Genomic DNA, 119,161 nt, shown 5'->3' on the forward strand with positions numbered 1-119,161 from the left:
ACTCTTTACTGTAAGAGCAGTGAGACTATGGACTCTTTACTGTAAGAGCAGTGAGACTATGGACTCTTTACTGTAAGAGCAGTGAGACTATGGACTCTAAACTGTAAGAGCGGTGAGACTATGGACTCCTTACAATAAGAGCAGTGAGACTATGGACTATATACTGTAAGAGCAGTGAGACTATGGACTCTATACTGTAAGAGCAGTGAGACTATGGACTCTTTACTGTAAGAGCAGTGAGACTATGGACTCTTTACTGTAAGAGCAGTGAGACTATGGACTCTATACTGTAATAGCAGCGAGACTATGTACTCTTTACTGTAAGAGCAGTGAGACTATGGACTCTTTACTGTAAGAGCAGTGAGACTATGGACTCTTTACTGTAAGAGCAGTGAGACTATGGACTCTTTACTGTAAGAGCAGTGAGACTATAGACTATTTACTGTAAGAGCAGTGAGACTATAGACTATTTACTGTAAGAGCAGTGAGGCTATGGACACTTTACTGTAAGAGCAGTGAGACTGTGGACTCTTTACTGTAAGAGCAGTGAGACTATGGACTCTTTACTGTAAGAGCAGTGAGACTATGGACTCTTTACTGTAAGAGCACTGAGACTTTGGACTCTATACTGTAAGAGCAGTGAGACTATGGACTCTTTACGGTAAGAGCAGTGAGACTTTGGACTCTATACTGTAAGAGCAGTGAGACTATGGACTCTTTACTGTAAGAGCAGTGAGACTATAGACTCTTTACTGTTAGAGCAGTGAGACTATGGACTCTTTACTGTAAGAGCAGTGAGACTATAGACTCTTTATTGTTAGAGCAGTGAGACAATGGGCTCTTTACTGTAAGAGCAGTGAGACTATGGACTCTTTACTGTAAGAGCGGTGAGACTATGGACTCTTTACTGTAAGAGCAGTGAGATTATGGACTCTTTACTGTAAGAGCAGTGAGACTATGGACTCTATACTGTAAGAGCAGTGAGACTATGGACTCTTTACTGTAAGAGCAGTGAGACTATGGACTCTTTACTGTAAGAGCAGTGAGACTATGGACTCTTTACTGTAAGAGCGGTGAGACTATGGACTCTTTACTGTAAGAGCAGTGAGATTATGGACTCTTTACTGTAAGAGCAGTGAGACTATGGACTCTATACTGTAAGAGCAGTGAGACTATGGACTCTTTACTGTTAGAGCAGTGAGACTATGGACTCTTTACTGTAAGAGCAGTGAGACTATGGACTCTTTACTGTAAGAGCAGTGAGACTATGCACTCTTTACTGTAAGAGCAGCGAGACTATGGACTCTATACTGTAAGAGCAGTGAGACTATAAACTCTTTACTGTAAGAGCAGTGAGACTATGGACTCTTTACTGTTAGAGCAGTGAGACTATGGACTCTTTACTGTAAGAGCAGTGAGACTATGGACTCTTTACTGTAAGAGCAGTGAGACTACGGACTCTTTACTGTAAGAGCAGTGAGACTATGGACTCTATACTGTAAGAGCAGTGAGACTATGGACTCTATACTGTAAGAGCAGTGAGACTATGGACTCTTTACTGTTAGAGCAGTGAGACTATGGACTCTTTACTATAAGAGCAGTGAGACTACGGACTCTTTACTGTAAGAGCAGTGAGACTATGGAACTCTTTGCCTGAGTCCATAGTCTCACTGCTCTTACAGGAAAGAGTCCATAGTCTCACCGCTCTTACAGTAAAGAGTCCATAGTCTCACTGCTCTTACAGTAAATAATCCATAGTCTCACTGCTCTTACAGTAAAGAGTCCATAGTCTCACTGCTCTTACAGTAAAGAGTCCATAGTCTCACTGCTCTTACAGTAAAGAGTCCATAGTCTCAGTGCTCTTACAGTATAGAGTCCATAGTCTCACTGCTCTTACAGTAAAGAGTCCATAGTCTCACTGCTCTTACAGTAGAGTCCATAGTCTCACCGCTCTTACAGTAAAGAGTCCATAGTCTCACTGCTCTTACAGTAAAGAGTCCATAGTCTCACTGCTCTTACAGTAAAGAGCTCCATAGTCTCACTGCTCTTACAGTAAAGAGTCCATAGTCTCAGTGCTCTTACAGTATAGAGTCCATAGTCTCACTGCTCTTACAGTATAGAGTCCATAGTCTCACTGCTCTTACAGTAAAGAGTCCATAGTCTCACTGCTCTTACAGTAAATAATCCATAGTCTCACTGCTCTTATAGTAAGGAATCCATAGTCTCACTGCTCTTACAGTAAAGAGTCCATAGTCTCACTGCTCTTCCAGTAAAGAGTCCATAGTCTCACTGCTCTTACAGTATAGAGTCCATAGTCTCACTGCTCTTACAGTAAAGAGTCCATAGTCTCACCGCTCTTACAGTAAAGAGTCCATAGTCTCACTGCTCTTACAGTAAAGAGTCCATAGTCTCACTGCTCTTACAGTAAAGAGTCCATAGTCTCACTGCTCTTGCAATAAAGAGTCCATAGTCTCACTGCTCTTACAGTATAGAGTCCATAGTCTCACTGCTCTTACAGTATAGAGTCCATAGTCTCACTGCTCTTACAGTAAAGAGTCCATAGTCTCACTGCTCTTACAGTACAGAGTCCATAGTCTCACTGCTCTTACAGTATAGAGTCCATAGTCTCACTGCTCTTACAGTAAAGAGTCCATAGTCTCACTGCTCTTACAGTAAAGAGTCTGTAGTCTCACCGCTCTTACAGTAAAGAGTCCATAGTCTCACTGCTCTTACAGTAAAGAGCCCATTGTCTCACTGCTCTAACAGTAAAGAGTCTATAGTCTCACTGCTCTTACAGTAAAGAGCCCATAGTTTCACTGCTCTTACAGTAAAGAGTCCATAGTCTCACTGCTCTTACAGTATAGAGTCCATAGTCTCACTGCTCTAACAGTAAAGAGTCCATAGTCTCACTGCTCTTACAGTATAGAGTCCATAGTCTCACCGCTCTTACAGTAAAGAGTCCATAGTCTCGCTGCTCTTACAGTAAAGAGTCCATAGTCTCACTGGTCTTACAGTAAAGAGTCCATAGTCTCACTGCTCTTACAGTAAAGAGTCTATAGTCTCACTGCTCTTATATTAAAGAGTCCATAGTCTCACTGCTCTTACAGTAAAGAGTCCATAGTCTCACTGCTCTTACAGTAAAGAGTCTATAGTCTCACCGCTCTTACAGTAGAGTCCATAGTCTCACCGCTCTTACAGTAAAGAGTCCATAGTCTCACTGCTCTTACAGTAAAGAGTCCATAGTCTCACTGCTCTTACAGTAAAGAGTCCATAGTCTCACTGCTCTTACAGTAAAGAGCTCCATAGTCTCACTGCTCTTACAGTAAAGAGTCCATAGTCTCAGTGCTCTTACAGTATAGAGTCCATAGTCTCACTGCTCTTACAGTATAGAGTCCATAGTCTCACTGCTCTTACAGTAAAGAGTCCATAGTCTCACTGCTCTTACAGTAAATAATCCATAGTCTCACTGCTCTTATAGTAAGGAATCCATAGTCTCACTGCTCTTACAGTAAAGAGTCCATAGTCTCACTGCTCTTCCAGTAAAGAGTCCATAGTCTCACTGCTCTTACAGTATAGAGTCCATAGTCTCACCGCTCTTACAGTAAAGAGTCCATAGTCTCACCGCTCTTACAGTAAAGAGTCCATAGTCTCACTGCTCTTACAGTAAAGAGTCCATAGTCTCACTGCTCTTACAGTAAAGAGTCCATAGTCTCACTGCTCTTGCAATAAAGAGTCCATAGTCTCACTGCTCTTACAGTATAGAGTCCATAGTCTCACTGCTCTTACAGTATAGAGTCCATAGTCTCACTGCTCTTACAGTAAAGAGTCCATAGTCTCACTGCTCTTACAGTACAGAGTCCATAGTCTCACTGCTCTTACAGTATAGAGTCCATAGTCTCACTGCTCTTACAGTAAAGAGTCCATAGTCTCACTGCTCTTACAGTAAAGAGTCTATAGTCTCACTGCTCTTATATTAAAGAGTCCATAGTCTCACTGCTCTTACAGTAAAGAGTCCATAGTCTCACTGCTCTTACAGTAAAGAGTCTATAGTCTCACTGCTCTTACAGTAGAGTCCATAGTCTCACCGCTCTTACAGTAAAGAGTCCATAGTCTCACTGCTCTTACAGTAAAGAGTCCATAGTCTCACTGCTCTTACAGTAAAGAGTCCATAGTCTCACTGCTCTTACAGTAAAGAGCTCCATAGTCTCACTGCTCTTACAGTAAAGAGTCCATAGTCTCAGTGCTCTTACAGTATAGAGTCCATAGTCTCACTGCTCTTACAGTATAGAGTCCATAGTCTCACTGCTCTTACAGTAAAGAGTCCATAGTCTCACTGCTCTTACAGTAAATAATCCATAGTCTCACTGCTCTTATAGTAAGGAATCCATAGTCTCACTGCTCTTACAGTAAAGAGTCCATAGTCTCACTGCTCTTCCAGTAAAGAGTCCATAGTCTCACTGCTCTTACAGTATAGAGTCCATAGTCTCACTGCTCTTACAGTAAAGAGTCCATAGTCTCACCGCTCTTACAGTAAAGAGTCCATAGTCTCACTGCTCTTACAGTAAAGAGTCCATAGTCTCACTGCTCTTACAGTAAAGAGTCCATAGTCTCACTGCTCTTGCAATAAAGAGTCCATAGTCTCACTGCTCTTACAGTATAGAGTCCATAGTCTCACTGCTCTTACAGTATAGAGTCCATAGTCTCACTGCTCTTACAGTAAAGAGTCCATAGTCTCACTGCTCTTACAGTACAGAGTCCATAGTCTCACTGCTCTTACAGTATAGAGTCCATAGTCTCACTGCTCTTACAGTAAAGAGTCCATAGTCTCACTGCTCTTACAGTAAAGAGTCTGTAGTCTCACCGCTCTTACAGTAAAGAGTCCATAGTCTCACTGCTCTTACAGTAAAGAGCCCATTGTCTCACTGCTCTAACAGTAAAGAGTCTATAGTCTCACTGCTCTTACAGTAAAGAGCCCATAGTTTCACTGCTCTTACAGTAAAGAGTCCATAGTCTCACTGCTCTTACAGTATAGAGTCCATAGTCTCACTGCTCTAACAGTAAAGAGTCCATAGTCTCACTGCTCTTACAGTATAGAGTCCATAGTCTCACCGCTCTTACAGTAAAGAGTCCATAGTCTCGCTGCTCTTACAGTAAAGAGTCCATAGTCTCGCTGGTCTTACAGTAAAGAGTCCATAGTCTCACTGCTCTTACAGTAAAGAGTCTATAGTCTCACTGCTCTTACAGTAAAGAGTCCATAGTCTCACTGCTCTTACAGTAAAGAGTCCATAGTCTCACTGCTCTTACAGTAAAGAGTCTATAGTCTCACTGCTCTTATAGTAAAGAGTCCATAGTCTCACTGATCTTACAGTAAAGAGTCCATAGTCTCACTGCTGTAGTTGCCCCATTCCAGTTATTACTTTAGTTGCCCTCCTCTGGACCCTCTCCAGCTCTGCTATGTCTGCCTTGTTCACAGGAGCCCAGAACTGTACACAGTACTCCATGTGTGGTCTGACTGGTGATGTGTAAAGTGGTAGGACTATGTTCTCATTATGGGCATCTATGCCCCTTTTGATGCAACCCATTATCTTATTGGCCTTGGACTTGGCAAGATGGTTTTTGCAGCTTAGTTTGCTGTTAACTAAAATTCCTAGATCCTTTTCCATGTCAGTGTTACCGAGTGTTTTACCATTTAGTATGTACGGGTGACTTGCATTATTCCTTCCCATATGCATAACTTTACATTTGTCAGTGTTAAACCTCATCTGCCACTTATCTGCCCAAGACTCCAATCTATCCAGATCCCTCTGTAGCAGTATACTGTCCTCTGTAGTATATATATATACAGTATACTGTCCTCTGTAATATATATACAGTATACTGTCCTCTGTAGTATATATACAGTATACTGTCCTCTGTAGTATATATATACAGTATACTGTCCTCTGTAGTGTGTATATATACAGTATACTGTCCTCTGTAGTATATATACAGTATACTGTCCTCTGTAGTGTATATCCAGTATACTGTCCTCTGTAGTATATATATACAGTATACTGTCCTCTGTAGTATATATACAGTATACTGTCCTCTGTAGTATATATACAGTATACTGTCCTCTGTAGTGTATATACAGTATACTGTCCTCTGTAGTATATATACAGTATACTGTCCTCTGTAGTATATATATATTATACTCTCCTCTGTAGTGTATATCCAGTATACTGTCCTCTGTAGAATATATACAGTATACTGTCCTCTGTAGTATATATATAGTATACTGTCCTCTGTAGTATATACAGTATACGGTCCTCTGTAATATATATACAGTATTCTGTCCACTGTAGTATATACAGTATACTGTCCTCTGTAGTATATATACAGTATTCTGTCCTCTGTAGTATATATACAGTATACTGTCCTCTGTAGTATATATACAGTATACTGTCCTCTGTAGTGTATATACAGTATTCTATCCTCTGTAGTATAAATACAGTATACTGTCCTCTGTAGTGTATATATATATATATACAGTATACTGTCCTCTGTAGTGTGTATATTTATATATATATACAGTATACTGTCCTCTGTAGTGTATATATATATACAGTATACTGTCCTCTGTAGTATATACAGTATACGGTCCTCTGTAATATATATACAGTATTCTGTCCACTGTAGTATATACAGTATACTGTCCTCTGTAGTATATATACAGTATTCTGTCCTCTGTAGTATATATACAGTATACTGCCCTCTGTAGTATATATACAGTATATTGTCCTCTGTATGTATGTACGGGTGACTTGCATTATTCCTTCCCATGTGCATAACTTTACATTTGTCAGTGTTAAACCTCATCTGCCACTTATCTGCCCAAGCCTCCAATCTATCCAGATCCCTCTGTAGCAGTATACTGTCCTCTGTAGTATATATACAGTATACTGTCCTCTGTAGTAGTATACCGTCCTCTGTAGTATATATACAGTATACTGTCCTCTGTAGTATATATACAGTATACTGTCCTCTGCAGTATATATACAGTATGCTGTCCTCTGTAGTATATATACAGTATACTGTCCTCTGAAGTATATATATATACAGTATACTGTCCTCTGTAATATATATACAGTATACTGTCCTCTGTAGTATATATACAGTATACTGTCCTCTGTAGTATATATATACAGTATACTGTCCTCTGTAGTGTATATATACAGTATACTGTCCTCTGTAGTATATATACAGTATACTGTCCTCTGTAGTGTATATCCAGTATACTGTCCTCTGTAGTATATATATACAGTATACTGTCCTCTGTAGTATATATACAGTATACTGTCCTCTGTAGTATATATACAGTATACTGTCCTCTGTAGTGTATATACAGTATACTGTCCTCTGTAGTATATATACAGTATACTGTCCTCTGTAGTATATATATATTATACTCTCCTCTGTAGTGTATATCCAGTATACTGTCCTCTGTAGAATATATACAGTATACTGTCCTCTGTAGTATATATATAGTATACTGTCCTCTGTAGTATATACAGTATACGGTCCTCTGTAATATATATACAGTATTCTGTCCACTGTAGTATATACAGTATACTGTCCTCTGTAGTATATATACAGTATTCTGTCCTCTGTAGTATATATACAGTATACTGTCCTCTGTAGTATATATACAGTATACTGTCCTCTGTAGTGTATATACAGTATTCTATCCTCTGTAGTATAAATACAGTATACTGTCCTCTGTAGTGTATATATATATATATACAGTATACTGTCCTCTGTAGTGTGTATATTTATATATATATACAGTATACTGTCCTCTGTAGTGTATATATATATACAGTATACTGTCCTCTGTAGTATATACAGTATACGGTCCTCTGTAATATATATACAGTATTCTGTCCACTGTAGTATATACAGTATACTGTCCTCTGTAGTATATATACAGTATTCTGTCCTCTGTAGTATATATACAGTATACTGCCCTCTGTAGTATATATACAGTATATTGTCCTCTGTAGTATATATACAGTATACTGTCCTCTGTAGTGTATACACAGTATACTGTCCTCTGTAGTATATATACTGTACACTGTCCTCTGTAGTGTATACAGTATACTGTCCTCTGTAGTGTATATACAGTATACTGTCCTCTGTAGTATACAGTGGGGGAAATAATTATTTGACCCCTCACTGATTTTGTAAGTTTGTCCAATGACAAAAAAAAGAAAAGTCTCAGAACAGTATCATTTCAATGGTAGGTTTATTGTAACAGTGGCAGATAGCACATCAAAAGGAAAATCGAAAAAATAACTTTAAATAAAAGATAGCAACTGATTTGCATTTCATTGAGTGAAATAAGTATTTGAACCCTCTAACAAAAAAAGACTTAATACTTGGTGGAAAAACCCTTGTTTGCAAGCACAGAGGTCAAACGTTTCTTGTAATTGATGACCAAGTTTGCGCACATTTTAGGAGGAATGTTGGTCCACTCCTCTTTGCAGATCATCTCTAAATCCCTAAGGTTTCGAGGCTGTCTCTGTGCAACTCTGAGCTTGAGCTCCCTCCATAGGTTTTCGATTGGATTAAGGTCCGGAGACTGACTAGGCCACTCCATGACCTTAATGTGCTTCTTCTTGAGCCACTCCTTTGTTGCCTTTGCTGTATGTTTTGGGTCATTGTCGTGCTGGAACACCCATCCACGACCCATTTTCAGTTTCCTGGCAGAGGGAAGGAGGTTGTCGCTCAGGATTTCACGATACATGGCTCCGTCCATTTTCCCGTTTATGCGAATAAGTTGTCCTGTGCCCTTAGCAGAAAAACACCCCCAAAGCAAAATGTTTCCACCCCCATGCTTGACGGTGGGGACGGTGTTTTGGGGGTCATAGGCAGCATTTTTCTTCCTCCAAACACAGCGAGTTGAGTTAATGCCAAAGAGCTCTATTTTGGTCTCATCAGACCACAGCACCTTCTCCCAGTCACTCTCTGAATCATTCAGGTGTTCATTGGCAAACTTCAGACGGGCCTGCACATGTGCCTTCCTGAGCAGGGGGACCTTGCGAGCCCTGCAGGATTTTAATCCATTGCGGTGTAATGTGTTTCCAATGGTTTTCTTGGTGACTGTGGTCCCTGCTAATTTGAGGTCATTAACTAACTCCTCCCGTGTAGTTCTAGGATGCTTTTTCACCTTTCTCAGAACCATTGACACCCCACGAGGTGAGATCTTGCGTGGAGCCCCAGAGCGAGGTCGATTGATTGGTCATTTTGTGCTCCTTCCATTTTCGAACAATCGCACCAACAGTTGTCACCTTCTCTCCCAGCTTCTTGCTAATGGTTTTGTAGCCCATTCCAGCCTTGTGCAGGTCTACAATTTTGTCTCTGACATCCTTGGACAGCTCTTTGGTCTTTCCCATGTTGGAGAGTTTGGAGTCTGCTTGATTGATTGATTCTGTGGACAGGTGTCTTTTATACAGGTGACTAGTTAAGACAGGTGTCCTTAATGAGGGTGACTAATTGAGTAGAAGTGTCTAACCACTCTGTGGGAGCCAGAACTCTTAATGGTTGGTAGGGGTTCAAATACTTATTTCACTCAATGAAATGCAAATCAGTTGCTATCTTTTATTTAAAGTTATTTTTTCGATTTTCCTTTTGATGTGCTATCTGCCACTGTTACAATAAACCTACCATTGAAATGATACTGTTCTGAGACTTTTCATTTCTTTGTCATTGGACAAACTTACAAAATCAGTGAGGGGTCAAATAATTATTTCCCCCACTGTATATACAGTATACTGTCCTCTGTAGTATATATACAGCATACTGCCCTCTGTAGTATATATACAGTATACTGTCCTCTGTAGTATATATACAGTATACTGTCCTCTGTAGTATATATACACAGTATACTGTCCTCTGTAGTATATATACAGTATACTGTCCTCTGTAGTATATATACAGTATACTGTCCTCTGTAGTGTATATATACAGTATACTGTCCTCTGTACTATATATACACAGTATACTGTCCTCTGTAGTATATATACTGTACACTGTCCTCTGTAGTGTATACAGTATACTGTCCTCTGTAGTGTATATACAGTATACTGTCCTCTGTATATATATACAGTATACTGTCCTCTGTAGTATATATATACAGTATACTGTCCTCTGTAGTATATATACAGTATACTGTCCTCTGTAGTATATACTGTATATACAGTATACTGTCCTCTGTAGTATATATACAGTATACTATCCTCTGTAGTATATATACAGTATACTGTCCTCTGTAGTATATATACAGTAGACTGTCCTCTGTAGTATATATATACAGTATACTGTCCTCTGTAGTATATATATATATACAGTATACTGTCCTCTTCAGTGTTAATTACTTTACACAGTTTAGTGTCATCTGCGAAAATTGATACTTTACTATGCAAGCCTTCTACAAGATCATTAATAAATATATTAGAGAGAATAGGGCCCAATTCTGACCCCTGTGGTACCCCACTAGTGACAGTGACCCCTCCAATACTGACCCCTCAGGTACTCCGCTAGTGACGGTGACCCCTCCAGTGCTGACCCCTGAGGTACTCCGCAAGTGACGGTGACCCCTCCAGTACTGACCCCTGAGGTACTCCGCTAGTGACGGTGACCCCTCCAGTACTGACCCCTGAGGTACTCCGCTAGTGACGGTGACCCCTCCAGTACTGACCCCTGAGGTACTCCGCTAGTGACGGTGACCCCTCCAGTACTGACCCCTGAGGTACTCCGCTAGTGACGGTGACCCCTCCAGTACTGACCCCTGAGGTACTCCGCTAGTGACGGTGACCCCTCCAGTACTGACCCCTGAGGTACTCCGCTAGTGACGGTGACCCCTCCAGTACTGACCCCTGAGGTACTCCACTAGTGACAGTGACCCAATCTGAGTGTGTACCGTTAATACCCACCCTCTGTTTTCTATCCCTCAGCCAGTTACTTACCCACATACAGACGTTTTCTCCCAGTCCGAGCATTCTCATTTTATATACTAACCTTTTATGCGGTACAGTGTCAAATGCTTTGGAGAAGTCCAGATATACGACATCCATTGATTCGCCGCTGTCAAGTCTAGAACTTACCTCCTCATAGAAACTGATTAAATTAGTTTGACATGACCGATCCCTCATGAAGCTATGCTGATATGGCGTTATTTGCTTATTTCCGTTGAGATGCTCTAATATAGCATCTCTCAGAAAACCTTCAAACAGTTTACCCACAACAGATGTTAATGTCACGGAACCATGAACCAGACGTACAACAAGAGATAAGTGAAAATAAGAAGGCTTTATTGAAAATAAAGCTGTAAAGCAAAAGTCCAAACGGATGGTGAAACCGAGCAGAGTCTTTGCGAAGCCAGAGGTCAGGAACCAGAAGGGTAGTCAGACGAAGCCAGGATCAGGAACCAGCAGGGTAGTCAGACGAAGCCAGGATCAGGAACCAGCAGGGTAGTCAGACGAAGCCAGGATCAGGAACCAGCAGGGTAGTCAGACGAAGCCAGGATCAGGAACCAGAGGGGTAGTCAGACGAAGCCAGGATCAGGAACCAGCAGGGTAGTCAGACGAAGCCAGGATCAGGAACCAGCAGGGTAGTCAGACGAAGCCAGGATCAGGAACCAGAAGGGTAGTCAGACGAAGCCAGGATCAGGAACCAGAAGCAGCAGCAGTCTTAGAAGCATGTGAACACAAGAGGACCAAGCAAGGAACTGAAGCCACAGACCTCCTATATATATGAGCTAGGCATCCAGCTCCTCCCAGGGGAAGGAGGAGCCGCAGGGTGGAAGGCTACAAGAAACCCAGAAACCAAGATGGCCGCCAGCACATGTCAAACGAAGGAGAGCAGCAAGCAGGTAAGACCATGACAGTACCTCCCCCTCAAGGGCCCCTCCTCCGCGGAGCACAAAACGGTTTCTGAGGGAAGCGTGCGTGGAAGGCTCGGAGCAAGGCAGGAGCATGGACATCTGCAGAGGGAACCCAGGAACGCTCCTCTGGACCATAACCACGCCAATGGACCAAAAACTGCAACCGACCGCGGACCAGGCGTGAGTCCAGGATATTGCTCACCTCATATTCCTCACGATTGCCCACTTGGACCGGACGAGGCCGAGGAACCGAGGAAGCGAAACGATTACACACCAGTGGCTTCAACAGGGAGACATGAAACACGTTGGAGATCCGCATGCCAGGAGGAAGCGCAAGGGCATAGGCTACCGGGTTTACCCTGCGAAGCACTCGGAAGGGACCAACAAAGCGAGGCGCCAGCTTGGGAGTGGGCACTCGAAGGTTGAGGTTGCGGGTGGACAACCATACACGGTCTCCGACCTGGTAGGAAGGAGCAGGCGCTCGTCTGCGATCAGCCTGGAGTCTCTGGCGCTGCGCAGAGACCTCAAGGGACTTCTGGATCTGTACCCAAGAAGCACGTAGGACGGAAAGGTGATCCTCCACAGCCGGAATATCCTGGGGAGAGAATACCTCCGGTAACACGGCAGGTTGGAACCCATAATTGGCCATGAAGGGAGACGTCCCAGAGGAAGAGTTCACCGCCGTGTTCCTGGCAAACTCAGCCCAAGGCAGGAGGTCAACCCAATTGTCTTGGTGATCGGAGACATAGCAACGAAGGAATTGCTCCAAGGCCTGATTGGATCGTTCTGCGGCCCCATTGGACTGAGGGTGGTAGGCTGAGGAGAAGGAGAGATGAATCCCCAACTGGGAGCAAAAGGCGCGCCAGAACCTGGACACAAACTGACTCCCCCGATCCGACACAATCTCCTTAGGCAAACCGTGCAACCGGAAGACCTCCCTGGCAAAAATCGTGGCCAACTCTTGTGCAGAGGGTAACTTCTTGAGAGGAACACAGTGGCACATTTTGGAAAACCGATCCACAATCATGAGAATGACCGTATGGCCTCGGGATGCAGGGAGGTCCACAATGAAATCCATCCCCAGGTGTGACCATGGGCGCTCCCCGGTGGCTATGGGTTGCAGAAGGCCCAACGGAAGGTGCCGAGGGGACTTACTCTGGGCACAAACGGAGCATGCCGCTACATATGCGGCGATGTCAGAACGTAGGGAAGGCCACCAGAACAGACGTGAAACAGCCCAGGACAGCTGATTCTTTCCAGGATGCCCTGCGGTCTTGGAGTTATGGTAGGTTCGCAACAACCGAGTGCGCAACTCCTCAGGCACAAAACATCTGCCGTTGGGTCTCCCAGAGGGAGCACCAGATTGAGCCGCCAAAATCTGCTCACCCAGGGGAGAGGTCAGGCTGGTGCGAATGGCGGCCAGGATCTGATTCGGAGGTATGACCGAAGTCGGAATCGACTCCTCCCTGGACAGCTCGGAGTACTGCCGTGATAAGGCATCCGCCCTGATGTTCTTGGAACCGGGTAGGTAGGAGACCACGTAATTAAAACGTGACAAGAACAGAGCCCATCTGGCCTGACGTGGTGTCAATCTCTTGGCCTCAGAAAGGTAGGTCAGATTCTTGTGGTCCGTCAGGATGAGAACCGGAACCACCGAACCCTCGAGCAAGTGCCTCCATTCTTTAAGGGCCTGCACGATGGCCAATAACTCCCTGTCACCAATCTGATAGTTGCACTCCGCGGAAGACAGTTTCCGGGAGTAAAACCCACAAGGAAGCAGAGGACCCTCTGGTGTTCTACGCTGAGACAGAAGGGCACCTACTCCCGTCTCAGACGCGTCCACCTCGAGGACAAAGGGCAACCCAGGGTTGGGATGCGACAGAATCGGAGCCGACACAAAGGCGGACTTTAGGGCCTCAAAAGCTCGGATGGCCTCGAGCGGCCAGACCTGGGAATTACTGCCCTTCCTGGTCAGATCCGTGAGAGGCTTGGCCAGCATGGAAAAGTCCCTGATGAACTTCCGATAATAATTGGCGAAGCCCAAAAAGCGCTGCAGGGAACGAAGACCACTGGGCTGGGGCCACTGTAAGACAGCCGAAACCTTCCCAGGATCCATGGAGAACCCCTCAGCGGAAATGATGTAACCTAAGAAGGTTAACTGGGATCGGTGAAATTTGCATTTCTCAAGCTTACCGAACAGCTTGTTCTCTCGTAACCGTTGCAACACTCGTCTGACATCCAGAATGTGGGCCTCCATGGATTCAGAATATACCAAGATGTCATCCAAATAGACTACCACACACTGCTGCAACAGGTCACGGAAAACATCGTTGATGAATTCCTGAAAGACTGCGGGCGCATTGCACAACCCAAAGGGCATAACCAAGGATTCGTAATGACCGGTCCTGGTGTTAAACGCGGTCTTCCACTCATCGCCCGCCTTGATCCTTACCAGGTTATATGCCGCCCTCAGGTCGAGTTTGGTAAAGACCGTGGCCCCTTTAAGGCGATCGAACAGCTCGGAAATCAAGGGTATCGGGTAAGCGTTCTTGATCGTGATGCGATTGAGACCCCTGTAATCGATGCAAGGCCTCAACTCACCGCCCTTCTTTTTCACAAAGAAAAATCCAGCCCCTGCCGGGGACGAAGATTTGCGAATGTGTCCGCGTGAAAGCGCCTCCCTCACGTACTCCTCCATGGCCTCATTCTCCGCTACCGACAGTGGATAGACTTTGCCACGAGGAGGAACGGCACCAGATTGTAACTCTATGGCACAATCATATGGGCGGTGCGGAGGTAGGGCAACCGCGCGCACCTTATCGAATACATCCCGGTACTCCTCATATTCAGGAGGCAACAGAGAGTCCGAGGAAGTACACAGCAACTTGACAGACCCATGGATGCAACTAGCCCCACACTGCGGTGACCACGAGAGGATCTCGACCGATCTCCAATCGAAAGTCGGATTATGCTTCTGGAGCCAGGGGTACCCCAAGACCACCGAGTAGTGTGGAGACGAAATAACCTGGAGGCAGACCGACTCTCTGTGAACGGCACCAATGGCTATCCCCACTGGAAGGGTCTCATGAGTCACGTGTGGCGGCAGAAGGGGTCTGCCGTCTATCGCCTCAAGAGCCAGTGGGGAACCTCGAGCCTGCAGAGGAATGGAATTGGCGGCAGCGAACACACTATCAATGAACAAACCACCAGCACCAGAGTCCACCAACGCCTGGGTCGTCACCGAGCCCCCGACCCAGGAGAGGACAACAGTGATCAGTGGTTTGTCAACACGGGAAACCGGGGACGAGGAGACTCCACCCAAGATCTGCCCCCGACAGGATCTCAGGGTACGAGCGTTTCCCGGACGGTTCGGACATGCCAACCGAAAATGCCCACCGAGACCACAGTACATGCATCGGCCCTCACGTCTCCGGAGTGCCCTCTCCCCCTCGGACAGGCGAGCAAACCCCAGCTGCATGGGTTCACCCCCAGACAAGTCATCCCCAGGAGGCGTGGGAGGAGAGGGAGGCACGGGTGGGACAGCAAACGTAGGCACCAATCTGTTAGAAGACCTCCGCAGGTTCTCCTTAAAGGAAGGTCTCTCCCTGAGTCTGGTGTCAATCAAAATCAGGAAAGAAATAAGAGACTCGAGCTCAACTGGTAGGTCCTTAGCTGCAACCTCATCCTTCAAGGCATCCGAGAGACCATGAGAGAAAGCAGCGACCAGAGCCTCATTATTCCAGCCCACCTCTGCTGCCAGGGTACGAAACTCAATGGCGTATTCAGCTACGGATCGTGAACCCTGTCTGATGGACATAAGGAGCTTCGCAGCAGAGGCAGCACGAGCCGGCACATCGAATACCTTCCGAAGAGAAGCAACAAAACCGGAAAACTCGGCAACCACCGGATTGTTGTTCTCCCATAAAGGGCTGGCCCAGGCCAAGGCCTTGTCCGAGAGCAGCGAGATCAAGAAGCCCACCTTTGATCTCTCAGTAGGAACGGCATGTGGCAGCAACTCGAAATAAATGCCCACCTGGTTAAGGAAACCTCGGCACTGAGTTGGCTCTCCCCCAAAGCGCTGTGGAAGAGGGGCAGAACCGGTCATACCCCGAAACACTGCAGGCACAACAACAGGTGTCGGGGTAGACTCTGGCGCAACAACCGGAGCGGCAGTAGGAGCGAGCCCAGGAGCGACAACCGACCCATCGGCAACGGGAGCGAAATGAGCCGTGCGTTCAAGCAGGGTTTGCAACGCCACAGCGAACCGACCCAACAGGTGATCCTGCTGATCAAGTCTGGCAACCAGCGTGAGTAGCGAGGATGGCCCTGTACCGTCAGAATTCATGGCTTGGTCCTAATGTCACGGAACCATGAACCAGACGTACAACAAGAGATAAGTGAAAATAAGAAGGCTTTATTGAAAATAAAGCTGTAAAGCAAAAGTCCAAACGGATGGTGAAACCGAGCAGAGTCTTTGCGAAGCCAGAGGTCAGGAACCAGAAGGGTAGTCAGACGAAGCCAGGATCAGGAACCAGCAGGGTAGTCAGACGAAGCCAGGATCAGGAACCAGCAGGGTAGTCAGACGAAGCCAGGATCAGGAACCAGCAGGGTAGTCAGACGAAGCCAGGATCAGGAACCAGCAGGGTAGTCAGACGAAGCCAGGATCAGGAACCAGAAGGGTAGTCAGACGAAGCCAGGATCAGGAACCAGAAGCAGCAGCAGTCTTAGAAGCATGTGAACACAAGAGGACCAAGCAAGGAACTGAAGCCACAGACCTCCTATATATATGAGCTAGGCATCCAGCTCCTCCCAGGGGAAGGAGGAGCCGCAGGGTGGAAGGCTACAAGAAACCCAGAAACCAAGATGGCCGCCAGCACATGTCAAACGAAGGAGAGCAGCAAGCAGGTAAGACCATGACAGTTAAACTTACCGGCCTATAGTTTCTGGGCTCTGTTTTTGGACCCTTTTTGAATATTGGCACCACATTTGCCATGCGCCAATCCTGTGGGACATTCCCTGTCAGTACAGAGTCCGCAAATATCAGAAATAAGGGTCTGGCTATGACATTACTTAATTCCTTTAGGATACGGGGGTGTATGCCATCTGGTCCTGGCGATTTGTCTATTTTAATCTTTTTAAGTCGCTGTTGTACTTCTTCCTGGGTCAGACAGGACACTTTTAATGGGGAATTTATTTTTACATTCTGCATTTCATCTGACAGTTTATTTTCCTCAGTGAATACATTGGAGAAAAAAATATTTAACAGCTTTGCTTTCTCCTTGTCGCTCTCTGCGACTCCCCCCTCATTACTTTTTAAAGGGCCGACACCTTCAGATTTATACTTTTTAACATTTATATAATTGAAGAACATTTTAGGGTTAGTTTTACTCTCTTTGGCAAGTAATGTTCTATTTTTTCCTTATAGTTTTTCAGTGATTCCTCGCTACCCTCCTGTTTTAGTGATTTATATGCTTTCTTTTTGTCATTTATTGCTTTCTTTACAGTTCTATTTATCCACATTGGTTTCTTTTTGTTCCTTAACCCTTTATTCCCATACGGTATGTACCTCTCACAATGAGATTTTAGGATGCTTTAAAAAATATCCCATTTTGTGGCTGTATTTTTATTTGTGAGGACTTTGTCCCAGTTAGTTAGGCCTATGGCCTCTCTTAGTTGGCTAAATTTATCTTTTTTGAAGTCTGGTATTTTTGTTCCTCCCTGTAGAAACGCTCTTTTGAATGATAATTGGAAGGTTATTACTTTCTGGTCACTATTTCCCAGGGGTCCCCCGACCTGCCCGTCTGTTGTTCTGTCAGGCCTACTGGTTAATACTAAGTCCAGTATGGCCGTCCCTCTAGTCGGGTCCTGGACCAGTTGGGAGAGGTCATTGTCTTTGGTTATTGCCAAGAACCTGTTTCCTTTTATGAGATGTGCAGGTCTCAGTTTCCCAGTCTATATCTGCGGAGTTCCCCCATAATAACCACCTCATTATGATTTGCCGCCTCGTCTATCTCGTCTAGTAGTAGATATTCTGTGGACTCTGGTATATTAGGTGGTTTATAGTAAACTCCTATTAGTAATTTATTGTTGTTTTTGCCTCCATGTATCTCTCCCCACAGAGACTCCACATGTCCATGTCCCTCACTTATATCTTCTCGGACTGTGGGTTTTAGACAGGACTTTACATAAAGGCAGACCCCTCCCCCTCTCCGGTTTTGACGATCCTTTCTAAACAGACTGTAACCCTGTACATTAACCGCCCAGTCATAGCTATCATCCAGCGGTGTCTCAGTTATTCCCACTGCCATAGCTATCATCCAGCCATGTCTCAGTTATTCCCACTGTCATAGCTATCATCCAGCCGTGTCTTAGTTATTCCCACTGTCATAGCTATCATCCAGCCATGTCTCAGTTATTCCCACTGTCATAGCTATCATCCAGCCGTGTCTCAGTTATTCCCACTGTCATAGCTATCATCCAGCCATGTCTCAGTTATTCCCACTGTCATAGCTATCATCCAGCCGTGTCTCAGTTATTCCCACTGTCATAGCTATCATCCAGCCATGTCTCAGTTATTCCCACTGTCATACCTATCATCCAGCCGTGTCTCAGTTATTCCCACTGTCATAGCTATCATCCAGCCGTGTCTCAGTTATTCCCACTGTCATAGCCATCATCCAGCCATGTCTCAGTTATTCCCACTGTCATAGCTATCATCCAGCCAAGTCTCAGTTATTCCCACTGTCATAGCTATCATCCAGACGTGTCTCAGTTATTCCCACTGTCATAGCTATCATCCAGCCGTGTCTCAGTTATTCCCACTGTCATAGCTATCATCCAGCCGTGTCTCAGTTATTCCCACTGTCATAGCTGTCATCCAGCCGTGTCTCAGTTATTCCCACTGTCATAGCTGTCATCCAGCCGTGTCTCAGTTATTCCCACTGTCATAGCTGTCATCCAGCCGTGTCTCAGTTATTCCCACTGTCATAGCTATCATCCAGCCGTGTCTCAGTTATTCCCACTGTCATAGCTGTCATCCAGCCGTGTCTCAGTTATTCCCACTGTCATAGCTATCATCCAGCCGTGTCTCAGTTATTCCCACTGTCATAGCTATCATCCAGCCGTGTCTCAGTTATTCCCACTGTCATAGCTATCATCCAGCCGTGTCTCAGTTATTCCCACTGTCATAGCTGTCATCCAGCCGTGTCTCAGTTATTCCCACTGTCATAGCTATCATCCAGCAGTGTCTCAGTTATTCCCACTGTCATAGCTATCATCCAACCGTGTCTCAGTTATTCCCACTGTCATAGCTATCATCCAGCCGTGTCTCAGTTATTCCCACTGTCATAGCTATCATCCAGCCGTGTCTCAGTTATTCCCACTGTCATAGCTATCATCCAGCCAGGTCTCAGTTATTCCCACTGTCATAGCTATCATCCAGCCATGTCTCAGTTATTCCCACTGTCATAGCTATCATCCAGCCGTGTCTCAGTTATTCCCACTGTCATAACTATCATCCAGCCATGTCTCAGTTATTCCCACTGTCATAGCTATCATCCAGCCATGTCTCAGTTATTCCCACTGGCATAGCTATCATCCAGCCGTGTCTCAGTTATTCCCACTGTCATAGCTATCATCCAGCCATGTCTCAGTTATTCCCACTGTCATAGCTATCATCCAGCCGTGTCTCAGTTATTCCCACTGTCATAGCTATCATCCAGCCAGGTCTCAGTTATTCCCACTGTCATAGCTATCATCCAGCCGTGTCTCAGTTATTCCCACTGTCATAGCTATCATCCAGCCAAGTCTCAGTTATTCCCACTGTCATAGCTATCATCCAGCCGTGTCTCAGTTATTCCCACTGTCATAGCTATCATCCAGCCGTGTCTCAGTTATTCCCACTGTCATAGTCCTCCTCACACATCACTAATTCCAGTTCCCCAGTTCGGGCATTAGTACTGTGGTAATGTGAACAGTGCTGGAAGGTGTGTTGTCCCCCTTCAGATGGGTGAGACAGATACAATCCAGACAGTGGCAGTGGTCTCACGAAAGCATAGTTTGCTGAGACATGTTTGTATACATTTTCTGGGCTGGATTTTACTTGGACAGGTGGCTAGGCTTGGTAGAGGGAGTTGCCAGTCCACCCCCTTCCAGTACGGGTGGTTTTCCTTTCTACCTGAGGTGATGGCAGGTGAGGCCTGCTGTAATCAGGCTGGCATAAAGCGCCTCAGAGTAGGTCAGTCTGGGAAGAGATACGCTGTGAGATACAGAGACCCAGAGCAGAGGCTCTGTGCGTGGTCTCAGCTCGCCAGGCTGAGAGACCCCGGGGCACTGTGACAGCCCGAAGTTTGGGGAACGCCGCGACGCCGGGATTCAAGGGTCACAAGGCCGGAGTTGGGAAGACTATTGGGCCACACTTCCCCATACAGGTACGGGGCTGATTACAGCCGGAGAGGCTGGGGAACTGCGGGCTGAGAAAAGCCGCAAATGGGTTCCGTGTGTGAACAGGGTTCTGTAGCTGAGTCAGGGCCACGTTAACAGGTGTAGTGAGAGCCCTGCCGGGCAGGTATTTGTTTTGTTTTGATGTATGTGGAAACCTCACCACCCCAGTGATTATTAACTGGACTGTTCTGTGTATGAAAAATGTCCCAATAAATGCAATGTTTGGCCCCGAAAGCTGCGGTTGACGACGATTCTTGTGAGAATGACCCCCCCCCCTTCCCCCAATTACAGCAATCCCTTACAGTATACATACATTTGAGAGGTTTATGTATATTTTTTACCCTACACCTTTCCTTCTGAACTGTTCTAGTCCCTCCTTCCATTCCTCCCCCAGTCCCACTACCTTGCCCCCCGGTCTCTATCTGCCCCTCCTATAGTGTAATTACCCTCCCCCCAGTCCCTAGTCTAAACACTCCTCCAACCTTCTAGCCATCTTTCTCCCCAGCACAGCTGCCCCTTCCCCATTGAGGTGCAGCCCGTAACTACGATAGAGCCTGCAGCCGATAGAGAAGTCGCCCAGTTCTCCAGGAACCCAAACCCCTCCATCCTACACCAGTTCTTGAGCCACTTGTTAATCTCCCCAATCTCCTGCTGCTTTCTTGTGTGGCCCGTAGTACCGGTGGTATTTCGGAAAATAATACCTTTGAGGTCCTTGCCCTAAGCTTTTGACCAAAATCTCTGAAATCATTTTTAAGGACTCTCCACCTACCTCTAACTTTGTCATTGGTTCCGATATGGACCGTGACCGCTGGGTCTTCTCCAGCCCCTCCCAGTAATCTGTCCAATAATGTGCCCAGATAATGCATACAGTGCCCAGATAATGCACAGAGTACCCAGATAGTCCATACAGTGCTCATATAATGCAAACAGTGCCCAGATAATGCATACAGTGCCCAGATAATGCATACAGTGCCCAGATAATGCACAGAGTACCCAGATAGTCCATACAGTACCCAGATAGTCCATACAGTACCCAGATAATGCATACAGTACCCAGATAATGCATACAGTACCCAGATAGTCCATACAGTGCTCATATAATGCAAACAGTGCCCAGATAATGCATACAGTGCCCAGATAATGCATACAGTGCCCAGATAATGCATACAGTGCCCAGATAATGCACAGAGTACCCAGATAGTCCATACAGTACCCAGATAGTCCATACAGTACCCAGATAATGCATACAGTACCCAGATAATGCATACAGTACCCAGATAGTCCATACAGTGCCCAGATAATGCATACAGTACCCAGATAATGCATACAGTGCCCAGATAATGCATACAGCGACCAGATAATGCATGCAGTGTCCAGATAATGCATACAGTGCTCAGATGATGCGTACAGTGACCAGATAACACATACAGCGACTAGATAATGCATACAGTGACCAGATAATACATACAGCGACCAGATAATGCATACAGCGACTAGATAATGCATACAGTGCTCAGATAATGCATACAGCAACCAGATAATCCATACAGTGACCAGATAATCCATACACTGCCCAGATAATCCATACAGTGCTCAGATAATGCATACAGTGACCAGATAATGCATACAGCGACCAGATAATACATACAGCGACCAGATAATACATACAGCGAGCAGATAATGCATACAGCGCTCAGATAATGCATACAGCGACCAGATAATCCATACACTGCCCAGATAATCCATACAGTGCTCAGATAATGCATACAGTGCCAAGATAATGCATACAGCGACCAGATAATGCATACAGTGCTCAGATAATCCATACAGTGCTCAGATAATCCATACAGTGCTCAGATAATGCATACAGTGACCAGATAATGAATACAGCGACCAGATAATGCATACAGTGGTCAGATAATACATACAGCGACCAGATAATGCATACAGCGACCAGATAATGCATACAGTGCTCAGATAATCCATACAGTGCTCAGACAATGCATACAGTGCTCAGATAATGCATACAGTGCTCAGATAATGCATACAGTGACCAGATAATACATACAGCGACCAGATAATGCATACAGTGACCAGATAATACATACAGCGAGCAGATAATGCATACAGTGCTCAGATAATGCATACAGCTACCAGATAATGCATACAGTGGTCAGATAATACATACAGCGACCAGATAATGCATACAGCGACCAGATAATGCATACAGTGCTCAGATAATCCATACAGTGCTCAGACAATGCATACAGTGCTCAGATAATGCATACAGTGCTCAGATAATGCATACAGTGACCAGATAATACATACAGCGAGCAGATAATGCATACAGTGCTCAGATAATGCATACAGTGCTCAGATAATGCATACAGCGACCAGATAATGCATACAGTGACCAGATAATGCATACAGTGCTCAGATAATGCATACAGCGTCCAGATAATACATACAGCGACCAGATAATACATACAGCGACCAGATAATGCATACAGTGACCAGATAATGCATACAGCGACCAGATAATCCATACAGTGACCAGATAATGCATACAGTGACCAGATAATGCATACAGCGACCAGATAATCCATACAGTGACCAGATAATACATACAGCGACCAGATAATGCATACAGTGACCAGATAATGCATACAGCGACCAGATAATACATACAGCGATCAGATAATACATACAGCGACCAGATAATGCATACAGTGACCAGATAATGCATACAGCGACCAGATAATCCATACAGTGACCAGATAATACATACAGTGCCCAGATAATGCATACAGTGACCAGATAATGCATACAGCGATCAGATAATACATACAGCGACCAGATAATACATACAGCGATCAGATAATGGATACAGCGCCCAGATAATGCACACAGTGACCAGATAATGCATACAGCGACCAGATAATGCATACAGCGATCAGATAATACATACAGCGACCAGATAATGCATACAGTGACCAGATAATGCATACAGTGACCAGGTAATGCATACAGCGACCAGATAATCCATACAGTGACCAGATAATACATACAGCGACCAGATAATGCATACAGTGACCAGATAATGCATACAGCGATCAGATAATACATACAGCGACCAGATAATGCATACAGTGCTCAGATAATACATACAGCGACCAGATAATGCATACAGTGCTCAGATAATGCATACAGCTACTAGATAATGCATACAGCGACCAGATAATGCATACAGTGCTCAGATAATGCATACAGCGACTAGATAATGCATACAGTGACCAGATAATGCATACAGCGACCAGATAATACATACAGTGACCAGATAATACATACAGTGCCCAGATAATGCATACCGTGCTCAGATAATGCATACAGTGCTCAGATAATCCATACAGCGACCAGATAATGCATACAGTGCTCAGATAATGCATACAGCGACCAGATAATACATACAGCGACCAGATAATACATACAGCGATCAGATAATGCATACAGCGCCCAGATAATGCACACAGTGCTCAGATAATGCATACAGTGCTCAGATAATCCATACAGCGATCGGATAATACATACAGCGACCAGATAATGCATACAGTGACCAGATAATGCATACAGCGACCAGATAATCCATACAGTGACCAGATAATACATACAGTGCCCAGATAATGCATACAGTGACCAGATAATGCATACAGCGATCAGATAATACATACAGCGACCAGATAATACATACAGCGATCAGATAATGGATACAGCGCCCAGATAATGCACACAGTGACCAGATAATGCATACAGCGACCAGATAATGCATACAGTGACCAGATAATCCATACAGTGACCAGATAATACATACAGCGACCAGATAATGCATACAGTGACCAGATAATGCATACAGTGACCAGGTAATGCATACAGCGATCAGATAATACATACAGCGACCAGATAATGCATACAGTGCTCAGATAATGCATACAGTGACCAGATAATGCATACAGCGACCAGATAATCCATACAGTGACCAGATAATACATACAGCGACCAGATAATGCATACAGTGACCAGATAATGCATACAGCGATCAGATAATACATACAGCGACCAGATAATGCATACAGTGACCAGATAATGCATACAGCGACCAGATAATACATACAGTGACCAGATAATACATACAGTGCCCAGATAATGCATACAGTGCTCAGATAATGCATACAGTGCTCAGATAATCCATACAGCGACCAGATAATGCATACAGTGCTCAGATAATGCATACAGCGACCAGATAATCCATACAGTGCTCAGATAATCCATACAGCGACCAGATAATCCATACAGTGCTCAGATAATGCATACAGTGCTCAGATAATGCATACAGTGCTCAGATAATGCATACAGCGACCAGATAATGCATACAGTGCTCAGATAATGCATACAGTGCTCAGATAATGCATACAGTGCTCAGATAATGCATACAGTGACCAGATAATGCATACAGCGACCAGATAATACATACAGTGCTCAGATAATGCATACAGCGACCAGATAATCCATACAGTGCTCAGATAATGCATACAGTGCTCAGATAATGCATACAGTGCTCAGATAATGCATACAGTGCTCAGATAATCCATACAGCGACCAGATAATACATACAGTGACCAGATAATACATACAGCGACCAGATAATGCATACAGTGCTCAGATAATACATACAGCGACCAGATAATGCATACAGTGCTCAGATAATGCATACAGCTACTAGATAATGCATACAGCGACCAGATAATGCATACAGTGCTCAGATAATGCATACAGCGACTAGATAATGCATACAGCGACCAGATAATGCATACAGTGACTAGATAATGCATACAGCGACCAGATAATACATACAGCGACCAGATAATGCATACAGTGCTCAGATAATGCATACAGTGCTCAGATAATGCATACAGCGACTAGATAATGCATACAGTGCTCAGATAATACATACAGCGACCAGATAATGCATACAGTGCTCAGATAATGCATACAGTGCTCAGATAATACATACAGCGACCAGATAATGCATACAGTGCTCAGATAATGCATACAGCGACTAGATAATGCATACAGCGACCAGATAATGCATACAGTGCTCAGATAATGCATACAGAGACTAGATAATGCATACAGTGACCAGATAATACATACAGCGACCAGATAATGCATACAGTGACTAGATAATGCATACAGCGACCAGATAATGCATACAGTGCTCAGATAATGCATACAGTGCTCAGATAATGCATACAGTGCTCAGATAATGCATACAGTGACCAGATAATCCATACAGTGACCAGATAATACATACAGCGACCAGATAATGCATACAGTGCTCAGATAATACATACAGCGACCAGATAATGCATACAGTGCTCAGATAATGCATACAGCGACTAGATAATGCATACAGCGACCAGATAATGCATACAGTGCTCAGATAATGCATACAGCGACTAGATAATGCATACAGCGACCAGATAATGCATACAGTGCTCAGATAATGCATACAGTGACCAGATAATCCATACAGCGACCAGATAATACATACAGTGACCAGATAATCCATACAGCGACCAGATAATACATACAGCGACCAGATAATGCATACAGTGCTCAGATAATGCATACAGTGCTCAGATAATGCATACAGTGCTCAGATAATGCATACAGTGACCAGATAATCCATACAGTGACCAGATAATACATACAGCGACCAGATAATGCATACAGTGCTCAGATAATACATACAGCGACCAGATAATGCATACAGTGCTCAGATAATGCATACAGCGACTAGATAATGCATACAGCGACCAGATAATGCATACAGTGCTCAGATAATGCATACAGCGACTAGATAATGCATACAGCGACCAGATAATGCATACAGTGACTAGATAATGCATACAGCGACCAGATAATGCATACAGCGACCAGATAATGCATACAGTGCTCAGATAATACATACAGCGACCAGATAATGCATACAGTGACCAGATAATGCATACAGCGACCAGATAATACATACAGTGACCAGATAATGCATACAGCGACCAGATAATCCATACAGTGCTCAGATAATACATACAGCGACCAGATAATGCATACAGTGACCAGATAATGCATACAGCGACCAGATAATACATACAGCGACCAGATAATGCATACAGTGACCAGATAATACATACAGCGACCAGATAATGCATACAGTGACCAGATAATACATACAGCGACCAGATAATGCATACAGTGCTCAGATAATACATACAGCGACCAGATAATGCATACAGTGCTCAGATAATGCATACAGCGACTAGATAATGCATACAGCGACCAGATAATGCATACAGTGACCAGATAATGCATACAGTGCTCAGATAATGCATACAGTGACCAGATAATACATACAGCGACCAGATAATGCATACAGTGCTCAGATAATGCATACAGTGCTCAGATAATGCATACAGTGCTCAGATAATGCATACAGTGCTCAGATAATGCATACAGCGACTAGATAATGCATACAGCGACCAGATAATGCATACAGTGCTCAGATAATGCATACAGCGACTAGATAATACATACAGCGACCAGATAATGCATACAGTGACTAGATAATGCATACAGTGCTCAGATAATGCATACAGTGCTCAGATAATGCATACAGTGCTCAGATAATGCATACAGCGACTAGATAATGCATACAGCGACCAGATAATGCATACAGCGACTAGATAATGCATACAGTGCTCAGATAATGCATACAGCGAGCAGATAATGCATACAGTGCTCAGATAATGCATACAGCGACCAGATAATGCATACAGTGACTAGATAATGCATACAGCGACCAGATAATCCATACAGCGACCAGATAATGCATACAGTGCTCAGATAATGCATACAGTGCTCAGATAATGCATACAGTGCTCATCATAAATTGTCCAGTCATTTTGTTTCACAACATTTTATTGAAAATATTTGTAGGAAATTTGAGCCGTAGGAATCACAAGCAGGAATATACCACCATCCTACCTCTCCAACCACCGAACAGGTCACATGCGTGTGTGTCTCCGGCAGAGGAGGGGGTCCCTTATTATAGGAGGCAGCGGCAGACCACATGACAAATGTCGGCAGCTTTAAGTTCATGATAAGGAATCTTCAGTCCCTCCATTCACTTCTCCTGTAGGCAGAGGCTGCGGCTGATACAATGGAACAGAACCCCAGAGAGCAGGACCAGTGGGACCCCGGCTGCTGCGAATATGAACGACCATCCATAATAGATGTGGACGTGGCTGTCCGGGGGGCAGCTCTGGCTTCTCTCTAACAAGATGTATTTCTCCAGGTCAACAGCGAACTCCTTCCATACGGCAAAGAGGGCGATAAGGCAGGCCAGCAGCACCCCTGCAAGGACAAGACAGGCTGCAGTGCATTGTGGGAGAGCACACAGCGGTCATCACCTCCTCCACTTAACAGTATGTCAATTACTTAAAAGGGTTTTCCAGGATTTTTTTAAGTGATGACCTATCCTCTGGATATATCAATATCTGATCGGGGGTCCGACACTAGGGTTTTCACAATGTGGCACCCAGTATTAATAATGTCCCCGTTAGTGCCCCCAGTAATATTAAAGCCTCCATTAGAGCCCCCCAGAATGGATAATGCCCCCCATTAGTGCCCCGGTAATAGTAATGCCCCAATTAGTGCCCTCCAGAATTAATAATGCCCCCATTAGAGCCTCCCAGTAAATTTAATGCTCCCATTAGTGCCCCCAGTAATAGTAATGCCCCGTTAGTGCCCCCCCAGTAATAGAAAATGTAACACCCCGGATTTGTGTTACTACACGCCTCTACCCCGCTACTATCTGTTAAGAGCCTTTACCTTGTCATCTGATATGATTTTGCTCATGTTTTCACAACTGTGCATTTAAAACTATGTTAAATGTATATTTTCTTGTAATTTTCCATGTTCACCAGCAGGTGGCAGCAATGGATTGGGAAGGAACTAGTTACAGTTTAGTACATCTAGGCTGCAATGGTTCATTCCAGCTTAGCTCCCCCTCTGTGGAGGTGTGGGCTGTTCCTACATCCTGCACCTTGGGTGGAGAAGGAAGTTAGGTTCAGTGTAGCACGCCCCCTGCTAGGGGTAGGGTGTGTGTGTAAGGAGTCCCCCTGTATAGGGAAGAAAGCCAGGATCTTGTCTTGGCTGAAACAGTGATCATATTCCCAGTCTGAGCCCTGCAGCCTCAGCTGGATGACAAGAAAGCAGACAACCTCCAGAGTTCCAGGACGAAAGCATCCCCTGACAATATATCTGTGAGTAAAGTCCAGAGACCTAGGAGAAGCCATATTTCTCCTCAGCTAGTCAGTCCCCACCAAGCAGAAGATATAGAGAAGCGCAGAAGATAAATTCCTTCCACAGTTATAGAGCCACTAAGCAGACGTCTTATCCTGCAAGCTCCAGATTTATAGTGCAGAAGATTTATTCCTGCCAACCATTGCCAAAACCTGCTGGGACCAAAGACCAAAGCTGTATTCTGCTTGGATACCAGTTATCTTCAGTAAAGAAAAGTTTGAACTTCAGGACCCTGTGATAGTTTCCTGCGCACGAACAAAACATAGACTATCATCTACACCTGACCCAGCCATTGCTTAGTTTGGTGTCGGCGTATACCCGTATCCTGCTCATTGCATAATGCCCCCCCCCCCGTAATAGTAATGCCCCTATTAGTGCCCCCAGTAATGGTGGTAATGCCCCCATAAGTGCCCCCAATAATAGTATTGCCCCCATTAGTGCCCCCCAGTAATAGTAATGTCCCCAGTAGTGCCCTCCAGAATTAATAATGCTTCCATTAGTGCCCCCCAGAATTCATAGTGTCCCCATTAGTGCTCCCCAATATTAATGCCACAATTAATGCCCCTCAGTAATAGTAATGCCCCCATTAGCGCCACCCAGTAATATTAATGCGCCCATTAGTGCCTCCAATAATAGTAATGCCCCCATTAGTGCCCCCAATAATAGTAATGCCCACATTAGTGCCGCCCAGTAATAGTAATGCCCACATTAGTGCCTCCAGTAATAGTGATGCCCTTATTAGTGCCCCCCAGGAATAGTAATGCCCCCATTATTTCCCCCCCCAGTAATAGTAATGCCACTATTAGTGCCCCCAGTAATAGCAAATGCCCCCATAATTACATCCAGTAATAGTAATGCCCCCATTATTGCCTCCAGTAATAGTAATGCCCCTATTAGCGCCCCCAGTAATAGTAATGCCCCCATTATTGCCTCCAGTAATAGAAATGCTCCCATTAGTGCCTCCAGTAATAGTAATGCCCACATTAGTGCCCCCCCAGTAATAGTAATGCTCCATTAGTGCCTCCAATAATAGTAATGCCCCCATTAGTGCCCCCCAGTAATAGTAATGCCCCATTAGTGCCCCCCAGTAATAGCAATGCCCCATTAGTGCCCCCCAGTAATAGCAATGCCCCATTAGTGCCCCTCACTAATAGTAATGCCCCCATTAGCGCCCCCCAGTAATAGTAATGCCCCTATTAGTGCCTCCAGTAATAGTAATGCCCCCATTAGTGCCCCCCAGTAATAGTAATGCCCCATTAGTGCCTCCAGTAATAGTAATGCCCTCATTAGTGCCCCCCAGTAATAGTAATGCCCCAATTAGTGCCTCCAGTAATAGTAATGCCCCAATTAGTGCCTCCAGTAATAGTAATGCCCCAATTAGTGCCTCCAGTAAAAGTAATGCCCCAATTAGTGCCTCCAGTAATAGTAATGCCCCAATTAGTGCCTCCAGTAATAGTAATGCCCCCATTAGTGCCTCCAGTAATAGTAATGCCCCAATTAGTGCCTCCAGTTATAGTAATGCCCCAATTAGTGCCTCCAGTAATAGTAATGCCCCATTAGTGCCTCCAGTAATAGTAATGCCCTCATTAGTGCCCCCCAGTAATAGTAATGCCCCATTAGTGCCTCCAGTAATAGTAATGCCCCAATTAGTGCCTCCAGTAATAGTAATGCCCCAATTAGTGCCTCCAGTAATAGTAATGCCCCAATTAGTGCCTCCAGTAATAGTAATGCCCCAATTAGTGCCTCCAGTAATAGTAATGCCCCAATTAGTGCCTCCAGTAATAGTAATGCCCCAATTAGTGCTTCCAGTAATAGTAATGCCCCAATTAGTGCCTCCAGTAATAGTAATGCCCCAATTAGTGCCTCCAGTAATAGTAATCCCCTAATTAGTGCCTCCAGTAATAGTAATGCCCCCATTAGTGCCTCCAGTAATAGTAATGCCCCAATTAGTGCCTCCAGTAATAGTAATGCCCCAATTAGTGCCTCCAGTAATAGTAATGCCCCAATTAGTGCCTCCAGTAATAGTAATGCCCCCATTAGTGCCTCCAGTAATAGTAATGCCCCAATTAGTGCCTCCAGTAATAGTAATGCCCCAATTAGTGCCTCCAGTAATAGTAATGCCCCAATTAGTGCCTCCAGTAATAGTAATGCCCCAATTAGTGCCTCCAGTAATAGTAATGCCCCCATTAGTGCCTCCAGTAATATTAATGCCCCCATTAGTGCCTCCACTAATAGTAATGCCCCCATTAGTGCCCCCAATAATAGTAATGCCCACATTAGTGCCGCCCAGTAATAGTAATGCCCACATTAGTGCCTCCAGTAATAGTGATGCCCTTATTAGTGCCCCCCAGGAATAGTAATGCCCCCATTATTTCCCCCCCAGTGATAGTAATGCCACTATTAGTGCCCCCAGTAATAGCAAATGCCCCCATAATTACATCCAGTAATAGTAATGCCCCCATTATTGCCTCCAGTAATAGTAATGCCCCTATTAGCGCCCCCAGTAATAGTAATGCCCCCATTATTGCCTCCAGTAATAGAAATGCTCCGATTAGTGCCTCCAGTAATAGTAATGCCCACATTTGTGCCCCCAAGTAATAGTAATGCCCCATTAGTGCCTCCAATAATAGTAATGCCCCCATTAGTGCCCCCCAGTAATAGTAATGCCCCATTAGTGCCCCCCAGTAATAGCAATGCCCCATTAGTGCCCCTCACTAATAGTAATGCCCCCATTAGCGCCCCCCAGTAATAGTAATGCCCCTATTAGTGCCTCCAGTAATAGTAATGCCCCCATTAGTGCCCCCCAGTAATAGTAATGCCCCATTAGTGCCTCCAGTAATAGTAATGCCCTCATTAGTGCCCCCCAGTAATAGTAATGCCCCATTAGTGCCTCCAGTAATAGTAATGCCCCAATTAGTGCCTCCAGTAATAGTAATGCCCCAATTAGTGCCTCCAGTAATAGTAATGCCCCAATTAGTGCCTCCAGTAATAGTAATGCCCCAATTAGTGCCTCCAGTAATAGTAATGCCCCAATTAGTGCCTCCAGTAATAGTAATGCCCCCATTAGTGCCTCCAGTAATAGTAATGCCCCAATTAGTGCCTCCAGTAATAGTAATGCCCCAATTAGTGCCTCCAGTAATAGTAATGCCCCAATTAGTGCCTCCAGTAATAGTAATGCCCCATTAGTGCCTCCAGTAATAGTAATGCCCTCATTAGTGCCCCCCAGTAATAGTAATGCCCCATTAGTGCTTCCAGTAATAGTAATGCCCCAATTAGTGCCTCCAGTAATAGTAATGCCCCAATTAGTGCCTCCAGTAATAGTAATGCCCCAATTAGTGCCTCCAGTAATAGTAATGCCCCAATTAGTGCCTCCAGTAATAGTAATGCCCCAATTAGTTCCCCCTTCTCTGTGCAAAGAACAAATACGCCCTCCCCTCCTCCATTTGATGGCGTCGCTGTGAACGCTCGCTGCTCATTGGAAGCTCCGGATACGACCTGGGAGACGTCATCCCGCTGGAGCGCCGGTCCTGTACATCCAGTCAGCAGTGAGCGCTCCCCGCGGCGCCATCAAATGGAGGAGGGGAGGGCTTTTATTTTGCCCCCAGAGGACAGGTCATCAGTATATAAGTCTCCGGAAACCCCTTTAAAGCATCTACAATGTATATGTCTCTGATTGCTGCCTCTTATCAGCCACTCTGAGACGTTACATCAAATATCTCAGATCAAAGGGTAACTGCTACTCTAGTCACATCCAAAGCTCCATTCTTACTTCCTAGATAGTTACATATGTGTTACTCTAGTCACATCCAGATCTTCACTGTTAGTTCCGATGTAGGACCCCAGAACAGGGGTACATTGGACCATGGACATTTGCCCTTATTGCTACTATATAAAGCCGTCAGCTGCCTACCTTGCACTATGAAGGGTTAACTTGCACGGGGATTTGTGCCGTTTCTTATTGCTGAATCATGGGGCCCCGTAGCAAAACTCGGACTTGAGCCCCTCCCCATTAATTGAGTAAGGCCCCATTCACACTTACAGTGGAATCCTGACATTTTGTGCCGTTTTCCCGGAGGGGGTGTATATGTGAACGCGCACATCTGTAATACCCGACCCAGACATTACCCAGAGTATTAGTACTAACTACGTGAAAACAGCGGCACATGTCCCAGATAATCACAGGGGCCGTGCCGGACGTTCCCGGGGTGTTATCTACATGTGTGAAAGGCCAACGCTGGTAAATCTCCGGACCTGATAATCTGGAAATATTCCGGAGTTTAGGTGTGAAAACAAGTTATTAGATATTTGTAATGGGGCAGTGAGGGGCAAGGACTGAATCCCCCGTCAGAGGCTGCTGTGTGGCGAGTAAGCAGTGACCAGTGTCCTGTATGGGCCCCTGATGTGCTGTCCAGGGCCCCCAATGTCCTGCCTGCCAAACAGATACAACTCTAAGTCCTCAGGACGACAATACAATTGAATCGAATGCACTGTAGGAGCTGAAGGACCTGTGATGACATCATAGTCATGTGATCAGTGCTGAAGGCAGTGGCTGAGAAGGACCTGTGATGATGTCACCATCATGTGACCAGTGCAGGAGAGGAGGAGAAGAAGTCCTGGGGAAGAAGCTGTGGTGAGGTCTGTACATGAGGAGAGGTAAGTGAGGGGAGAGGCAGAGCAATGCTGGGAGTTGTGGTTATTTAACTGGGACTGTATGTTAGGGCTGAAGGGAGGGATGTTATTTATAGAGTTATAATACTGCCGTGCCGAGATCCGTCCCCATACAGTACTAGAATGTATGGGCTCTGATGAGCTGAAGTCAGTTAGGATACTTTCACACTAGTGGCAGGGGACTCCAGCAGGCTGTTCTGTCGGGTGAACTACCCGTCGGATCCGTCCTGCCGCTAGTTCACGTGTGCCCCCGGACCGCCGCTCCGTCCCCATTGACTATAATGGGGGCAGGGGCGGAGTTTCGGCGCAGCACGCAGCGCACCTCGAGAGGCAGCCAGACTGCAGATGCAGTACTTTTAGTCCGGCCGCCTCTTGGCGCGCGCTGCGTGCTGCCGCCGGAACTCCGCCCCTGCCCCCATTATAGTCAATGGGGACGGAGCGGCGGTCCGGGGGCACACGTGAACTAGCGGCAGGACGGATCCGACGGGCTGTTCACCCGACAGAACAGCCTGCTGGGGTCCCCTGCCGCTAGTGTGAAAGTACTCTAATTCATGAAGTCGCGCGTCACTTCCTTGAATAACTTCAGTAGTTGATTGGGTTAGGGTTCTGGAAAATCACTTCAAAACTTAGAACCGAACTGGGCTTTGGTTCCGACCGATACCTTAGAACTGAACTAGAGTTTGGTTCCAAGTTTTGAAGTGGTTTTCTATCAACTACTGAAGTCATTCAAGCAAGTGACGCGCGACTTCGTGAATAACTGACTTCAGCTCATCGGAGCCCATACATTCTAATACTGTACGGAGACGGATCATTGGAATGAAGTCTTGAACGACTTCAGCTAAAGCATCCAAAGCTTGCTTCGTTCAACTCTAGTTATTTACATGGGACTGTATGGGGAGAAGGTGATGTTATTTACATGGGACTGTATTTTGGAGGGGGCTGTAGATAGAGAGGAATGTTATTTAGACGAGACTCGGCGGCAGAGGGAGGGAAATACTGTTATTTACATGGGACTGTATGGTGGAGGGGCTGAGGAATCATAGTTTCTGAGGACAGTAAAGGGAGGAATATAACTACAGGGGACATTATAAATACTGGGGGCACTTCAGGGCGTGCATTATAACAATAGGGGGCGATATAAATACTGGGGGCACTGTAGGTGTTCTTATTACTACTGGGGTCTCTATAGGAAGGACGTATAGATCCACCTTATTTCTAGTAAGAGCACTATGGGGGCCTTATTACTACTGGGGGGTCTGTGAGGGCATTATTAAAACTGAAGGCTCTTCTACTAATGGGGGCGCTTTTGAGGATCATTATCACTGTTGGGGCATTCTAGAAGGGAATTAGTATTGGTGGGACTATGAGTAGCACTATTACTATGAGGAGCACTATTACTATTGGGGGCACTATTACTATTGGGGGCACTATTACTATGAAGAGCACTATTACTATGGGGAGCACTATTACTATGGGGAGCACTATTACTATGGGGAGCACTATTACTATGGGGGCACTATTACTATGAGGATCACTATTACTATGAGGAGCACTATTACTATGAGGAGCCCTATTACTATAAGGAGCACTATTACTATGGGGGGCACTATTACTATGGGGGGCACTATTACTATGGGGACACTATTACTAAGAGGAGCACTATTACTATGCGGAGCACTATTACTATGAGGGCACTATTACTATGGGGGCACTATTACTATGAGGATCATTATTACTATGGGGAGCACTATTACTATGGGGGCACTATTACTATAAGGAGCACTATTACTATGGGGGCACTATTACTATGCGGAGCACTATTACTATGGGGGCACTATTAATATGAGGAGCACTGTTACTATGGGGAGAACTATTACTATGGGGAGCACTGTTACTATGGGGGCACTGTTACTATGGGGGCACTATTAATATTAAGGAGCACTGTTACTATGGGGAGAACTATTACTATGGGGAGCACTGTTACTATGGGGGCACTGTTACTATGGGGGCACTATTACTATGAGGAGCACTATTACTATGGGGGTCTTATTACTACTGGGGGGTCTGTGAGGGCATTATTAATACTGAAGGCTCTTCTACTAATGGGGGCACTCTTGAGGATCATTATCACTGTTGGGGCATTCTAGAAGGGAATTAGTATTGGTGGGACCATGAGTAGCACTATTACTATTATTATGAGGGCACTATTACTATGGGTGGCACTATTACTATGAGGATCATTATTACTATGGGGAGCACTATTACTATGGGGGCACTATTACTATGAGGAGCACTATTACTATGAGAAGCACTATTAGTATGGGGGCACTATTACTAATGGTGGCACTATTACTATGGGGCACTGTTACTATGAGGAGCACTATTACTATGGGGGCACTATTACTATGAGGATCACTATTACTATGAGGAGCCCTATTACTATAAGGAGCACTATTACTATGGGGGGCACTATTACTATGGGGACACTATTACTATGAGGAGCACTATTACTATGAGGAGCACTATTACTATGAGGAGCACTATTACTATGAGGGCACTATTACTATGAGGGGCACTATTACTATGAGGATCATTATTACTATGGGAGCACTATTACTATGGGGGCACTATTACTATGAGGAGCACTATTACTATGGGGGCCTTATTACTACTGATGGGTCTGTGAGGGCATTATTAATACTGAAGGCTCTTCTACTAATGGGGGCGCTCTTGAGGATCATTATCACTGTTGGGGCATTCTAGAAGGGAATTAGTATTGGTGGGACTATGAGTAGCACTATTACTATGAGGAGCACTATTACTATGGGGGCACTATTACTATGGGGAGCACTATTACTATTGGGGGCACTATTACTATTGGGGGCACTATTACTATGAAGAGCACTATTACTATGGGGAGCACTATTACTATGGGGGCACTATTACTATGAGGATCACTATTACTATGAGGAGCACTATTACTATGAGGAGCCCTATTACTATAAGGAGCACTATTACTATGGGGGGCACTATTACTATGGGGGACACTATTACTATGAGGAGCACTATTACTATGAGGAGCACTATTACTATGAGGGCACTATTACTATGGGGGGCACTATTACTATGAGGATCATTATTACTATGGGGAGCACTATTACTATGGGGGCACTATTACTATAAGGAGCACTATTACTATGGGGGCACTATTACTATGGGGAGCACTATTACTATGGGGGCACTATTACTATAGGGAGCACTATTACTATGGGGGCACTATTAATATGAGGAGCACTGTTACTATGGGGAGAACTATTACTATGGGGAGCACTGTTACTATGGGGGCACTATTAATATGAGGAGCACTGTTACTATGGGGAGCACTGTTACTATGGGGAGCACTGTTACTATGGGGGCACTGTTACTATGAGGAGCACTATTACTATGGGGGTCTTATTACTACTGGGGGGTCTGTGAGGGCATTATTAATACTGAAGGCTCTTCTACTAATGGGGGCGCTCTTGAGGATCATTATCACTGTTGGGGCATTCTAGAAGGGAATTAGTATTGGTGGGACCATGAGTAGCACTATTACTATGAGGAGCACTATTATTATGAGGGCACTATTACTATTGGGGGCACTATTACTATGAGGATCATTATTACTATGGGGAGCACTATTACTATGGGGGCACTATTAATATGAGGAGCACTGTTACTATGGGGAGAACTATTACTATGGGGAGCACTATTACTATGGGGGCACTGTTACTATGGGGGCACTGTTACTATAGGGGCACTATTACTATGAGGAGCACTATTACTATGGGGGCACTATTACTATGAGGAGCACTATTACTATGAGAAGCACTATTAGTATGGGGGCACTATTACTAATGGTGGCACTATTACTATGGGGCACTGTTACTATGAGGAGCACTATTACTATGGGGGCACTATTACTATGGGGGGCACTATTACTATGGGGGGCACTATTATTTCTTCAGGACAGTATTTGGGGTATTGGGGGGCACAGCGAACAGTAGGGTAACACTGTGCGGACTCCAGGTTGGGGGATGATGATAGAAGCTCAGATGTCCGTGTGTCACACTCCGTAGAGACGAGGCGGCTGAGAGAAGATGTCTGGACCGAATGGAGAAGATGATGAGAAGATCTACATCGGAGGAGACGTCACCTGGAGGCCCTGGATGTGAGCGGTAAGTGCTGTTGTATAGCGAGTACAGGAAAATGTCTTCAGTGCTAGAGGATGCAGGGAGGGGGGGGCAGGGGGTTAACCTAGAGAATTGGGCATATTCATTGGGGCTTGGGCCCCGGATCTTTTGAGACCCCAGCACCGCCCCTGCATACAGTATATATAACACACCAGCGCTCCTACTAACCCTGCCCTTGCTCCTCATATATTACACACCTAGCCCCAGCCAGCGGAGCAGACACAGCGGTCAGCCATGAAGGTTGTCATACACCGCGCTCACTGTCTGCTGCGTCTATACCGGCAGTGCAGACCCGACAGCTCATGGAGTTTATCAGGGGTTATGGTCCTGAATACAGTTTAATATGATCTTCAGCTAAATATCTGTAGGAATGGAGTTCATGAGGAGACATGAAGTACGGAGAGGAGGTGGGGATGTGGCTGTATCCTGCTGTGTGATTAGGACAGGTTTTGCGTGTACTAATAGGACGGCGGCCATTTTATTTCTCCTGATGATCGCTCCCCAGACAAAATGAGCCATTAAAACTAATGAAATGTATTTGGGAATGTATTTATAATAAAGTAATATTTAGGTATTTTCATTTTCTTAATTCCCGGAGAACCCCTTTAACAAGCTCAGCATCTAACAGAGGAATTTGGCAGATGACGGGCAGCTGCAGGGGCAAGGAGGAAGGGAGCTGCGCATTTAGGTCGGAAAGGGGGCGGGGCCATTCAGCCTGGCCGGGCCCTTCACATTCAGGGGCCCCATGGCAACTGCGTAGTCTGCCTATATGGGCATTACGCCAGTGTGTTTATTGTAATATATCCTGTTCATTTGCACTGCTATTACACTATAGCTACACTGCAATGTGGAAAGGGTTAATGCACAGTCATGCTAATACTTAGACAATTTATTACTTTCTATCTTAACAAAGATTTGGATAAAAACTCAGACACACTGACCTCCTGACTGTCTGGTTTAACTATGTGGTTTATGTCTGAAGACTTGTTTATGTCTGGAAAAGTTACTTAGTCATTCCCATGGACTTGCATTGAAACTCTATACAGTTGCATAGTAGGACAGACTCTGCCATTCTGCAGATAGGGACCATGTCACGGCGGACAGGATACAAGATACAAAGAAAATAAACAAACAAGTGTCTAGGCAAGAAGCTGCGATAAAGGTCACCTCCTGACAAATCCCTGCCAGCTTTCCCTAGACTTCTATGCCCACATTTAGACCCTGATGGTGGGAATAATGTGTCCTCGTGCCTAGGCTGAAGAAAACAAAATTCATTCCTTCCTTCCTTCCCCAGTGCTTAGTAGAAGAGACTCTGCCAGTCTGCAGATAGGGACTAAAAGAAGATGCTGAGATGGGTATGTTGAGCCATAGACCCTGGGTTACTAGCCCCTCAACATTGTCCAGAGGACCCAACGTAGAGTTGGGGGCCACATAAAACCCGCCACTGCACATACATAGTTCCATATGAGCTCCATTCTTACTTCCTACATAGTTACATATGTGTTTGTGAGTTCAGTAATGTGGTTGCTGGTATCAAACCTCCTATCCTTTGTGATTCACATTGTCGTTGAGCAGCTACATAAAGTTTGTGCCCCCCTCCATCTCCTTTCTGGTGCAGTCACTTGCAGACGCTGGTCGTCCTCTAAGCGCTTTGTCTGCAGAGCGGAGACTCAGGAGGGTCATGTCGCCTGGCGCCATCCAGCAGGACGCTGCCAAGTACAATCAGCCCCTCCTGTGTTGAGGTGGCATTACATTCAGACGCCGCACAGTAGATGGTTTTCTAACACCCGGAGAAGTTTCGGACGAGGAGTCCTGGAAGCCTCTCAGTTCATTACAGGGACAGCAAAGTGTCTGTGCTCTGGAGGATTTATTCTGCTCGCCTGTAATCTGTGGGTGCTATATATTGGGGTGTATCGCTGTGTTTGGAAAGGTTTTTCATCAAGATCTCTGCTAGCTGTAAGTGAATAAGAACATTCTTGTCTACAACCAGAGGCAGTAAACTGTACGTAGTTAGTCCTCATCTCAGCTGAGAAGCAGATACAATAAGTGTCATTTACAAACATTTTTCTGCCAGTTTTTGGCCCTTTTTGTGACTTTTTAAATGCCCATGCAACAATATTTTTGTAGCAATGGCATTTTTACACCGCCTTTGCCACTTAGGAGCAGCGAGGGCATAGCGGGAGCCGTGGCAGGGATTTCTGCTCTGGAGAATTGACATAAAACAGGCGTAAAAGAGGAGTGAAACCTACTCCAATCAGGGAATATCAGTCAGGAGCGGGAGTAGATCTTACCCCAGGCGCACGGACGGACAGAGTCAAATCCTTCAGCAGCGCAGGGAAACAAAGACTGACTTTGTAGATGACCCCCAATGTATCAGCCTAGACAATGCTCTAGACTCCAGACTGATACATTGTAACAAGCTGGCAGAGAGATCAGTGAAACAGCCGTTCATGGGTTTAGCTCACAGAACATTGGGGGTCATTTACAAACAACTTCACCATAGTTTTTGGCTTAAAAAAAAAGTCGCAAGGGCCTTTTTGTGACTTTTTTTTGCCACGTTTCACACTTGGTAGTGGCGTAAAAGTTGGCGAAAAATATTCCCGTCAGCGGCTGGAGTAGTCTTTACACCTGGGGCACAGACTGTTGGAGCACTGTCATAAATTAGGCTCTTTCTCTGTGTAAATTGCTAGTTTTTGTAATTTAGGGCTCTTTCACACCTGCGTTATTGTCTTCCGGCATAGAGTTCCGTCGTCGGGACTCTATGCCGGAAGAATCCTGATCAGGATTATCCTAATGCATTCTGAATGGAGAGTAATCCGTTCAGGATGCATCAGGATGTCTTCAGTTCCGGTACGGAACGTTTGTTGGCCGGAGAAAATACCGCAGCATGCTGCGCTTTTTGCTCCGGCCAAAAATCCGGAACACTTGCCGCAAGGCCGGATCCGGAATTAATGCCCATTGGAAGGCATTGATCCGGATCCGGCCTTAAGCTAAACGTCGTTTCGGCGCATTGCCGGAGCCGACATTTAGCTTTTTCAGAGTGGTTACCATGGCTGCCGGGACGCTAAAGTCCTGACAGCCATGGTAAGTGTAGCGGGGAGCGGGGGAGCAGTGTACTTACCGTCCGTGCGGCTCCCCGGGCGCTCCAGAGTGACGTGAGGGCGCCCCAAGCGCATGGATCATGTGATCACATGGATCACGTCATCCATGCGCATGGGGCGCTCTGACGTCATTCTGGAGCGCCCCGGGAGCCGCACGGACTGTAAGTATACCGCTCCCCCGCTCCCCGCTCCTACTATGGCAACCAGGACTTTAATAGCGTCCTGGGTGCGATAGTAACACTGAAAGCATTTTGAAGACGGTTCCGTCTTCAAATGCTTTCAGTACACTTGCGTTTTTCCGGATCCGGAGTGTAATTCCGGCAAGTGGAGTACACGCCGGATCCGGACAACGCAAGTGTGAAAGAGGCCTTACCCCTATTATCTACACTCCATACCACTGTAACAAACCCTCAGCTGGGAGCAGGACTAGATATCTACAGGTTTACTGCCTCTGAATGGAATCCAGAGTGTTCTAATTCACTGACAGCAAGCAGAAGACATAAGATTACACGATAGTCTGCAGTGTGACGTTAGAGACTCTGCAGTATTTCCCTTATATCTGCTGTGATATCTGCCACACATAGCCCCACGGGCGAGGACAGATCACGGGCGTCTCCGGCTTCACAGATTACAGGATTTCTTCAGGAGGAAATTGATCAGTTTTCCCTTCGCACATAAGACTTGGTGTCAGAGTCTGTAAATACCTGACCTGGTGTCTTACCAGCAGTGATGAGGAATCCTCCTCCTATTCTATAGAGCCCAGCCTCCGCAAAGGGCACTGCACAGACCAGCAGAAGACCCCCCACCACACTGGAAGCGATGCCGACAAAGATTAACGCCGTCCAGAAGCCTCTGTACACTGCAAAACAAAGACCATGACATTTAATGACCACTAAGCCTTATACTCCCCACCAGGGGCGAACGCTAAAGTCAAAGGGCCCCATAGACTCAGTCAGCCCCAGCCTGAAATGGCTGATAACAGGGGGCAATAGACTGTATTCTCCTGTCCTACAGTCATCCTCTCCCCTGAAATGGCTGATAACAGGGAGCAATAGACTGTATTCTCCTGTCCTACAGTCATCATCTCCTCTGAAATGGCTGATAACGGGGGGCAATAGACTGTATTCTCCTGTCCTACAGTCACCCTCTCCCCTGAAATGGCTGATAACAGGGAGCAATAGACTGTATTCTCCTGTCCTACAGTCATCCTCTCCCCTGAAATGGCTGATAACAGGGGGCAATAGACTGTATTCTCCTGTCCTACAGTCATCCTCTCCCCTGAAATGGCTGATAACAGGGGGCAATAGACTGTATTCTCCTGTCCTACAGTCATCCTCTCCCCTGAAATGGCTGATAACAGGGAGCAATAGACTGTATTCTCCTGTCCTACAGTCATCCTCTCCCTGAAATGGCCGATAACAGGGAGCAATAGACTGTATTCTCCTGTCCTACAGTCATCCTCTCCCCTGAAATGGCTAATAACGGGCAATAGATTGTATTCTCCTGTCCTACAGTCATCCTCTCCCCTGAAATGGCTGATAAAGGGGCAATAGACTGTATTCTCCTGTCCTACAGTCATCCTCTCCCCTGAAATGGCTGATAACAGGGAGCAATAGACTGTATTCTCCTGTCCTACAGTCATCCTCTCCCCTGAAATGGCTGATAACAGGGGGCAATAGACTGTATTCTCCTGTCCTACAGTCATCCTCTCCTCTGAAATGGCTGATAACAGGGGACAATAGACTGTATTCTCCTGTCCTACAGTCATCCTCCCCCCTGAAATGGCTGATAACAGGGAGCAATAGACTGTATTCTCCTGTCCTACAGTCATCCTCTCCCCTGAAATGGCTGATAACAGGGAGCAATAGACTGTATTCTCCTGTCCTACAGTCATCCTCTCCACTGAAATGGCTGATAACAGGGAGCAATAGATTGTATTCTCCTGTCCTACAGTCATCCTCTCCCCTGAAATGGCTGATAACAGGGGCAATAGATTGTATTCTCCTGTCCTACAGTCATCCTCTCCCCTGAAATGGCTGATAACAGGGGGCAATAGACTGTATTCTCCTGTCCTACAGTCATCCTCTCCCCTGAAATGGCTGATAACAGGGGGCAATAGACTGTATTCTCCTGTCCTACAGTCATCCTCTCCCCTGAAATGGCTGATAACAGGGAGCAATAGACTGTATTCTCCTGTCCTACAGTCATCCTCTCCCCTGAAATGGCTGATAAAGGGGCAATAGACTGTATTCTCCTGTCCTACAGTCATCCTCTCCCCTGAAATGGCTGATAACAGGGGGCAATAGACTGTATTCTCCTGTCCTACAGTCATCCTCTCCCCTGAAATGGCTGATAACAGGGGGCAATAGATTGTATTCTCCTGTCCTACAGTCATCCTCTCCCCTGAAATGGCTGATAACAGGGAGCAATAGACTGTATTCTCCTGTCCTACAGTCATCCTCTCCCCTGAAATGGCTGATAACAGGCGGCAATAGATTGTATTCTCCAGTCCTACAGTCATCCTCTCCCCTGAAATGGCTGATAACAGGGAGCAATAGACTGTATTCTCCTGTCCTACAGTCATCCTCTCCCCTGAAATGGCTGATAACAGGCGGCAATAGATTGTATTCTCCTGTCCTACAGTCATCCTCTCCCCTGAAATGGCTGATAACAGGGGGCAATAGACTGTATTCTCCTGTCCTACAGTCATCCTCTCCCCTGAAATGGCTGATAACAGGCGGCAATAGATTGTATTCTCCAGTCCTACAGTCATCCTCTCCCCTGAAATGGCTGATAACAGGGAGCAATAGACTGTATTCTCCTGTCCTACAGTCATCCTCTCCCCTGAAATGGCTGATAACAGGGGGCAATAGATTGTATTCTCCTGTCCTACAGTCATCCTCTCCCTTGAAATGGCTGATAACAGGCGGCAATAGATTGTATTCTCCTGTCCTACAGTCATCCTCTCCCCTGAAATGGCTGATAACAGGGGGCAATAGACTGTATTCTCCTGTCCTACAGTCATCCTCTCCCCTGAAATGGCTGATAACAGAGAGCAATAGATTGTATTCTCCTGTCCTACAGTCATCCTCTCCCCTGAAATGGCTGATAACAGGGAGCAATAGACTGTATTCTCCTGTCCTACAGTCATCCTCTCCCCTGAAATGGCTGATAACAGGGGGGCAATAGACTGTATTCTCCTGTCCTACAGTCATCCTCTCCCCTGAAATGGCTGATAACAGGGGGCAATAGATTGTATTCTCCTGTCCTACAGTCATCCTCTCCCCTGAAATGGCTGATAACAGGGGGATATAGACTGTATTCTCCTGTCCTACAGTCATCCTCTCCGCTGAAATGGCTGATAACAGGGGGGCAATAGACTGTATTCTCCTGTCCTACAGTCATCCTCTCCCCTGAAATGGCTGATAACAGGGGGCAATAGATTGTATTCTCCTGTCCTACAGTCATCCTCTCGCCTGAAATGGCTGATAACAGGGAGCAATAGATTGTATTCTCCTGTCCTACAGTCATCCTCTCCCCTGAAATGGCTGATAACAGGGGGGCAATAGACTGTATTCTCCTGTCCTACAGTCATCCTCTCCCCTGAAATGGCTGATAACAGGGGGCAATAGATTGTATTCTCCTGTCCTACAGTCATCCTCTCCCCTGAAATGGCTGATAACAGGCGGCAATAGATTGTATTCTCCAGTCCTACAGACATCCTCTCCCCTGAAATGGCTGATAACAGGGAGCAATAGACTGTATTCTCCTGTCCTACAGTCATCCTCTCCCCTGAAATGGCTGATAACAGGGGGGCAATAGACTGTATTCTCCTGTCCTACAGTCATCCTCTCCCCTGAAATGGCTGATAACAGGGGGCAATAGATTGTATTCTCCTGTCCTACAGTCATCCTCTCCCCTGAAATGGCTGATAACAGGGGGATATAGACTGTATTCTCCTGTCCTACAGTCATCCTCTCCGCTGAAATGGCTGATAACAGGGGGGCAATAGACTGTATTCTCCTGTCCTACAGTATCCTCTCCCCTGAAATGGCTGATAACAGGGGGCAATAGATTGTATTCTCCTGTCCTACAGTCATCCTCTCCCCTGAAATGGCTGATAACAGGGAGCAATAGATTGTATTCTCCTGTCCTACAGTCATCCTCTCCCCTGAAATGGCTGATAACAGGGAGCAATAGATTGTATTCTCCTGTCCTACAGTCATCCTCTCCCCTGAAATGGCTGATAACAGGGAGCAATAGATTGTATTCTCCTGTCCTACAGTCATCCTCTCCCCTGAAATGGCTGATAACAGGGGGCAATAGACTGTATTCTCCTGTCCTACAGTCATCCTCTCCCCTGAAATGGCTGATAACAGGGAGCAATAGACTGTATTCTCCTGTCCTACAGTCATCCTCTCCCCTGAAATGGCTGATAACAGGGAGCAATATATTGTATTCTCCTGTCCTACAGTCATCCTCTCCCCTGAAATGGCTGATAATAGGGGGTAATAGACTGTATTCTCCTGTCCTACAGTCATCCTCTCCCCTGAAATGGCTGATAACAGGGAGCAATAGACTGTATTCTCCTGTCCTACAGTCATCCTCTCCCCTGAAATGGCTGATAACAGGGGGCAATAGACTGTATTCTCCTGTCATACAGTCATCCTCTCCCCTGAAATGGCTGATAACATGGGGCAATAGACTGTATTCTCCTGTCCTACAGTCATCCTCTCCCCTGAAATGGCTGATAATAGGGGGTAACAGACTGTATTCTCCTGTCCTACAGTCATCCTCTCCCCTGAAATGGCTGATAACAGGGGGCAATAGACTGTATTCTCCTGTCCTACAGTCATCCTCTCCCCTGAAATGGCTGATAACAGGGAGCAATAGACTGTATTCTCCTGTCCTACAGTCATCCTCTCCCCTGAAATGTCTGATAACAGGGGGCAATAGATTGTATTCTCCTGTCCTACAGTCATCCTCTCCCCTGAAATGGCTGATAACAGGGAGTAATAGATTGTATTCTCCTGTCCTACAGTCATCCTCTCCCCTGAAATGTCTGATAACAGGGAGTAATAGATTGTATTCTCCTGTCCTACAGTCATCCTCTCCTCTGAAATGGCTGATAACAGGGGCAATAGACTGTATTCTCCTGTCCTACAGTCATCCTCTCCCCTGAAATGGCTGATAACAGGGAGCAATAGACTGTATTCTCCTGTCCTACAGTCATCCTCTCCCCTGAAATGGCTGATAACAGGGGGCAATAGATTGTATTCTCCTGTCCTACAGTCATCCTCTCCCCTGAAATGGCTGATAACAGGGGGCAATAGACTGTATTCTCCTGTCCTACAGTCATCCTCTCCCCTGAAATGGCTGATAACAGGGGGCAATAGACTGTATTCTCCTGTCCTACAGTCATCCTCTCCCCTGAAATGGCTGATAACAGGGAGCAATAGATTGTATTCTCCTGTCCTACAGTCATCCTCTCCCCTGAAATGGCTGATAATAGGGGGTAATAGACTGTATTCTCCTGTCCTACAGTCATCCTCTCCTCTGAAATGGCTGATAACAGGAAGCAATAGATTGTATTCTCCTGTCCTACAGTCATCCTCTCCTCTGAAATGGCTGATAACAGGGGCAATAGATTGTATTCTCCTGTCCTACAGTCATCCTCTCCCCTGAAATGGCTGATAACAGGGGGCAATAGACTGTATTCTCCTGTCCTACAGTCATCCTCTCCTCTGAAATGGCTGATAACAGGGGCAATAGACTGTATTCTCCTGTCCTACAGTCATCCTCTCCCCTGAAATGGCTGATAACAGGGAGCAATAGACTGTATTCTCCTGTCCTACAGTCATCCTCTCCCCTGAAATGGCTGATAACAGGGGGCAATAGATTGTATTCTCCTGTCCTACAGTCATCCTCTCCCCTGAAATGGCTGATAACAGGGGGCAATAGACTGTATTCTCCTGTCCTACAGTCATCCTCTCCCCTGAAATGGCTGATAACAGGGGGCAATAGACTGTATTCTCCTGTCCTACAGTCATCCTCTCCCCTGAAATGGCTGATAACAGGGAGCAATAGATTGTATTCTCCTGTCCTACAGTCATCCTCTCCCCTGAAATGGCTGATAATAGGGGGTAATAGACTGTATTCTCCTGTCCTACAGTCATCCTCTCCTCTGAAATGGCTGATAACAGGAAGCAATAGATTGTATTCTCCTGTCCTACAGTCATCCTCTCCTCTGAAATGGCTGATAACAGGGGCAATAGATTGTATTCTCCTGTCCTACAGTCATCCTTTCCCCTGAAATGGCTGATAACAGGGGGCAATAGACTGTATTCTCCTGTCCTACAGTCATCCTCTCCCCTGAAATGGCTGATAACAGGGGGCAATAGACTGTATTCTCCTGTCCTACAGTCATCCTCTCCTCTGAAATGGCTGATAACAGGGGGCAATAGACTGTATTCTCCTGTCCTACAGTCATCCTCTCCCCTGAAATGGCTGATAACAGGGGGCAATAGACTGTATTCTCCTGTCCTACAGTCATCCTCTCCCCTGAAATGGCTGATAACAGGGGGCAATAGACTGTATTCTCCTGTCCTACAGTCATCCTCTCGGCTGACATGGCTGATAACAGGGGGCAATAGATTGTATTCTCCTGTCCTACAGTCATCCTCTCCCCTGAAATGGCTGATAACAGGGGCAATAGACTGTATTCTCCTGTCCTACAGTCATCCTCTCCCCTGAAATGGCTGATAACAGGGGGCAATAGACTGTATTCTCCTGTCCTACAGTCATCCTCTCCCCTGAAATGGCTGATAACAGGGGGCAATAGACTGTAGGAGAAAGGAAAACTATTATGGAGGAACTCTGCCCGGATTACATGGAGTGTTCCTATAAACTGTGATCAGACAAGAAATCATGGGGGGCGGGGGTCCTTTAGAGGAGGTGGGATAGTATACAGTAAGTAGGGCGACTCTGCTGTGTATGGAGAGTGGTTCTATATGCGCTGTCCTGCATCTTTCACCAGACAGATTGCTATCAGTTGCTTTCTGGCTTGTCAAATGGAAAGATGAATATAAGGACGACTTACCTGCTGTCGGGTCATAGGATGGATGTGGGACCGGTCCAGTTGCTATCGGCATGGGGAACAGGTACCCCTGGATGCAGTGTTTGGGGTGCGCTTGATTGGCTGAATAGAGAAGATTACAAAGTTTTTGTTATGTGAGATGATACAGGCGGGGGAGGGCCTAGTGTTAGGGGGGCCTAGTTCTAATATAACTATTAACCCACTAGACACCAGGCATTTAACTATTAACCCACTAGGCACCAGGGATATAACTATTAACCCACTAGATACAAGGAATATAACTATTAACCCACTAGACACCAAGGATATAACTATTAACCCACTAGACACCAAGAATATAACTATTATTCCACTAGACACCAAGGATATAACTATTAACCCACTAGATACCAGGGATTTAACTATTAACCCACTAGACACCAAGGATATAACTATTAACCCACTAGATACCAGGGATTTAACTATTAACCCACTAGACACCAGGCATTTAACTATTAACCCACTAGGCACCAGGGATATAACTATTAACCCACTAGACACCAGGGATATAACTATTAACCCACTAGACACCATGGATTTAACTATTAACCCCATATTTACCAGGGATATAACTATTAACCCACTAGATACAAGGAATATAACTATTAACCCACTAGACACCAAGGATATAACTATTAACCCACTAGATACCAGAGATTTAACTATTAACCCACTAGACACCAAGGATATAACTATTAACCCACTAGACACCAGGAATATAACTATTAACCCACTAGACACCAAGGATATAACTATTAACCCACTAGACACCAAGAATATAACTATTAACCCACTAGATACCAGGGATTTAACTATTAACCCACTAGACACCAAGGATATAACTATTAACCCACTAGATACCAGGGATTTAACTATTAACCCACTAGACACCAGGGATATAACGATTAACCCACTAGACACCAGGGATATAACGATTAACCCACTAGACACCAGGGATATAACGATTAACCCACTAGACACTAGGAATATAACTATATTATATATTATATAACATTTATTTTACAAAAAATCTAATAAAATGGTTAAGTTAAAAAAAAATCTATTTCTTTTTCCTATTACGAATCTACATTTAGCGTAAAAATTGTGAAATTAAAAAGAACCCATATAATACCGTTTTCTTACCCTGCCCATTGAACCCCAGGAATTGCTGTTTTACCCACTGAACCCCATTACTGAGAACAGTGAATCAGATTGGTTTAGGTCCCAATGTGTGACCATGGAAAAGGGTGACTCATCCCACAGAAAAGGCGGTAAAGGGATACAGCTCCCAGAATACGAGGCTGAAAACGCAGAAAAGATGGTCCATGGCCAGGTTTAACCCTGAGATGACTGGAGAATGCATGGCAATCCTGGGATCTGATACAATGGATGCCAGAGACACGAAGCCGGAGCTTAACCACTTCCCGCAACACTAACGCCGAAAGGCGTCATTGCTGCGGCGCTCACAGGCTACACTAACGCAGATTGGCGCGCACACAGGCGCGCGCGTTCACAGGATCGGAAGGTAAGCGAGTGGATCTCCAGCCTGCCAGCGGCGATCGTTCGCTGGCAGGCTGGAGATGCGATTTTTTTAACCCCTAACAGGTATATTAGACGCTGTTTTGATAACAGCGTCTAATATACCTGCTACCTGCTCCTCTGGTGGTCCCTTTTGCTTGGATCGACCACCAGAGGACACAGGTAGCTCAGTAATAAGTAGCACCAAACACCACTACACTACACCCCCCCCTGTCACTTATTAACCCCTGATCACCCCATATAGACTCCCTGATCACCCCCCTGTCATTGATCACCCCCTTGTAAGGCTCCATTCAGATGTCCGTATGATTTTTACGGATCCACTGATACATGGATCAGATCCGCAAAACACATACGGACGTCTGAATGGAGCCTTACAGGGGGGTGATCAATGATGGGGGTGATCACCCCATATAGACTCCCTGATCACCCCCCTGTCATTGATCACCCCCCTGTAAGGCTCCATTCAGACGTCCATATCATTTTTACGGATCCACTGATACATGGATCGGATCCGCAAAACACATACGGACGTCTGAATGGAGCCTTACAGGGGGGTGATCAATGACGGGGGTGATCACCCCATATAGACTCCCTGATAACCCCCCTGTCATTGATCACCCCCCTGTCATTGATCACCCCCCCTGTAAGGCTCCATTCAGACGTCCGTATGTTTTTTACGGATCCACGGATACATGGATCGGATCCGCAAAACACATACGGACGTCCGAATGGAGCCTTACAGGGGGGTGATCAATGACAGGGGGGTGATCACCCCATATAGACTCCTTGATCACCCCCCTGTCATTGATCACCCCCCTGTAAGGCTCCATTCAGATGTCCGTATGTTTTCTACGGATCCACGGATACATGGATCGGATCCGCAAAACACATACGGACATCTGAATGGAGCCTTACAGGGGGTGATCAATGACAGGGGGGTGATCACCCCATATAGACTCCCTGATCACCCCCCTGTCATTGATCACCCCCCTGTCATTGATCACCCCCCTGTAAGGCTCCATTCAGATGTCCGTATGTGTTTTGCGGATCCGATCCATGTATCCGTGGATCCGTAAAAAACATACGGACATCTGAATAGAGCCTTACAGGGGGGTGATCAATGACAGGGGGGTGATCACCCCATATAGACTCCCTGATCACCCCCCTGTCATTGATCACCCCCCTGTAAGGCTCCATTCAGAAATTTTTTGGGCCCAAGTTAGCGGAAATTTATTTATTTATCTTTTCTTACAAAGTCTCATATTCCATTAACTTGTGTCAAAAAATAAAATCTCACATGAACTCCCCATACCCCTCACGGAATCCAAATGCGTAAAATTTTTTAGACATTTATATTCCAGACTTCTTCTCACGCTTTAGGGCCCCTAAAATGCCAGGGCAGTATAAATACCCCACATGTGACCCCATTTCGGAAAGTAGACACCCCAAGGTATTCGCTGAGGGGCATATTGAGTCCATGAAAGATTGAAATTTTTGTCCCAAGTTAGCGGAAAGGGAGACTTTGTGAGAAAAAAAAAAAAAATCAATTTCCGCTAACTTGTGGCAAAAAAAAAAAAAATTCTATGAACTCTCCATGCCCCTCATTGAATACCTTGGGGTGTCTTCTTTCCAAAATGGGGTCACATGTGGGGTATTTATACTGCCCTGGCATTTTAGGGGCCCTAAAGCGTGAGAAGAAGTCTGGGATCCAAATGTCTAAAAATTCCCTCCTAAAAGGAATGTGGGTCCCTTTGCGCATCTAGGCTGCAAAAAAGTGTCACACATCTGGTATTGCTGTACTACAAAAATTGGAAAAGTTGTCTTTTGCCGAGATATTTATTTCACCCAGCATGGGTATATGTAAAATGACACCCCAAAACACATTGCCCAACTTCTCCTGAGTACGGTAATACCACATGTGTGACACTTTTTTGCAGCCTAGGTGGGCAAAGGGGCCCACATTCCAAAGAGCACCTTTCGGATTTCACCGGCCATTTTTTACAGATTTTGATTTCAAACTACTTCTCACGCATTCGGGCCCCTAAAATGCCAGGGCAGTATAACTACCCCACAAGTGACCCCATTTTGGAAAGAAGACACCCCCAGGTATTTCGTGATGGGCATAGTGAGTTCATAGAAGTTTTTATTTTTTTGTCACAAGTTAGTGGAATATGAGACTTTGTAAGAAAAAAAATATATAAAAAATCATAATTTTCCGCTAACTTGTGACAAAAAATAAAAACTTCTAGGAACTCGCCATGCTCCTCACGGAATACCTTGGGGTGTCTTCTTTCCAAAATAGGGTCACTTGTGGGGTAGTTATACTGCCCTGGCATTCTAGGGGCCTTAATGTGTGGTAAGTAGTTTGAAATCAAAATGTGTAAAAAATGACCTGTGAAATCCTAAAGGTGCTCTTTGGAATGTGGGCCCCTTTGCCCACCTAGGCTGCAAAAAAGTGTCACACATGTGGTATTGCCGTACTCAGGAGAAGTTGGGCAATGTGATTTGGGGTGTCATTTTACATATACCCATGCTGGGTGAGATAAATATCTTGGTCAAATGCCAACTTTGTATAAAAAAATGGGAAAAGTTGTCTTTTGCCAAGATATTTCTCTCACCCAGCATGGGTATATGTAAAATGACACCCCAAAAAACATTGCCCAACTTCTCCTGAGTACGGCAATACCACATGTGTGACACTTTTTTGCAGCCTAGGTGGGCAAAGGGGCCCACATTCCAAAGAGCACCTTTCGGATTTCACCGGCCATTTTTTACAGATTTTGATTTCAAACTACTTCTCACACGTTAGGGCCCCTAAAATACCAGGGCAGTATAACTACCCCACAAGTGACCCCCATTTTGGAAAGAAGACACCCCAAGGTATTTCGTGATGGGCATAGTGAGTTCATGGAAGTTTTTATTTTTTGTCACAAGTTAGTGGAATATGAGACTTTGTAAGAAAAAAATATATAAATCATCATTTTCCGCTAACTTGTGCCAAAAAATAAAAAGTTCTATGAACTCACTATGCCCATCAGCGAATACCTTAGGGTGTCTACTTTCCGAAATGGGGTCATTTGTGGGGTGTTTGTACTGTCTGGCCATTGTAGAACCTCAGGAAACATGACAGGTGCTCAGTAAGTCAGAACTGCTTCAAAAAGCGGAAATTCACATTTTTGTACCATAGTTTGTAAACGCTATAACTTTTACCCAAACCATTTTTTTTTTTTACCCAAACATTTTTTTTTTATCAAAGACATGTAGAACAATAAATTTAGAGAAAAGTGTATATATGGATGTCGATTTTTTTGCAAAATTTTACAACTGAAAGTGAAAAATGTCATTTTTTTGCAAAAGAAATCGGTAAATTTCGATTAATAACAAAAAAAGGAAAAATGTCAGCAGCAATGAAATACCACCAAATGAAAGCTCTATTAGTGAGAAGAAAAGGAGGTAAAATTAATTTGGGTGGTAAGTTGCATGACCGAGCAATAAACCGCTAAAGTTGTGGAGTGCCGATTTGTAAAAAAGGGCCTGGTCTTTAGGGGGGTATAAACCTGTGGTCCTTAAGTGGTTAACTTACTATACCAGAAGTTCCAGATGGTCTCCTCGAAGTCTTCTCCACTGAACCAGCATCTCCAGAAAAAACCCTCATGGTGAAAATACAGGATGGCAGCGGGGGAGGGGGGGACCTCTGTGGTGTTCTGTAATCAGAGATAAGATGGCACTCAGGACTCTGCAGACTGTAGGTTACTGCAGGGCGAGACATGAACCACGGTATAAAGAGATACATATGCATATTATATGATGGAGATCATATGTCTGGGGCTCATTTTAGGCTACTTTCACACTTGCAGCAGAGGATTCCGGATCACCGGAACTGCCTGCCAGATCCGTCAAAACGTATGCAAACTGATGGCATTTGTCAGACGGATCAGGATCCTAATCCGTATGACAAATGCATTGAAATGCCAGATCCGTCTCTCCAATGTCATCACATTTTTTGCGGTCTGAGCATGTGCAGACTGCAATGCCGGATCCGTTTTGCAGGAACACTTGCGGCCAGATCAGGCATTAATGCATTCCAATGGGAAAAATGCCTGATCCGGCATTCCGGCAAGTCTTTCGGAATTTTGGACGGAGATAAAACCGCAGCATGCTGAGGTATTATCTCCGTCCTGAAAAGGCAAAAAGACTGAACTGAAGACGTCCTGATGCATCCTGAATGGATCGCTCTCCTTTCAGAATGCATGGGGATAAAACTGATCAAGCTAACAGTCAGGAGGTATCAGTCACGAGGTATCAGTCAAAGGCTACCATTTAGGAGGTATTGGTCAGGGGCTATCAGTCAGAAGCTATCAGTTGAGGGCTATCAGTCAGGAGGTATCAGTCTGGGGCTGTCAGGAGCTATCAGTTAGGAGGTATCAGTCAGGAGCTGTCAGGCACGAGCTATCAGTCAGGTGTGAGATTGTGGATAAACTCTGCCTGTAAATGTTTATGTTTAAATTGTATTGGAGCTGTCATTAGGCATTCCGGGCACTAGAGGCCACTGTTTTGCAGCACAGTCAGCACACTCTGGGATCTGTATATGCAAAGCAGATGATGACTCATGCTAGCTGCTTCTGAAAACCAGGAAGTGCTGATCTGACAAGGTGGAAGCAATGTTCTTTGAGAGACTGAATGCGATTCCATCCTGGCTTGTGGATGTCCGGGAGTGAATAGACACGCAGAGGAAGGAGATTAGCTGTTGTCCCCTTACTGGATCTGGCTCTTTGAACGAGAGATTGCTCCAGGAAGACAGTGTACAGTGTGTGGGCAGAAGTCTTATAATCAAGCAAGGCCGCACGGTTGCTGAGAGGTTGGTGGCCATCCCGGGTAAGCGGCATCCTTGGGCCCAGAACGGACGCAGGTCAGTACACCTGGTTAATGATTGTATTTTACTGTGTGACGCCTGAAGTAACAGAGACTAGCCTAGGCCTTATAGTAGTTAGATAGTTAGGGTTATATGTTTTGCTAGGCCTTACTGTACTGGACTGCGGTGCAGTATTTGACTTGCAGGCTCTGCTGCGTTCGCCACCGGCTAGGTGTGTCCTCTTTAGCGGCACGGCATGACTTGCAGGCTCTGCTGTGTGCGCCATTGGGCTAGGCCTGTCCCTCGGACAGGGGTGGTGACTGTGGGCCTGGGGTATAACTTAGTCTGTATACTTATATTGTTGTGTTTTCACTATTGTTAAAGTAAAGTTTCTGTTCTTGCATATAAAGCTGGTGTCAGTGTCGCTTTTCTTGTCTGTGACTTCGCTGTATCCTGGGGAGCCCACCCCGGTACACGGCTTACACAGGAGGTATCAGTCAGGAGGTATCAGTCACGAGCAACCAGGAGGCTATCAGTCAGGGGGCTGTCATTTTAGGGGGTATCAGTCAGGGGCTATCAGTCAGGGGGCTGTCAGTCAGGAGCTATCAGTCAGGAGCTATCAGTCAGGGGGTATCAGTCAGGAGGTGTCAGTCAGGAGCTATCAGTCAGGAGGTGTCAGTCAGGAGCTATCAGTCAGGAGCTATCAGTCAGGAGCTATCAGTCAGGAGCTATAAGTCAGGAGGTATCAGTCAGGAGGTATCAGTCAGGAGCTATCAGTCAGGAGCTATCAGTCAGGAGCTATCAGTCAGGAGGTATCAGTCAGGAGCTATCAGTCAGGGTCTATCAGTCAGGAGCTATCAGTCAGGGTCTATCAGTCAGGAGGTATCAGTCAGGGGCTATCAGTCAGGGGCTATCAGTCAGGAGGTATCAGTCAGGAGCTATCAGTCAGGAGGTATCAGTCAGGAGGTATCAGTCAGGGGGCTATCAGTCAGGAGCTATCAGTCAGGGGCTATCAGTCAGGAGCTATCAGTCAGGAGCTATCAGTCAGGAGCTATCAGTCAGGAGCTATCAGTCAGGAGCTATCAGTCAGGAGCTATCAGGCAGGAGCTATCAGTCAGGAGCTATCAGTCAGGAGGTATCAGTCAGGAGCTATCAGTCAGGAGCTATCAGTCAGGAGCTATCAGTCAGGAGCTATCAGTCAGGGTCTATCAGTCAGGGGGCTATCAGTCAGGAGGTATCAGTCAGGAGCTATCAGTCAGGAGCTATCAGTCAGGAGCTATCAGTCAGGGGTTATCAGTCAGGAGCTATCAGTCAGGAGGTATCAGTCAGGAGGTATCAGTCAGGAGGTATCAGTCAGGAGCTATCAGTCAGGAGGTATCAGTCAGGAGGTATCAGTCAGGAGGTATCAGTCAGGAGCTATCAGTCAGGAGCTATCAGTCAGGGGCTATCAGTCAGGAGGTGTCAGTCAGGAGCTATCAGTCAGGAGCTATCAGTCAGGAGGTATCAGTCAGGAGCTATCAGTCAGGAGCTATCAGTCAGGAGCTATCAGTCAGGAGGTATCAGTCAGGAGCTATCAGTCAGGGTCTATCAGTCAGGAGCTATCAGTCAGGGTCTATCAGTCAGGAGGTATCAGTCAGGAGGTATCAGTCAGGGGCTATCAGTCAGGGGCTATCAGTCAGGAGGTATCAGTCAGGAGCTATCAGTCAGGAGGTATCAGTCAGGAGGTATCAGTCAGGGGGCTATCAGTCAGGAGCTATCAGTCAGGGGCTATCAGTCAGGAGCTATCAGTCAGGAGCTATCAGTCAGGAGCTATCAGTCAGGAGCTATCAGTCAGGAGCTATCAGTCAGGAGCTATCAGGCAGGAGCTATCAGTCAGGAGCTATCAGTCAGGAGGTATCAGTCAGGAGCTATCAGTCAGGAGCTATCAGTCAGGAGCTATCAGTCAGGAGCTATCAGTCAGGGTCTATCAGTCAGGGGGCTATCAGTCAGGAGGTATCAGTCAGGAGCTATCAGTCAGGAGCTATCAGTCAGGAGCTATCAGTCAGGGGTTATCAGTCAGGAGCTATCAGTCAGGAGGTATCAGTCAGGAGGTATCAGTCAGGAGGTATCAGTCAGGAGCTATCAGTCAGGAGGTATCAGTCAGGAGGTATCAGTCAGGAGGTATCAGTCAGGAGCTATCAGTCAGGAGCTATCAGTCAGGGGCTATCAGTCAGGAGGTGTCAGTCAGGAGCTATCAGTCAGGAGCTATCAGTCAGGAGGTATCAGTCAGGAGCTATCAGTCAGGAGCTATCAGTCAGGAGCTATCAGTCAGGAGCTATCAGTCAGGAGATGTCAGTCAGGAGCTATCAGTCAGGAGATGTCAGTCAGGAGCTATCAGTCAGGAGGTATCAGTCAGGAGGTATCAGTCAGGAGCTATCAGTCAGGAGGTATCAGTCAGGAGCTATCAGTCAGGGTCTATCAGTCAGGAGGTATCAGTCAGGAGGTATCAGTCAGGGGCTATCAGTCAGGAGGTATCAGTCAGAAGCTATCAGTCAGGAGCTATCAGTCAGGAGGTATCAGTCAGGAGGTATCAGTCAGGGGGCTATCAGTCAGGAGCTATCAGTCAGGAGCTATCAGTCAGGAGCTATCAGTCAGGAGGTATCAGTCAGGAGCTATCAGTCAGGAGGTGTCAGTCAGGAGCTATCAGTCAGGAGGTGTCAGTCAGGAGGTGTCAGTCAAGAGCTATCAGTCAGGGTCTATCAGTCAGGGGGCTATCAGTCAGGAGGTATCAGTCAGGAGGTATCAGTCAGGGGGCTATCAGTCAGGAGGTATCAGTCAGGGGGCTATCAGTCAGGAGGTGTCAGTCAGGAGGTATCAGTCAGGAGGTATCAGTCAGGAGGTATCAGTCAGGAGCCATCAGTCAGGAGCTATCAGTCAGGAGGTATCAGTCAGGAGGTATCAGTCAGGGGGCTATCAGTCAGGAGCTATCAGTCAGGAGCTATCAGTCAGGAGCTATCAGGCAGGAGCTATCAGTCAGGAGCTATCAGTCAGGAGCTATCAGTCAGGAGCTATCAGGCAGGAGCTATCAGTCAGGAGCTATCAGTCAGGAGGTGTCAGTCAGGAGCTATCAGTCAGGAGGTGTCAGTCAGGAGGTGTCAGTCAAGAGCTATCAGTCAGGGTCTATCAGTCAGGGGGCTATCAGTCAGGAGGTATCAGTCAGGAGGTATCAGTCAGGGGGCTATCAGTCAGGAGGTATCAGTCAGGGGGCTATCAGTCAGGAGGTGTCAGTCAGGAGGTATCAGTCAGGAGGTATCAGTCAGGAGGTATCAGTCAGGAGCTATCAGTCAGGAGCTATCAGTCAGGAGGTATCAGTCAGGAGGTATCAGTCAGGGGGCTATCAGTCAGGAGCTATCAGTCAGGAGCTATCAGTCAGGAGCTATCAGGCAGGAGCTATCAGTCAGGGTCTATCAGTCAGGAGGTATCAGTCAGGAGGTATCAGTCAGGGGCTATCAGTCAGGAGGTATCAGTCAGGAGCTATCAGTCAGGAGGTATCAGTCAGGAGCTATCAGTCAGGAGGTATCAGTCAGGAGCTATCAGTCAGGAGGTATCAGTCAGGAGGTATCAGTCAGGAGCTATCAGTCAGGGGGCTATCAGTCAGGAGCTATCAGTCAGGAGGTATCAGTCAGGAGGTATCAGTCAGGAGCTATCAGTCAGGGGGCTATCAGTCAGGAGGTATCAGTCAGGAGCTATCAGTCAGGAGCTATCAGTCAGGAGCTATCAGTCAGGGGCTATCAGTCAGGAGCTATCAGTCAGGAGGTGTCAGTCAGGAGCTATCAGTCAGGAGCTATCAGTCAGGAGGTATCAGTCAGGAGCTATCAGTCAGGGTCTATCAGTCAGGAGCTATCAGTCAGGGTCTATCAGTCAGGAGGTATCAGTCAGGGGCTATCAGTCAGGGGCTATCAGTCAGGAGGTATCAGTCAGGAGCTATCAGTCAGGAGGTATCAGTCAGGAGGTATCAGTCAGGGGGCTATCAGTCAGGAGCTATCAGTCAGGGGCTATCAGTCAGGAGCTATCAGTCAGGAGCTATCAGTCAGGAGCTATCAGTCAGGAGCTATCAGTCAGGAGCTATCAGTCAGGAGCTATCAGGCAGGAGCTATCAGTCAGGAGCTATCAGTCAGGAGGTATCAGTCAGGAGCTATCAGTCAGGAGCTATCAGTCAGGAGCTATCAGTCAGGAGCTATCAGTCAGGGTCTATCAGTCAGGGGGCTATCAGTCAGGAGGTATCAGTCAGGAGCTATCAGTCAGGAGCTATCAGTCAGGAGCTATCAGTCAGGGGTTATCAGTCAGGAGCTATCAGTCAGGAGGTATCAGTCAGGAGGTATCAGTCAGGAGGTATCAGTCAGGAGCTATCAGTCAGGAGGTATCAGTCAGGAGGTATCAGTCAGGAGGTATCAGTCAGGAGCTATCAGTCAGGAGCTATCAGTCAGGGGCTATCAGTCAGGAGGTGTCAGTCAGGAGCTATCAGTCAGGAGCTATCAGTCAGGAGGTATCAGTCAGGAGCTATCAGTCAGGAGCTATCAGTCAGGAGCTATCAGTCAGGAGCTATCAGTCAGGAGATGTCAGTCAGGAGCTATCAGTCAGGAGATGTCAGTCAGGAGCTATCAGTCAGGAGGTATCAGTCAGGAGGTATCAGTCAGGAGCTATCAGTCAGGAGGTATCAGTCAGGAGCTATCAGTCAGGGTCTATCAGTCAGGAGGTATCAGTCAGGAGGTATCAGTCAGGAGCTATCAGTCAGGAGGTATCAGTCAGAAGCTATCAGTCAGGAGCTATCAGTCAGGAGGTATCAGTCAGGAGGTATCAGTCAGGGGGCTATCAGTCAGGAGCTATCAGTCAGGAGCTATCAGTCAGGAGCTATCAGTCAGGAGGTATCAGTCAGGAGCTATCAGTCAGGAGGTGTCAGTCAGGAGCTATCAGTCAGGAGGTGTCAGTCAGGAGGTGTCAGTCAAGAGCTATCAGTCAGGGTCTATCAGTCAGGGGGCTATCAGTCAGGAGGTATCAGTCAGGAGGTATCAGTCAGGGGGCTATCAGTCAGGAGGTATCAGTCAGGGGGCTATCAGTCAGGAGGTGTCAGTCAGGAGGTATCAGTCAGGAGGTATCAGTCAGGAGGTATCAGTCAGGAGCCATCAGTCAGGAGCTATCAGTCAGGAGGTATCAGTCAGGAGGTATCAGTCAGGGGGCTATCAGTCAGGAGCTATCAGTCAGGAGCTATCAGTCAGGAGCTATCAGGCAGGAGCTATCAGTCAGGAGCTATCAGTCAGGAGCTATCAGTCAGGAGCTATCAGGCAGGAGCTATCAGTCAGGAGCTATCAGTCAGGAGGTGTCAGTCAGGAGCTATCAGTCAGGAGGTGTCAGTCAGGAGGTGTCAGTCAAGAGCTATCAGTCAGGGTCTATCAGTCAGGGGGCTATCAGTCAGGAGGTATCAGTCAGGAGGTATCAGTCAGGGGGCTATCAGTCAGGAGGTATCAGTCAGGGGGCTATCAGTCAGGAGGTGTCAGTCAGGAGGTATCAGTCAGGAGGTATCAGTCAGGAGGTATCAGTCAGGAGCCATCAGTCAGGAGCTATCAGTCAGGAGGTATCAGTCAGGAGGTATCAGTCAGGGGGCTATCAGTCAGGAGCTATCAGTCAGGAGCTATCAGTCAGGAGCTATCAGGCAGGAGCTATCAGTCAGGGTCTATCAGTCAGGAGGTATCAGTCAGGAGGTATCAGTCAGGGGCTATCAGTCAGGAGGTATCAGTCAGGAGCTATCAGTCAGGAGGTATCAGTCAGGAGCTATCAGTCAGGAGGTATCAGTCAGGAGCTATCAGTCAGGAGGTATCAGTCAGGAGGTATCAGTCAGGAGCTATCAGTCAGGGGGCTATCAGTCAGGAGCTATCAGTCAGGAGGTATCAGTCAGGAGGTATCAGTCAGGAGCTATCAGTCAGGGGGCTATCAGTCAGGAGGTATCAGTCAGGAGCTATCAGTCAGGAGCTATCAGTCAGGAGCTATCAGTCAGGGGCTATCAGTCAGGAGCTATCAGTCAGGAGGTGTCAGTCAGGAGCTATCAGTCAGGAGGTATCAGTCAGGAGGTATCAGTCAGGAGCTATCAGTCAGGAGCTATCAGTCAGGGGCTATCAGTCAGGAGGTGTCAGTCAGGAGCTATCAGTCAGGAGGTATCAGTCAGGGGGCTATCAGTCAGGAGGTGTCAGTCAGGAGCTATCAGTCAGGAGCTATCAGTCAGGAGCTATCAGTCAGGAGATGTCAGTCAGGAGCTATCAGTCAGGAGATGTCAGTCAGGAGCTATCAGTCAGGAGGTATCAGTCAGGAGGTATCAGTCAGGGGCTATCAGTCAGGAGGTATCAGTCAGGAGCTATCAGTCAGGGTCTATCAGTCAGGAGGTATCAGTCAGGAGGTATCAGTCAGGGGCTATCAGTCAGGAGGTATCAGTCAGGAGCTATCAGTCAGGAGCTATCAGTCAGGAGGTATCAGTCAGGAGGTATCAGTCAGGGGGCTATCAGTCAGGAGCTATCAGTCAGGAGCTATCAGTCAGGAGGTATCAGTCAGGGGGCTATCAGTCAGGAGCTATCAGTCAGGAGGTATCAGTCAGGAGGTATCAGTCAGGAGCTATCAGTCAGGAGCTATCAGTCAGGAGGTATCAGTCAAGAGCTATCAGTCAGGGTCTATCAGTCAGGGGGCTATCAGTCAGGAGGTATCAGTCAGGAGGTATCAGTCAGGGGGCTATCAGTCAGGAGGTATCAGTCAGGGGGCTATCAGTCAGGAGGTGTCAGTCAGGAGGTATCAGTCAGGAGGTATCAGTCAGGAGGTATCAGTCAGGAGGTATCAGTCAGGAGGTATCAGTCAGGAGCCATCAGTCAGGAGCTATCAGTCAGGAGGCTGTCAGTCAGGAGCTATCAGTCAGGAGCTATCAGTCAGGGGGCTGTCTGTATAAAGAGTCCAATTGCCCCCCGAAACAATGCCAGAACAGGTCAGAAGCACAGAGGTTAAGAAATGATAAGCTCAGAGTCCTGTCTACAAATGCTCGCAGTTTAGGTAAAAAAATCAATGAACTTGGGTCAATAATGGCATCTGAGAATGTAGATTTAGTGGCTGTTACGGAGACATGGTTTAATGAAAGAAATGACTGGGACATAACCATACCAGGGTACTCTTTATACAGAAGAGACAGAGAAGGCAAGAAAGGAGGAGGAGTGGCCCTGTATGTGAAAGATAGCATTAAATCTAACCTAATACAAGTTGGTGAGGCCAACATAGAGTCAGTTTGGGTTATGTTGCAGTTTGCTAACCATGCAGTAACTCGTGTAGGTGTGATATATAGACCACCTGGTCAAGTTAAAGAACTAGATGATCTACTAGTTGAAGAAATAGCTAAAATGACAATGAAAGGAGAAGTTATCATTATGGGAGATTTCAATCTTCCAGATATAAACTGGAAAACCAAAATAGCAAGTTCTACCAGGAGTACAGATATTCTAAATTCCCTACTGGGGTTATCTCTACAACAAGTGGTTGAGGAGCCAACCCGGAGGGAGGCCATTTTGGATTTGGTATTCACAAACGGGGATTCGGTATATGATGTCATTGTAGGCGAAACCTTGGGATCTAGTGATCACCAGTCAGTGTGGTTTAATATAAGAACTGTGAAAGAGTCCCACCACACAAAAACAAAAGTTTTAGATTTTAGAAAAACAGACTTTTCAAAAATGAAATTAGTCATAAATGAGTCCTTATCAGACTGGAACGGATTACATGGAGTCCAGGAGAAATGGGACTACTTAAAAGGTGCATTATTGAAGGCAACAGAAAATTGCATTAGACTTGTCAGTAAAAGCAAAAAAAGGAAGAGACCACTGTGGTACTCAGCAGAAGTGGCCCAAATCATTAAAAATAAAAAGCTAGCATTTTGTAATTATAAAAAACCCAGAGCAATGACGATAAGGAAATCTACAAGATTAGGCAGAGAGAGGCCAAGCAAGTTATAAGAACTTCTAAAGCGCAGGCAGAAGAAAAACTAGCTCAGTCTATGAAAAAAGGGGATAAGACATTCTTCAGAATTTTAAATGAAAAAAGGAAATTAAAACAAGGAATAACTAAATTAAAAACAAAGGACGGAAGGTATGTAGAAGAGAATAAAGGGCTAGCCGACTGCCTTAATGAATACTTCTGTTCAGTTTTTACAAAAGAAAAAGGAGAAGGACCTCCACTAGAAAGAATGACTATTAAATCGTTTGATGCATGTATCTTTACAGAGGAAGATGTTCTAAGTTTGCTGTCTAAGGTGAAGACAGATAAGTCACAGGGGCCTGATGAGATACACCCAAAATTATTAAAAGAGCTTAGTGGTGAGCTGGCAAAACCGTTAACAGATTTATTTAACCAATCATTAGTAACAGGAGTCGTCCCGGAAGATTGGAAATTGGCAAATGTCGTGCCCATTCACAAGAAAGGTAGTAGGGAGGAATCGAGCAACTATAGACCAGTGAGTCTGACATCAATAGTAGGCAAATTAATGGAAACCCTATTAAAGGATAGGATTGTGGAACATCTAAAATCCCATGGATTGCAAGATGAAAAACAACATGGGTTTACTTCAGGGAGATCATGTCAAACAAATCTTATAGATTTTTTTGACTGGGTGAATAAAATAATAGACGGTGGAGGTGCAGTAGACATCGCATATCTAGATTTTAGTAAGGCTTTTGACACTGTCCCACATAGAAGACTTATCAATAAACTGCAGTCATTGAGCATGGACTCCCATATTGTTGAGTGGATTAGGCAGTGGCTGAGTGACAGACAACAGAGGGTTGTAGTCAATGGAGAACATTCAAAACAAGGTCATGTTACCAGTGGGGTTCCACAGGGATCTGTACTGGGACCGATTTTGTTTAATATCTTCATAAGTGATATTGCAAAAGGCCTCGCTGGTAAGGTTTGTCTTTTTGCTGATGACACAAAGATATGTAACAGGGTTGATGTTCCTGGAGGGAAACGCCAAATGGAAAAGGATTTAGGAAAACTAGAAGAATGGTCAGAACTCTGGAAACTGAAATTTAATGTGGATAAGTGCAAGATAATGCACCTGGGGCGTAAAAACCCAAGGGCAGAATATAGAATATTTGACACAGTCCTGACCTCAGTATCTGAGGAAAGGGATTTAGGAGTAATTATTTCAGAAGACTTAAAGGTGGGAAGACAATGTAATAGAGCAGCACGAAATGCCAGCAGAATGCTTGGATGTATAGGGAGAGGTATAAGCAGTAGAAAGAGTGAAGTGCTTATGCCGCTGTACAGAACACTGGTGAGACCTCACTTGGAGTATTGTGCGCAGTACTGGAGGCCATATCTCCAGAAGGATATAGATACTCTAGAGAGAGTTCAGAGAAGAGCTACTAAACTAGTACATGGATTGCAGGATAAAACTTACCAGGAAAGGTTAAAGGACCTTAATATGTATAGCTTGGAAGAAAGAAGAGACAGAGGGGATATGATAGAAACTTTTAAATACATAAAGGGAATCAACTCGGTAAAGGAAGAGAGCATATTTAAAAGAAGAAAAACTACCACAAGAGGACACAGTTTTAAATTAGAGGGGCAAAGGTTTAAAAGTAATATAAGGAAGTATTACTTTACTGAGAGAGTAGTGGATGCATGGAATAGCCTTCCTGCAGAAGTGGTAGCTGCAAATACAGTGAAGGGGTTTAAGCATGCATGGGATAGGCATAAGGCCATCCTTCATATAAGATAGGGCCGGGGGCTATTCATAGTATTCAGATATATTGGGCAGACTAGATGGGCCAAATGGTTCTTATCTGCCGACACATTCTATGTTTCTATGTTTCTATCAGTCAGGAGGTGTCAGTCAGGAGCTATCAGTCAGGAGCTATCAGTCAGGAGCTATCAGTCAGGAGCTATCAGTCAGGAGATGTCAGTCAGGAGCTATCAGTCAGGAGATGTCAGTCAGGAGCTATCAGTCAGGAGGTATCAGTCAGGAAGTATCAGTCAGGAGCTATCAGTCAGGAGGTATCAGTCAGGAGCTATCAGTCAGGGTCTATCAGTCAGGAGGTATCAGTCAGGAGGTATCAGTCAGCGGCTATCAGTCAGGAGGTATCAGTCAGGAGCTATCAGTCAGGAGCTATCAGTCAGGAGCTATCAGTCAGGAGCTATCAGTCAGGAGCTATCAGTCAGGAGGTATCAGTCAGGAGGTATCAGTCAGGGGGCTATCAGTCAGGAGCTATCAGTCAGGAGCTATCAGTCAGGAGGTATCAGTCAGGAGGTATCAGTCAGGGAGCTATCAGTCAGGAGCTATCAGTCAGGAGCTATCAGGCAGGAGCTATCAGTCAGGAGCTATCAGTCAGGAGGTATCAGTCAGGAGGTATCAGTCAAGAGCTATCAGTCAGGGTCTATCAGTCAGGGGGCTATCAGTCAGGAGGTATCAGTCAGGAGGTATCAGTCAGGGGGCTATCAGTCAGGAGGTATCAGTCAGGGGGCTATCAGTCAGGAGGTGTCAGTCAGGAGGTATCAGTCAGGAGGTATCAGTCAGGAGCCATCAGTCAGGAGCTATCAGTCAGGAGGCTGTCAGTCAGGAGGTATCAGTCAGGAGGTATCAGTCAGGGGGCTGTCAGTCAGGAGGTATCAGTCAGGAGGTATCAGTCAGGAGGTATCAGTCAGGAGGTGTCAGTCAGGAGCTATCAGTCAGGAGCTATCAGTCAGGAGGTGTCAGTCAGGAGGTGTCAGTCAGGAGCTATCAGTCAGGGGGTGTCAGTCAGGAGGTGTCAGTCAGGGGGCTATCAGTCAGGAGCTATCAGTCAGGAGCTATCAGTCAGGAGGTGTCAGTCAGGAGGTGTCAGTCAGGAGGCTTTCAGTCAGGAGCTATCAGTCAGGAGGTGTCAGTCAGGAGGTGTCAGTCAGGAGGTATCAGTCAGGGGCTATCAGTCAGGAGGTATCAGTCAGGAGCTATCAGTCAGGAGGTATCAGTCAGGAGGTATCAGTCAGGGGCTATCAGTCAGGAGGTATCAGTCAGGAGCTATCAGTCAGGGTCTATCAGTCAGGGGGCTATCAGTCAGGGGCTATCAGTCAGGAGGTATCAGTCAGGAGGTATCAGTCAGGAGGTATCAGTCAGGGGGCTATCAGTCAGGAGGTATCAGTCAGGAGGTATCAGTCAGGAGGTATCAGTCAGGGGGTATCAGTCAGGAGGTGTCAGTCAGGAGGTATCAGTCAGGGGGTATCAGTCAGCAGCTATTAGTCAGGAGGTATCAGTCAGAAGCTATCAGTCAGGAGGTATCAGTCAGGGGGCTGTCAGTCAGGAGGTATCAGTCAGGGGGCTATCAGTCAGAAGTTATCAGTCAGGAGGTATAAGTCAGGAGGTATCAGTCAGGAGGTATCAGTCAGGGGGCTATCAGTCAGGAGGTATCAGTCAGGAGGTATCAGTCAGGAGGTATCAGTCAGGAGGTATCAGTCAGGAGGTATCAGTCAGGGGGCTATCAGTCAGGTGGTATCAGTCAGGAGGTATCAGTCAGGGGGCTATCAGTCAGGAGGTATCAGTCAGGAGGTATCAGTCAGGAGGTGTCAGTCAGGAGGTATCAGTCAGGAGCTATCAGTCAGGAGGTATCAGTCAGGAGGTATCAGTCAGGAGGTATCAGTCAGGAGGTATCAGTCAGGAGCTATCAGTCAGGAGGTATCAGTCAGGAGCTATCAGTCAGGAGCTATCAGTCAGGAGCTATCAGTCAGGAGCTATCAGTCAGGAGCTATCAGTCAGGAGGCTGTCAGTCAGGAGCTATCAGTCAGGAGCTATCAGTCAGGAGGTATCAGTCAGGAGGTATCAGTCAGGAGGTATCAGTCAGGAGGTATCAGTCAGGGGGTATCAGTCAGGAGCTATCAGTCAGGAGGTATCAGTCAGGAGGTGTCAGTCAAGAGGTATCAGTCAGGGGGTATCAGTCAGGAGCTATCAGTCAGGAGGTATCAGTCAGGGGGCTGTCAGTCAGGAGGTATCAGTCAGGGGGGTATCAGTCAGGAGGTATCAGTCAGGAGGTATCAGTCAGGAGGTATCAGTCAGGAGGTATCAGTCAGGAGGTATCAGTCAGGGGGCTATCAGTCAGGAGGTATCAGTCAGGAGGTATCAGTCAGGAGCTATCAGTCAGGAGCTATCAGTCAGGGGGGTATCAGTCAGGAGGTATCAGTCAGGGGGGTATCAGTCAGGAGGTATCAGTCAGGAGGTATCAGTCAGGGGGCTATCAGTCAGGAGGTATCAGTCAGGAGGTATCAGTCAGGGGGCTATCAGTCAGGAGGTATCAGTCAGGAGGTATCAGTCAGGAGCTATCAGTCAGGAGCTATCAGTCAGGAGGTATCAGTCAGGAGGTATCAGTCAGGAGGTATCAGTCAGGAGGTATCAGTCAGGAGATATCAGTCAGGAGCTATCAGTCAGGATGTATCAGTCAGGAGCTATCAGTCAGGAGGTATCAGTCAGGAGGTATCAGTCAGGAGGTATCAGTCAGGGGCTATCAGTCAGGAGGTATCAGTCAGGAGCTATCAGTCAGGGGGTATCAGTCAGGGGGCTGTCAGTCAGGAGCTATCAGTCAGGAGGTATCAGTCAGGAGCTATCAGTCAGGAGGTGTCAGTCAGGAGCTATCAGTCAGGAGCTATCAGTCAGGAGCTATCAGTCAGGAGCTATCAGTCAGGAGGTATCAGTCAGGAGGTATCAGTCAGGAGGTATCAGTCAGGAGCTATCAGTCAGGGGCTATCAGTCAGAGGGTATCAGTCAGGGGGCTGTCAGTCAGGAGCTATCAGTCAGGGGGCTATCAGTCAGGGTCTATCAGTCAGGAGGTATCAGTCAGGAGGTATCAGTCAGGAGGTATCAGTCAGGAGGTATCAGTCAGGGGGTATCAGTCAGGAGGTGTCAGTCAGGAGGTATCAGTCAGGGGCTATCAGTCAGGGGGCTGTCAGTCAGGAGGTATCAGTCAGGAGCTATTAGTCAGGAGGTATCAGTCAGGAGCTATCAGTCAGGAGCTATCAGTCAGGAGGTATCAGTCAGGGGGCTATCAGTCAGGAGGTATCAGTCAGGAGGTATCAGTCAGGATGTATCAGTCAGGAGGTATCAATCAGGAGGTATCAGTCAGGAGGTATCAGTCAGGGGCTATCAGTCAGGGGGCTGTCAGTCAGGAGGTATCAGTCAGGGGCTATCAGTCAGGGGCTATCAGTCAGGAGGTGTCAGTCAGGAGCTATCAGTCAGGGGGCTATCAGTCAGGAGGTATCAGTCAGAAGGTATCAGTCAGGAGCTATCAGTCAGGAGCTATCAGTCTGGAGGTATCAGTCAGGATGTATCAGTCAGGAGGTGTCAGTCAGGAGGTGTCAATCAGGAGCTATCAGTCGGGAGGTATCAGTCAGGAGGCCATCAGTCAGGAGGTATCAGTCAGGAGCCGTCAGTCAGGAGCTATCAGTCAGGAGCTATCAGTCAGGAGGTATCAGTCAGGAGGTATCAGTCAGGAGCTATCAGTCAGGAGCTATCAGTCAGGAGGTATCAGTCAGGAGGTGTCAGTCAGGAGGTGTCAGTCAGGAGGTATCAGTCAGGAGGTGTCAGTCAGGAGCTATCAGTCAGGAGCTATCAGTCAGGAGGTATCAGTCAGGAGCTGTCAGTCAGGAGCTATCAGTCAGGAGGTATCAGTCAGGAGCTATCAGTCAGGAGCTATCAGTCAGGAGGTATCAGTCAGGAGCTATCAGTCAGGAGGTATCAGTCAGGAGGTGTCAGTCAGGGGGCTATCAGTCAGGAGCTATCAGTCAGGGGGCTATCAGTCAGGAGGTATCAGTCAGGAGGTATCAGTCAGGAGGTATCAGTCAGGAGGTGTCAGTCAGGAGCTATCAGTCAGGAGGCTATCAGTCAGGAGCTATCAGTCAGGGTCTATCAGTCAGGAGGTATCAGTCAGGGGCTATCAGTCAGGAGGTATCAGTCAGGAGGTATCAGTCAGGAGCTATCAGTCAGGGGCTATCAGTCAGGAGGTATCAGTCAGGAGGTATCAGTCAGGAGCTATCAGTCAGGAGGTATCAGTCAGGAGGTATCAGTCAGGAGGTATCAGTCAGGAGGTATCAGTCAGGGGGCTATCAGTCAGGGGCTATCAGTCAGGAGGTGTCAGTCAGGAGGTGTCAGTCAGGGGCTATCAGTCAGGAGGTATCAGTCAGGAGGTATCAGTCAGGAGGTATCAGTCAGGAGCTATCAGTCAGGGGCTATCAGTCAGAGGGTATCAGTCAGGGGGCTGTCAGTCAGGAGGTATCAGTCATGAGCTATTAGTCAGGAGCTATCAGTCAGGAGGTATCAGTCAGGAGCTATCAGTCAGGGGGCTATCAGTCAGGGTCTATCAGTCAGGGGGCTATCAGTCAGGGGGCTATCAGTCAGGGGCTATCAGTCAGGGGCTATCAGTCAGGAGGTATCAGTCAGGAGGTATCAGTCAGGAGGTATCAGTCAGGAGGTATCAGTCAGGAGCTATCAGTCAGGAGGTATCAGTCAGGGGCTATCAGTCAGGAGCTATCAGTCAGGAGGTATCAGTCAGGATGTATCAGTCAGGAGGTATCAATCAGGAGCTATCAGTCAGGAGGTATCAGTCAGGAGGTGTCAGTCAGGAGCTATCAGTCAGGGGGCTATCAGTCAGGAGGTATCAGTCAGAAGGTATCAGTCAGGAGGTATCAGTCAGGAGGTATCAGTCAGGATGTATCAGTCAGGAGGTGTCAGTCAGGAGGTATCAGTCAGGAGGTGTCAGTCAGGAGGTATCAGTCAGGAGCTATCAGTCAGGAGGTATCAGTCAGGAGCTATCAGTCAGGAGGTATCAGTCAGGAGGTGTCAGTCAGGGGGCTATCAGTCAGGAGGTATCAGTCAGGAGGTATCAGTCAGGAGGTATCAGTCAGGAGGTATCAGTCAGGAGCTATCAGTCAGGAGCTGTCAGTCAGGAGGTATCAGTCAGGAGGTATCAGTCAGGAGGTGTCAGTCAGGAGCTATCAGTCAGGAGGTGTCAGTCAGGAGGTATCAGTCAGGAGGTATCAGTCAGGAGGTGTCAGTCAGGAGCTATCAGTCAGGGGGCCATCAGTCAGGAGCTATCAGTCAGGGGGCCATCAGTCAGGAGGTATCAGTCAGGAGCTATCAGTCAGGAGGTATCAGTCAGGAGCTATCAGTCAGGAGGTATCAGTCAGAGGGTATCAGTCAGGGGGCTGTCAGTCAGGGGGCTGTCAGTCAGGGGGCTGTCAGTCAGGAGGTATCAGTCATGAGCTATTAGTCAGGAGCTATCAGTCAGGGGGTATCAGTCAGGAGGTATCAGTCAGGAGCTATCAGTCAGGGGGCTATCAGTCAGGGTCTATCAGTCAGGGGGCTATCAGTCAGGGGCTATCAGTCAGGGGCTATCAGTCAGGAGGTATCAGTCAGGAGGTATCAGTCAGGAGGTATCAGTCAGGAGGTATCAGTCAGGAGGTGTCATTCAGGAGGTATCAGTCAGGGGCTATCAGTCAGGGGGCTGTCAGTCAGGAGGTATCAGTCAGGAGCCATTAGTCAGGAGGTATCAGTCAGGAGGTATCAGTCAGGAGCTATCAGTCAGGAGGTATCAGTCAGGGGGCTATCAGTCAGGAGCTATCAGTCAGGAGGTATCAGTCAGGATGTATCAGTCAGGAGGTATCAATCAGGAGCTATCAGTCAGGAGGTATCAGTCAGGAGCTATCAGTCAGGAGGTATCAGTCAGGGGCTATCAGTCAGGAGGTATCAGTCAGGAGGTATCAGTCAGGAGCTATCAGTCAGGGGCTATCAGTCAGGAGCTATCAGTCAGGAGCTATCAGTCAGGAGGTATCAGTCAGGAGGTATCAGTCAGGAGCTATCAGTCAGGAGGTATCAGTCAGGAGGTATCAGTCAGGAGGTATCAGTCAGGAGGTATCAGTCAGGGGGCTATCAGTCAGGGGCTATCAGTCAGGAGGTGTCAGTCAGGAGGTGTCAGTCAGGGGCTATCAGTCAGGAGGTATCAGTCAGGAGGTATCAGTCAGGAGGTATCAGTCAGGAGCTATCAGTCAGGGGCTATCAGTCAGAGGGTATCAGTCAGGGGGCTGTCAGTCAGGAGGTATCAGTCATGAGCTATTAGTCAGGAGCTATCAGTCAGGAGGTATCAGTCAGGGTCTATCAGTCAGGGGGCTATCAGTCAGGGGGCTATCAGTCAGGGGCTATCAGTCAGGGGCTATCAGTCAGGAGGTATCAGTCAGGAGGTATCAGTCAGGAGGTATCAGTCAGGAGGTATCAGTCAGGAGCTATCAGTCAGGAGGTATCAGTCAGGGGGCTATCAGTCAGGAGCTATCAGTCAGGAGGTATCAGTCAGGATGTATCAGTCAGGAGGTATCAATCAGGAGCTATCAGTCAGGAGGTATCAGTCAGGAGGTGTCAGTCAGGAGCTATCAGTCAGGGGGCTATCAGTCAGGAGGTATCAGTCAGAAGGTATCAGTCAGGAGGTATCAGTCAGGAGGTATCAGTCAGGATGTATCAGTCAGGAGGTGTCAGTCAGGAGGTATCAGTCAGGAGGTGTCAGTCAGGAGGTATCAGTCAGGAGCTATCAGTCAGGAGGTATCAGTCAGGAGCTATCAGTCAGGAGGTATCAGTCAGGAGGTGTCAGTCAGGGGGCTATCAGTCAGGAGGTATCAGTCAGGAGGTATCAGTCAGGAGGTATCAGTCAGGAGGTATCAGTCAGGGGGCTATCAGTCAGGAGCTGTCAGTCAGGAGGTATCAGTCAGGAGGTATCAGTCAGGAGGTGTCAGTCAGGAGCTATCAGTCAGGAGGTGTCAGTCAGGAGGTATCAGTCAGGAGGTATCAGTCAGGAGGTGTCAGTCAGGAGCTATCAGTCAGGGGGCCATCAGTCAGGAGCTATCAGTCAGGGGGCCATCAGTCAGGAGGTATCAGTCAGGAGCTATCAGTCAGGAGGTATCAGTCAGGGGCTATCAGTCAGAGGGTATCAGTCAGGGGGCTGTCAGTCAGGGGGCTGTCAGTCAGGGGGCTGTCAGTCAGGAGGTATCAGTCATGAGCTATTAGTCAGGAGCTATCAGTCAGGGGGTATCAGTCAGGAGGTATCAGTCAGGAGCTATCAGTCAGGGGGCTATCAGTCAGGGTCTATCAGTCAGGGGGCTATCAGTCAGGGGCTATCAGTCAGGGGCTATCAGTCAGGAGGTATCAGTCAGGAGGTATCAGTCAGGAGGTATCAGTCAGGAGGTATCAGTCAGGAGGTGTCATTCAGGAGGTATCAGTCAGGGGCTATCAGTCAGGGGGCTGTCAGTCAGGAGGTATCAGTCAGGAGCCATTAGTCAGGAGGTATCAGTCAGGAGGTATCAGTCAGGAGCTATCAGTCAGGAGGTATCAGTCAGGGGGCTATCAGTCAGGGGGCTATCAGTCAGGAGCTATCAGTCAGGAGGTATCAGTCAGGATGTATCAGTCAGGAGGTATCAATCAGGAGCTATCAGTCAGGAGGTATCAGTCAGGAGCTATCAGTCAGGAGGTATCAGTCAGGATGTATCAGTCAGGAGGTGTCAGTCAGGAGCTATCAGTCAGGGGGCTATCAGTCAGGAGGTATCAGTCAGAAGGTATCAGTCAGGAGGTATCAGTCAGGAGGTATCAGTCAGGATGTATCAGTCGGGAGGTATCAGTCAGGAGGTATCAGTCAGGAGCTGTCAGTCAGGAGGTATCAGTCAGGAGGTATCAGTCAGGAGGTGTCAGTCAGGAGCTATCAGTCAGGAGGTGTCAGTCAGGAGGTATCAGTCAGGAGGTATCAGTCAGGAGCTTTCAGTCAGGGGGCCATCAGTCAGGAGCTATCAGTCAGGGGGCCATCAGTCAGGAGGTATCAGTCAGTAGCTATCAGTCAGGAGGTATCAGTCAGGGGCTATCAGTCAGAGGGTATCAGTCAGGGGGCTGTCAGTCAGGGGGCTGTCAGTCAGGGGGCTGTCAGTCAGGAGGTATCAGTCATGAGCTATTAGTCAGGAGCTATCAGTCAGGGGGTATCAGTCAGGAGGTATCAGTCAGGAGCTATCAGTCAGGGGGCTATCAGTCAGGGTCTATCAGTCAGGGGGCTATCAGTCAGGGGCTATCAGTCAGGGGCTATCAGTCAGGAGGTATCAGTCAGGAGGTATCAGTCAGGAGGTATCAGTCAGGAGGTATCAGTCAGGAGGTGTCATTCAGGAGGTATCAGTCAGGGGCTATCAGTCAGAGGGCTGTCAGTCAGGAGCTATCAGTCAGGAGCCATTAGTCAGGAGGTATCAGTCAGGAGGTATCAGTCAGGAGCTATCAGTCAGGAGGTATCAGTCAGGGGGCTATCAGTCAGGAGCTATCAGTCAGGATGTATCAGTCAGGAGGTATCAATCAGGAGCTATCAGTCAGGAGGTATCAGTCAGGAGCTATCAGTCAGGAGGTATCAGTCAGGAGGTGTCAGTCAGGAGCTATCAGTCAGGAGGTATCAGTCAGGAGGTATCAGTCAGAAGGTATCAGTCAGGAGGTATCAGTCAGGAGGTATCAGTCAGGATGTATCAGTCGGGAGGTATCAGTCAGGAGCTATCAGTCAGGAGGTATCAATCAGGAGCTATCAGTCGGGAGGTATCAGTCAGGAGGTATCAGTCAGGGGGCTATCAGTCAGGAGCTATCAGTCAGGAGCTATCAGTCAGGAGCTATCAGTCAGGAGGTATCAGTCAGGAGCTATCAGTCAGGAGCTATCAGTCAGGAGGTATCAGTCAGGAGGTATCAGTCAGGAGCTATCAGTCAGGAGGTATCAGTCAGGAGGTGTCAGTCAGGAGCCATCAGTCAGGAGGTATCAGTCAGGAGCTGTCAGTCAGGAGGTGTCAGTCAGGAGCTGTCAGTCAGGAGCTGTCAGTCAGGAGCTATCAGTCAGGAGCTATCAGTCAGGAGGTGTCAGTTAGGAGGTATCAGTCAGGAGCTGTCAGTCAGGAGCTATCAGTCAGGAGGTGTCAGTCAGGAGCTATCAGTCAGGAGCTGTCAGTCAGGAGCTATCAGTCAGGAGGTATCAGTCAGGAGGTGTCAGTCAGGGGGCTATCAGTCAGGAGGTATCAGTCAGGAGGTATCAGTCAGGAGGTATCAGTCAGGAGCTATCAGTCAGGAGGTATCAGTCAGGAGCTATCAGTCAGGAGGTGTCAGTCAGGAGGTGTCAGTCAGGAGGTATCAGTCAGGAGGTATCAGTCAGGAGGTGTCAGTCAGGAGGTGTCAGTCAGGAGCTATCAGTCAGGGGGCCATCAGTCAGGAGGTATCAGTCAGGAGGTGTCAGTCAGGAGGTATCAGTCAGGAGGTATCAGTCAGGAGCTGTCAGTCAGGAGCTATCAGTCAGGAGGTATCAGTCAGGAGCTATCAGTCAGGAGGTATCAGTCAGGAGGTGTCAGTCAGGAGCTGTCAGTCAGGAGCTATCAGTCAGGAGGTATCAGTCAGGAGCTATCAGTCAGGAGGTATCAGTCAGGAGGTGTCAGTCAGGAGCTATCAGTCAGGAGGTATCAGTCAGGAGCTATCAGTCAGGAGGTATCAGTCAGGAGGTGTCAGTCAGGAGGTGTCAGTCAGGAGGTGTCAGTCAGGAGGTGTCAGTCAGGAGCTGTCAGTCAGGAGCTATCAGTCTGGAGGTATCAGTCAGGAGCTATCAGTCAGGGGCTATCAGTCAGGAGGTATCAGTCAGGAGGTATCAGTCAAGAGGTATCAGTCAGGAGGTATCAGTCAGGAGCTATCAGTCAGGAGGTGTCAGTCAGGGGGCTATCAGTCAGGAGGTATCAGTCAGGAGGTATCAGTCAGGAGCTGTGGCCTCATTTGGCGTGTGGTTCTCGACCACAGGTGGCTGCAACTGAAACGGATCAAGACTGAACCCTGTTGTTGTACCCAAATACTGCGGTAAGATCTGGTCTTAGTAAATGACCCCCTGTGCATGTTGTTTGCTGTGTGCTGTCAGCTGTTTTTGTACGTTGTTTAGAGGATGTGTATATTACATGTTGTATGTATTGTATATTAGATGTATGTTTTTATATTACATGTTGCATGTTTGTATGTTTTGAGTTAGGCCTCATGCACACGACCGTTGTGTGCATCCGTGGCCGTTGTGCCGTTTTCCGTTTTATTTTGCGGACCCATTGACTTTCAATGGGTCCGTGGAAAAATCGGAAAATGCACTGTTTTGCAGCCGAGACCGTGATCCGTGTATCCTGTCCGTCCCAAAAATATGACCTGTCCTATTTTTTTGATGGACAACGGTTCACGGACCCATTCAAGTCAATGGGTCCGTGAAAGAACACGGATGCACACAAGATTGGCATCCGTGTCCATGATCCGTGGCCGTAGGTTACTTTCATACAGACGGTTCCGTCTGCATCAAAGCTTTTTCAGAGCTGAGTTTTCACTCAGTGAAAACTCAGATCCGACAGTATATTCTAACACAGAGGCGTTCACATGGTGATGGGGACGCTACAGGTTAGAATATACTAAAAGAACTGTGTACATGACTGCCCCCTGCTGCCTGCCAGGTGCTGCCAGGCAGCAGGGGGCATGCCCCCCCCCCCCTGTAGTTAACACATTGGTGGCCATTGGGCCCCCCTCCCTCCCCTGTAGTTAACTCTTTGTTGTCCAGTGCGGCCGGCCCCTCTCTCTCCCCTGTAGTTAACTCATTGGTGGCCAGTTGGCCCCCCTCCCTCCCCTGTAGTTAACTCTTTGTTGTCCAGTGAGGCCGGCCCCCCTCCCCTGTAGTTAACTCATTGGTGGCCAGTTGGCCCCCCTCCCTCCCCTGTAGTTAACTCTTTGTTGTCCAGTGTGGCCGCCCCCCCCCCTCCCTCCCCTGTAGTTAACTCGTTGGTGGCCAGTGGGCCCCCCTCCCTCCCCTGTAGTTAACTCTTTGTTGTCCAGTGGACAACAAAGAGTTAACTACAGGGGGGAAGGGGGGGCCGGCGGCACTGGCCACCAATGAGTTAAAGACAGGGGGGGGGGGTCTGCCCCCTGCTGCCTGGCAGCACCTGCCAGGCAGCAGGGGGCAGTCATGTACACAGTTCTTTTAGTATATTCTAACCTGAAGCGTCCCCATCACTATGGGAACGCCTCTGTGTTAGAATATACTGTCGGATTTGAGTTTCACGATCTAACTCATATCCGACAGTATATTCTAACATAGAAGCGTTCCCATGGTGATGGGGACGCTTCAAGTTAAAATATACCATCGGATTGGAGAAAACTCAGATCCGATGGTATAAAAGGGACTCCTGACTTTACATTGAAAGTCAATGGGGACGGATCCGTTTGCAATTGCACCATATTGTGTCAACGTCAAACGGATCCGTCCCCATTGACTTGGTTGCTGTTCCTTCCTGTTCCTGTTTCCTGGTGTGGGTGTGTTTGTGTGCTGTGCTCTTGCAGGAGAACCAGGAGGTGAATAAGGATTGCTGGGGAGAGTGCTGCCCTTTCCCCAGGGGGTGGTGCTTTTTCTCAGCATGGACACCCGGGCTGCGGCCGCCCGGCACTTTATGCCGGGCGGCCATGACGGAGCTGTGGCGATAGAGAGGAACGCGGGAGACCCGGCGCAGGAAGTGCCTGTGCTGCGGGAGGTGGAGAGGGAAGGAGAAGCCACAGAAAGACCGGGCGCAGAGCCTGAATGTTTGAAGAGACTGGGGACAGTGTCGCAGCCGGGAGGTAAGCGGCATGATGCCCAAGTTATGCAGTCAAGTGCTCCAGAGAGGGGCGGTATGGAGAAGAGTGGCTCTGAAACCCGGCTTTCAGGGAAAGTCCTGGGCAGCATGAGAAAGGGGAGCAGCCTTGACTCCTCTTTGGACCGGGCTGGCTCTCATGTGGTTAAGCCCTGTTGTATGAAGATGTCTGCCGCTGAGCATGTGGTGGGCGCAGCTAAAAGAGGGATTGCCGCTGAACAAGTGGTGAAGATAACAGTGGTTGGCAAAGTAGCAGGTAAACAAGCAGAGAAGGCGCCAGCAAAGTCCTCTAAGAATGTGGGATCCGAGGCAGAGATGGCCAGGGCTGGGGTGAAGGTACGTGAGTCTGGTATGTCTGTATCTCGCCCTGGTGGGTCTGGTCTGTCTCGCCCAGGTGTGACTGGTCTGTCTTGCCCTGGAGGGTCTGGTATGTCTCGCCCTGAGGGGTGTCAGCAAAACAATAAAGAACTAAAGGCTATCCATAACTGGGGGGTACAGGGCCCTACTGAAACCCCGGCTATTCTGGCTTCCAGAGTGATATATTATCTAAGGGTGTATGAAGAGATTAAAAAAGAATTGAGGAGAGCCAAATTAGAACACAAAAATTTGAAAATACAGGAGAGCTTATTGCCCAAACGTAAGAAAGCCACTCTCTCCTCTAAGCTGGACAAGCTAGAGGAGGTGATTATGGCTTTGGAGGAGAAAAAGTTTGCAATAGAAAAAAATGGCGGTCCGTTTATGGAGAAGTTCCAGAATGAAAGCCGTATTGAAAGTATGTCAGGGTCTGGGTCTGGTACACCTGGTCCGTGGGGCCGCGGATCAGGAGCCAGAGTAAGACCCTAGTAGGTGAAGATTCTGGGGACAACACCCTGCCAGCAGGGCAGGGGGAACCTTCCTGGAGCCAGGAAACAGCGTCTGGGGAGGAAGGAGGGTCTGCTGGAGGACTGATAATCGGAAAAATCAAACAACTAGAATCTCCAATAGGAAAACTGTACTTTGGAAATGATGACATTCCTGAAGATGAAATGGTAAAAACAAGGAAGAGTAAAAACAAAAGTAAAATCACGGAGAAGGACGTCATGGTATACACACTCCTAGAACCCGCTGCTGGGCCCGGCCCAGCTTCTGAAGTGAAGCTGGGTCATACAGGGCGGGAGAGTTCTTTGGTGGCGGACAAGGCAAAGGGAACCCCTTCTGCGGAGAAAGGGGTGATGAGGGCTACAAAAGCGTCATTAAAATCCGAGGAGGTGATGGCGACAATAGAAAATGACAAAACTGCTGTTGGAAAAAATGACAAGGCACAGCAGGACATGGTGGAGGACATGGTGTTGGTTGAGGGTGAGGGGGGTGAGACATCCCCTGCAATTGCTGTAGGGGATGAATCTAACCCCAAATCCGATGATACTGAACATAGTGTCGAAACGTCCGTTGGAAAATCAAAGAAAACCAATGTAACTGCTGTAACCCCAAATGGGGGGGGAGCCCGACCAGTTTGGGGGGAGTAAGTGGTGGGGTCCCAGGAAAAGGGGGTAAGAATGGTATGAATAGTGATGTGAGAGGTATGCATGGTGGTGTGAAAGGAGGCCAGAATGGAGGTGGGAGTGCGGGAACAAATACAAATGCGGGTGCGAATGTGAGTGCGAATGGCAAGGCAAGTGGAAATGTAGTGCAAGATAGTAATGTAGACATGAAAGAATATGATGACAGGGTTTTGTCTTTAGAGGAGTTGGAGTTGCTCCAAAAGGAGGAAGCAGAGGAGGAGAGAGTAAGGGAGGAAAAGAAGAGGAAAAAAATACTGGCGGAAGCAAAAATAACTTTTGCAGATGCCGTAAAAGGGGGAGCAGGGGATTCTTTGCCCGCAGGATCTGGCAAAGGTAACTTGCAACGGCGCCTTGTGGGGGCCTTGATGGAGGGCACTGGGACCTCCATACAGGTAGAGGGTGAACCGGTCAACCTGTCTTTCTGGACGGAGAGACATGGGCTGAGAGCCTTCCGAGAGAAAAGAGGGGATGAGACCATTTGGACTCACCCCACAGCCGGGGGGGACCGTAGGAATGTGGCCCGTCTGGTCTGGGAAGGTGAGGAAGCAGCACCTTCCAGAAAGGTTGTTGTGGAGCTTCTCCTGCGGATGGGCTTTAAGGCAAAAGAGATCTTTGCCCTCATCCATCCCTACGGGACCAAGTTCTTTGACGTCAGCTTTGTCAGGCCAGAGGGGCTTGAGCTCTTCTGGTCCAGATATGAGCTGACAAAGAACACCCCGGAGTGGCGAGGTTTTGCCGTCCAGGCCATCACCCGCCAGACCATGGTGAAGAGAGTGACCGTGCTAACTTGTAATGAGTCTCTCTCTTGTGTTGACATAGCAACTTGGTTAGGTCGTTAGGTGAGGTGGGCTATCCAGCCAAGGTCTTGGACGAGCACAGTATTTGGTCAGGGGCCTGGACCTTTAACATGATGTTGAGGGCCCAGGGAAATTATGTTACCCATATCCCCTCCTCGGCCTTTATAGGGAGGGATCGGATAATGGTCTTCTACCAGGGGCAGCCAAAGGTCTGCCACAGGTGCGGCGACCCCACGCATTTTAGTGCACAGTGTAGGACCCAGAAGTGCGTGAAGTGCGGGGGGAAAGACCATCTTGCCGCAACCTGTCGGCGGATCAGGTGTAATCTGTGTGGTGACCTGGGTCATCCATTTAGCCGCTGTCCGCTTGCCTTTGCCAACCAGGCTCAGGGACAGACTCAGAACCAGGCAGGTACTAGCTGCGAGGCTGAGCCTGTAGTTGGGGAAGAATCTGCTGCCAGGACTGGGCAGGCTGGCGAGGGGACAAGTGCTAGGGCTTCTGGCACTGGAGGAAGCAAAAAGGATCCGGTTAGTAAGAATAAGCGAGTTACAGCAGCTAAGGCCAGGCGGCGGGAACAACGCCGTAACATGAGGGAGCAGGAGGCAGCTGATCCCTCAACTGGTCCCCTGGCTGAGGATCTGGTCAATAGTGACTCGGGTGACAGCGGTGATGATGGGGACCCCGGAGTTCAATCTGAAGAGGCTGACCTCTCCGCTGTTTCTGCCTCCTCAGGTGGGGAGAATGTGGACGAGGAGCGTGGTGAATGGTTGGAGAGGAGGAGGAACAAGCGGGGTAAGAATAAGAAGGGAGAGGGCAGGAAGGCCTCTCTTGAGTGGGATCCGTCCATCCCACTCTCCCTAGACCAGATACCGAGGGAGGTTTTGGCCGGGGCCCCTCTTGTGGAGGTCTCCACCGGTACTGTGTCCTGAGTGACACCTCTACGGCTAACTTGGCTGAGGAGGGTGCGAGGGATGCAGTGCTGGGGGGGAATAGGGTTTCTTCGCAGGCTGCCGGGTCCGACCCTTCAGGGGATATTCCATCTTCTGGAGGGGGGGCTAAGTCAGATCCTGCGGGCAAAGATAAGTGTGAAATGGATGTTTCACATTGCTTAAAAAGACAAAAGGAAAGCGAGGGGTCTGATGATGGTGATGGTGAGGGTGGTGGGAGGGGTAAGAAGAAAGCTATCTAGTTTAATCACTTATGATGGCGGAACTCACCCCGTTGGTGCTAGCAAGCATTAACGTTGCTAGCATTAAGTCAGACGTGGCTCGTTATATGGCCTTTAATTTTTTCAGCCGTCTTGATGCTGATGTTTTATTTTTGCAAGAGACCTGGTTGACTTCCACAGAGTTAATAGAGAAAGCGAGGAGTGAGTGGCGCCATGGTCCATCCTTCTGGTCTCTTGCGGCCGAGCCACGTAGCGGGGTAGCGGTACTTTTTAAAACCGCTGGGAGAGTGGAATGCAGGAAAGTAATCGAACTAGAAATGGGAAGGTGCCTGATCCTGGATGTGCTCATGAGAGGACAAGAGCTGAGGCTCATTAACATCTATGGTCCACAAACCGTGTGGGACCGCAAATGTCTTCTCATGAGGATTAAACCATACCTTTTTTCCAGCCGTCAGGTGATCTTTGGTGGAGACTTCAACAATGTGACAAGAGTCTGTGACAGGGGAGGCTCCAAAGTCAGGCTGGATTCTGATGGCATCGCACTGAGTAAGATAGTTGAGGAAGCTAGTCTGGTGGATGCTCATTTGAAGCATAAGCCAGACCACGTGGACTTCACCTTTCATCAAGGTAGCCATAGGTCTAGGATAGATAGGTTTTATTTGAAGGGGGAAGCTGTTTTTTCGGTCTTAAAAACTGAGGAAGTGGTTTTCTCCGATCACTGTTTAATTAGTTTTTCTTTGAATGTCGCAGAGACCCCCTGTATGGGTAAGGGTTTATAGAAGCTGAATTCATCTCTCCTGGAAGATGCGGCAATAAGACAATCCTTTGAGGAGTTTTTTCAGGGCCAGGAACCATTGGTGGACCTCTGTAACAGTAAGTCAGAGTGGTGGGAGATGTTCAAAACAAGGACGGCGAGGTTTTTCCGGGAGCTCTCGTACCTCAGGAGCCAGGACAAAAATCATCTGTACCAGGAACTGAGGAAGAAACTTGAAAGTCTCGTCTCGACGGGAGGTAGCCGCGAGGATATCTCCCGTGTGAAGTCCTTGCTTAAGAGGTGTCAGTATGATAGGTACGCATCTTTGGTTGCTGAGAGGGATTTCGGGAAGTACCGCTCACCCGACCCTTATGGCAACTGCAGGATGTCAGTAAGAAGTAAGTTGGTGACAGGCCTGATTGATAGTACAGGATCCCTGAACAGGTCCAAATCAGGGATCCTGGAGGTTGTCAGGTCTTTCTACTCTCATCTCTTGGGTAGGAAAGAACTAGATCGGGACAAGTTTTCGGCTTTCTTGGCTGAGGCGGTTCCCAGGGCAGGAATGGACCCCTCTCTTGCCGTTTTGTCTGAACCAATCAGGGAAGAGGAAGTGAGACTGGCCATTGAAGGGCTTAGGCCCAAGAAATCGCCAGGTCCAGATGGCTTAACATCTGAGTGGTACAGGACTTTCAAGGAACAGTTAGTTCCTCTGTTGACTGAGGTCTTTAATGAGTGTCTTTCCTCGGGCACTTTACCAAAGTCAATGGGTAAGTCAGCTCTGATTATTCTGTCAAAGGGTAAAGACCCATTCCGTATTGAGAATTGGAGACCCATATCGCTTCTCAATACGGACAGAAAGATCCTGGCGAAAATACTTTTCAATAGATTGGTGAAGTTTGCACTGAAGCTTCTTTCGGGGGCTCAGCACTGCACAGTTCCTGGTCGGAGCGCCTTTAGCGCCGTTCTCAGTGTCCGAGAGGCTGTGGAGCGGGGCAGGGCGGGCCTTTGGAAGGGGTTTCTTTTGTCTTTAGATCAGGCTAAAGCCTTTGACCGGGTGAATCACGAGTACCTGTGGTCCGTCCTCTTGTGGCATGGTCTGCCGGGGAGTTTCGTAAATTGGCTGAAAGTTTTGTACAAGGGGGCTGAGAGTTTCCCGTTGGTCAATGGTTGGTTGGGGCAGCCTTTTGAGGTGGCTTCCGGCGTCCGTCAGGGATGTCCCTTAAGCCCCTTGCTATATGTGTTTGCGATCGATCCCTTCATTAGAAGGGTAGATCGCGGACCATTGGCGGGGGTGGGGATGGAACTGGCGGGGGCAAGGGGGCCGTCTCTGAGGGTGATAGCGTACGCAGATGATGTCACTATTTTTGCCTCTTCTAGTGAGGAGGTGGGGTGGGTGATGTCGGAAGTGGACTGCTATTCAGAGGTTTCTGGGTCTCGGATCAACCGTGATAAATGTGAGACTCTATGGCTGGGAGAAGGAGATCCTGATTTTGATCTCCAGGACACTCTCCCAGAGCCTCAGAAAACGGTAAAGGTTCTCGGCATCAATTTTGGCCAGGATGTGGACTATCATCAAGAAAATTGGGAAGGCAGACTGAAAGATGTCGGTCAAAAGGTGGACCGCTGGAAGGGTTGGTCTTTGACCCTCAGGGAAAGGGTTCACCTGTGTAAAGCTTATCTTATCCCGGTACTATTGTACTTGGGCGCTGTTTGTGTCCTGCCAGGCACTCTCTGGGGAACGGTCTACAGCCTCTTTTTCCAGATGTTATGGGGAAACAGGCTGAACCTAGTCAAGAGAGATGTCACTTACAGACCAAGGAGACTAGGTGGGTTGGATATGGTCAACCCAGTAGTATTCTTAACGAATACTTTTTTGAAAGCCAACATTGCAAACCTCTGGATGGAGAGGGCTCCTTGGTGGGTAAATTCCTGTAGGGAATGGTTTAGGCCCTTCTTCCAGGAATGGGAGACAGGAGGGCGTGTGAAAGACCTACGATCGTCAAGGCAGGGATATCTCCCGGCTTATGTTGCCCCGGTTATAATTATAAGGCGATGGGGGCTTGGGAGAGGGAGATAGAGACCAGGTCAAGGTTCACCCTTGATTTTAAGGTTCTGTCTACTTTCTTACAACCTCCGTTGGCCTTGAGGGATTGCCCAAGTCAGGATCTAGAGGGTGGGTTGACCTTATTAAATTCGGCAAGGATCCCCTTGAAAGTTTGGGATGTGGCTTGGCGTTGCTTCCATAGTAAGCTATATGTAAGGGAAAATGTGAAGTGTAGAATCTCTGAGGAAAGGGGTTGTCCCCGGGAGGAGTGCGGTGCTGTGCTGGAAAGCATGGACCATTTCTTACTTCACTGTCCTTTCAATATAGAGGCCTACAAAAGGGTGGGAGCTTCCATCGGCTGGCCTATGCTGGCTGCCCTGTCCTATGCAGAGTGGGCCTATGGTGCGTTTAAAGACTTAGGTGGTCGGGATCGTTGCACTTTATTCCTAGTCAGCGCAGTGGTCAGGTATCACACTTGGTGCGCAAGGTGTTTAGTATCGACGGGTCATAAAGTCCTCCCAGTGGAGACGGTGTATAGGAGCATCAGGGGTGACCTGGATAAGGTACTCTCTCTTGAGAACGAAAGGTTGGGTCCCCCCAAGGCCTCTCGACTGTGGAGGGGCTTTTGTTTCGGGGTACCCTAACTCAGTAGTCCTCAATCCCGGTGGTTAGCTAGTTTGACACTTTCTTAGCCTTTTGTTTTGTTTTGAGATGAAACATGATGGTTTGGTTTACAGGCACTGAACCATAGCTGTAAAGTTGATTTTGGCTTTAGGCATTGTCTATGTTTTGGCAATGAATTATGAGATAATGGTATGACATATGTATGATATGTATATATTTATAAAAAAAAATAATAATAATAAAAAGTATAGTATTATAAATTGTGTATAGATATCTATTTATTTATTTATTTTTGTCTAGTGGTTTTGGTGGCTAGTTAGGTTGGGTGGAGGGTAAAAGGGGGAGGAGGAAAAAAAATAAAAAATAAAAATAAAAATCATAAAAAATTAAAATAAAATAAAAATAATAATAATATATATTTATTTGTTATGTCTGTTTATCAAGTCGATTAACCAAGTCCTACTGGGGAATTGAACTTTGGGACTGAAGAAGCTCGAGGTTTCCTCTTTTGAACTTCTGTTGGGAGATCGGCTTTTTGTGCTATATGTGGGTGGGTGAAGGGTATGTAAATATGTTTATATTTATGTTTATTTTGTAAATATGTAAATAGTGTATGGATGAGTATGAGTGGATATTATGAGTGTAGGGGGAAGGGAGGGGGAGGGTGACTGGTCGGGCTAAGTTATTTTATTGGAAATGTTTTTGTATGATTTCTGTAAGATCTCTGTTAAGTTTTCTAATAAAAAGTCTATTGACTTGCATTGTAATTCAGGACGGATCCGTTTGGCTCCGCACGGCCTGGCGGACATCAAAACGACTTTATTTTCATGTCCTTGGATTCTCCAAAAATCAAGGAAGACCCACGGACGAAAAAACGGTCACGGATCACGGACCTACGGACCCCGTTTTTGCGGACCGTAAAAAAAAACGGTCGTGTGCATGAGGCCTTAAGGACAACAACCCTTTTTATGTTCTCCACCTGTTTACTCCCTGACCCTGGACTCCAGACAGCAGCCTCATCCTCCCACTGCCAGGACTTACTTTCTGTGCACTACTTCCCTCATCATCCAACATTCCCTACATTTTGGCTCCCTGAACACATGAAGACTCTCGCCTTTCTTGCTTTTCACATTCCATTTTTACAGCTCTGGCTATAAAGAATTGTGATGATGAAACATTGTATCCAGTTAACCCTTATCACTCAATGCTGTTACAAAGTTACCTCAGCTAGAGATGATGGTCCGCTGCTTGCCACGCAGTTCTCCGTCGCCAGGAGCCAGTAATCCGTAGCGAATGCAAAAAGGAACGAGAGAACGCCAGCTCCACCAATTAAACCAGCAACGAGAGAGGCGACCGTGACCCTCATCCTGACTGACTCTGCTACCACTGTGAGCGCAAGAGCAGCTGCGACAGAGCTGTGGAGGGGAACAGGGTGGAGGGCAAGGGCGTTGGTGGCAGCCAGGGTGGATATTTTAGGATAGAACGTTACATCCCTTAATGACTGGTGTGGGTTTCACTGAGAAGCGGCACAAGACCCTATTTAAAGCCGATGACCTTCCCCACAGAAGAGTTGTGGCCTGAAACAGACTCATAAAGCATAAAAGAGGAGGGAGAGGAGCAGAAAGAGAAAAGTGTGATTGCTACTCAATCCTGCCGAGAGCAAGAGACGACAACGAGATGGCACCTAATTATAACTATCAACATTATCCAAGGAGTGGAGTTCTAGCAATTCCAACAAAAAGATCCAGAAACCTAACCTTTATTTCATGTAAATGCTTCATATAAAAAAAAAGCTGCTGAACTGTGGGACCAGACATAGCAATAACCAGGTGACGCTATAAAAAAGAAAATATAGAAGCATGTAACTACTATAATACTGCTCCTATGTACAAGAATATAACTACTATAATACTGCCTCCTATGTACAAGAATATAACTACTATAATACTGCTCCTATGTACAGGAATATAACTACTATAATACTGCTCCTATGTACAAGAATATAACTACTATAATACTGCCTCCTATGTACAAGAATATAACTGCTATAATACTGCTACTATGTACAGGAATATAACTACTATAATACTGCCTCCTATGTACAAGAATATAACTACTATAATACTGCTCCTATATACAGGAATATAACTACTATAATACTGCTCCTATGTATAAGAATATAACTACTATAATACTGCTCCTATGTACAAGAATATAACTACTATAATACTGCCTCCTATGTACAAGAATATAACTACTATAATACTGCTCCTATGTACAGGAATATAACTACTATAATACTGCTCCTATGTACAAGAATATAACTACTATAATACTGCTCCTATGTACAAGAATATAACTACTATAATACTGCTCCTATGTATAAGAATATAACTACTATAATACTGCTCCTATGTACAAGAATATAACTACTATAATACTGCTCCTATGTACAAGAATATAACTACTATAATACTGCTCCTATGTACAAGAATATAACTACTATAATACTGCTCCTATGTACAAGAATATAACTACTATAATACTGCTCCTATGTACAGGAATATAACTACTATAATACTGCTCCTATGTGCAAGAATATAAGTACTATAATACTGCTCCTATGTACAAGAATATAAGTACTATAATACTGCTCTTATGTACAAGAATATAAGTACTATAATACTGCTCCTATGTACAAGAATATAACTACTATAATACTGCTCCTATGTACAAGAATATAAGTACTATAATACTGCTCCTATGTACAAGAATATAACTACTATAATACTGCTCCTATGTACAAGAATATAACTACTATAATACTGCTCCTATCTACAAGAATATAACTGCTATAATACTGCTCCTATGTACAAGAATATAACTACTATAATACTGCTCCTATGTACAAGAATATAACTACTATAATACTGCCTCCTATGTACAAGAATATAACTACTATAATACTGCTCCTATGTACAGGAATACAACTACTATAATACTGCTCCTATGTACAAGAATATAACTACTATAATACTGCCTCCTATGTACAAGAATATAACTACTATAATACTGCTCCTATGTACAAGAATATAACTACTATAATACTGCTCCTATGTACAAGAATATAACTACTATAATACTGCTCCTATGTACAAGAATATAACTACTATAATACTGCTCCTATGTACAAGAATATAACTACTATAATACTGCTCCTATCTACAAGAATATAACTGCTATAATACTGCCTCCTATGTACAAGACTATAACTACTATAATACTGCTCCTATGTATAAGAATATAACTACTATAATACTGCTCCTATGTACAAGAATATAACTACTATAATACTGCTCCTATGTACAAGAATATAACTACTATAATACTGCCTCCTATGTACAAGAATATAACTACTATAATACTGCTCCTATGTACAATAATATAACTACTATAATACTGCCTCCTATGTACAAGAATATAACTACTATAATACTGCCTCCTATGTACAAGAATATAACTACTATAATACTGCTCCTATGTACAAGAATATAACTACTATAATACTGCTCCTATGTACAAGAATATAACTACTATAATACTGCTCCTATGTACAAGAATATAACTACTATAATACTGCCTCCTATGTACAAGAATATAACTGCTATAATACTGCCTCCTATGTACAAGAATATAACTACTATAATACTGCTCCTATGTACAAGAATATAACTACTATAATACTGCTCCTATGTACAAGAATATAACTACTATAATACTGCTCCTATGTACAAGAATATAACTACTATAATACTGCTCCTATGTACAAGAATATAACTACTATAATACTGCTCCTATGTACAAGAATATAACTACTATAATACTGCCTCCTATGTACAAGAATATAACTACTATAATACTGCCTCCTATGTACGAGAATATAACTACTATAATACTGCTCCTATGTACAAGAATATAACTGCTATAATACTGCTCCTATGTACAAGAATATAACTACTATAATACTGCTCCTATGTACAGGAATATAACTACTATAATACTGCCTCCTATGTACAAGAATATAACTACTATAATACTGCTCCTATGTACAAGAATATAACTACTATAATACTGCTCCTATGTACAAGAATATAACTACTATAATACTGCTCCTATGTACAAGAATATAACTACTATAATACTGCTCCTATGTACAAGAATATACCTACTATAATACTGCTCCTATGTACAAGAATATAACTACTATAATACTGCCTCCTATGTACAAGAATATACCTAATATAATACTGCTCCTGTGTACAAGAATATAACTACTATAATACTGTTCCTATGTACAAGAATATACCTACTATAATACTGCTCCTATGTACAAGAATATAACTACTATAATACTGCTCCTATGTACAAGAATATAACTACTATAATACTGCTCCTATATACAAGAATATAACTACTATGATACTGCTCCTATGTACAAGAATATAACTACTATAATACTGCCTCCTATGTACAAGAATATAACTACTATAATACTGCTCCTATGTACAAGAATATAACTACTATAATACTGCTCCTATGTACAAGAATATAACTACTATAATACTGCTCCTATGTACAAGAATAGAACTACTATAATACAGCTCCTATATACAAGAATATAACTACTATAATACTGCTCCTATGTACAAGAATATAACTACTATAATACTGCCTTCTATGTACAAGAATATAACTACTATAATACTGCTCCTATATACAAGAATATAACTACTATAATACTGCCTCCTATGTACAGGAATATAACTACTATAATACTGCTCCTATGTACAAGAATATAACTACTATAATACTGCCTTCTATGTACAAGAATATAACTACTATAATACTGCTCCTATATACAAGAATATAACTACTATAATAATGCCTCCTATGTACAGGAATATAACTGCTATAATACTGCCTCCTATGTACAAGAATATAACTACTATAATACTGCTCCTATGTACAAGAATATAACTACTATAATACTGCCTACTATGTACAAGAATATAACTACTATAATACTGCCTCCTATGTACAAGAATATAACTACTATAATACTGCTCCTATGTACAAGAATATAACTACTATAATACTGCCTCCTATGTACAAGAATATAACTACTATAATACTGCCCCTATGTACAAGAATATAACTACTATAATACTGCTCCTATGTACAGGAATATAACTACTATAATACTGCCCCTATGTACAGGAATATAACTACTATAATACTGCCTGCTATGTACAGGAATATAACTACTATAATACTGCCTCCTATGTACAAGAATATTACTACTATAATACTGCCTCCTATGTACAAGAATATAACTACTATAATACTGCTCCTATGTACAAGAATATAACTACTATAATACTGCCTCCTATGTACAGGAATATAACTACTAGGGGGCGGAGTCTGACTGCCAACCTGGTCAGTCGCATGTAGGAGAGCTCCTCTCGCAGCAACCCTGCAACCTGGTTAATTTTGCACTTTAACCCAGCAAAGTATGGGGAAAGTCGGCAGATACATTCCCAAAGACAAGACAGACTCCCCGAAACCGGATCGAGGGGTCTCAGACATGGAGCGATACCTAAACAAGAAGCCCTCCGGCAGCACGAGCGGTGTGGCCAAAATGGCGCCGTCTGCACCGGACGACTGGTCAATGGAATCGGAAGGGGCTACAGGAGTGAACCCTGACCTGGAAGATGGGGCTCCGCATCCAGGTACTGCTCCAATATCGAGGAAATTCCTTCAGCAAGCCCTCTCCTCGGCCATCGCACCAGTGCTCCACGATCTACAGGAGATCAAATCTGATATTAAGCAGATCGGACACTGGGTGGAGACGCTGGAAGGCAATCAAGCTGCTATTATATCATATGCCCAAACTCTGGGTGACAACACTGCGGCTTGTATGGACTCTCTGGATACCGCTTTCTCCTTAATCGAGGATCAGGAGAACCGCAGCAGGCGGAAAAATATACGCCTGCGCGGCCTACCTGAACAGGTACCTCATGAGGACTTGCCAGAAGTGGCGGCCGCCATCTTTGCCAGCCTCTTGGGAACGGAGAGTGCTGCGGATATAGAAATTGAGCGCATCCACCGCTCACTTAGGCCGAAACATAATGAAAATCCCAGAGATGTGGTTTGTGGCTTATTGAAATATACCGATACAGCGGCAATACTACGGGCAGCAAGAGAGCAGAAGGAACTCACATACAACGAGGCCAAGATCCTCATGTTCCAGGATTTGGCGCCAACAACGCTTAACAAGCGGAGGGCCCTCCGACCCCTCACTGATCATTTGAGGCACATCAAGACCCCATACAAGTGGCTGTTTCCTTTCGGCCTAACGTTTGCTATAGGGGCAGAAGATGCACTATCAGAGTTCCAGGAGATCTTGCAGCGGCGTGGGAATTGCTCCAGACCACCCCTCTAGACATCCCGTCATGGCTGCCCTCGTCGGAGACCGGGATCCCGCTACCAGAGCTGCCGGGAGTTCAGAGGTGGAACAAAGCTGCACCTAAGAGGAAGACCGGTACCAGGCCCCGGGACACTTGAGCACCTACTGTTTTAAGGTTATTAGCTTATTTGATCCGGGGATCTCCCGGTGGGTTGCCATAGTGATCCGTTATATGGTATTTGCTTCTCCTAAGCATTCACGGAAGTTTATATGTAACATGCCGATTTTCTAATATCTCTCTATTTCGCGGCATGCTAGCTGCCCATAAGGGGATGTAAGCCCAGTTATGGGCTGTCAAGAAATGTCCTTTTTATGCTTATTACCTAAATTGGGTTATACCACATAATATTCTGTATTGCACCAGGTCTGTCAGGGTGCGCTGGCTATCCAGGATCTTTCTTAAGATCTTCCCCCCTACATGCACCACATCAGGGTACTACCTGTGCAGCCCTGGTGCAAGCGCACTCATAGTGAGGCATGCACGCTGACCACACTGCTCGTGATGAGTCTGCTCAGATGTACTAACCCTCACTTCTGTTATCTAGTCACAGTTCTAGGTTCTGTAAGGATTGTGCACTAATAGAGAGGCATACATGCTGACCATACTGCTTGTGATGAGTCTGCTCAGATGTACTAACCCTCACTTATGTTATCTGGTCACAGTTCTAGGTTCTGTAAGGATTGTGCACTAATAGTGAGGCATGCACGCTGACCATACTGCTCGTGATGAGTCTGCTCAGATGTACTAACCCTCACTTATGTTATCTGGTCACAGTTCTAGGTTCTGTAAGGATTGTGCACTAATAGTGAGGCATGCACGCTGACCATACTGCTCGTGATGAGTCTGCTCAGATGTACTAACCCTCACTTATGTTATATGGTCACAGTTCTAGGTTCTGTAAGGATTGTGCACTAATAGTGAGGCATACACGCTGACCATACTGCTCGTGATGAGTCTGCTCAGATGTACTAACCCTCACTTATGTTATCTGGTCACAGTTCTAGGTTCTGTAAGGATTGTGCACTCATAGTGAGGCATACATGCTGACCATACTGCTCGTTTGGAGTCTGCTCAGATGTACTAACCCTCTCTTCTGTTATCTGGTCACAGTTCTAGGTTCTGTAAGGATTGTGCACTCATAGTGAGGCATACACGCTGACCACACTGCTCGTGATGAGTCTGCTCAGATGTGTTAACCCTCACTTCTGTTATTTGGTCACAGTTCTAGGTTCTGTAAGGATTGTGCACTATGTTAGTGTTTTATGTTGTCTAATATCTCTAGTGAAAATGATTGTCAGGCAGCTTTCTGCAGATGCTCATTGGTATGCAAGATGTCTATGATCAAATGTACCTCCTTCAATGTAAGGGGTTTTAATACTCCCCAAAAAAGATGTCAGGTCTTACGCCTGATGAGAAAATCCCACACCGATATTTGTTTCTTTCAGGAACTACACTTCAAGACCAAATGTGTTCCCACTCCCCAAAAAAGCTATTTTAATAACTGGTTCCTCAGCACATTTGAGAAGGCTAAAAGAGGGGTGGGTATTGCCATCGCTAAGCGGGTCCCTTTTAAAATGTCAGACTCTCAATCAGATTCCGAGGGCAGATTTGTGTTCGTGAGGGGCTTCATTGGCACGCAGCGGATAACTCTGGCCAGTCTGTACTGCCCTAATAGGGGACAAAAGTTATGGATCTCCCAAACTTTGCAAAAATTTACACTATTCGCAGAGGGGATATGTTTAGTTGGGGGAGATCTTAACGTGCCTCTGAACCCCTTCATGGACACATCAGATGGTTCCACACAACAAACGCAGACGACATTAGGTCAAATAAATGCCCATATAGCAGAGGCAAAATTAATAGACGCATGGCGTCTAGTTCACCCAAATGGTAGAGATTATACCTTTTTTTCTGCGCCCCACAATGTTTATAAGAGATTGGACTATCTATTAGTCTCAAACACCTGCATAGATATGATTGAACAGGCAGTGATCGAACCTATCACGATTTCGGATCATGCCCCGGTCTCGATGGTGGTACAATTCGCTAGTTTACCTCCCCAGAATAAACAGTGGAGACTCAATGAGACATTGCTGGATAGAAGGGAGGTTGTAGACTCACTGTCACAGAAGCTGTCGTGGTTTTTTGGGGAGAATTTAACGCCAGACGTCTCACAAGAGACTGTGTGGGAAACACACAAATCAGTAATGAGAGGAGAACTTATATCCATAGGTAGTAGGGTCAAGAAGGAGAGACAACAATTGCTTCATTCCCTTCTTAAACAGATCACTGAACTGGAGACCATACATAAGAGGTCGAAAGCCTTGAGGGCTTCTCCTGAGAGCAAAACTGAAAGACCACCTCAACGCCTGCCACGCCAGGGCGTATCAGTACGCTCAGTTTCGCTTTTTCTCTCATGGAGACAAGGGCACCAAGTTAATGGCCTCCCTCATTAAGCAGAGGAAAGACTCTATGTATATCTCCAGTATTAAGTCCACAGAAGGTAAACTGCTGCATAAGACTGCAGACATAGCCAAAGAGTTTCAGAAATTCTACCAAGAGCTATACGGGCTAGATAACCGAGCTTCCCATCCAGACCTAACTGCAGACTCGGTGATAACGGATTTCCTACACCGCTTAAAGTTACCCCGACTTAGTAGTGATGAGGGGAATTCATTGACGATACCTGTCACTGAACTAGAAGTAAAAAAGATCCTGAAATCCATGCCCATAGGAAAATGCCCCGGTCCGGATGGATTTCCGGTGGGCTATTACAGGAAATTTGCGGACATTTTATGTCCACACCTTACAAACTGGTGCAATGCTCTTCTTACAGGGGGGCAACTGCATAGTCAATCCCTAGAAGCCACAGTAACCATCTTGCCTAAGCCTGGGAAGGACCCTACACTCTGCGGGAGTTATAGGCCCATATCTCTCCTAAATGTCGATATTAAGGTCTGGGCTAAGCTCTTGGCCTCTCGTCTCAGCTCGTTCCTCCCTAAGTTAATACATCCCGACCAAGCTGGGTTCGTGCCAGGAAGAGAGGGGAACCATAACTCCTGCAGAGTTGTTACGGCCATTCAGTGGGCAAAGAGACAAGGTCTCCCCCTGACCTGCTTGAGCGTGGATGCGGAGAAGGCCTTCGACCGGGTGAATTGGAACTTTATGGAAAAGACGCTGCATAGTTTTGGTATCCCAGTGCAATTTCAGAGAGCGATCATGACATTGTACACCAATCCGAGTGCTAAAATTAGAGTCAACGGCACTTTGTCGCTGTCATTCCCCATCCAGCATGGCACCCGGCAGGGTTGCCCCTTGTCTCCAGCTCTCTATATCTTAGTAATGGAGACGCTCCTTCAAGCCATTAGGAATCATCCTGGTATTAGAGGTGTTAGAGCCAAAAATGACACGATTGAGTACACCAATGTCGCTTATGCTGACGATCTTTTGGTGCTGGTTTCCAACCCGGTCGAGACCTTCCCGCATCTTCTCTCTCTGTTTGACTTCTATGGTAAGTGTTGAGGAAGGGTTGAGACGCATGCATATATATACATATATGCATGCAAACACGTGCATGCATGTATGATATATATGCATGCATTAATCACGTTATAGGAGGATGTGCGCGGATGTTCCCAGCATCTGCGCACATCTGCCCTTAGTGGCCCACAGGGGCTCATGGAGGCCCTGTGGGATACATGTGACCCCTTTTAACCACCTCCGGACCGATTGATTCCTCCTGGACGCATATACGCGTCCTCTCGCGATAGCCGAGATTTCCTGTGAACGCGCGCACACAGGCGCGCGCGTTCACAGGATCGGAAGGTAAGCGAGTGGATCTCCAGCCTGCCAGCGGCGATCGTTCGCTGGCAGGCTGGAGATGTGATTTTTTTAACCCCTAACAGGTATATTAGACGCTGTTATGATAACAGCGTCTAATATACCTGCTACCTGGTCCTCTGGTGGTCCCCTTTGTTTGGATCGACCACCAGAGGACACAGGTAGCTCAGTAAAGTAGCACCAAACACCACTACACTACACTACACCCCCCCTGTCACTTATTAACCCCTTATGAACCACTGATCAACCCTGATCACCCGATATAGACTCCCTGATCACCCCCCTGTCATTGATCACCCCCCTGTCAGGCTCCATTCAGAAAAATTTTTGGCCCAAGTTAGCGGAAATTATTATTTTTTTTCTTACAAAGTCTCATATTCCACTAACTTGTGTCAAAAAATAAAATCTCACATGAACTCACCATACCCCTCACGGAATCCAAATGCGTGAAATTTTTTTTTATTCATTTATATTCCAGACTTCTTCTCACGCTTTAGGGCCCCTAGAATGCCAGGGCAGTATAAATACCCCACATGTGACCCCATTTCGGAAAGAAGACACCCCCAGGTATTCCGTGAGGGGCATATTGAGTCCATGAAAGATTGAAATTTTTGTCCCAAGTTAGCGGAAAGGGAGACTTTGTGAGAAAAAAAAATAAAAAATCAATTTCCGCTAACTTGTGCCAAAAAAAATAATAATTCTATGAACTCGCCATGCCCCTCATTGAATACCTTGGGGTGTCTTCTTTCTAAAATGGGGTCACATGTGGGGTATTTATACTGCCCTGGCATTTTAGGGCCCCTAAAGTGTGAGAAGAAGTCTAAATGTCTAAAAATGCCCTCATAAAAGGAATGTGGGCCCCTTTGCGCATCTAGGCTGCAAAAAAGTGTCACACATCAGGTATCGCTGTACTCAGGAGAAGTTGGGCAATGTGTTTTGGGGTGTCATTTTACATATACCCATGCTGGGTGAGATAAATATCTTGGTCAAATGCCAACTTTGTATAAAAAATGGGAAAAGTTGACTTTTGCCGAGATATTTCTCTCACCCAGCATGAGTATATGTAAAAAGACACTCCAAAACACATTGCCCAACTTCTCCTGAATACGGCGATACCACATGTGTGACACTTTTTTGCAGCCTAGGTGGGCAAAGGGGCCCACATTCTAAAGAGCACCTTTAGGATTTCACAGGTCATTTACCTACTTACCACACATTAGGGCCCCTAGAATGCCAGGGCAGTATAACTACCCCACAAGTAACCCCATTTTGGAAAGAAGACACCCCAAGGTATTTCGTGATGGGCATAGTGAGTTCATGGAGGTTTTTATTTTTTGTCACAAGTTAGTGGAATATGAGACTTTGTAAGAAAAAAAAAAATTTTAAAAAAAATCATCATTTTCCGCTAACTTGTGACAAAAAATAAAAAGTTCTATGAACTCACTATGCCCATCAGCGAATACCTTAGGGTGTCTACTTTCCGAAATGGGGTCATTTGTGGGGTGTTTGTACTGTCTGGCCATTGTAGAACCTCAGGAAACATGACAGGTGCTCAGAAAGTCAGAGCTGCTTCAAAAAGCGGAAATTCACATTTTTGTACCATAGTTTGTAAACGTTATAACTTTTACCCAAACCATTTTTTTTTTACCTAAACATTTTTTTTTATCAAAGACATGTAGAACAATAAATTTAGAGAAAAATTTATATATGGATGTAGTTTTTTTTGCTAAATTTTACAACTGAAAGTGAAAAATGTCATTTTTTTGCAAAAAAATCGTTAAATTTCGATTAATAAAAAAAGTAAAAATGTCAGCAGCAATGAAATACCACCAAATGAAAGCTCTATTAGTGAGAAGAAAAGGAGGTAAAATTCATTTGGGTGGTAAGTTGCATGACCGAGCAATAAACGGTGAAAGTAGTGTAGGTCAGAAGTGTAAAAAGTGGCCTGGTCTTTAGGGGTGTTTAAGCTAAGGGAGCTGAGGGGGTTAATATATGTAGGGGCTTGTGCCCCCTTATATATCTGTGCCCCTTTTAGATGTCCCTAATATTGATGTATACATGTGTATGGATGTGCCCCAAGCATTCATACGCATGTATATTATATATATCCCCCCCCCTCCTACAACTGAAACCAGGTGCATCGGTGTGAATGTGCCCCAAGCATTCGCACCGATGCAATCCGGCTAATTGCATCAGAATGACCGGACAAGGGTCCGGTCATCCTGATGGATACAAAGAACTCAGATTCAACAGAATCTGAGCCCTTTGTTGTAATTATCCCCGGCGCCGCTGGAGAAAATTACGCATGATAGAAGAAGGGGAGAAGCCTCCGCCCCCTTCTGTTATGCGCATTCCGGCAGTGCGATTACTATCGCACTGTCCGGAATGCTAGGTGCAGCAGGTGGGAGATCAAAGGCTTCTCCCGCCTGTCTGCCAGAAGCGCGTCCCCGATGTGAGCACGCGGGCCGGCGCAGTGACGTCATATCGCTGTGCCGGCCCTCGTGGCTCGGATGGGCGCGCGCGCGCCCCCCGGCACTCCGGAGTGAGGGTCTGGGCCCCCACCTAGGAGGAGAGCGCATCCTGCGCTTAGGAGAAGGACCGGACCCCTGCCGCCACCACCCTTCAGAAGGAGAGCGCAATTCGGCGCTCAAGACGGAGCGACCCCCCCTCTGGAAGATTACCCCTGGAGGGCTGAGTATCGATAACCCCTGACCCCCCCCATCACTTAACCCTTCTCCTACACCCCTGATCCCCTGCTCCCACCAACGATCCCTACCACTTGCCTTAACCCCTTCCCTTCCAGAACCCCAGCACCCCTGCCGGTATTCTATAACCCTTTACCCCGATACCCTTGCCTACCCCATAACCCCTGATACCCTGGTGGCCCTGATTAACCCCTGGTTTTTACCCCGGTCCCTGCCTTGGTTAACCCCTGTATTCCCTTGGTTAACCCCTGCATTCCCCTGGTTAACCCCTGCCTTCCCGTGGTAACTACATTTGCAGGGTATACTGTGTAGCCCTGCAATACTGTAGTTGTGTCGGTGGCCTGCATAAACCCTTGCAGTGCCACCGTTAACCCCGTAGGGACAGTGAGTAGACAGACGGGTGGGTTATTGTTATATACTTGTGTGTGTGAACTGTATAGTTAGTTGATGGGTGGAATTGGGAACGTGTAGTGTAGTTTAGGATTGTATATTTGTAGTGCTGTGTATTGTTAGTGTATTAGGTTTTAATAAATACCGTTATATTTGTACCCTTTGTGTAGCGTGTACTTGTTAGCGGTAGCGAGTTAGTAAGGCGCATGCAGCTAGCGTAGTGACTAGTGTAAAGCATAGCGAAAGTATTGTGTTGTTATTATATAAAGGCATAAATGGGCGGAGTCATCACTAGACGGTTCCTCCCATTTATGAATATTAATTATTGATATTTGCATAAATATTAGTGATTAATATTCCCCCTTTACAGTAAGCTCTCCAATTATAAAGTAAACTACTCTAAATCTGAAGTTATGAATATAGCGGCTCCCTCAAGAAGCGTTTCCTCCCTTAAAACCACGACACCCTTCATTTGGCAAACTTCCCATATTTCTTATTTAGGTATTAAAATCCCATCTGATTTAAGGAATATATTTCAGCTGAACTATAAACCCCTGATATCCGAGGTGCAGCGCCAACTTGGTTCTCTCCGTATTCCATATGCCTCTTGGATGGGGAGGAAGAACCTGATAAAGCTTTTGTACTCCCTAAGATATCGTACGTTATGCAGATGCTGCCTGTCTCCCTCCCTTCCTCATTTTTTACGCAGATACGCAGACTTTTTTCTAACTATCTGTGGGGAGGGAAGGGGGCCAGGATTGCACATAGCAGACTGATCTTACGGAAGAATCAAGGGGGATTCGCATTACCGGATGTTCAGCTCTATTACAAGGCAATCCATCTCAGAAGATGGATGCAGCTCCATGTACCTGGCTGCTGAACCGTCGGCAATGATCTAGAATTGTTCCAACTATCCCAGTCTCAGAGGGCCGCACTATGGGGCCTGAACTCGACCTCTCTACATGCACATGTACTGCTTAGGGGCACAGGTCTGGTGGTTAAGCAACTCAATAGGGATCATGATCTGCTACGTAATCCCTCTTCAGTCATGCCGGCGGACCTGATCCCTTACTCGGTGAGGCCTACAGCAGCACACATTCCTCCAGGGTGGTGCAACCTAAGAGATTTCTCAACAAAGGTATTTTTAGAAGATGCCTTAGGCAAACTGCCAGAAGATCACATTCTTAAAAACACTATGAAATCTTGCAACTTCCTAGATTTAGCAGATTTTAGGTCTGTCAGTAAGGCCCTATTAGATAAGAAAGCTCACGTTATGGAACAAACTTGGTTTGAGAAGATTGTATCCTCTAATTAACCACACAGGAGATTAATCTCATTGCTCTACCTAGCACTGAACACACCAAGATCCAACGATCGCCCGCAGTTTTTGAAAACATGGGAGATTGAGTTGAACAGAACCTTCTCCGAGACAGACATCCTCCGGCTCTACGCGCACTCACATGGCAGGTGCGTCAAGGTGCAGGAGCACTCCTTTAAGGTGCTAACCCAGTGGTATATGACGCCCAAACAGATGTTCTCAAGAGGGCTGTGCTCTACTGATCGGTGCTGGAGGTGCAACTCAGGGGAAGGTAACCTCTCACACGTTCTATGGTATTGCTCTAGGATAAAGCCATTCTGGGACGAAATCTCTAATGCACTGAAATCGATTTTTCACACTGACATAACATTAACGCCTGATTTGGTCCTTCTGTGGTTGCCTACAAAGGCACTTTCCCCATCTAGAGGCTGCTCATCCCTCAGAGATGGCTCAGTACTGATCCCCCTACCATTCCTCACTGGATACATAAGGTAGACCATATCCAGCGCTTAGAAGAGTAAGGGCTCTTTCACACTTGCGTTCTTTTCTTCCGGCATAGAGTTCCATCGTCGGGGCTCTATGCCGGAAGAATCCTGATCAGGATTATCCTAATGCATTCTGAATGGAGAGAAATCCGTTCAGGATGCATCAGGATGTCTTCAGTTCCGGAACGGAACGTTTTTTGGCTGGAGAAAATACCGCAGCATGCTGCGCTTTTTGCTCCGGCCAAAAATCCGGAACACTTGCCGCAAGGCCGGATCCGGAATTAATGCCCATTGAAAGGCATTGATCCGGATCCGGCCTTAAGCTAAACGTCGTTTCGGCGCATTGCCGGAGCCGACATTTAGCTTTTTCAGAGTGGTTACCATGGCTGCCAGGACACTAAAGTCCTGGCAGCCATGGTAAAGTGTAGCGGGGAGCGGGGGAGCAGTATACTTACCGTCCGTGCGGCTCCCCGGGCGCTCCAGAGTGACGTCAGGGCGCCCCAAGCGCATGGATCATGTGATCACATGGATCACGTCATCCATGCGCATGGGGCGCTCTGACGTCATTCTGGAGCGCCCCGGGAGCCGCACGGACTGTAAGTATACCGCTCCTCCGCTCCCCACTCCTACTATGGCAACCAGGACTTTAATAGCATCCTGGGTGCCATAGTAACACTGAACGCATTTGGAAGACGGTTCCGTCTTCAAATGCTTTCAGTACACTTGCGTTTTTCCGGATCCGGCGTGTAATTCCGGCAAGTGGAGTGCACGCCGGATCCGGACAACGCAAGTGTGAAAGAGGCCTTAGCCAGCTGGGAGTCCACAACCCATGAGAAACACGTTAAGATGTGGAGCCCATGGTTACAATTTCGAGCGTCAACACTATTAGATGCTCAATAAAGGTCAGTTGACCCGGTCATAGCTTAATGTAATGCATACCTGACTAAACACCATAAAATGCCTTATACACGTGAAGTAACTAGAGATTTATTGTTTATTAATGTCCATGAGGCATGTTGCCTCACCTATCATAGAGGTCCTTGAAGACCTCATACACACAGTATTTGCACTGTATAAGATTATAACCTTTGGGGAATGCATCTTCATAGAGAAAAGTGTGTACTACCTGTTTACCTGATAAGTGCCTTAATCACTATCTTTATCTTTGTATGTGGACAGGGGTTTCCACTGTATGTCCTGCATATGTAGTTCATGTCTATATGAGAGGATGTGCCTATCCTCGACTGTGATATTACATTATTTATGTCCTTATAACATTGTGTATGTGATGTCAATTCTGTATCTTTATACTTGACCTTGTTCAATAAAAATATAATTGACAAGAATATAACTACTATAATACTGCTCCTATGTACAAGAATATAACTACTATAATACTGCTCCTATGTACAAGAATATAACTACTATAATACTGCTCCTATATACAAGAATATAACTACTATAATACTGCTCCTATGTACAAGAATATAACTACTATAATACTGCTCCTATATACAAGAATATAACTACTATAATACTGCCTCCTATGTACAAGAATATAACTACTATAATACTGCCTCCTATGTACAAGACTATAACTACTATAATACTGCTCCTATGTACAGGAATATAACTACTATAATACTGCTCCTATGTACAGGAATATAACTACTATAATACTGTTCCTATGTACAAGAATATAACTACTATAATACTGCTCCTATGTACAAGGATATAACTACTATAATACTGCTCCTATGTACAAGAATATAACTACTATAATACTGCTCCTATATACAAGAATATAACTACTATAATACTGCCTCCTATGTACAAGAATATAACTACTATAATACTGCCTCCTATGTACAAGACTATAACTACTATAATACTGCTCCTATGTACAGGAATATAACTACTATAATACTGCTCCTATGTACAGGAATATAACTACTATAATACTGTTCCTATGTACAAGAATATAACTACTATAATACTGTCTCCTATGTACAAGAATATAACTACTATAATACTGCCTCCTATGTACAAGAATATAACTACTATAATACTGCTCCTATGTACAAGAATATAACTACTATAATACTGCCCCCTATGTACAAGAATATAACTACTATAATACTGCTCCTATGTACAAGAATATAACTACTATAATACTGCCTCCTATGTACAAGAATATAACTACTATAATACTGCTCCTATGTACAAGAATATAACTACTATAATACTGCTCCTATGTACAAGAATATAACTACTATAATACTGCTCCTATGTACAAGAATATAACTACTATAATACTGCCTCCTATGGACAAGGATATAACTACTATAATACTGCCTCCTATGTACAAGAATATAACTACTATAATACTGCTCCTATGTACAAGAATATAACTACTATAATACTGCTCCTATGTACAAGAATATAACTACTATAATACTGCTCCTATGTACAAGAATATAACTACTATAATACTGCCTCCTATGTACAAGAATATAACTACTATAATATTGCCTCCTATGTACAATAATATAACTACTATAATACTGCCTCCTATGTACAAGAATATAACTACTATAATACTGCTCCTATGTACAAGAATATAACTACTATAATACTGCCTCCTATGTACAAGGATATTACTACTATAATACTGCCTCCTATGTACAAGAATATAACTACTATAATACTGCCCCCTATGTACAAGAATATAACTACTATAATACTGCCTCCTATGTACAAGAATATAACTACTATAATACTGCTTCTATATACAAGAATATAACTACTATAATACTGCCTCCTATGTACAAGACTATAACTACTATAATACTGCCTCCTATGTACAAGAATATAACTACTATAATACTGCCTCCTATGTACAAGAATATAACTACTATAATACTGCCTCCTATGTACAAGAATATAACTACTATAATACTGCCTCCTATGTACAAGAATATAACTGCTATAATACTGCCTCCTATGTACAAGAAAATAACTACTATAATACTGCTCCTATGTACAAGAATATACCTACTATAATACTGCTCCTATGTACAAGAATATATCTACTATAATACTGCTCCTATGTACAAGAATATAACTACTATAATACTGCCTCCTATGTACAAGAATATAACTACTATAATACTGCTCCTATATACAAGAATATATCTACTATAATACTGCCTCCTATGTACAAGAATATAACTACTATAATACTGCTCCTATGTACAAGAATATAACTACTATAATACTGCTCCTATGTACAAGAATATAACTACTATAATACTGCCCCTATGTACAAGAATATAACTACTATAATACTGCCTCCTATGTACAAGAATATAACTACTATAATACTGCTCCTATGTACAAGAATATAACTACTATAATACTGCTCCTATGTACAAGAATATAACTACTATAATACTGCCTCCTATGTACAAGAATATAACTACTATAATACTGCTCCTATGTACAAGAATATAACTACTATAATACTGCTCCTATGTACAAGAATATAACTACTATAATACTGCCTCCTAGCTGTGAGGACGTGTGTTGGTGGTTCTCCTCATGTCTGGAGCTAGCCCAGGGAAGGGCCTCCCTGGGCGGGGAACTTCCCCAAGCAAGGCCCAGGCTTCCAGGCCTCCACTGGGAGGAAACTCCCAGGCTCTTTCCAGTATGGATACAAGTCCAAAAGTGAATCCTGTGACAAGGAATGACCAGAATGGAGGAAACACCAGTGCATTAAGTGCAAGTAAGAAAGATGGAGCAACAGTTGTGGTTCCAGAAAGAAAGAAGGATTCAGCCGCAGTGAGTACAGCTAAGAGATGTGAGGTGAAGCCGTCCTCCAGCCCAGGCATGCAGCGTCCAGTACTGTATAGTGACTCCCAAAAGGTATCCTCTGTGAAAAGTGGAAATCCCAACCTGCAGGGTGCACAGGAGGTGAGACAGGGCTCAGGACATGCATCAGGTGTGCAGCTCACCCCTCCAGCACACAGGCAGCGGAGGACATCTCTGGAGAGGCTGACATTACAGCAGAACCTTCAGCAGGATGAGGTGGTGACCATGGCACACTTAGGCCGCACCAGGTCTCAGTCTGGAAGTGGCAGCAGCAAAAATGCTGAAAGATCTGTGGATGTGGCACAAGAGAGGTCTGCAGAGAAATCTCATGGAGGCTCCAGGTCTGCTGAGTTCAAACAGCCTGAGAAGCTGCCCAAGACTGGATCCCAAACGAGAGAGACCCGTGCACCTGAGTTGCAGCTAGCTGAGGAGATCCCTGCCCTGGTGAGGAAAATGGAGGAGCTGAAGGGACACAAACAAATGCTGCAAATGGAGATTGACTGCGTATACAAGTTAAAGACTGCAAACCCAAACTGTGCAGCCGTGTACGACCGTAAGCTACACTCACTCAGCTTGGAACTTGGTGACCTGGTAAAGCAGATGGACACTGTCTTGGTCAGGATGGGACCACTTGCCGAGTCCTATAGGAACCAGGGGCGTTTTGCCAGCCAAGGCCTGAACCTTGAATCTGGATTTTCTGATGTGGAACTGGATTCCAGTGTTACCCCTGAGGAGGCCCAGCGAGCGACAAGACCTGTGCTACATGCCGCAAAGTTTTCTTTTCATAAAGGAGAGATTTATAAACAGGATAGTGTGCAACAGCGGCCACAAGGATCTGCAGCTGTCCCTGAGGAGACACATGGACCTCAGACACCGGCACTACAAGTCCCAGGAGGCGCAGTGCAGCAGGACAATGGACATGCATCCGTACATCCAGGTGATGGGGTGGCAGAGCAGATCTCTACTGCTGGGGCAGAGACTGGGGGTGATGGTGGACATGTCCATGAGGGGTCAGTGTTTGGGGGGAATGTACAATCTGTATGGGAGATATCTGAGGATGGCATAGAGGTGGACGGGCTGGAGGAATCTCCACAGAGTAATGAGGGTGATTTTCCACCTTTACCCTCGAGCACAGAAGGTGTGAGTGGCCCCCCTAGTGCAGACACCCCCCCAATAAGTCAGGGCCCTGAACCCCGCCAGGTCCCCCCCAGTAATGCCTGGAGCCGTGGTGCTCCATCTTTTTCCTCCGGTGCTCACTATACAGGTCAGGCCTTTAAAATGAGAAATGTAGTGAGATTTAAACATCGAGCCGCCAAAGAAGACCTCCCAGATCGGAGGCTTGTGGTCCGAGAGCTCCTGTGTCGCCAGATGGGGTTTGTGCCAGCGGACATGTTGGCAATCATCAATCTACCAGATAGACAGGGCTATGACGTCAGCTTTAAGGTCATGTCTAATCTGGATAGATTTTGGGCTAATTTCCCTAGGTTCAGAGACACTGATGATTGGAGTAAATTTATTTTTATTCCAATATCCAGACCAGATACCGTCACGGTTAATATCATCTTCTGGAACGAAGCCGTCCCTCCCCAGGACATTGTGGTGTGGCTCAGGAGGCACTGTGACATGGTCTCTGATCTCACCAAGAACCGAGATGATGATGGTATCTGGACTGGAGGGTGGAAGGTTTTGGTGAAGCTGCGACAGCATAATAATGTCACGTGGCATCTACCAAACTCCTTCTTCATTGGGAGAGAGAAAGGCGTCTGCTTCTACCCAGGTCAGCCCAGGAAGTGTTAAGTGTGGCAGAGGCGGTCATGTCGCGAGCGTGTGCACCGTGGTCAAGTGCAATCTGTGCAGTGGGATCGGCCACATAAGTGCAAATTGTCAAAACATCAGATGTGATCTATGTGGTGCAATGGGTCACCCTCACAGAGATTGTCCGGACGCATGGCACAATGTCTGTAAGGAGCTTCCTGATGAGGAATTGTTAGAGGCAGATGCTGTAGAGGAGGAGGCCTTAATGTCAGGGTCCGTTCTGACCAGACAAGAAGTCCAGCAGGGATCAGGTACTGCAGCTCCAGAACACGAGGTCCCAGATACTGCACAGGGGAGTATGGAGGTTGTCCCTGAGGGCCAGCAACAGTCAGAGGTAGCTTCTTCTTCATCACCAGCAGTATTTGAGGAAAGTAAGAGCAACAAGAGGAGGAAAAAAGACACGTCCTCCCGTAAGCCTGAGGGTGAGTACAGCATGGCCGAGAGTGTCAAGAAGAAAGTCCATAAGGGGTCAGAGGTTATGGCCATACCCAACAGGTATGAAGTACTGTCAGAATCTGAGGGAGATTATGAGAGAGAACTGAAGAGAATAGATGATGAATGTGAAGGGGACACTGAGGATCCCCCCACCAAAAGGAAACCCTATGCTGTAGAGTCCCAGGTAGAATCAGACATGGAGACAGGTGGTAAGCAGGGCAACTCCGACTCCGACCTATAATGATGGGTATTACCTCGCTGCTCCTCCTTTTGTGTTGTGTAATAATGGCCGGGTTCTCTTTAAAAATGCTTTCCAGCAATGTGAACAGTATTAAAGTAAGAAAGACAAGGCACATAGTGTATGACCACCTGGGATCTATTGATGCAGATGTTATCTTCTTACAGGAGACGCGTCTGACCACATCAGGACTTCTACGTGAGGCTGAGGGGGAATGGAGGTCTGGTCCTTCTTTCTGGTTGCTGGCTGTGGAGCCTTATGCCGGGGTTGCTATATTGTTTTCCACCAATGATGTGACTGTACACAGACTGACAGAAGTTATTATGGGTCGGTGTCTGGTCCTGGAGGTCACAATCCATGGTAGACGACTCCGGCTCATTAATATCTATGGCCCACAGTCAGTGGCAGAAAGGGTCCAGTTAGTTAATGAGGTTAAGCCATATCTTTTTACCTATGTCCCAGTGGTGTTGGCTGGAGATTTCAATGTCACTAGGACATCGGGTGACAGATCCTCTGGCCGAGCAGTGACCAGGGACTCCAAGGTCCTAAATAGCATGATCCAGCAGGCAGGCCTCAGCAATGTGTTCACACAGGGTGGTAGGAAGCCAAAATGTACATACTCCTGTGCTGACAGAAGTAGTCGCATCGATATGGCTTTTGTAAACCCTACAGAAGTGGTTAGTGGGATGTGTGAGAAAATTGTCCCTTTCTCTGATCACTTGGCCTTGTCATTCTGTTTGGGATCCATGAAGCGTCCAGATGTTGGTAGAGGGCTATGGAGACTTAACTCCAGTCTCGTGGAGGATCCTTATGTCCAGGATTGTGTCCACTTTCTTTTTCAGCAACAACTAGAGAGAGTGGAATTTTATGATAGCATGGCTGACTGGTGGGAGGACGTCAAGGAGGAGATCAGATCCCTCTTGAGGAGACTGTCATTTAAGAAGGGGAAGAGTAAGTACAGCCAGTATCTCAAGCTGCGGAAAGAATTGGAGTCACTGTATTCGGCAGATGGGGGGGACCAGCAAAAGATTAACCGACTGAAATCTGAGATAAGGCAGTATCAGTACAGCAGGTACACCTCCCTGGTTCTGGAACGAGATTATGGTTCCTTAGGGTCACCTGATCCGTTTGAGAACTGCCGGGAGCGTGTAGTAAACAAAGTGGTCACAGGTCTCACTGACTCCCAGGGTGTTTTGCAGGAATCTCGGGAGGGTATCCTGGGGGTGGTGAGATCTTACTATGCTGACTTGTTTCAGAAGAAGGTTTTGGATAAAGAGAAGATGACACAATTCTTGGAGGCAACTCCAGGCCCTGATACTAATGATTTGGACTTTTCTCCTTTAACAGCAGAATTAACGGTGGAGGAGGTTAAAGTGGCAATTGATAAATTACATCTGAAGAAGGCACCAGGTCCCGACGGTATTACCGCAGAATTCTATAAGAAATTCAGAGACCACTTGGCTCCAATCCTCGTGGACGTGTATAAAAATTGTCTAGAAAATCACCTGATGCCTCCGTCCATGAGGGTATCATCGCTAATTCTGCTTTCTAAAGGTAAGGAGCCTAGCGACATCAAGAACTGGAGGCCGATTGCCCTCTTGAATGTCGACAGGAAAATTCTGGCAAAAATCCTGTTCTCTAGGTTAGTCTGTTTGTCCCGGGCACTGTTGTCAGGCTGTCAGTTCGGCACAGTAAAAGGGCGGAACATCTCTGGAGCAGTCATCTCGATAAGGGAGATGTTTGAGAGATGTAAAGCTCTGAGGTGTGGGAGATATGTTGTTGGTCTTGACCAGGCTAAAGCCTTCGACAGAGTAGACCACGAGTATCTATGGGCCACTTTGTCAAAGTACGGTATTCCGGGACAATTTATTGATTGGCTGAAAACCTTATATAGAGAGGCAGAGAGCTTTCCTCTGGTCAATGGTTGGCAGGGTGACACGTTCAGGGTTGAGGCAGGGGTGAGACAGGGTTGCCCGTTGAGTCCACTGCTGTATGTGTTTGCCTTAGACCCGTTCCTGAGGTCGCTGCAGGAGTGTGATTTTCAGGGGGTGCCGGTCCCCCACTGCTTGCCTCTGAGTGTTGTTGCCTACGCGGATGATGTGACTGTGGTGATATCTGAGCCTCGTGAGGTGGAGATGTTGTCGGCAGCCATCAGAAGCTACTCGGAGGCCTCAGGGTCTCTGGTCAACCTTGAGAAGAGTCAAGCTTTCTGGACACTGGGTTCTGTTCCAGACTTTGATCTGCCACAATTTGCGAAAGCCTCCACCTATATTAAGATCTTAGGGGTTAAGTTTGGGAGGGACGATAACGCCAGGATAAATTGGGAGGAGAAGTTGGAAGCTGGAAATGCAAAGGTTCAGCGATGGAAGAACTGGAGGCTGACCTATAGAGAAAGGGTTAAAATGTTGAAGACTTACCTGGTCCCTGTCTTCTTGTATATCTCTGTCATTTTTCCTTTGCCAGAATCTTTCTCGGCTAGGCTCTTTAGCCTGTTCTTCCAGCTTCTTTGGGGGAACAGGTTGAACCCAGTAAAAAGAGGGATCACCTACCTACAGAGGAGAGAGGGTGGGCTGGATATGTTAAATCCAAGGGTGTTCTTTGACTCCTTGTTCCTAAAAGTCAATTTTGGTGGCCTGGACTCAGAGAACAGCTCCCTGTGGGTGAACAGTGTCAGGGACTGGATATTGCCTTTTGCAGAGTCTTGGGTGCGAGGCGGCAGTCTCAAGAGGGGTCGGTTGACTCGTGGCTTCCTCCCCCAGTACCTGGTATATGGTCTTAGGTGCTTGAGAAACTGGCGGATGGATAAAGTGTGTATTGAGAGTAAGACCAGGAAAGAGCTGTACCTGATCATATGTAGGACTTTCTTTTATATACAGCCCGCATTAAAAGACTGTACAACGGTAACCTTAAAAGAAAGTCTGAGGTTTCTTAATGGAGTCAGGCTCCCTGCAAATTTTTTTGACATAGCCTGGCTGTCCTTGCATGGAAAGCTTTATGTTAAGGGGAATCTAAAACATCTGAGTGTGTCAGAGCGAAAGTGTCCTCCAGGTTAAAGATCCCAAGACTGCGGCGTCTTACATACCCTGATATCATCTATGGGGTACCAGCCAGTATATATGACATTGACCGGGGGACCATGTACCTGATTATAACAGTCATTAAATACTACCACTGGCATACTAGAGCGAAAGTGTCCGTACATAGCGAACCGTTCCATCACAGGCAAGCGGTGAACCTGATCCTGTCAGAGCTGAGGCGGATAAAGAACTTAGAATGTAGGAAAAAGGAGAGAAACAGGGTGTTATGGAGGAATGTACATATGGTGGATGTGGACTGATCTTCATAATGGAATTGTGTTTATTACTGATTTATTTACTTTATTTTCCTTTAACAGCAATGGACTATTGTTAAGTTAAAGTTATTATCATTATTATTTATACTGTTGGATATGTATGATTTTTGGTAAATGACCATTGTTTCTGTTCATTCAGATTGAATGTACTGTTATGTTTGTTTATACTAATAAAAATTGCCTCCTATGTACAGGAATATAACTGCTATAATACTGCTCCTATGTACAAGAATATAACTACTATAATACTGCTCCTATGTACAAGAATATAACTACTATAATACTGCTCCTATGTACAAGAATATAACTACTATAATACTGCTCCTATGTACAAGAATATAACTACTATAATACTGCTCCTATGTATAAGAATATAACTACTATAATACCGCTCCTATGTGCAAGAATATAACTACTATAATACTGCTCCTATGTACAAGAATATAACTACTATAATACTGCTCCTATGTACAAGAATATAACTACTATAATACTGCTCTTATGTAGAAGAATATATCTACTATAATACTGCCTCCTATGTACAAGAATATATCTACTATAATACTGCCTTCTATGTACAAGAATATAACTACTATAATACTGCTCCTATGTACAAGAATATAACTACTATAATACTGCCTCCTATGTACAAGAATATAACTACTATAATACTGCTCCTATGTACAAGAATATAACTACTATAATACTGCCTTCTATGTACAAGAATATAACTACTATAATACTGCTCCTATGTACAAGAATATAACTACTATAATACTGCCTCCTATGTACAAGAATATATCTACTATAATACTGCCTTCTATGTACAAGAATATAACTACTATAATACTGCTCCTATGTACAAGAATATAACTACTATAATACTGCCTCCTATGTACAAGAATATAACTACTATAATACTGCTCCTATGTACAGGAATACAACTACTATAATACTGCTCCTATGTATAAGAATATACCTACTATAATACTGCTCCTATGTACAAGAATATAACTACTATAATACTGCTCCTATGTACAAGGATATAACTACTATAATACTGCTCCTATGTACAAGAATATAACTACTATAATACTGCCCCTATGTACAAGAATATATCTACTATAATACTGCTCCTATGTACAAGAATATAACTACTATAATACTGCCTCCTATGTACAAGAATATAACTACTATAATACTGCTCCTATGTACAAGAATATAACTACTATAATACTGCCCCTATGTACAAGAATATAACTACTATAATACTGCTCCTATGTACAAGAATATAACTACTATAATACTGCTCCTATGTACAAGAATATAACTGCTATAATACTGCTCCTATGTACAAGAATATAACTACTATAATACTGCCTCCTATATACAAGAATATAACTACTATAATACTGCCTCCTATGTACAAGAATATAACTACTATAATACTGCTCTTATGTACAAGAATATAACTACTATAATACTGCCTCCTATGTACAAGAATATAACTACTATAATACTGCCTTCTATGTACAAGAATATAACTACTATAATACTGCTCCTATGTACAAGAATATAACTACTATAATACTGCCTCCTATATACAAGAATATAACTAATATAATACTGCTCCTATGTACAGGAATATAACTACTATAATACTGCCCCCTATGTACAAGAATATAACTACTATAATACTGCTCCTATGTACAAGAATATAACTCCTATAATACTGCTCCTATGTACAAGAATATAACTACTATAATACTGCCTCCTATGTACAAGAATATAACTACTATAATACTGCTCCTATGTACAAGAATATAACTACTATAATACTGCTCCTATGTACAAGAATATAACTACTATAATACTGCCTCCTATATACAAGAATATAACTACTATAATACTGCTCCTATATACAAGAATATAACTACTATAATACTGCTCCTATGTACAGGGATATAACTACTATAATACTGCTCCTATGTACAAGAATATAACTACTATAATACTGCTCCTATGTACAAGAATATAACTACTATAATACTGCCTCCTATGTGCAAGAATATAACTACTATAATACTGCTCCTATGTACAAGAATATAACTACTATAATACTGCTCCTATGTACAAGAATATAACTACTATAATACTGCCTCCTATGTACAGGAATATAACTACTATAATACTGCTCCTATGTACAAGAATATAACTACTATAATACTGCCTCCTATGTACAAGAATATAACTACTATAATACTGCTCCTATGTACAAGAATATAACTACTATAATACTGCTCCTATGTACAAGATTATAACTACTATAATACTGCCTCCTATGTACAAGAATATAACTACTATAATACTGCCTCCTATGTGCAATAATATAACTACTATAATACTGCCTCCTATGTACAAGAATATAACTACTATAATACTGCTCCTATGTACAAGAATATAACTACTATAATACTGCCTCCTATGTACAAGAATATAACTACTATAATACTGCCTCCTATGTACAAGGATATTACTACTATAATACTGCCTCCTATGTACAAGAATATAACTACTATAATACTGCTCCTATGTACAAGAATATACCTACTATAATACTGCTCCTATATACAAGAATATAACTACTATAATACTGCCTCCTATGTACAAGAATATAACTACTATAATACTGCTCCTATGTACAAGAATATAACTACTAAAATACTACTCCTATGTACAAGAATATAACTACTATTATACTGTCCCCTATGTACAAGAATATAACTACTATAATACTGCCTCCTATGTACAAGAATATAACTACTATAATACTGCCTCCTATGTACAAGAATATAACTACTATAATACTGCTTCTATGTACAAGAATATAACTACTATAATACTGCTCCTATGTACAAGAATATACCTACTATAATACTGCTCCTATGTACAAGAATATAACTACTATAATACTGCCTCCTATGTACAAGAATATAACTACTATAATACTGCCTCCTATGTACAAGAATATAACTGCTATAATACTGCTCCTATGTACAAGAATATAACTGCTATAATACTGCTCCTATGTACAAGAATATAACTGCTATAATACTGCTCCTATGTACAAGAATATAACTGCTATAATACTGCTCCTATGTACAAGAATATAACTACTATTATACTGTCCCCTATGTACAAGAATATAACTACTATAATACTGCTCCTATGTACAAGAATATAACTACTATAATACTGCTCCTATGTACAAGAATATAACTACTATAATACTGCCTCCTATGTACAAGAATATAACTACTATAATACTGCCTCCTATGTACAAGAATATAACTACTATAATACTGCCTCCTATGTACAAGAATATAACTACTATAATACTGCCTTCTATGTACAAGAATATAACTACTATAATACTGCTCCTATGTACAAGAATATAACTACTATAATACTGCCTCCTATGTACAAGAATATAACTACTATAATACTGCTCCTATGTACAAGAATATAAACTATAATACTGCTCCTATGTACAAGAATATAACTACTATAATACTGCTCCTATGTACAAGAATATAACTACTATAATACTGCCTCCTATATACAAGAATATAACTACTATAATACCACCTCCTATGTACAAGAATATAACTACTATAATACTGCTCCTATGTACAAGAATATAACTACTATAATACTGCTCCTATGTACATGAATATAACTACTATAATACCACCTCCTATGTACAAGAATATAACTACTATAATACTGTTCCTATGTACAAGAATATAACTACTATAATACTGCTCCTATGTATAAGAATATAACTACTATAATACTGTTCCTATGTACAAGAATATAACTGCTATAATACTGCCTCCTATATACAAGAATATAACTACTATAATACTGCTCCTATGTACAAGAATATAACTACTATAATACTGCCTCCTATGTACAAGAATATAACTACTATAATACTGCTCCTATGTACAAGAATATAACTACTATAATACTGCTCCTATGTACAAGAATATAACTACTATAATACTGCCTCCTATGTACAAGAATATAACTACTATAATACTGCCTCCTATGTACAAGAATATAACTACTATAATACTGCTCCTATGTACAAGAATATAACTACTATAATACTGCTCCTATGTACAAGAATATAACTACTATAATACCACCTCCTATGTACAAGAATATAACTACTATAATACTGCTCCTATGTACAAGAATATAACTACTATAATACTGCTCCTATGTACAAGAATATACCTACTATAATACTGCTCCTATGTACAGGAATATAACTACTATAATACTGCTCCTATGTACAGGAATATAACTACTATAATACTGCTCCTATGTACAAGAATATAACTACTATAATACTGCTCCTATGTACAAGAATATAACTACTATAATACTGCTCCTATGTACAAGAATATAACTACTATAATACTGCTCCTATGTACAAGAATATAACTACTATAATACCACCTCCTATGTACAAGAATATAACTACTATAATACTGCTCCTATGTACAGGAATATAACTACTATAATACTGCTCCTATGTACAAGAATATAACTACTATAATACTGCCTCCTATGTACAAGAATATAACTACTATAATACTGTTCCTATGTACAAGAATATAACTACTATAATACTGCTCCTATGTATAAGAATATAACTACTATAATACTGCTCCTATGTACAGGAATATAACTACTATAATACTGCCTCCTATATACAAGAATATAACTACTATAATACTGCTCCTATGTACAAGAATATAACTACTATAATACTGCTCCTATGTACAGGAATATAACTACTATAATACTGCTCCTATGTACAAGAATATAACTACTATAATACTGCCTCCTATGTACAAGAATATAACTACTATAATACTGCCTCCTATGTACAAGAATATAACTACTATAATACTGCTCCTATGTACAAGAATATAACTACTATAATACTGCTCCTATGTACAAGAATATAACTACTATAATACTGCTTTGTAGATTTGTATGAATTTGTCAGTTTCCAGTATTTTTCGGCAGTAAGCTTGAACATGTATCATTCTATTTCCGCATTTCTTGATCTGTAATGTTTCTTTCTTGTATCTTTGTCTTTATTTATTTTTCTATCACTTTTAATTATTTGACAGTTTTATGTGAGTTTTTTTTATTATTTTCCAGTTTTGCAGTTTTTCTCCCGGGGTCGGAGCTGCAGAACTTGTAGAATATAAATAACGCTGCAGGAATTCTTAGGGGGACGGAGCATTAGGCAGAGCCGCGGATCCGCTCATTAATTGGGCCTCTGGTGGTTTGCTTTTGGTGTGAATAATATCCTCATAAAATCAGCGCTCGGCTGAGGGTGCGGCGTTGGCGTCCTGTCTTCTCGTAGATCGGAATTATTTGTCAGTGATCCGATAAAACTCAGAAAATTTATGGCAGTTTATTCAGGAAACCGTAAAAACTTTTTATGTTTGATTTTTTTTTAAATATAAAAAAAAAAAAAAAAGGGAAAATTAAATTCCAGTACTCCAAAAAGAGAAATGTAAAAATTTGCTGCAGTTCTGGAGCCGAAAAATGCCTAATTTGTTAAGTGTTAAATATTCTACAGGGGCCTAAGTATATCGGGCACTCGGGCCCTGGAGCCTGTGGGGCCCATAATGCGTTCGCTTCCACCCGGACACAGATCCCTCCAGATGCAGTGAGTGACACATAAAGAGTCACAGACCGGGGCAGCCCATGCTGCTGTGAGCACCAGTCTGGCGGTGTCCGTGTGTCCGTCTGCTCTCATGTTCTGTATAAGGAGGAACGAGCGCAGCACCACAGACCGCACCTGCAGCGGGGCCCAAGGGCCACTGTTCTCCAGTGAGGTTTAGAAATTCTAGAAATAACCAAACAGAATATTTCTAAGAGATCTGACAGCAGAAGACAACGGCAGAACATTCCAGTGTTTGGGGGTAGGTGCCCTTTAAGAAGCGAAATTCTGCACAAACCACAATAAATTACAGTGTAAAACCGCGGCGGACTCCGTATCTGACACTGTAATTATCTGCACATGAGGCCAGATGTGTGGGCTGCTGAGGGCGAGGCGGGCGAGGTGGAGACGTGTAACGCCCGGTGCCAGTGATCAGCCAAGTGAAGACCCTACTGGTGAGCATAGTGATAGTCCCAGTGATGACCCCACTAGTGAGCATAGTGATGGTCCCAGTTATGACCTCCATGATCACAGCGATGACCCCACTGAAGACCGAAATGATGACCCCCACTAGTGAGCATAGTGATGGTCACAGTGATGACCCCATAACAATCCCAGTGATGACCCCACTGAAGACCGAAGTGATGACCCCACTAGTGAGCATAGTGATGGTCACAGTGATGACCCCATAACAATCCCAGTGACGACCCCACTGAAGACCAAAGTGATGACCCCACTAGTGAGCATAGTAATGGTCACAGTGATGACCCCATAACAATCCCAGTGATGACCCCACTGAAGACCGAAGTGATGACCCCACTAGTGAGCATAGTAATGGTCACAGTGATGACCCCATAACAATCCCAGTGAGGACCCCACTGAAGACCGAAGTGATGACCCCACTAGTGAGCATAGTGATGACCCCATAACAATCCCAGTGATGACCCCACTAGTGAGCATAGTGATGGTCACAGTTATGAACTCCATGATCACAGCGATGACCCCACTGAAGACCGAAATGATGACCCCACTAGTGAGCATAGTAATGGTCACAGTGATGACCCCATAACAATTCCAGTGATGACCCCACTGAAGACCGATGTGATGACCCCACTGAAGACCGAAGTGATGACCCCACTAGTGAGCATAGTAATGGTCACAGTGATGACCCCATAACAATCCCAGTGATGACCCCACTGAAGACCGAAGTGATGACCCCACTAGTGAGCATAGTGATGGTCACAGTGATGACCCCATAACAATCCCATCTCCTTCCTACCTACGAGACACAGGACATTTCTTGAGTGAAATACGTCCCCTTCATCTAGATAGAGACTGCATACTGGTCACTTTTGATGTATGCAGCCTCTATACTTCCATTACTCACGAAAAGGGTTTAGAGGCAGCATCCAGACTATTGAATACCAGTCATTATACATCAGCACAGAAGGATTTTTTTCTGACACTTTTAAAACTAGTGTTGGAGGAAAATTACTTCTTATTTCAAGACACCTTTTTCAACAGCGCCGCGGGACCGCGATGGGATCGAACGTCGCGCCGCCGTACGCAAACAGTTATATGTCATCGTTTGAAAGTGAATTTGTTTATTCCAATTCTTTATATTTAAAGCATTGTATATTTTGGCGTCGATTTATAGATGACGTGTTTTGCGTATGGCGAGGCGACGTTCGATCCCTCATGGAATTTAACAGTCATCTTAACTCCATTTAGAGTGAGCTTCAATTTACCATACACTTTGATTTTCAACAAATATCCTTTCTTGATACATGGGTAAAGCGCAAGGATGATGGTACAGTGTACACTGATTTATATATCAAGGATACAGATGGAAATAGTCTACTTACCTACACTAGTAGCCATCCCCCAGCAATCAAGAAGGCGATTCCTTTTTCACAGTACCAGAGGGTTAAAAGGATCGTGACTGATCCTGACACCTGTGAAATTAGGTTGCAAGAGATGACGAAAAAGTTCCTCAACAGAGGCTATCCCCTACACTTATTACAATCTCAAAAGCAGAAGTTAGATCAACCGCAGGGACAGAAGATTATTAAACCACCACGTATCCCATTAATAGTGAAGTACCATCCTTGGACACAGAGAATAAGGGGCATAATCAATAAGCATTGGCACATCATGTCTAGATCATATCCTCATATGGAGATATTTCAAAATTCTCCAATGATGTGTTTCAAAAGAGCGGACAATATCCGTGACAAAATTATTAGAGCAGACATAGGCACTAACAAACCTATAGTCAGACAGACCACACTGACTACTCCGCGTCAGGGCACATTTCCGTGTTTAAATTGTAACAACTGCTCGAGTGTCATTAGATGTTCTACACTGACCCACCCTCATTCTGGAGAACAAATTCCCATTAAAGGCATGTTCACATGTGACAGCAAAAATGTCATTTATATTCTGAAATGTCCCTGCGGTTTGGTCTATGTAGGGGAAACCTCAATGCGGATTAAAGATAGATTAAGCAAGCATAAGTCCACTATCCGCACTGAGAATTTGTTGTTACCCCTACCGCATCATTTCCATGAGAAGCGTCATGCGATATCGCAGTTGCGGTTTCAAGTGATTGAGAGCGTATCTTTACCTCGCCGAGGCGGCGACAGGAATAGTTTGCTTTTAAAGCGTGAGGCTTATTGGATCCACCGGTTACAAACTGTAGATCCAAAGGGGCTCAACCGCGAGTATAATATTTCCAGTTTCACCTAGTTCTTGACTATATTATTCTTATTATAAGAATTTAGATTATAATAATATACATTTCATTTGTCTCTTTCAGCGGACTTGATTCCTGAATTGTTATCAACTGTTCCATTGTTTCATCAATGTATCCACATTGATTTTTTTGGTTTATTGCATCTTTCATTACTTCACCTGTGTCAGCCCTGAGGTGGGTGGAGCTACATAGTATGATGTCATTTCCCTTTTGTTTTGTTACTCCTCCCTCTCTCTGTGTATAAAAGAGATGTGATAGGAGTTTATTGTATAGTCTGAAGAAAGCACGTGTTGTGCTGAAACGCGTCACTATATGTCCTTAATATGTGACTGAATAAACGCAACATTCATCATCATCGCGAGTGCTGGTCCTTCCTTCTTTATCCCATAACAATCCCAGTGATGACCCCACTAGTGAGCATAGTGATGGTCACAGTGATGACCCCATAACAATTCAGTTGGTTCTGGTGCCAATCAAGGGCTGAGAACAGCCAATGTACATATAGCGAAATTGAGGCACACAGGTTTTTAGTGTTGCAATCAAACTTTTTTTATTTTTTAGTTTCGCAGTAGTTTCATCCAATTGCCCAATATTTTTCTTCAATGTACAAAGTATCTAGACCGGACGTTTCGGTCATTTCAGACCTTCATCAGTGGTCACATTTCTATCTGCAACAATATATAGTACAAAATTGAGTTGGGATGAAAAACACTGTAAAAAGCTTTTTGTAAAAAAATGTTTTTATTATATACATATATATGATAATCCAATTCATTGCTGGATACATAGGAAAATGGACACAATAGAATCTCCACAGACATCATGGAGGGGAATTGTGTAAAGGAAATCCCGAGTTCACATCATTCATACAGTGTTGGTCTGAACTTATAGAACAGAGAGTTGCGGTGGTGACAATATACAGAATGTGATCGGACACGTGTAGTCAGGAAATCCCACACAGTCCATCTCCATAAGGCCTCTTTCACACTACCGTATGGCTATTTCAGTGTTTTGCGGTTCCGTTTTTCCATATGGCATATACAGTAATTACAAAATTGGGCATGGCATAACATTTTCAATAGATGGTTCCGCAAAAACGGAACGGATACGGAAGACATACGGATGCATTTCCGTTTTTTTTGCGGACCCATTGACTTGAATGGAGCCATGGAACGTGATTTGCGGGCAATAATAGGACATGTTCTATCTTTCAACGGAACGGAAAAACGGAAATACGGAAGCGGAATGCATACAGAGTTTTTTGAGGAACCATTGAAATGAATGGTTCCGTATACGGACCGTATATGGAACGCAAAAAACGGCCGACAAAGCGGAAAAAAAAACCGGTAGTGTGAAAGAGGTCTTAGGCCTAGTTCACACGAACGTAACAGGACAACGATCCAAAGCATAGAAGTAAATCAACAACAGAATGGCTTAAACAGAAGAAAATCCGCCTTCTGGAGTGGCCCAGTCAGAGTCCTGACCTCAACCCGATGGAGATGCTGTGACCTCAAGAAAGCGATTCACACCAGTCATCCCAAGAATATTACTGACCTGAAACAGTTCTGTAAAGAGGAATGGTGAAGAATTACTCCTGACCGTTGTGTCTGATCTGCAACTACAGGAAACGTTTGGTGGAAGTTATTGCTGCCAAAAGAGGTTCAACCAGTTATTAAATCCAAGGGTTCACATACTTTTTCTTGCAACTGTATATATATACAGTACAGATCAAAAGTTTGGACACACCTGATTCAAAGAGTTTTCTTTATTTTCATGACTATGAAGGCATCAAAACTATGAATTAACACATGTGGAATTATATACATAACAAACAAGGGTGAAACAACTGAAAATATGTCATATTCTAGGTTCTTCAAAGTAGCCACCTTTTGCTTTGATTACTGCTTTGCACACTCTTGGCATTCTCTTGATGAGCTTCAAGAGGTAGTCCCCTGAAATGGTTTTCACTTCACAGGTGTGCCCTGTCAGGTTTAATAAGTGGGATTTCTTGCCTTATAAATGGGGTTGGGACCATCAGTGGCGTTGAGGAGAAGTCAGGTGGATACACAGCTGATAGTCCTACTGAATAGACTGTTAGAATTTGTATTATGGCAAGAAAAAAGCAGCTAAGTAAAGAAAAACGAGCGGCCATCATTACTTTAAGAAATGAAGGTCAGTCAGTCAGCCGAAAAATTGGGAAAACTTTGAAAGTAAGGGCTATTTGACCATGAAGGAGAGTGATGGGGTGCTGCGCCAGATGACCTGGCCTCCACAGTCACCGGACCTGAACCCAATCGAGATGGTTTGGGGTGAGCTAGACCGCAGAGTGAAGGCAAAAGGGCCAACAAGTGCTAAGCATCTCTGGGAACTCCTTCAAGACTGTTGGAAGACCATTTCAGGGGACTACCTCTTGAAGCTCATCAAGAGAATGCCAAGAGTGTGCAAAGCAGTAATCAAAGCAAAAGGTGGCTACTTTGAAGAACCTAGAATATGACATATTTTCAGTTGTTTCACACTTGTTTGTTATGTATATAATTCCACATGTGTTAATTCATAGTTTTGATGCCTTCATAGTCATGAAAATAAAGAAAACTCTTTGAATGAGAAGGTGTGTCCAAACTTTTGGTCTGTACTGTATATATCTCAAAGTATTACATGCTGGGTACATCCAAGAGAATTGCTTAGATATAAGTTGTACATAGATTATGGAGATGGACTGTGTGGGATTTCCTGACT

The 119,161-nt window shown here is 45.3% G+C and overlaps 1 protein-coding gene across 1 annotated transcript; it reads right to left on the reverse strand.

Moving 5' to 3' along the window:
• Nucleotides 1-27,384: 27,384 nt before the first annotated feature.
• LOC121009551 (transmembrane protein 182-like) lies at nucleotides 27,385-84,358 on the reverse strand. The gene is made up of 5 exons (XM_040442762.1): nucleotides 84,163-84,358; nucleotides 53,045-53,165; nucleotides 47,884-47,982; nucleotides 41,506-41,643; nucleotides 27,385-27,832 (listed from the first exon to the last, which is right to left on the reverse strand). The coding sequence occupies exons 1-5, from the start codon at nucleotides 84,304-84,306 to the stop codon at nucleotides 27,603-27,605; spliced, it is 732 nt and encodes a 243-aa protein (XP_040298696.1). The 5' UTR covers nucleotides 84,307-84,358; the 3' UTR covers nucleotides 27,385-27,602.
• Nucleotides 84,359-119,161: the final 34,803 nt, after the last annotated feature.

This window comes from Bufo bufo, chromosome 8 (genome assembly GCF_905171765.1).
Source record: "Bufo bufo chromosome 8, aBufBuf1.1, whole genome shotgun sequence".
In the NCBI taxonomy this organism is placed as follows: domain Eukaryota; kingdom Metazoa; phylum Chordata; class Amphibia; order Anura; family Bufonidae; genus Bufo; species Bufo bufo.

Coding starts and splice junctions, on each gene's coding strand:
- LOC121009551 (XM_040442762.1), bottom strand. CDS start 84,306: ATGAGGGTCACGGTCGCCTCTCTCGTTGCTGGTTTAATTGGTGGAGCT. Junction 53,166..84,162: donor GACCATCATCTCTAGCTGAG/GTAACTTTGTAA, acceptor CTCTGATTACAG/AACACCACAGAGGTCCCCCC. Junction 47,983..53,044: donor CATCTGGAACTTCTGGTATA/GTAAGTTAACCA, acceptor TTCTCTATTCAG/CCAATCAAGCGCACCCCAAA.